The sequence below is a fragment of the Pseudopodoces humilis genome, chromosome 2 (genome assembly GCF_049639895.1).
Source record: "Pseudopodoces humilis isolate 2021_Gansu_Grassland_sample_001 chromosome 2, ASM4963989v1, whole genome shotgun sequence".
Lineage (NCBI taxonomy): Eukaryota > Metazoa > Chordata > Aves > Passeriformes > Paridae > Pseudopodoces > Pseudopodoces humilis.
In genome coordinates, this window is record NC_142201.1 from 32,638,854 (window position 1) to 32,783,032 (window position 144,179).

A 144,179-nucleotide genomic window follows, 5' to 3' on the forward strand; every position below is an offset into this window, starting at 1 on the left:
TGATTCATGGCAGAAATCTCATTATGGACATTCATTATTTTTAAGAACTGTTCAGCAGTGGATAACAACATATCTTCAAATTAAATCCAGTTCAATAAATAGCACCAAATTAAATCACTCAAGGTCTGGTCTGCCTTGAGCTATACTTAAGCCCTGTGCATGATTAACAGATTAGAATGTGAAAAAAAAGCAGCTTAATATATCCACTGCAGAGATACTTTTATTCCCCTGTGCTACAAATTGTTTTATCTCTAGATACTACACCAGTCTCCTCTGCCTGTAGGCCTGAGCAGATGGTGTGGCTAGAGGAGCAGTGAATTTCCAATTTACCCTGAAACCTGGATATTTGTGTTGTGTCCTTTTAATGATAATAGTATTTTCAATTCTTGCAAAGAGCTATGTATTTGTCTGTATTTCACTCATTACAGTATTATTCCCAGTCAAGATCAACACAAACAAATGCTGAGAGGCTCAAATTGGTCCCAAGCCATGCAGTTATTCAGTATAAAAGAAAAGGCAACAGCATCCAGATAGCCCAAATCCTACCTTCATGCCTTATCTGTAACAACACACTATCTGCTATGTGGCTGTCACTTACCATCCTTTAAATTAGCACTTTATATTAGGACATTTAAATCCTAAGTATTCCTCACAATGAGCTTCAATTAATTAACAAAGCCAGAATTCCAAGCTTTAATTCTCTTAAATGGAGCCTACTTTAATTTTTTTATAAGGCTGCATATCTGTATGACTACGCCACTGCATTTAAAATAAAAGTAAAAGTAGATTAATATAAGGCTTAATACAACAGATTATAATTTAAATTCTGGCATGGCAGGACCACATTTCACTTTCAGCAGAAATGGAGAGGTGAGAGGGCTCAGCCTCGTGCAGGAAGAAACCATTTGCAATATTATATATGCTGTGCATAGCACTGAGGACAAAGAGAATTAGGCACACATTGAGACCACGCTCAGGTCTCAATTAGAAACATCACTGATATTCCAGGCTCAGGTGCCTGGAATATCACTGCAAAGCCTTTGGCACTTAAATAACCATAAAATTGTTGTCATCATTTGCATTTCATAGCTGAAACTCACTTAAATATAGGGACATGGGACATATCAGAATAGCAATGAGAGGCACTGGCATATTCATGTATTTTTAAATATGAAAAAGACCACCCTGCTGTAGCAGGTGACATTTTGCAGTCTGCTCTGATACCCTCCTTCAATCATGCCAGCTACTTCCAGCAGATGTTTTCTGCCAAAGTGCCTGAACAAATTAGAAACCTGCTGGCACAGGGGATTTTTCAAATTGAGCAGTGGGATTTTAATTTAGTGATTCTCTTAAACATAACACCCTTAAACCCCTATGTGGACTTAGAAGCTACATGGCCAAGTCAGACTTGCCTCAGGTACAAAATCCCAATGACAATCAGCCTGCACCAGCTGTAAAAGCAGTGGACTAGTGAGTACCACCTGCAGCTGCTGAGGCACAGGCTCATGTCAGAAGAGAAAAGCTGTCCTAGGAATAGGTTTACCTGTGATATTGTTTCCTTTTGGTAAGGTTTCGTGTAGTTTTCCTCTATCTAGATTTCAGAAATGAGTCAGGTGATAAATGACCCAGTTTTGAACCGGAAGGTTATTCCAACTTGCTATGCTACTGTGAGCATGTCTTCTGATTTTAAGTACATCTAAAGAAAGAAGAGTTGATTAAATAAATCATTAGTTCTTTGTTGTAAGTTTTCAATGAAATGATGTTTGAGCAGCAAGCTTTGTTGTGTTAGAGGTTTTTTCCTGACAGTAATTTCTGTAGTGACTTCTACTAAAACAAAGGCCATGTGGTTTTAAGACCATTCAGTCTGATAAGGCTGTGCTGAGAAATTAAGAACCTGTTTATATGTGTCATACTACTTTTCTAAAGAAACAAATCAGAACAGCAGTCTATAACATTGCAAATTGTGAGTGCTTTTTCAGTTGCTTGCATAAAAATGATTGCATTTTTAGTGGTCTGCTTCAAACTCAAGTGGTCATGATTCTGTTACCTGATTGATCTATAAATCTTGGAGTTTGGATTGTGCAAAACCCCTAAAAAATAATCAAGTCAGTCTGAGACATCTGATACTTGAGGAGAGACTGACTTTCCAGACTCCTCAAAACAGAAAATCATGGAAAACATCCCAATGTCAACAGCTAAGCCTCCCAGATGCTCTCCAGTTCACCTTGAAGCAGTGAGAAAACATTATTTTATGTGATGAGCTCATTGCCTGCAGTGCCAGACTCTGCCCTTCCAGAATCCTATGCGCTGGAGAAAGAGTCAGTGAGCCCAGCTTTTCCCACCTTTTATTTTCAGTTATTTATTATCATTGCCAAGGGGACATCCATAGCCATGTTCTTACCTGTTTTTTGTTGCAACAAGGATACTGACAGCTTTGCACATGACAGGTATAAGAGGCCCATGTCTATACACAGCCCAGCCAACACCAGCAGCCAAAAAGACACAGCCAAAAATATTAGTCCCAAAATCTCAGCACCTTTCAAACATGTCAAATTTGCTGTGAATATGCTGATCAGCTGGGCTCCTGCAAGTGGTTTGAGTATGTCCAACTAACCATGTTAAGTTTGTCCAGGATGGCTGGAAAAGCAACAGTGTTGGCCACCAGAAGTTCAAAGACTGCAGAAGCTAAGAATACATCAGCAGCACTCCAGCCAGAGCTGCAGGGAGGTCCCCAGCTGCATAGAGTGATTTTTAGAGTTGAATACTATATGACTGGGGGAGAAAAAAAAAACACAACACCTGTCAGTAAGGCAGGAGAATATAGGTGAGAAAATTTTCCCCAGTTTTAACAAGATCTTAAATATTTTCATCAAGAAAGTGAACAATTCTTTGCATCTAAAATATCCTAGAGATTTGAGACTGTTGTGTGCTCTTGTTTAATTAATGTTTGTTACAAGGCCTACTGAAACTATTTTTCTCATATTCATATTAAAAAGGTTCTGTGAAAGTAATGTGAGATCAACAGGAATAATCCCACCTGCATAATAAGAATTAAAGAGAGATTTGTAACTCACTTAATTTTGTTCTGTTTCAACCACGAAATACATCCTTTTACATCAGAAATACATAATAAATTGCATTTCTGTCAACAGGTAACAAAGATGAATATACCACTCTATCAAAATAAAACTTCATCCATTTCCTGTTATTAAGCTTGTGATTCTAGCAGCCACATCCAGACCTTGGGTCCAGAAGCACATGCTTCCAAAGATGTTCCTTCTGGACTGATGCAGGCTGACACAGAAAGGGAAAAGAGCAGACAGAGTTAATACAAGCAGGAGAAATGTAAGGTGCAGACAGGAAATACCTATTCTGGTTTTAAGTAATTTGTTTTAGTTTGTTATAAAACTTATGTTGTTCAAAGAGACATGGAAAAAATGAGTCCTTTCTGATTCCTGAACTTCAAAATTATGCATTTTAAAATGGTAATAGAAAGACAGCAGTTCAATTTGTTTGGAAATTAATTGGGATTGAAATATTAGCCATGTGCACTTTCATTTGGACTGTTTTTTTTCTTTTCCAAACTGAAATAGATGAACACATTTTTAAATTTACAATCCTTTTCTGCTTTTCCTTTCCTATAGATACTGTTCAAGTGTTTTGGATTACAGTGAAAACCTGTGCATTTTTGCAGCTGTGAAGATACTTACCTACTGACTGCTGAGAGTACCAATGGCTGACAAATATCCATCATTTGAAAATTTGAGATTTGTCACTATAATTACTAAGCACATCAAGTTATTTTAAATTTCTTGACAGTCTTCTGATTCAATGGCAGCAGAAATTGAGACAGCATTCAGCAAAGCCACAGCTTTGGTGTTGACATCAGTTATAATTTCATCAGGAGACATTTGGAGGCATCACTAATTAAATCAGAAAAGACATCAACTACTTTTTACTAGAGCATGTTGTTGGACAGAAGGAATTGTGGTTGAGGCAGTAAAACTCCATCCTACAACATGCCTGGCTGGAAATCAGATCACAGGAAGCTCTTATTTGGGCCATGTAGGGAAGGAAAACATGTCTCTTAACACAAACAGAGATAATTTTAATTACTTTAATTGTTTTTGCAGGAGCCCTTTAAAGAGAAACTAAATTTTTAGGACTTCCACAGGATAAAGGTAAGTTAACAAAGTAAATAGACACAGAGCATCTTAGATCCCAGACAAAACATTTAAGCAAAGTGATTTATTTGACTTCCTTGCAGAATAGCTGTCAGTATTCCCCAGAGGAAGAGGGATGGCACTGAGAAATCCCTGGGCTTCATCTGAACCCTTCTAGTCAATAAAGTCAAACTACTGTGAAAAGCAGTTATTTAGATTTCCATACAAAACCCTTTTGATGATGCTGTAAGGTGCAGCACATCAAAGCCCAAGACACTATTGAATAAAGGCAGTTCATACTGAAAAGAGAAAAACAACCCAGGTTTATAAGAGCAAGAAACAAAATGGGTTAAGAATGAAGGAACTGACTTTAATTAGAGCTTTTCAAAGCACCAGGCATGGCTAAATTGACTGATATCCTTGATAACTGACTATCAGTAAGTCACAATGCCAGGAGAACTGGATGAGGACTATGTACTCCTGACCAAGTCTGTGTTTTTAGGAGGTATCTCTCAGGAGGTCACTTAAACCAGAGCCTCAAGGAAGGTCCTCAGTGTTCCGCAGATGAGTCTGCTGTAGCTGAGTTACTCAAGAGACAAGGTCATATCACTGCTAAGAAATGCCTCTCTTTCAAGTCATTCTATAGACCGTGAACTGGGGTGAAACCTCTTTGGAAGCTTAGCACCAAGACCAAGTAGACAAACCCCCAAATAACTAAAATGTAAAGCAACTGTTTAGCTCCCTACTTTGGCTAAGTTTGGGAGCAGTCACGACTCTTCATGGTGAAGTTATTGGACTCAGTCCCCATACTCAAGAGGACATCCCAGTTCCTTTGCAAAACAGTTGTGTGTGCATCAAGGAGGCTCAGAGAAGACAGACCCTTGCCATGTTTGTGTTATGTTTTCAAGAAGATACACGGACAATAACCCACTAGTATGTTTTTTAGCAACTCTGAGTGAGTGCAAGTGGGAAAGCCTGGTCCCTTTCAGCAGCAGCTCAGCTCAGATGTAGGTGGGTGTCAGCAAAATGGCTCCCAGAAGAAAAGAAAGCGAAAGGTGTGGAAAATTGTCAGTTTCAAAATGCTGAGCCCCTCAGGGCACCCACTGTCCCTGCTCAAATCCCATGGGGCTCCCCCACCCTCCCCCCATGGTCACGGATCTCAATTCAGCCTAGCCTGGACCTATCAGTCAGGTAAGGTCCCCATTAGAGTTACCTTCCTTGAGGTAACTTACCTTCATCAGATCTCAGATGGAAGCAGCTGTGACAAGAATTTCAAATACTTAAAATATTAGAAAATTTAGTAAAACTTTCTTCTTGCTTTGCCAGTAGTCTTGCAGTGTTTTCAGGGGGTATTTCCCAATGGCAGGTTGGAGAAGAAATCACAAATAAAAATCTCCACCCAGTAAAACCACAAAGTGTGACTATTTCTCAAAACAAGATGTAAAGCAGGGGCATTTCTCCGCAGTACCAAAAAAAACAAACCGTGAAAAGTCCTCTGTAGTCCTCTGTAGCTCCTGCCTGGGCAGCTGCTTCAGCTTCAAATGGATCAATACTTTTTCTTGGAGGCTGAGTGATAGGACCATCCAGCAAAAGGATAAGCATAAAGAAAACCCCATAGGTAAGAGGATAGAAGACAGTGAAGGAAGGACAAAGGAAAAATCAACCACCACCACCAAGGAATACAGCAAAAGAAACTAGAATAATTTTTCCTGTAGGTAGAGCAGAGGTATAGGAAGTTCAAATATGTGTTCCAGCTTTGGCCATTCCTCATGGCCAGCAAGCTGGAGCAGTCTGATTTGACAACCAGCAATGCCTACCTGCTCTTCTGCCTACAGAAAAGTTCAGCAGCTAATAAATAATGTGTGAAATCTGCCTGGGAAGAGGATCAGGTTTTCCCAGAACATTTCCATAGTCAGCCCAATTCTTCTGAGAGAACCTGAGGAGTATTGCAGAAACTGTGCTGAAATCAGCTTGAAGTTTTTAGGATGTATTTGAATATTTTTTCTTTGAGCTGCATGGTTGAAATAAATTTTTGCAGCAGCTAAGCAATTGCATGTAACTTTTTTTATTGTTATTCAGCTAGAACAACAGTTCTCTCTCCTTAGAAAATCAGCCCCTATATCCTGTAATGACCTTTTACTCTGTGTTGTTTTCCTGTTCACCCACTTGTTTCATGAGCTAGGCTTGTGTATTTTCTCTTCATTTTTCTAATAGGTATAATAAGAGTGAAGCTACTGAAGAGCAGATGATTTCTGTGCTAAAGCTTTAGTAAATTTTGTGAGGCAATTTTCAGTCATATAAAACCTGAAAGTGCATTAAATTTTCTATGTAGCTAAAGTAACAAAGCCTGACAATTAACATTTGCATGCCAAAAAATGCCCAGAGAATAATTAAGCAGTCTCTCTTTACAGAAAGCAGTGTACAAGTTCTTTGTTTACAGAAGTTTACAGTAAAACCAAAATGGTTTTCATCCAGTGTTTAAAGCATACAGGCACAGGGATGCCCCACTAAATAAATGGTGTGCTGCAGGTGCCTAGTTGTGCTAAGATTGTTTTGGACAGATTTTGTAAAACTTGTAGTGAAGGCCCAAAGCAAGAGACTAACACCAATTTTCAAATCTGCTGCACTCATTAGACAGCTGAAAAAAGAAATTGTGGTCTGCTGACTACCATTCCAGTTGGAAACCCCCAATTAACAGCATAACAAGCCCAGAGAAGACTTCCTCATTAATAACCAGTAATGACAGGCAGGGAGTTCACCCAGAAGTTCCGGAAACCCAGGAATCTCCCAGAATCAATATATTTTTCCCTATGCTAACATTTTCCTCATGAAAGTTAAATAATCTGGCACAAGCATATACAAGATTAATTTTCAAGTGAATTATACATTCTGGCATTTGTCTTTCTTCCATACAGGCACAGTAATGTCTCCTGGGAATAATTTGCAGAAATTATTCAGAAATTTTGAATTTACAAAATTATCTTTAGAAAACTTGATGGGACATATTTATAAAGTAGGTGCAGTGATTAAGCACTCAGCATTTTCATTTGCATATGCCAGTACAGATTTGCACATATGACTGAAGTGAATAAAAAGGCAGATAGATACTCAGTCCAAAAAAATATATTCTGTGCATGAAAGTGTTGCCTTAAGAAAGTGCAGGAGAATTGCAAGTATTTTGTTACAATAGCTGTCAGAGGGGTTGCTTTGGGGGACAAAAAAATCCCCCGTTAAAAATAGGTCTTAAATTTTCTAGTTCATTTCTTTGCTTGAGTGACCTGTGAAAGAATTAGTTCCCTAATTATGCCAACACAATGGCTTAACTTGTCAAGTTGCGAAAGCTTGCTGTTAATCAGCATCTCTAATTCAGTAATAGTAAGCCTGTGACAATGAGAGAAAGCAGAAAAAGATTCACAGTTTGTGCCATTAAAAACTATTATTTCCCACACATTTTATGAGTTAGAGGCAGTTCTTGTACTCAAAGCTGTGAGACCCCAAACACATTACCATAGGAATAACTTTACTGTGGCAGCTACTGTTAATTGCCAGGCGGTGTGATGGAGGTGCTGGCTATTGGTCTAGTGTGTTTCTGGGCTGTGAGAGAACTGCCTTTCTGATAATGGGACAACAGAACCCACTCGACAGGGAAGAGATTTAAAGTCTTCAGATTAGAGTCATCCTTGGCAGAATTTAGGAAAACTCAAGTTACATTAGCATTGAGTTAGATTACGGAATAGGTGCTTTTTTCTTTCATTGTTGCTGATTTATCTGAATTTACACTGTTATAAATGCTAACAGAATTCCTTCTGAGCTTCCTCTGGAACCTTAACAAATACATAAACTTACTTTGCTCTGCCTTCCACCTCCTGCATTTTCTTATTACATTTCCTAGTAGCATTTTCTATCATCTTCAATGATGGCATTAGCTTCCTTTCTTAGAGGAAGTTGGAGAAGCTCACAAGATCACTGATGGCATAACCATGTTTTAAATTTAAAACCCCCAAACCTTCCTGTTTCCTTTTTTTTTTGTTTTTTGCCATTTTAATACTCAGATCTCATGTTCTTGGAAAGCCACAGACAACCTCTACTCTGACAATTACAGTGTAGTATATTAACTATATCTCAATTTTTAAATAAATCAAAAGCAGAAAAAAAAGGTCTTTGCTTCTCTTGGGCACAGAAGAGTTCCCATAGCTATGTACCCATCAGGCTGCTGATTCAACAATGCTGCACTGGGCTATCAAGCAACCCTGAGCCCAAGCACAGGCTACAGTGCTGAATTTGGCTTAACCTGAACACCTTCTCAGCTCACTCTCTGTACCCAGCCCGTATGTCAAGAAGCAGAGAGCAGTAGCAGGCCTAACTTTAAAACTTTACCAGTTCTTAGGAATAACTGGAGGAATTTGTGAGAGAAGGGAGCAATGCATCTGCTCCCTTCCAACTCCACACACGCTGTTGGTCCCCAGACTCAGCTGCCAGCTTCCCTCAGTCTGAGGGGTACAGAGGAGTCTCATGCCTTTCTGCTACCCTTGCTCTTTTGCAGAGCCATTGGTTGGTATGAGTTGCATGGTGGCTGTGTGATTGTATTAGCCAAAACCTGAAGCTGTACAGGATCGCAGAATATGCTGAGCTGGAGGGGACCTTCAAGGATCATCAAAGTCCAGCTCCTGGCCCTGCACAGGATCATCCCCAAGAGTCACACCTAGTGCCTGAGTGTTGCCCAAATGCTTCTCAAATTCTGTCAGGTTTGGTGCCGTGACCACTTCCCTGGGGAGCCTATTCCAGTGCCCAGCCACCCTCTGGGTGAAGAACTTTTTCTAATATCTAAACTAAACCTCCCGTGGCACAGCTTCAGGCCATTCCCTCGGGTCCTGTCACTGCTCACCAGAGAGAACAGTTCCTGCCCCTCCCCTTCCCCTCATGCGGAAGTTGTAGACTGCTATGAGGTATCTCCTCAGTCTCCTCCAGGCTGAACAGACTAAATGCCCTCAGCCACTCCTCAGACAGCATCCCCTCAATGCCCTTCACCATCTTCGTTGCCCTCCTTTGGACACTCTCTAATAGTTTTATATTTTCCTTATATTGCAGCGCCCAAAACTGCACACACAATATTCCAGGTGAGGCTGCCCCAGAGCAGAGCAGAGCAGGACAATCCCCTCCCTTGCCCGGCTGGTGATGCTGTGCCTGATGCACCCCAGGGCACAGTTGGCCCTCCTGGCTGCCAGAACACACTGATGATTCATGTTCAACTTGATCAGGACCCCCATGTCCCTTTCCATGGTGCTGCTTTCCAGCATCTCATTCCCCGGTCTGTCCATACATTCTGCCCCATCCCAGGTGCAGATTCTGGCACTTTGCCTTGCTGAACTTCATACTGTTGGTGATTGCCCAGCCTCTGATTTGTTCAAGTCTCTCTGCAGGGCCTCCCAGCCTTTGAGGGAGGCAGCAGCTCCTTCCAGCTTCGTATTGTCTGCAAACCTGCTTAGTATCCCTTCCAGTCCTACATCCAAACCTTTATGAAGATGTCTAAGAGCACAAGACCTATGATAGAGCCCTGTGGTGCCCCACTAGTGGCATGTCACCAGCCTGATGTCTGTATTCACTGTAATCCTTTATGCCTGACCTGTCGTGAGCCAGTTGCTCACCATGTGTTTATCCAGCTGTGTGCTGGACATTTTGTCCAGGAGGATCCTGTGAGAAACAGTATTGAAAGCTTTACTGAAATCCAAGCCCTTGATCACCTGAGTGGGTTATCTTGTCATAACAGGAAATCAGGTTTGATAAGCAGGACTTTCCTCTCATGAAGCCGTGCTGGCTGTGACCAGTAACTGTACACCTGGCTTCTCTCAAATCAGCCCACAGAGAAACTCAGAGGTCTGGATTTCTGCCAGTGTAATGATCAAGAGTAGACAAGACTGAGGTAGTTAAGAATGCTACCATTTCCCTGCATCATTTCCTTGTCTTCCTTGCAGATGCTCAAGAGTGACATCAGGTGTACGTGCAGAAAGCTGAATTGCTACCTTCTGAATGTGGTTTTGCATCTGAAGCTGCTTCCACCCAACTGCTTACCAACACTGGATTAGAAGTCTACTCTGCTTTTCTCTTACTTCCGACCTCCCTCAGATCCTCTAAATTTCCGCTGAGTCTCTCAGAATTTCTGTGACATTTTTGACCTTTTGCAGGTCCTCAATCTCTGTTCCACTTTTGGGGAAAACTACACTACAAAAAGTCCCTTCGCAACCAGCCATCTTGCCTAGACCAGCTTGTCCTTCCCACTATTCTCAACATGTCATTTCTAAAATGTGAGTTACTAAGTCTGGTCCCATATGCAAAACATGCGGTATTGCACATGTTGGAACATCTGATGACAAAGTAACTTCAAAAATAAGGACATTTGTCCTAGCTTGTTGGCTTCTGGAAGGTTTTTAAGCTGCTACTAACCACGGACTTCCTCTTGGCTGAAGCCTGTGAGTGACAACATGTGCAAGCAGAGAGCTCATTAACAGTCAGGATGTTTGAGGGCGGTGCTCTGTGTGCAAAGCATGTTTAATTTTATCAGCAAATCAAGCTATTTTTACTCACAAAGTACTCTGTGAAAATGACAAGAGCATGGGAGAGCTGAAAGATTGCAAGATATAGAGGCAACTATTTCTATTTTGAAGCCTCTGCTGAGAAGATAAAAATTATTGAGGCTGAAATGCTGCATTCCAGCATTTACTGTCTCTCTTGACAGTAGAAGCACCGTGGGAGACAGAAGAGCAAAAATTAAGTTAGAGAGATAATACACAGGAAGCCAATGTTATGTTATATTAAAAACAGCCAGTACTTACAGTGACAAGCCTGGAAACTAGAAAGGAAATACTGCAATACTAAAGTATGCAGAACATGTTATGCCCATATTATTTTCCCCCTCTTTAAAAAATAATATTAAGCACAGAATTATCACCAAAAAAATGGCAGGAACTGGATGCCAAATGGGAAGACTACTTCACAGATCAGTGAATAACTTGGCTATCTCCCTTGGTTACAGAACTGTCCTGATCTTAGGAGATGCAGATAATTTGTATATGTAAATGGTGTCTTTATGGTTTATAGAAAAAGCCTAAATAGGAAAATCACCCCTCTTATCTGTGCTGAAGTGAGAACACAGTACGGAACTGAAAATCAACAAAAGATAAAGCTGATCTCTTCCCACTCCATTCAGACCAGCAGTCCGCTCCCTAATGCTCAGGTTAGGTACTTTTTGTGAAGTACACACTTGCTTCAAGAAGGCTGGAACTCAACGATTACTAGTGCCTAGTTCAGGCACCTGCTGGGTGGCAAAATAAATACTGGCTTTGCTGGAATCCCTCTGTGCCAAAAAAGCTCTAACCCAGAACAACTGAAGTAAACACTTACAGTCTAATCCTCTTGCAGGAGAGGAACTGTTATGAAGGTGCAGAACAAAACATTTACTGTCATTCTTTTTTTGATCTGCTAATCTTTTAACAACTATGGTTTTATTTTTACTAAATTATGTAACTTGTGGTAAAATTATTTTATTTAATTATTCTAGAACAGTTGCCACAGAAGTTTGTAGCTCCACTGTCTGCAAAAAAAATCAGCTTAAGACATGTAGTTTTATTTCTATGGTTTCACATTTTTCTGACAGGTTGTCTTACTCTGTGAGATGTTTGATTCTTTGAAAGACAGCTTTACTTCAGTTAGGCAGGTTTAAGACCTTGATTTTAGTTCTTAGGCCTAAGGATGTGTCATAGAAACCCATACAGAATTAGTTTAAAGTAACATGTCTTGCGTTAGGGCTTGTTGGCCACCAGTGGTGCTGATGCTACTGCCAACCCAGTATTTTATCTTAAAAAGGGGAAATCCTGGCATCTCAGAGTTACCCATTCTCACTGGCACTTCTCAGGATCCCATCTTGGTAAATCTATCCAAATTACTCTTTTACATGAAGCCACACAAATCAGCTACAAGTCGGACTCAAAATACTTAGTATGCATGGTTTTTGGATGAGGAAGGGTTCTTTTTTGCAAGACTGTAACCTGATTTTGGCAAGTGTGTTTTTATTCTGTTGTTCTCCTTTAGTTGCTTGAGAGTCTGGATGAAATCCTGATATTACTGAGTCAGAGGTGAAACATTGCTAAGTGTGAGATACTGGTGTATCTTGGTGTTTAAAGATATAAACAGTAAAATGTATGTTGAGGCAGAATTTCCTTTCCAATGCTATAATTTCAACATTCTTCTGCTAATGAGCTCACAAATCTTGTTTGGCACCATGTACTCACTCAGCATGCTTATAAAGGGAAGGAAGCCCAGCCTTTAACACTTATTAACATGGGGCAAGTAAAGCATTAGCAGGCAGACTACTGGCTCCCCACCTGGACAGAAGAGAGGTATGCTTTTTCTCTCTCACATTGATTTCTGGTCCTTGGGCTTTGCCTGACAAATTCATAATTAGATTATTATTTAATAACTAGACATTCACACTATGTCCAGAATCTTCAGGCTGTGTATCTATATATCTGTACTACAGATGGAGAATTTTTAGAACCCATGAAACTAATGGGTTGCTTCTGCTCTCTGTTGTGCATTGACAAAGGCTGTGTCATGTATCTAACCACAGGTGCTTATATACCACAAAGGCTCTTCTGGGAATCAAAACATCGTACACCGAGGGCAAGAACTGGGTTATCCTCTCTGAATTTCTCCCTGCACACCATACCTAAATATTAGTAGTGTTTTACAGAGGATACCACCTCTGGAGGCAGAGGTCAGGACTGTCAGCAGCTCCCACTACACTATCAGCAGGAAAGGGACCTCACTTTCCTGACATCTGGATGCCTTAACCAGGATCATGGGATCATGGTCCATCTCCTTATGTGAGCATCTTCCAAGGTGAGGCAGGGGCTGGGCTGGAGACTCTGAGACTATACATTTTAATTTAAACACCTGAAGTCAACATCTTGTTGACTTTCCATTTCCAGGGAGATTTCAATTAATCTTAGATGTCAAAAAAACTAGATGTCCACTTCTGAACTGGTAACTTTATGCTCCTACTGTTACTACTCCTAACTCTCCTCTCCTGCTGGCGAGGACCATCAGGAAGACATCCACAATAGGCTGAACGTCCCTCTGTGGGTGGCCATTTTTTCCTTCCAGCTGCAAAGGGTGACCCGCTCAGACAGCTTTGGAACTTACAGGTGTGAGAACTGGAGCAATGAGTCATGATGGAGATGTCCGCATCCCATCAGCACACACACGTAGACAAAAGTGCGGCTGAGAAACCCCGCAGCTCTCTACAGCGACGAACTGCAGCATTTCTGAAACTCACTGCAGATTTTAATATCTGTCGTCTACCCTAAAAATACATTTGCACCTCTTGTCCTTACTGTAGTGTCTTACGTGTTCTTTTTCCGGAGCGCTGGTGAATAGCAGGACCAACCAGTCCTCCTCGGGACCCCCTCGGCTGCTCGGTACCTGTCCTGGCTAACACACCTCCTTTTCGGTGCGTCCCTTCCCGGGTGGGGGTGAGTCCCGCCGTGCCGAGCCCGCCCTCCGGCCCTGCCCGGGGGGAGGGAGGGAGGCCGGGCGAGGGGCGGCCCGGAGCCCGGAGCAGCGGCACCGGGAGCAGCAGCAGCCCGCGCCCCGCCGCCGGCGGCTTCTCAGGCGGCAGCGGGGGCAGGTGCGGGCGCTTCCGCGTCGCGCTGCGAGGAGGAGCAGGACGAGAAGGAGGAGACGGCTGCGAGAGCGGCGGGCGGTGCGGCCAGCGGCCCGGAGCCGGGCCGGCGTGCCCGTGGGCGTGCTCCCCGGCGGGGGGGACCGCCCGCCGCCCACATCCCCGCCCCCGCCGCCCACTTTGCTTCTCTGTAAAGAGCCGCCCGCCGGCAGACAGAGGGTCGGCGGAGCCGGGGTCCGAGCTGGCCCCAGCGATGAAGGGCCGGCGACGGTGGCGAGGCGAACATCGCCGCTTCGCCGCGGTGCTGGTGCTGTACACGCTGCTGCTGCTGCTGCTGGTGCCCTACGCGCTGGACTACGGGGCTAGGCGCGGGCGAGCGGACGAGGAGCCACTGCTGCGGCGCTGCCCAAGCCTGGAGGAGGCGCTGAGTGAGTGGGGCTGGGAGCAGCGGCCGCCGCTGGACGAGGAAGAGGAGGAGGATGAGGCGGGCACGGCCGGGGCGGCGGGTAACGGCAGCGCGGGGACGGCGGGGAAGCGGCACATCTACCTGCACGCTACCTGGCGAACGGGCTCCTCTTTCCTCGGGGAGCTCTTCAACCAGCACCCCGACGTCTTCTACCTGTACGAGCCCATGTGGCACCTTTGGCAGGCGCTCTACCCGGGGGACGCGTTGAGCTTGCAGGGAGCCCTCCGCGACATGCTGCGCGCCCTCTTCCGATGCGACTTCTCCGTCCTGCGCCTCTACACCTCCCCGTCCGGCCCCCGCGACCCGCTGGCCCCCGCCCCGCCCGCCGCCGACAACCTCACCACGACCAGCATCTTCGGCTGGCGGACCAACAAGGTGATCTGCTCGTCGCCGCTCTGCCCCGCCGCCCCGCGGCCCCGCGGGGAGATCGGCCTCGTCGACGGCGCCACCTGCGAGGAGACGTGTCCGCCGCGGGCGCTGCGGGAGCTGGAGGCCGAGTGCCGCAAGTACCCGGTGGTGGTCATCAAGGACGTGCGGCTGCTGGAGCTGGGCGCGCTGCTGCCGCTGCTGCGGGAGCCCGGCCTCAACCTGCGGGTGGTGCAGCTCTTCCGCGACCCCCGCGCCGTCCACAACTCCCGCCTGAAGGCGCGGCAGGCGCTGCTGCGGGAGAGCGTCCAGGTGCTGCGCAGCCGCCACCGCGCCGAGCCGCGGGGCCCGGCCCGCCACCAGCAACAGCATCTCCTGCTGCCGGCCGGGCTGCTGGGCGGCGGGCGCCCGCCGCAGCCGCAGCACCGCGCCGAGTTCTTCCTCGGCGGCGCGCTGGAGGTGATCTGCCAGTCTTGGCTCCGCGATCTCCTCCTGGCCCGGCGCGCCCCGGACTGGCTCCGCCGCCGCTACACGCAGCTCCGCTACGAGGACCTGGTGCGGGAGCCCCGCGCCGAGCTGCGCCGCCTGCTGCGCTTCGCCGGGCTGACGGTGCCGCCAGCCCTGGAGGACTTCGTGCTCAACATGACCCGCGGAGCCGCCTACTCCTCCGACCGGCCCTTCCTCATCTCCGCCCGGGACGCGCGGGAGGCCGTGCACGCCTGGCGGGAGCGCCTCAGCCGCCAGCAGGTGCGGCAGGTGGAGGCGGCGTGCGGAGAGGCCATGAGCATCCTCGCCTACCCCCTCAGCGCCGGCGACACCCGGTAGCGCCCGAGCCCCACGTCCCGGACGGGCGCCGTCGGGCAGAGCTGAGCGCGGGGGTCACCGCTGCCATGGTAGGCGCCCACTTGGTGGGCCGGGCGCTCCCTCGGGGGCAGCCCCGGCTGAGGGACACTCGCCTCGCCTCGGGTACAGGCAGAGCTGCAGAGCCCAGGCACCCTCTGCCGCTGTGGCTTCATTGTGGTTTGTGTGTGTTCCTTCTGGGCTGCGTGGAGAGGGCAGGGGGATGTTTTATTTACGAGAAGGGTTTGGTGAGAGGCGTCCTCCGAGTACGGCATCGCTCTTGGAGCCTTTTAGCATGAAACCGTGACCCTGTATAAAGCACGGGTATGCTACAAACAAACTGCATGAAAATTTAAAAATCCCCCAGGTGAAGACTCTCAGCAAGGAACTAGAGGGCCTGGAAGGTGCTTCTGTGAGAGCATTGCCCTTCTGGAGCTCTGAATCACACTGACCTCTGTCCTACTGCTACTGAAACACAAAAGGCTTCTGTGAAGTCTGCGAGGTCAGCAAGGCCCTGGATAGCCAGGAGGGTGCCTGCTGCAGGGTAGGACTCAGCTCTCCTGCTCCAAGCCTGCTCTGCAGGGATGGTCTCTGCCCCTGTTCATTGCTGGTGCTGTAGGGAGGGGGCTGAGGGAAGGGGAACTGTGTCCAACTCTGTCCATCCTTCTGAGCAGCAGGGTATGTGGTCATGCAGAGAGGGAAAGCATTCGCCTGCTTATGTGTTTCAAAAATATTTGTGGCAGAAATCTTTGCTTTTCGTAAGAAATCTGTAATTGTTTTGAAAATAGGATTTTTTTTTTTATATACATATATTGATATAGTTTGGTGATACTCATGTGAGATGCTGGTGACTAACGTGTTTCTTTGGAACACTTGTAGGGGTGAATGAAACTGGAAGGCAAATGCTCGACATTTCCGTTTTGTTTTCTCCGTCAAATGAGAGAATCACTTTTCTTCTCTCTCTTCCGGGCTGACACATTGTGCCGTGCTCAGGGTCCTCCTGATCACATCCCTGCCAAACAATAACATCCTCTCAGCTGGCAACTCCTGGACAAAAACAAATGTTTCCTAAGAAGCTAAGACAAATTAATCATGAAGTTCACAAATAAAATCTTACATAGAAAAAACAAACAATTGAAACAAACAAACAAAAAAAAAACCCTGGAGTTTTATTTTGGATTTTAAAATTATGTGTTCCTGCAGATATCCTGCAACTTGTGCCAGAAGGTGTGTGTGTATCTGCAAGTATCTTTGTTTCTTAATTTCATGAAGTGGGAATAGAAGGTTCAGTTGTAGTTTAAGGCTGCAGTTTCCTCATTTCATAGAGACTGCTTTTGAATCTATTACAGTCTGGTAGTCTTTAAATGGCCCCACAAGAATGTACAGGATTTTAGGGATGCTTATATGTGGTCCTCATACAAACCCAGAATATGGGTTTCAAATTGAGAATAATCCAGGATCAGAAAGAAAGCGGTATTTATATAAAATGCTGAAAATAAAGGCAGTTCAAAGATGGTTTGTTATCATGGAGGAGGTGTTTGAATTACACTGTACATTTTTGTGCTCTTGAGTGTTATGCTGTACAGCATGTCAGTAAGTTAGGATGAACCTTCATTTATTTTAGCTCTTTTTCCCTTGATCTTCCCATCTGAGAGTATGTTGGCACAAGAGGCAGGTTTCTTTTATTATCTGACAGGAAAATGTAGCCATAAAAATGTTTTTAAACAAATTTATCCATTTTCCTGTAGCGTACTTCCTTCAGTTTTGCAACCTTGGGCTTCTGCTTGAAGTAAGAATTAAAGGGTTTCATTTTGTGCTGGGAAACCTTGTGTATTATCTAAGGGATGTTTCTGCATTCTCTCACAGTGCCTGTGACACCAAAATTTGTCTCTGGGTGTTTCAGTGGCATTTAATAATGGTATTTGTATAGATAGACAATACCTGTACAATGCCTTGATAACCTGTGTCAGGTAACCTATTTTGGAAGGCTTTTCTGGGACTACACCCAGCCTGGCTTGCACTGACAGGTTTGGAAAGAAATTAAGATTTTTGTGCATGCCAAAAGATTATACGGTACTTATTTTCTTAAATTGAATGTGAGATTAAAATCCAGTATATCCTGTTGATTTTTTCTTAGCAAGTTGCAGTCACAGAATTGTGTGATGCAACAGTTAAGCACTCTCCTCATCCTGACAGGGAATTTCATCATGCCATTTCAGGTGGTAAATATCTTTCATAAGTCTTTCAAAATTCACACTTAATTTCACTTAAAATGGTTCATCATGATGACCAAAGAAGTGCTAACATCTAGCTTTACTAGATTCTTATAGCTGTGAGGAAATCCTCTTATTGGAAATTATATGGTATTTTCTGAAACTGTTTCCATGTTTGAGCTGCAGAGGTGGTGAAGGGTGAGAAGCATCTGAGGTCACTTGGTGTGTTCAGCCTGGAGGAGACTGAGAGGAGAGCTCATTGCAGTCCACAGCTTCCTCATGAGGGGGAGTGGAAGGGCAGGCACTGATCTCTTCTCTCTGGTGACCAGTGACAGGACCCAGGGAATGGCCTGAAGCTGTGTCAGGGGAGGTTTAGGTTGGATATCAGGAGAATGTTCTTCACCCAGAGTGTGGCTGGGCACTGGAACAGCTCCCCAGGGAAGTGGTCACAGAACCAGCCTGACAGAGCTCAAGAAGTTTTTGGACAATGCTCCAGGCACGTGATGTGACTGTTGGGGCTGTGCAGGGCCTGGAGTTGGACTTTGCTGATCCTTGTGTTTGTCTTCCAACTCAGGATATTCTATGATAGGTGCATTTTCTGTGTCAGGAATTATTTCTGTCAGCAAAAGTTTTTCATTAGCCTGGTTGCTCTCCATGAGTGATTGTTTTTTATTTTAATTTTAGTATAATGTGAAAAGGGCTCCATTGGGCAAAGTGTACAAAATATAGCAAGTGCAATTTTTGGTTTGTATTCAGTGCACCTGAATTCATTAGAAAATTCATCTAAAAAATCCATAGGGAATATCCAAAGCTGAGAAAGGAGCAAGTAGGCCAGAGTGACATCTTAGAACAGTAATGTGGATGACAATTGCTTAATGACTGGTGGTGTGACATGTGAGCTTCAGTTACATGTTTGAAGGTTTTTCTGAAATTCTCCTGCCCAAGGAGGACAACTAAGGCTCACCAACAAATGCATCCCATTTTTCTCTTCAGGGTGCTTTGATGGCATTGGACAGCATCATTCAGCATTACAACATCTACTTGGTCTTGAAACTCAGGTCGTGAAGAAAAAGCAAATGTCAGTGTTGGTATTTACCTGAAAAGACAGAAACAGGACTGATTATGACATCCAGCATGGAGTTTTAGTGGCAGAGATCTTTGGTACCAACCAGAACTTGCTGAAAGCAGGACATCCATAGTTAGACTGCATTTTGAGAGCAGCTGGACATTTATGGCTTGGGCAGTTTGAGGTGAAGTCACAGTTCTACTGGATGATGTAGAAAATTGAGCCGTAACTTCTCATTTAGAGCAGAGCATAGCATGATAAGCAAGAGAACAGTAAACACATTTTTACAGCCAACTTGAACTTGGAAAGCTTAGAATTGGAGTGCAGGACTCAGCCATAAAGTTTTAGTATTTCAGACTGAGATTGATGAAAATTACCTACTTGTGCTACATTGTGCTAGAATGAATTAAGAACTTTTATTTATTTAAAAATCATAGTGGGGAATGGGTACAAAACTGACAAATGCTCACAAGACATTTCTGTCATCTGTGTTTACTTAACTTCTGGTTGTCACTGCATTAAGGGAGTTAGAAACTTCAGTACTGTAATTATTCATAAAAGGCTGGGATATTTCCATGTTAACTGCTCTTTTACAACATCATACCTGTATTTAAATTGTTTCTTTTGGGGAGGCAAACTAATGACATTCTTGTGGGAAATGATGGGAGTCCAGGGCCAAGAAATACTTGGGCCCTGCCTTATTTCTACCCCTCAGGATATTACTGAGGGAGTCCTTGTAGATATCCACAGTATGTACTTACATACTGCAGGTACAATAGAAATAGTTTGGCATCAGTTACAGTACCTAATAGAAGTGTTAGAATGGTTCTGAAGTTACTTACTTAACAACTTCAGTATTGCATGAGTCATATTATCCCCCTCCTCCCCCATCAGTCTGGGCATCAAGAAAAGTCCTGAGTTTCTACATTAAGTTCTCAGTATCACCACTTTCAGTGAAGCTCAATGATAAAAATACTGCAGAGTTTCTGGGTTTGTTATGGTAACACAATTAAACAACTGAAACCCTGAGAGCCAACAAGCCTGACAGCATGTTCTGTTCCTTTCTTGGACACAGAGAGCTGTCACTGAGACTCTCTGATGGTGCATATCTTTTCTCAGTCACCATGCAATCCGTGCAGCACTGGGATTACCTGAGATGTTGTTTTGTCTTTCCCATTTAACTTGACGTGACACCTACCACCATGGAGAATGACAGGGGAGAAATATGATTTGTCAAACCTTGCACTAGCAGTTTTCAACACCCTGCTGGCTCTGTGTGTGTGTGTGTATGAGGGGCCAGGTCCAAACTGTCCTCTTGGCTGTGTTTGAAAGACATGAATGCTGGATGCAAACACATTGAGGTGGTGCGTTTCAGTGATTAAGGGACCTGTAGTTTGTTGCTGAGATGTATATCTGGCAGTCTCAGCTCTGAGCAACAGGCTGGAAGCTGATTAATGTTTTAGGATCTGCAGTCTGGATATTGAATACTGTGAAATTTTTGCTTCCATCACTGAGATGTTAAGCTCTGCTGTTGACCAGGGGCACCTGCAGTGCCATTTCTTGTTGTTGTTAAGTGGGAATCCAGTCCTTCCCTGGAGCTTCCAAATTTGTTGCCCTGTTTCTAAAGGTCCAACTTTCCCAAACTTCAACTGTATATAGACTGAACTGTGATGGGCATAAGGTTTAAGTCTCTTGGAATTTCAGTCAAAACAGTTGTATATTCTTTTTAACTTAGGATGTGGTTGTCTTTAGCCTGTGTTCAAATATTCTCAAAGATTTTTGCTTGGAAATCATTTGCCAGTTCAGTGTTTCGGGACAGGAACTCCAGTTTGGGTAGGGGGAAATTACCTCTTTGTAGAGGATGTCCCCTATGTTTTTATTTTTACCTCTGCTTTCTATTCTGATTTGGCCAAATATCTTGATGTTTGTATAAAATGGATAGCACGTGCTCAGTAAAAGTGGTTTTGGTATGTGTGTGTATCTTTATTTTATACCAAATAAAAACTGCATTGGTCTTATTATCTCCAGTGAGCATGTGCAAACCTCTTTCTTTCCCAAAGAAAACTCAATGTGGAACAGCGGGAATCAAAACCATGTAACTATGGCAGGGGCTTCATCACTGGGCTCAGCAGGGAGGAGGCTGCCATTCCTGGTTCCCACTGATGCCTTCTTCCCTATCCCCTCTTTCCCTGTTGTAGTTCTTCCTAAGGAAGACCCCCAAATCCAGTGTTCAGCTTTCCAGTGCCTAATAATGGAAAATGCTATAGGTGAGAGGGGAAAGACATTGATGATAAATGGGGTAAACACGAGGGAATGGGGAAAGTAATTCACTTTTAGTTGAGGGTAGTGGGATTTGTTGGGCAAATGACTTGGGTGTGGGATGAATTAGGGACTGGGATTTGATGAGGAGAGACAGGAAGTTGTGACTGCTTTAGTTGGAAAAGTTGGCTAGGAGTACGTGAGGGAAGGAAGGAACATGGACATAACAAGCTAGAAGTAGGGACCAAGAACTGGGAATTGCCCTGAGTGTATTGTTTGGAGGAGATAGAGGAGGAAAGCTCAGGGAAAGAAGGGGGAGAAGATGGAGAGCAGGGTGAGTCTGAGTCCAAATTGCAGGGGGAAACTGGTAACTCTTCAACAGCAGCTTTTGCCATGTCTCAGTTCAAATGGCTGTGTAGACAACTGGCAGTGGACCAGCCCCTGGGTGTCGAGCTGGTCCACAAGGCAATGGTGACTTGCTTTCCCCTATACCTTTCCCAGCCCACATAAACACGTCTCCTGCAAAACAGACTCCCCTCCTTCCCTCCGTATAAGGAATTTATTAACTGCCCACCTGCTCTCCTAGCAGCATTAGGGTGGGATACACAGGAAGAAGTGCTCTCCTGAAAAACATTTTTTTAAGGTTTTAAAGCTCAAATTTCTAAAAATAAAGTTTTTGCCCACCTTCTGCTACTGTTGGGCTCGGTCTGTGAGTACAAGGGATGATGTGAGAGCTGTCTCACCCAGCTGCTTTTGTCTGAGCTCCATTTGGAAGTGCCTTTGCAGTCACTTCTGCAGTGGGCATTACCACCAGCCACCAGAACAGAGGAGTCTGGGGGAGGTCCTTGTCTGTGTCCTTGGTTCAAGTGACAGGTATCTGTGCACTGGATTTAAAAGTCTCAGTTCTAGCAGTGACTCACGTGTATATCACTGACATCTATTGTTTTCAGTATAAGCTTTTTAAAAAATGCCAGGAAAACTCTTGTCTATGCACGCTTACAGAGGCGTTCAATGTCTGTGCTGCAAAGTCAAGCGCTGAAAGAGTCAGACTCAGTGTCTGCTGCCTCTCCTTTCATGCTCCTCATCAGTCATGTATCACAAGTGGCTGTTTTTTCTCCAGTGCAGCACTTGATCAACACTCAGGGTTGGACACACCTGGGGCAGGAATGGATTGTGCAGCACGTCTGGCACCACGAGCACTGCCTGGTCCATGCCAGAGGTTAGCGGGCAGCAATCTGTTAGGAGACTGAAGGAGGTAAAAAGGATGGAGGCAGTATCTCATGGCTGAGGTATTTAAAAGCTCTCAGAGGAGCTGGACTTAGTCCCTGGTGCCACAGTGTCTGTGAGATGTTAGACAAGTAAGTTAGATTTTCTGAAGAGGCCAAGTCCAAATCAAGCAGAAGCTGAGTGACAGTTTTGGTATGCTGGAGCTGGCTTTGCAGAACTGCTGCAGCAGTCAGTGTTCAGGCATGCCTGGTCAGGGAGCACTGGTGGCTCAAGGGGTGACTCTGAAGCCCTGAGTGAGCTAGTCATGAAAAGGGCAAATGTATGGTGGTATTAACTTGTTCTTTGTCATAGGCACCTGAGCCCCAGGGGGGTGAAGTAATATTTTTAATATATACAGAGAAATGTCAGGTGGAATAACTTGGAGAGGACCAAGCTGTGTGGTTTATTTAGTCTCAAAGTCAAGGTTGAAAGAGGACAGCAGCGCACAGCAGCGTGAGCAGCAGTGTGGAAGAGAGGTAATGAAGCTATGAACAATACTGGCATAAGAATAGATTTTTACACATCAGCAATGAATCATTTCAGCCTGGAAGTTGGAAGAAGGCAGGGTTTTTTTAACCATGAGAACAGCATGGCAGGAAGGGATGGAAGAAACAACTAATTTTAAAAGACAACTCCTATAATTCAGGAACTGATATGGTAGACTACCATGTTATGACTAGATATGAAGCTGGTGGTCCAGAAGCCCCATGATCCACAGGAAGATCTGTACAGAGTGCTGACTTCTTCTGAAAAATCAGCTTTAATGTACACAAAGACCACAGCCCTAGTTTAAAGATGCTTCATTTGTGCTCTGTGAAAAAGGAGTGCTGACTTTCATGGAAATGTTCTTAACTCCAGACTCCAGTTTGTTCTGGAGTACTCTGCAATAGGTTCGTGTCTCATAACATTTCCTATGAGGAAATCTGGTAATTGTGCCTCTGCCAGTATTTGAATAAAATATATTGGAGCTGTACAATAAATCAAGAGGAGCACAAAGCCCGCACCATTAACACAGCAGTTGTTGCCCCTTTTTTTCTCGAGATGAGAAGAGCTGAAGGGAAAGGAAAGGTGGGGTGTGTTTGCGTAAGCAAAGGCTGTGTGCTTGTTCACTTGCCATGGGTAGAAATCCCAGCTGTGCCAGCAAGTGCAGGATGTGGGACCACCCAGCCCTAGCACAGCCCTTGCTGTGGCTGAGCTGCCTTTAATGCTTTGCCATACAGCTGTGAAATGATTAGTCCCTTGTTTATTTATGCACAGGCATGAAACTAGTTTCAGGTGGGCTCTGGATAGGATCTGAAGTGCAGCACTTGTTAAAGTAATGGGAAAGGACTGTGGGAGATCAATCCAAGTGCAGCAGAGGCCTCTCTGATGGAAGATTTAAAAAACTTTCAGTGGCTTTTCATAATCACTTCAACTGCTGCTTGAGCAGGGATGACTTGACTGAATTGTTGTGAGTATTCACCCTTCCCCCCCCTCCCCGGTCCTTATTTTTTTCCCTTTTTTAATAAAACCAGTTTGAGAACGTTTAGTGATACTTAACTTTCTCCAGTGGGTTTAGGGATGAGTCACTTGTTCCAAGATGGTTTTAAAATCATTAAGGACAAAGACTTAATTTAGCAGTCATTTACTCTATTATGTCTGCATGCCTACTGTTAAAAAACTGCTGTCAATCATCTGTTTGAATCTGTCTTGATTTAGTTTAAGGCTGTTACTTCTCTTACTGGATGCAGAAAACAGCCTGCTACCATTGCTCTGTGCTTACTTGTTCTTGTCACAAGCATATAACTATAGAACTGTATTTGTAAACAACAATAACAACTCTCCCCCAAACACTCAGCTTTCAAAGTTGTTCATTTCCAACTGAGGTCTCTATTTTACAGTTTTTGTTTCAATAGAGCACTTTGGTTTGTTCATCCTTGTTTATTGATCCACTTCCATACTTAAGTCCCAGTTCTGCCTTCGTGCCCTCAAATCAGATAACCAGATAAATATTTCAGTCATTTATATAACACCAATTTCTTGCGTGAAAAGAGGTGCTTTTGCTTACCGGAAAATTGGTTTTGTCTGTTTACAAGGTTTTTAATGTCTAAAGTGTGGAAACTGCTAGAAAGCAGGACCCAGCCTCAAGCTGCTGCAGTAAATGCAGAGCTGCTTTAGCATGAATTTCATTGTGCATCCTTAAATTTTAAATTGGAAACCATATCTTCCTATTGACTCTGTAAATTCTTATTAAAATATTTGATAGTTGACTCTTCTAAGGACTTACAGTCAAAGCAGTTGTATTCAGATTGGGTGATAATAATAATAGCTAGCCAATATTTTTAGAACTTTGTTCCTTAATAGGAAAGGAGTTAAAATCTTGACAAGCTGTGTATATTATGTGTAGCTGCCTTGATAGTTCTGTCCTGGAAAGTGGCCCTCCTGCTGCTTTTAGCTCTCTACCATGGTTTAACATGTTGCTTGTAAATTGGTAATGCTACCCCTGAAGGAAGCAGCTAGTCAGCAATTTTAAGACTGCATAAACTTGGCTTATTTCTAAACTGAGTTTCAGGTTGCTTGGAGCTGTCAAAGTGTGTCTGGTCATGCCTGTACTTACAGCTTCACAGATTCCTGCCAGGAGGGATTCCAGTTCTGAGACACTGAGCTCCTGAGGGCTGACCTTGGAGCACTCCTCAGTATGCAGAGTGTAAAACTCCTTTACTTGCTGCTGAGCAGGTGAGTGATGCCCCAGCCCTCACAGCAAAAATCCTGTTCTTCAGAAGTTAGGCTGTGCCTTTAATAAACATTATTTTAAAAATCTGTACTATTGCATGAAAGAAACGGTCCAGGTATAAGTGGAAGACAAGTCTCTTGTGATCTCTTACAGAATAGCTAGAATAATTTTGAGCTAGACATTTAATTAATGAAACTTTTTCATCTTCTAACTCTGCTTTGATCTGGGGAATGCACAAGTAGTCTAGGGCCCTACAGAATTATTCCTGGGACTTATTTCTGAGTGCCTGCAGGGCTCCATCACTGCTCTACCCATGAGAAGCGAATTCCGATATTGAGAGGTTTTAAACTAGTGAAGATAAAAAGCATCCAGGGAGGATGATAGTTACTCCTTAATCTAAGCCAGCTGTAGTATTAGACATATGTAACTGTAAACAGTAATTTGAATACCTGTAATATCATAAGTACAATTAATACCGAGTGAAGTTTGCATCCTTTGAAATCCTTCACATCCTGACTTGACAGTCAAGCTTTGGAATAACTGCTAAAAGGTAAAATCAGGTTGATTTTTATAACAAAGTGCTTTCATACAAGCATAGTATTATTCTCCAAATAAAGTGTGTAATTCTACAAGAAAAATTGCACATCCGTCTTTGTAGATTTTATTGGCTAAAGGCCCAGTATGGACCACCTTCCTTTTTAGAAGCTTTTTGGATTTTTTTTTTTTTTTCTTACTTGCTGTTGTCCTGCCCCACACAGACAGGGCATCTGTACTGAAGCATGCACCTATGGATAGCTTATAGTAACCTGAGGGAAGTTCTGTTTACATTTGACCATAGTGTTGTAGCAATTAATTTCTTCCTAGTGAAGGGAAATCTGGGAATTTGCTGGCACTCCCTTCTCCTCCCTTTTTAAATACCAGTGCCCAGAGTAAATCACATCTTGCCCTGTTTATTCTTCCAGTAGGGTTTTACCAACATGGGTGTTTCTTGTGCTTGAAGAGACTTTCTCCCATGATCTATTAGATGAAGATGCACTATGCACTTTGGGGGCCCTCTCTTTCACTGAAGCTGCTCAACACCACTGCCTATCTGGGGTCTAACCCCAAATTCCTGCTGTTGGCTGAAAAGCCCAACCGAGCTGTTTTTGGCTGGGGACGTTAAGATATTTTCAGAGCAGCTTTGTATTTTGGATTTGTGCTACAGACAGGGCTGATAACACAGGCATACTTTCCTTATTGCTCAGCAGTGTTTGCACAGAATCAAGGCCTTTTCTGCTCCTCACCCACCAGTGAGGAGACTGGGGGTGCACAAGGAGCTGGGAGGTGACACAGCCAGGAGAGCTGACCCCAGCTGGCCACAGAGGTACCCCAGAGGACATGGCCTCATGCTTGGCATGTAAAGCTGGGGGCAGAAGAAGGAAGCAGGAGACGTTTGGAGTGATGGTGTTTGTCTTCCCAAGTCACTGTTGTGTGAGATGAAGCCCTGCTTTCCTGGAGATGTCTGAACACCTGCCTGCCTGTGGGAAATAGTGAATGAATTCCTTGTTCTGCTTTTCTTGTGTGCACAGCTTTTGCTTTCCCTATTAAACTGTCTTTATCTCAACCCACAAGTTTTCTCCCTTCTGTCCCTCTGATTCCCTCCCCCATCCCACTGGTGGCAAGTGAGGAGGTTGCCTTAGTTGCTGGCTGGCATGAAACCACATCACTGACCGTGGATACACACAGTTCAAATCCCACTCTTCAGTTAGCCCAGCTGGCTCTTTTGGGCTATGGAGGTCTGAGTACCAAGGGACTGGGTGGGAGCAGGTGGCTCCACAGCCACATCCAACCCCACGGTGTCTGGTCCAGGGGCTGGGAGGTGGCTGCCTCCCGCACAGCGGAGGCTACCAGGAGAGCTCTGCTTCCTACTGAGTGCAACTTCTGTTTGCTGTTTTAAAACCTACCACATGAGACAAACTCACTGCTGTAATAGCACAGAAACAATTTTCTGCACAGGATGACCAGTGTACAGAGAGAAGTGGGGCATAGCAAACCGTGGAGAAGCACTTTCTCCACATTGCAGTGTAAAAACTAAAAGCAGTGCTGAGCAGACGAGGCTGGCAGTTCTAGCAAAAGACAGGTGCATTTCAGTACTGCAATTGTTATAGAAAATTTCATGCCATAAACCAAGTTTCTCTCTATAGCTGTGACATGTGCTTAATTACTCATCCTTTCTCGAACAAAAGGTGCTTTCAGGATAGCTGTACATTTGCCTCAGGTTATAATTCCCTTTTTCAGACTGTATGTAATCATTTAGTATTTAAATTTGATTTCTTGTCCCATAATAAGAGAGCAGACATGGTTTTGTTTAAGATTTTTAATATGGATGGATTTGATAATTTTATTTTATTGATGAAATGTCTCAGGACACATAGTGTATATAGAAATAATCACATTTTCAAGTGTTACCCTAAACAAAAACTGAATGTAAGCTGTCACTTTTTATTCTTCTTAAAATTCTTCTTAAAAGAAAAATAAAACCGCTCCTAACTTCAAAACACACATGGCTTATTTTACTTTTAGTACTTCTCAGAAATCACTTTGCCTTCGACTGTGGATTACTTTAGCAGGAATAGTTTTTACTTTGTAAACTCACTCTTGGTTAGGAAAACTAGTAGATAACTGGATTAACAAACTTCAGTTGCTTTGAGAATGTTGAACTTAGTCATGGCAAAGGTGCCCTAGTCTTGGAACAGAAGCAATGTTAGATTGACAAATATCCTTTATTAAGTAGGTTCAAGAAAATACAGAACGGCTGGGGAAAGGAAGTCAGTGTGCAGAACTTCTGTAGCTCTTCAAGCAGAGTTAAATTCTGATCACCATCTCTTTTCATTATTTCTACTCCTCCTTTGTTTGATCTGGTTCAAATATTCAGCTGATGTTAGCATACTGAAAAATTACCAACTATATATGATAGGATAATGCAAGATAAAGCAGACTCTCCTCTGGTATTTCTGCCAGGGCTCCACCTCACGTCCTCCCAGAGGACTGGCAAAGCCACCCACACATCGCTGCTCTGGACAGCACCGGCGAGCAGCTCCGGCACTGGATTTATAGTGCAACAGATGGCTTGTGAGTTTGGCTTCATCTCTCAGCATTGTCTTTTTAATCACTCCTGCTGTCTTCTGAGCACTAACCAGGATGATTCCAAGCTCTTTCTGACAGACAAGCAGCTATTTTATAGGCCATTGCACTTGTAGGCACACACACACTGGAGATGCTTTTCACTAAGTGCAACATCCCATTTTACAATCAACCTTGGGTTCCAAAGTTACCTGAATATTCCCCACATTTCACTTTCCTATGGTCCCCTTCTCCAGATCCAGCCCTGCAAATCTCTAGACGACAGTGCTAGTAAATTCTTTCCACTGTGAAAACTGGTGAAAAGATAAGAAACAGAACAGAGAATAAATACTCAGTTATTAATCCTCATAGATTGATCTTCCTACAGTGACTAAGACAGCATGGGCCAAGGCTTCTTGAGAAGGGACTTTCCAAATATCTTACAAAATGAAGTATATCATCCAGACCTTCGTTGTCTGCATGATCATTCACTCTTTCTAACGACAGATTTAGAAGTTAAAACACCTCTCTATCCCAGCCATGTTGATGTAAATCTGTATTTTATTTCTCTACATAATAATGTTTACTTTTTGCTGTGCCTTGCAACACTTCCTAAAAGGGTATCAAAGCAACTGGTGGGCTCCACGGTGGAAACCATTAATTAGATTTTAAGGAAGGAAATTCCAAATCAGTTCTGTACTGTGAGAAGAGAGCTGAGTTGCTGGCTTTGCCTTGAGGAAAGACCTGACAGTATCATCCTTTTTCATTTCTGAAATAAAATACAAAGTTCATGTGTATCACAAATGTGTCAAGCCACAGTAAGTTTTGCATTACTATCAGCCAAATAAGAAGAGAAGACCTATTTCTGACTTGACTACAAATGACAACTATGATTATTTGTTCTAGTGCAGCCAGTGGTGTAACTCAGCGTGAAACAATGAACTCCAGAAAAGCCAACACCAGCTTGTACCTGCTATTTCCCAGAGACTCCAAGGTCTATTTGAAGTAAGGAAGTAATAAGAAATGGAAAGATGATGCTGACCTAGAACAGTTACTGTTGGAGGTTTTTCACAAATGGGATGGGACTGCTGGGTGACACATCACCAGCTTTTATTTTGGGCACCAGTCTCAGCTACAGACTCGGGAGATGGAACAAGCTCATGTCTGCCACGAGCAGCCGGAGATCTCTTTGTTACAGAACATTTTATAGGTTTTTCAGTCAATAGCATACTGCTAAAGCTTACAGACAATTGTTCTATCCAATCACTAAAAGCACACGTACACCTTCTTCAAACAATGCTTGCTTGTTTTTTTCTATTAACAATACATAATACTCTATTTTTAAGCTTAAAACTTTCTATTATCTTGGTAAGCATATTTTTCTGCAGTCTTAAGGTCTATCTTGGCCAAGCCTAAAATCTCAACTATTGTTTCACGTCCTTGCATATTGTATTATTGTATCTTTGTTACTTTCAGGCCTTGCAGCTGCAGCTAGCTCTAAGTTCTCTGCTTTTTCTTTCCTGAGGCTTATTTTCACAGCTTCTGAGAACCTCTACTGTTTGCCCACAAGTTACACCATCTTCATAACTAACCTGAAATTTGTTGATAGAACAGGAGTTCCAAGCAGCACTAACATTTCTTTCCTTGGATGAAGCCTCAATCAAGAGACCCAAAGCTGAAGTTACTGCAGCATTTTGTCCACACGAATGAAAGTTTAGCCAAGCTTGTACACAAGCCAGCCAGTGGCAGAAAGCCCAGCAGGTGTTTATTCCCCCATCCTCTACTGCTACTATCCCCACAACATGGAGAGCTTTCACAATATTTTGCTTTCTCTCTCCTCCCCACCCACTGTTGTATTTAAATGATAATTCCTTGCCGTTTAACCTCTTTAGGATACTGAGCTCCCAAACTGGGACTTGGAGACCTGCACACCATTGGTGTGCTGAAGGCCAAGAAACTAAGCCCTGGTACTGCAGGGAGTTGCTGTTCTCCTTACATCCTCACTGCTTCAAGTGCAAATATTGAAAGGACAGATGTGTAGCTGCCAACACAATGAAGATGTCTCAGGGGATACAGTACTATATTCCAGTTCTACTAATCTCTTCTTGCAGCAATTACTTCAGCATCATTAAAGACATTTGGCGCAGTAACACCCAGTTTCTTGCACACAAAAAGCTGTATTTATTTGGGAGGATAGGATTTAAGATGTATTACAGCCCTCCCTGACAGCGGTTGGACTGCTCCCAGCTTGAACCTATCACACCATGCAGGCTTTAGGTGCCTCAGAGGAACTGAAGCACCAAAAGTTTTGGACAGACTATCTACCACAGCAGTCTTAGTCAGGACAGCATGATATGCTTTGGATACCTAGTGCACTTTTATGTTTGAGATAACCCTAAGACACCGCCTGAAACCTTTCTGATATATTTATATTTTAAGTGACAAGAGGGTAAGAGCTACAAGAACCTGAAAATTCAGGTTAAGTGCTGCTTCTGATGTTGAGTATTACGAACCGACCAAAACTAATTAACTGGAAACCTGTAGCAGTCAGCCTCTAACTGCAAAGGCAAGGCATAGCAGCCTGTCTCCCTTGAAGGAAGGAAGCAAATTAGGAATATCCTTAGATGGCTTACATTCTCCTTCTCCACCAGAACCAGCTATGGGTTATGTGATTTTACCTCTCTTTCTTTACTTCTGATATCCCAAACTCAAATCAGACAAACTTACCTCAAACGACCCCGTGTGCTGGGAGTTGTTATTTCACAACAGCTATTACTAATCGGCTGATACGATCCAGAGAATGCCTTCTGGTGTTCTGCTTTCTGGTATTAATCTGTGTCAACATCAAGACATTCAAGCCAAGCAATTTAGGACTGAAATTCAAAATCAGGCAGTGGAGGATAACCTCCCTGATTAAACTAAAGTCTGGAAACAAAAGTCATAAATATATTACAACATGGAACTGCATGACCTACTTCTCTTTGCCTCAATAATAACAACTTCAGAGATTTTACTAGTTAAAAAATAAATCCAATTCATTTCTCATAGCATAAAGTTAAGTATTTTAACATTACAGCAAAAACCTTTTAAGTTGGGCATTCACTTTCTCTGAGGGAATGCAAATCTGGAGGTTTTTTTTTCAATTAGAAGCAGAAAAGCGACCTTTAATTGCAGCATTTCAAATTATTGCCATTTAATTAATAAAATTTGCATAAGTTAGCAGAGTAGCATAGCTTTGAAATTGTACTCGGGCACCAAAGTGAAGTTTGACTGTTCTGCCTCCCTCTCTCCTTTTTTAAAATCTGTATCTAATGTATTTCTATGTGACATTTTCAAGCTCCAAAAGGTTAAAAAAATGCAGGAAATGTGGCTTCAGAAAATTAAATTTAAAATTATTATGTTAATAAAAGCTAGAACTAACCCAAATATTTTTAATTTTCCTAGGACAAAGATTGCTGCTCCCTTGCAAGTACCAATAGAAATCCTTTCTGGCTCTGTACTACTGCACAAGAATCTCAGGGAAGCACTGGCTTTTCCCATGGCATCTTAGCAGGTGCCCAATAAGCCAGGGTTTCTCTCCCTCCCTGCAGATATCTTTCTCCACCAGCAAGTTCCCTGACAGAGACAGTGCAGGCAACTAATAAAGTCTTTTATTCTAGTATAAATTATAATGAGCTGTCTCACCCAGTTAACATTCAGTCCCTAGATAAATCTTCAAACCCACTGGCATTTTGGATGTCAGCAAGTCCATGTGGGGCAGTGCAAAATAGATTATTATCAAGAAATACCAGAGGAAGAGTGAATAAAGCAGCCAAACCAGATAAGTAATTTTATTACCTGAAAACCTGAACTGATTCTAATATTCAATTGCTCTGTTGCAAGTGTTTGATTTCCATAACAAAAACCTTATATAAATTGCAAGTATCAAATGAAGATATGGAATGTTATCTGAATCTGCAACACAGATTCAAATATTAGATAAGCATTCGCATCCTGTTTGTATGTGTGCATGTTTCATAAGGCACCTCCATATTTATCACACTAATGTTACCATAGAACTGGTCTCAACATTACTATAGGCATTTTAGAATCAAGAAAACATAAGAAATGATGTGAGGTTACTTTAAAAAAATTGTTCAAAGTTATTTTCCTTGCTCTGGAGTAGAAGCAAGTCAGCTCTGCCCTGTAAAAGCCTTTGATTTTATGATCAGTTAGGATGGGGTGGTTTTATTACTTTTGCATTATCCCAGTGCCCTTGTTTTAGATAAGGTATGCAGAAGCCAACATAACTTCTCAGCATTTAGGACTGCAAGATTAAGAATAGTAATTGTTTGCAGTGCTGTTCCCACAGTAGAGCTGCCTGTTTAAACCATTTCCTGGCTTTGTAATTCACTGTTTCCTCCACACTTTCCTCCTCTTTCACTTTGCAGGCTTATTTCTACTGGAAGTTATTTTTCAGAATGGCACTCCCAAAAATTCCAGACCAAGAAGAATATGTGGTTTTTCACTGCACCATATTAATCTCTCCCCTAAACCTTGGGAAGCAAGACCCTGCTTCTGCATTAAGAATAAAGTTTGCATGGGCTACTTTTTAGAGTATTTTTCAATACAGGGATATTTGAATTTGTTAATCTACATGGTTTCAACTGATTCACGTGTTCAACTTATTCAGCAGCTTTGTCCTACTTTCTGCAAGTCTGATTATGACCAAGATTGTTCATAGCCAGTCCAAGGTATTTACTGGCTGCTTTTCTCCTGGATGGTCTGTGTCTCCTAGTCAGGGATTGTCTTCCCTTTCTTCTAAGGTTTCAGTGGGTCATGAGTTCAGTAATTTTCAGCTCCCTGCTGATGCATCTGTAACGCCTCTGGTTTCTCCCCCAAAGAGGTCCTCCCCTAAATGTTAAAGAAAAGCATATGAAGTTTAGGCTTGAGAGTATCCAAATTCCATTCCCACACTTGTGCAGAAGCAGACACCATGTCTGCCAAGGCTGAGGTCAAGCATGTTATTCCAGGGAGCTGCTTCAGAGTTAAAAGAAACACTGAACCTCTCTTTGAAAGGCATGTGAAGCATATTAGTTCTTAGGGTTTTACTGTCCAGAATAAGACTAAAAAACATTCTTCTGACCGATACTGAAGTCTAAAAAGAGACTGTAATTGGAGTTAAATTAATATTATACATGAAGGACCATGCCAATCTTATTATAAAGACAAAAAAATCACAGAATTTGGTCTCCTAAGTAGCATGAACAGCTCACACTATCTGTTAAAGTTGCTAGAATTCCTGCTGTGAGAGCTTTCCCTCCCCCCCAGGAGTAAAACATAGTAGCCATGATTTCATTAATAATAGACGTCATTTTAACCTTTGCTATTTACTTGCTTCAGATCAGCTCTTTGGAAGTTCAGCCAAAAAATAATTTTTTTTCACTCCTCCAGTTGAAATTCCTGTAGTCCTTTCCCCAAAGGCAATTTCTTCATTGTAAAAGTAAATAATTTTTTTTTTGTCTTTTCATAGGCCAGAAAACATGCATCCTTGGAATAGGGCTAGACTTGGTCAAGTACCAAGTATGTGAAACTTCACCCTTCACAGCCTTGTTCAGGCTTATCAGAAAAGCCAGTTTACATTGCATAGTAGACATGTACCACAGAGTGTAAACACACTTGTCATAGTGTTCCTCCTTTCTGATAACTGGAGGTAGAGGATCAGACCTGCTCCTGGAGCCAGCAGCAGCAATGCTTGGAACACCTCTCACGGAAAGCACCCTGAAAATTCCAGTGTTGGGCGCCTGCTTGTAGCAGTGCTCTTGGCAGTCACAGGATCTGCTCACGGCTCCTCAGCTTTAACTGATGAACTGCCTGTGCTCCCAGGGAGGTGAAGGGAATTGACTTTTTATTCCAAAACACATGCAGGCCTGAAAAGGAGTTGTTCTGCTCAGCGATCTTCACCAGGGTTTGTTACTCTGCACCATTTAAGGGCAAAGCCATTTAAGAATCAAACTTCCTCATCAGAGGAACAGGAGGGGCGCTGATCTCTTCTCTGTGGTGACCGGTGACAGGACCCAGGGAATGGCCTGAAGCTGTGTCAGGGGAGGTTTAGGCTAGGTATCAGGAAAAGGTTCTTCTCCCAGAGGGTGTTTGGGCGCTGGAACAGCTCCCCAGGGAAGTGGTCACAGAACCAGCCTGACAGAGTTCAAGAAGCATTTGGACAACGCTCTCAGGCACACGGTGTGACCCTTGAGGATGGTGCTATGCAAGGCCAGGAGCTGGACTTTGATGATCCTTGTGTGTCCCTTCCAAGTGGGAGCATTCTGTGATTTTGTATTGTTTTTAAAATTTTTCTACAAAAAGACTCTTGGTTGCCTCGTCTCTTTTCTTAATAATGTGAGACAGTTATTACAAATCAATACCCTTTATAAATTTACCTTGGAGGGACAGACAGGGAGGTAGATCACTCATTAGAGAACACATTTGAAAGAAAGCAGACTAGACAACACAACTGCAAAGTTTATCTGCAGCAGGAAGTTCACGTACTGAGGTTAGCCCAATAAGTTTAATAGTTAAGGAAAAACAGTGGGTATTTACTCACACACAATTTTATGAGAGGAACAACTGAAATGGCAGCAAGAAAAACACACTTTTTGGACAAACTGATATTACATCACGTTAGTGGCCCACAAACTCTTTAAAAAAATAAATCTTTTGAGACATGAGAATGAAATCACATTTTAGCATGCTTCAAATAGCTGAAAGGCTCTTCAAAGCATACATTTTCAGCTATTGGCAAAGACAATGATTATCTCCTCATCTGGAAATTAAAAAGCATTTAGCAATAAGTTAAAGCTAGCCTACATGTAAATGGGCTAAATACTAGTCAGAGAGTTTTCCCTTTTCACATTTAAGATGATACTACAGTTCATCACTTCTGTAGCTTATATGCTGTTGTGCAATGCCCCACTGAAGTTTCACATCTACTCTGAGAAAGAGAACAAGGGTAAACAGCTTTCTTTTAGGATAGTCACAAATGGTAAAAACAGTAGTATTTGTTCATCTGTTTAATTAGATGTTTGCTGTTTATCACACACAAGAACTGTAAGCAGAGTCCATGGATTCTTCTGAGCAATATGAAACCTTCTGGTTCCATGCAAGTTCAACACTGCCCCTCTCTCTTTTTTTCTCTCCTCCTCACTCATGTTGGCTTCAGGTACGTCTTACACCACAGGAAGCTGGATGTTTTTCTTTTGAGGCACTAGAAGTTAGGCTAAGAGTAATAGTCAAGTTGCCCAAAGCTAAAGGGACAAGTAGCTCTCATTGCCTTCCTACTTAGACAGATAGCCAGCAAAGAAATTTTATTTTCCCTTTTTTTCCCTGAAATAGATTAAGTACATTTTGCAGTAACAGATTCCCCAGTCTTTCATTCACACACCTGTAACCCTGAAGTTTACTGTCCCATTTCACTTGAGTTTCCTCAGCCTCACGAGAGAAGTTAACAAGGGATCTCTCCACATTCAGATACGTACACAATCTTTTTTGTCTCTTAATAATTATCAAGTTTATAGTTGTCCTTTCACATTCTCAAGCTAAGCCAAGACAAGCTCAGTTCTATGACAACATTTTCATGTACCTCTCTTCAGAGAGAGCTGCTGCAGCTGAACAAGACAATTGCAGCATGCTAGTTATACTTGGATTTGATAAGCAGCTGGAAAGAGGAGAATAACCAGTTTTCTCATTTGTCTGTTTTCAGACATATAGAAAACCCCACTGTCAGCATCTTGAGTAAAAAATAGGTGACATCTTCAGACCCTAGTAAAACCACTTAATTTGTTAATTTGTTTAAATGAACACCCCCACCTCAAGTGACACAGTGGCCTGCAGTCTTCCTTGATCCATTCACAAAGCAAGAGTTATTTTTACTGAGTCAGTAATCATGCATTGTATTCCAGAGGAAATACTAGCCGGGTACCCCTGCTTGTAACTTCATGATCTGCTGCTCCCAAATCACGTTCCAGTGCTTCCTCCGAACTACTTTTTGTTCTCCTGCTGTCAAGGTTAGTGGTAGCTGTATGGGGGCCAGAAGAACCATTTGCAGTTATTGTTGTATCACCATATGTCACGGTAAGGTCACCATCATTCAGAATAAAATCAGAATCCTCTTCTCGGAGCTGCTCCTGATTCTGAAAAAAAGAAAAATCTTTATACAATGCACAGCACCTTTCTTTGCCCAGAACATTACTGAAGAATTTACCTTCATGTCAATGCAGGAGAGATAAGGTTCCACCTTAAGAAATGTTAAAAATAACCTTGAACCCAGTGTTTGCAAATCAGCTTACTGTTCCCTGTATAACTACAGCTACTGGGGAGAGATGAGAGGGAGCTGAAGCCAAGAACTAGGTTATGGAACGGGTGACCCGGGATTCAGTAACACTGGAAGTACACCAGAAGTACAAGAGATGAGTGGTACATATTGGGTTTTGCATGACAATTTAAAAGGCAGTACAGAAGATCAAGCACAGTTGAGCCACTCCAGATACAGAGTTGCTTCTGTTGCTAATTAGTCAAATTCATTAGTAAACTTTTCATGCAAGTTGATAAGAACGCAGAAAGCCCAAAATCTCTATATTCAAGGATTCCTCTCCACTTTTTTTTATACATCAAGAACTAACAATATTCATTCAAACTATGTCCTTACTTTTACCTGTTACTAAATAAAGAATTACTTGACCTAGTTCTTTGGAATGCTCCTGAGCCATAAAGGATAGATACAACAAAGTGCTTGCTTCATAGTTTTGTAACTAGTTTTGATGTGTTTTCTTCTCAAAAATAATTTTAGAAAGTCACTCACAAAACCCTGTGAATTTGTTTTGGCAGAGATGGAATGAAATATATAGTCAGAGAATAGAAACCGCTGAATTGTAATAAAGCACTTAATTTCTCTATCATAGCATAATACAGCAAAAGGCATTTGTACTGTGTTTCACTCCCATTTAACATGGTAGAAGGCAAAATAGCCTGAAAAATTGGTCAGAAAATGGGCTTCCTTCAAATTTGGGGAAAATTCTAATCAGTACTATAAGCTTGCTTTCTTGCAACTGAAAGCAATTATTTCCCCACATGAATGGTTCCGTACTGCTTAGCAGGAGCTGAAATGCGTATTGCTGTTCCCTCGGTAGGCTGGACACGGATCAGGCTACATTCTCAAAATGCATTATTTTCTTCCACTGCGGCAAAGGAAGGGGGGCACAGGCCATGTGAGATGGGATGTCTGTGATCAACGTGAACAGAAAGTGCTGCCTCTACTGCAGAACAGGAGTTCAGGGCACTGGAGATTGAAAATGCTGATTAACCTGTCCATGATGAAAAATGCAGCTCCTGGCTAAATAAAACTTCCTGGGAAAGCTTCCTGTCATTATGTCAGAAAGATAATCAGACAAAATAAAGCAGCAGAAGCCTCTAGATGATACAGAATATATAACTAATGAGGACTAGAAGAGGTGTCAGGAGTTTCCCAAAATCAGCGAAAGAAATGGTGCAGTTCAGCTTTGGGTGCAAGACAAGCCCTACTTTCCAAGGAATGCTAATTTCTTAGAACCCTAATGGCACTCAAATTTATCATTGCTTTTTTGAGACAGGGTTAGTCTGATAGAGAGCACTGTTCTCAAAGAGCAAACACGGGTTAGGACACTTGCCTTTTTGATCACAAAGAAAACGCTGACCTACTGGCAACATCTTAAATAGAAAAAAAAAAAAATTAAAGAAATTAAAAAAAAATTAAAGAAAATTTAAAAAAATTAAAGAAAAAAAAAGAAATTAAAGGGTTCAGCTATAATCGGCAGAAACAGCCTTTGCAATCTTTTAGTTGCAAAAAAGTTAAAAGTCTGAGGTGCAAGACCAGAATGATTAAAAGGGTCACAGAATAATCAGTTTAAGAAAAACTGCTATCTGGATATATATTGTTTTGAAGAAGGGCATTAAAATAAGGATGAAAATCAGAAGAATGAACAAGAAACAGGCAGTTTGTGACTGTTGACTGACTATGTTTTAAAAAGCCAAAGAAGCTGCAAAGGTGTAATCACACGTTCCCCTTCACTGTGTTTGCCCTTGGACAAGCACCAAGGAGGGGAAGGCAGAGCTAGCAGAGCACCAGAAGGTATTGCTCTACCAGGGCCACGTGTGAAGTGGCTGCAGCAAGCTCCCAAAGCACCTCCTGTCTCCACAATGCTATTGAACAGCAAACCCTTGAAGCCACCTATCGGGTTAGAAACTGGTAAGAGCGCTTGAGCTTCCCCAAAAGGCTGAGGAGTTCTTGGAAGCATGATACTGAAAGAGGGTCACACACTTTATACTATATGGCAAGTCCTGACTGTCTTTCTTAGTTTGTCCGAGGCTACACTTACATGTACCTAAACATGATCAGGTCCAGAGAAAACACTGAGCTTTCTCTCAAGGTAGTGAACAAACATTGCCTCGTACAAGCCAAGATCCTCTTATTTGTTTCCACTCTAAGTAAGTAGTACTGCAAGCAGCATGGATTTTATTTCATGTATTTCCCCAGAGAACACCCACGAAAAATCTCATGTATTATACAGATTTACTATGTTTGCAAACAAAGAGGATGGGTGAATAAACCTATCGTGCTTCACGCAGCATGAACAATTCTTTCACGAAAGACAGGAAATGTATCCAAATAGATCCACAGAGACTTGAAATACTCCCAAGAATAACCCTAAACAGGCCTCTGCAATCCCCTACGGTTCTGTAGGAAAAGCTTCAATTCACCCAGAAAACACAGGTCTGAATGACACTGCTTAAACTGACACACTAGAATGGCTAAAGACTCCAAAACTCTGCAAAAGCCTGAACTCTGCTTTGATGTGCTGACTATAACCTTGAGGGACCTCCCTGCAGACTCTTCGTGGTAAAAGCTGTTCATGCTCCTAAGAATGCATGCTGGTGATGTTTTTTGTTACAAAAGCTTATTTAAAACGAGTTGCTGCTTGCAAAGCCAGTCTTTATTGCCTCCTGAGATAATGTCAAAAAAAGAGCACAGGCAAAGTGTGATGCATGTGCAAAGTGCTGGCAGCCATCATAAATGCTGGTGCTGAACACAACACAGGCCTCACTGATAACAAAACTTGCATCAGAAGTTACTTATCTTGTGGCTCCAAAATGAAAGCATCAAGTACCATGCATGCAAAATATATCCCAACTTAAACCTAATGCTCCATTTAGTTTCTTGCTCAGCTGAATTTAAAATCTCCAAGGAAACTAAGTCATTTTTGCTATGGAGCTAGAAGCACTAAGGAGGGGGAAGGGGGCAGCCTGGCTGAACAGTTTTCTTATACATTTTGAGAGTTATCTCCTCCAAAGATTGCAAATCAAGTTTCTTCACTGGGCTTGCATATTTATAAATTACTTCAATTACTTCTAGTTCCATACCAAGTTGTCACTGTGTATGCACAAGAAATACACTTTTTTTAAAGTGTGGAAGAGCCCCGAAACAAACAAACAAAAAAAAGTATCCTCAGGAATACTTCTTTCAGTTGGAATAAATGACTGATAGAACAGAAAATTACAAGAAGTTTCAAACTACGTTTCAAAAGGAAAAGCAAAATAACTGACCTACATCAGTTTAGGATAAGCTGGAAAGCCCTGCCAACTGGTCATGCACCGAAGACAACACCAGAAAGACAAAAATAGTGATTAAAATTATAATTTTCAAAATTTAACGGCTAACTGCAGCAACTTTCCGTGCTTTAAATTCTGACTTGTCTGTCTGGGTTGGAAACAGCCTAGTGGCACAGCCTTAAAGCAGTGGGAGAATGTCAGCAAGGAACACTAACATCATCTCTGGAAAAAATCCACTGTACCTCACCCCTGTGGGCTGACTCAGAGCCCTACACATACTCCATGCAAAATGAGGCTTAGAGGACACAATCTCATGCTGAGGAATAAGTAGTGGGTGGCCTGCATTGCAGGATTATTTGACTTTCAGACTTTCGAACTCCCCTGTGGCATTTAATTAAAAAGACCAACTCCCACTTGTGGAAGTGAGAGTGAATTCAAACTGTTTCTGAAGTTTCTGAAGTTTGAAGTTCTGAAGGAAGTGAAGTAAGGTTGTGATAAAATCAGAGAAGAAAAAAAAACAAAAAACCAAAACAACAAAAGCTAAAAGCAATCTACAAATATACATTCAGCATAGCCACATATTTATTGCTTTCTGCTCTATATAGATGTCATAAACACATATTGTGATATTTGCTTTTTGCAAGTGTTAAGATGAATATTTGTTAGAATAGTTTTTACTGTCTTTTTCTTTTTTCTCCTGCTGGTAGCTAAAAAGTTTTTAGGTGTAGGTCAAGAAGAAGTTTGGACGTTAGGGTTAGGACCTGTCTGTACAAAGCAAGATAACCTCCAGTGAACAGATGGTGGGGCCCAGGCTGCTGATTCCCTGCAGAAGAAAGAACCCCAGCCCAAATAAAAATATGATAAAAGAGACATTAAAACCTAAAAAGGCAGACCCAAGGAGTGACCATGAAGAACAGTACCTGGAAAAGATTGAACATGCATAAATCCATGTAGCAGGGGATGGTATATAAAGGGCATTTCCACAACACCAGGTGTGCCCTTGGCAGAGAGACAAGCACCCGGCCGTTTTAACCCTTTGTTTTATTATCTTTGTCTCCTAATTGTCTTTTTGTTTATATTAAACCTTTTAAAATTTATTAGGCGAGTGAACCTCATTTTTCACATAGCTGTCATAGCTCAGATATGCACCTGGAATGAGATCCAGGATTTAACACTTGTTTGGGAAACATATTTTACAGTTATGTTATACTTTATTAAGTATTTACAGATTTTTTTTTCTTCTTGTTTAACTGAAAATATTCAGTCTTTAATTCTCACAGGGGTACCATTTAATTTTCCTGGAAATACCTCCCAAAAGCACTATTCCAAAGCCATTTCTGTCCCCACTAAAACGTGGCTGTCTCTGTTGCTTCACCTGCATATAACAGAAAGGCAGAAAAATTTCACAGCTTATTAACCAGTAATGTAATGTCATAGCCAAGTGCTGTAGCAAAGTCAGCCATGTAAAGAAGCAAATAGACCCAAAGCAACTGCAGGGTTCAGAAATCTTGAAAAAAAGCTGGAAATAAAACATCAAAATTATATTCTTTCCTAAGACAAATGCAGCACTGCACTGAAATAGGAACAGGAAAGAGAATACAATAGGAAAGTTCTACATTATACACTTTAACAAAGTATGCAACCTTACAAGCATTTTTAATTAAGTTAATGTCCTGTATGTATCACTGAACCAATCCATTAAATAGTAAGTTTCCACATCTGGTAGTAGCCAACAATGAAGAGTAATGAGGTGGAGGGGGGAAGAGGGAAGAAAAAGAGCCAGCTATAAGAGAAAATGAGAGTTAAAGCTTGCATGTTCATTCTGATTAGATCCTCAGTTACTGGACAATTTCTCTCTTGGATCATACATAGACACGTGGGTAATGCACAAATGGGTTAATTGGTCTGATGCATGCCTTCCAATCTAGACATGTTTTAAGACCTCCAGTCCATTGCAAAGATGGGAACTAGACCAATTTCTTGCATTACTACAGTTCCAAGTGGGCAACAGGTAGCTCTAAGTTCTTTGAAATTTTTCTATCAGGTACAAGTAAGATGCTAATGATACCCAGAAAGAAATGTAGGGAAAGATTTCAAAGCTGCAATTAGAATTCATAACTTTCTCAGAAAAGATTAATAAACAATTGGTCCAAGACTACTTAAGCATAGAGATATTAATATTCCAGAGAACCTGCAGATTTGAGATGTCCCACATAGTACTATGGTTTTATTTACAAGCAGCTCATGAAAAGTTGTAGATTTCAGAAACACTGTACAGATAAGAATGACAAGGATCAGGATGCTGCAAGAATAATAAAATACAGCATTAATTATTGCAAGACACTGCTGTAAAGGCAGTGTAGCAACCTGCTAGACTGAGATAAGTAACTGATTAACAGTTTCTGAAATCTGATCTCAAATTTCGCAGTGGAAACAATGAAGGGAAACTCCACCAGGTTTTTTTCCAGCTGGGTAAGTGTGTCAATGACATCTCTAAGGAGACCTCGAAGTTTAGCAGTAACAGGCAAAGAATCTTGCCCAAAAGTCTTGAGAAGGGATGGAATATTATGAAGTGATTCACTGAACTGGGTTGTTGACTAGGCATGTAATTTCCCCATATCCTTAAATGTTATTTTTCTAATGTAGTATTTGAACAATGAGATAATTCCTGATCTTGAACAACAGAAGCTTTTGCCTCAGGGGAGAGTATCTTAAATTTTTCTGCCCAGGAAAATGAGCACTTTCTTGCAGTATGTCTATAAGACCAGCTGAAACCAGGACATTACCTAAAAAGAAAAAACACCAATTTGCTGAAGTTGAATAAATAAAAAACAAAACCAAGAGGTACTGAATTGTTCTGTACTTACATCATAAACCTGGGGACTTGTCAGACAGCGGGCTATCAGGCCACACCAGCTGGGCAGTGTTGTGGTCAATGGAGGGCCACTGTGAGTGAGAATTGGCTTTAAATAACTTAAGTAGTTAAGGAAAACACACCAGTCCTCAAAAACCACTTTTGAAAATAAAGAGACAATTGTACATAAATGTGGTTCTGCCTTTAAACTGTGATATGCAATAATTGTACACCCTCCCAACATTTTCCCCTTGATTGTTTCAAGGGCAGTTTCTTTACTCACTAAACTTCTGCAAGGACCACTAGCTAACTTTCTTCTTACATGTTTCAAACAGCTGCAATGTTTCCAGCTTCTGTGCTCTCAAGTAAAAAGGAGAAAGCAAAGGTGCTTCAGTGTTGAAAGGTCCGAGGGTATTTCTGCTCAGAAGATGGGAGCATGGTGTCAAGGTTGCAAGCTATAGGTAGCAAGGTGACATTCCTGTGTGGCTCAGTATAGGGAAATACAGAAATTCTGTCCATTCAACATCCTCAAAGCAGTAAAGCCACTTGATCTGCTGGTTACTGAGCCACAGAGGTGCAACCAGAGATATTACCCCGGTAATACCCACAGACATTTCTGCAGTGCGCATACATTTACCACATGGAGCCTCAGAAAGGCAAAGGGAAAACTGTATGCAAGAACAATGCAGTGTTGAAGGAAAGCAGTGCTACCAAGATGACACCGAGGGGACGTGGCCACGGGAAAGGAAAGTGTCTTTACTCCTATTTTACAGGCCTGTGCCCAGGTAAATCCACACTTTTCACATGAGTACTCCACACTGATGATATGCCTGAAAAAAATACCCAAGAGTCAAAATACGTGTCTGTGTTAAAGAGCAGCATGTTGATCTTGACTAGCACATGAATCAGTCAATTTTATTTTAAATACAAATATATAAGTTGCAGGGTTTCTAGTTACTTTCTTAGGCCTCTAAGCACAGAGAGAATCAAGTCCATTTGTAAATATAACAGCTTCCCTCCTAACCCATTAAGATGCTTAAGCAAAGAGGGGGTTAAAAGGGGACTGTTTTAGCAGTGCCTGGCATAGCTGTTTATTCCAGCAGAGTTACATTTCCTCCTTTCCTCCTTCACTAAAAGTGCGGTTACACCCATTCCTGGAAAGAAACAAGCTCTTCACCCTTGCACTAACCCAGGCTCCATGTGACCCAGGCCAGACAGGCAGCAACTCAGCCATGAAAAAACAAGCCCAGTTAAAGACATCTGCTACTTCATCAAAGCTGAAGTTTTCTCCATATTTAACAGTTATGGGTGAACCCAAGGAACAGCCCACAACATTAAGTGAACTCTGCATTCTACAGGAATGAAGTTCCCACTTATCCATGCGTAGAGCTCTGCAGGCAATAGTGAGCTGTGGAGCTTTTCCATCACTTACTCACATCTTTTTCAAGTTAAGCCCTCTTGCAAAGAGTGAATTTTGAGACTATCTGCCTTTCTACCCAGAAACCAAGTGAATGCACCAGCAAAAAAAACCATGTAGCCATGGATATAGAGGCGGCAATTCTAAAGGTCTTCCCATCTGTACAATTTAAGCCCACCCAGCCAATGCTTATTTGAATGCCTTCTTCCAACAGAAGGAGCAAATGTTATCTCTGCCTACAGTAAGACAGTTCTGCCTCTCAATGTCAGATTCCTTGGCACAAACTTCACAGAAACTTTTCCTAAATATTGCTAGTCACCACTGGGAAAAAAAAAAGGGAATGTACTGTCAGGACCCTTTAAGTTTCTGTGAAACAGGTAGTTAGGGTGTAATTTTCTCCGGGCACTCCCCCCGCCTTTGCTGCAGCTGCTAGGGAGGGACTGCTCTCTGAAGCATCAGCTGAGGGAAGTCAGCATTGCCAACTACTCCTTTCATCGGGCACATCCCTTCTGTAAAGGCAGGGGAAGAGGACAGCTCTGCTTCCTTCTTAAAAAGACAAAAAAGAAGCAGTCAGCCACAGCCAGATCCTTTCATGCTTTTAACACCAAAGTCTCTCTCTCTTTTTTTAAATAATAAAAATTGATCTTGAGGCGCTTCGAGACCAGTCACTAGAATTTGAAGAGTTAATGTGGAATTATGAACATTTATGAATATTTAAAATAGCAAGTACACTCCCTTCTGTGCTTTGGGTCAGTACTACTGCATCTGAAAGCATTGGTCACAAACAGAATTTATCCTAAAGATGGAAGTGCTATTAGGATCCAAACATTTTCAACATGCTAGCTGGGTTAGCCTGGGTGTGAAAGCCTCATGCACAAGGTGTGGAAGGAAACTACTGTGCTTCAACCAGCCCAGAAATCTTTCATCATTCAAAGGCCAAGACCCCAGTGAAAAGACTCACATGCCAGCTGCAAGAACATTAGGGCCCTATCACTGGTCATTGTGTATAGTTAGCTGCCCCCGAAATTACTAGGAATTCAGCATTGAAACTTTTTTGGGTTTCTAGGTGTAAGTGATTTGCCATGGCCACAGGATTATCTTTGCCATTTTCCGCTAAGTGACTGTGTAAGCTGTTGAGGAGGAGCAGCTGTGACATACTTAATGTGTCATAATTGATGACATACTGATTAAGTTATTAATCAGTATTAAGTTATTAAGTAGATTTTTTTTAAAAAAACCCAAACCCACAAGCATGAAATACAGGACAGCTACACAAAAGTTGCTCAGAATCTTAAACAAGGTTATCTAAATAGTATAATAATAGCTTCAGAAAGGTTGTACAGTACTATATACACTCAGAGACTCTGCTTTAACACCCATAGTACCTTCTGGATATATTTAAGGAGGTAAGCTGGATCTCATGTAGATTTTTAGTTCCAGAACTTTCCCTTTAGAAATCAACCACAGATTTTGGGACTTCATCACAAAAGCAGATGGCTCTGCAGAGCAATGAGTCGAGGCTTAGACATGTACAATGAACTGGAAACTTAATTTCTGCTATGAGCATCATTGAAAATAAGAACAGATTAACAGAACAAACCAGAGGACCTAAAATAGTTAATTGTCTGCCTTGTTGTTTAGGAAGGTACTTGATCTCTGAGTGGTTTCTGTTCTCCAGCAAGTGTCACACGCCCTGTGCTAGGGAAAGGAAAGGTCTGACTGCTGAGCCAGTGAGTTCCAGCTTCAGTTCTGTGCCTTGAGCCCGTCAAATACTTGAGAGTCAAACAGGAGGAAGATCAAGTGCTTAAGGCTACATATGGGTACATGGAAAGGGAAAAAGTGAACATTTCATGCCTTAAAACTAAGCTGTGTTCAAAAGGATACTTATGATCAAAGCTATACCACAGCCTGAAGAGCCAGGCACTTTCCTGCTTTGTCCTGTTCCTTCGCGCAGAATCTTGGCCATCCTAAAAATAAGATAGAAACATATTCAATTACTTCAGGCAGAAAAACACAGAACTATACCCTCTGATAATTCATAATATAATGTCCTGTCCAAAAAAACCCACCAAATTACATCAATACTGTGCTCGAAATGCAGAAGAAAGCCGTTTAGAGACTTGCTTATACTGAGTTTACTTTCCCTAGAAAGACCAGAAATGACTACAGAGAACTACATTGTCTTCATTGCATCCAATTTACTTTAACAACTCCTCTACCAGCAAGTTCCCTGGAGCTTAAAATTTTATGTCACTCTTAGAATAGTAACAGATAGAAAAATAACTTCCAAACTGATAAACAAGCCTCACTGATATTCCAAGACTGATTCCTATTTATTTCTTGGTTGGCTTCCTTAACTCTAGGTCTAGGTCTAACTCTAGGTTTGATGGTTTTTTCTTAAGCGTGGAAATTACCATATCTGATAAATTCTCAGAAATCTGATAAAATATATCACATTTAAAAGAAACATGCTCAGCAGAGAATCCATATAAAGATGACAATTGAGGGAGGTCATGCAAATCTCAGAAATGCTGAATCAACCTTGAAAGGGCTAATAGTGTTAAATATAATCTCTTATCTAGCTGTGCTGCAAATCATCACACCAGCTGGTCTGCAGCTGCATTTGTTTTTACTTTTGTTAGTTTAGGGTTTGAGTGTTTTGCTTTGTGTTTTTGTTTTGTTGTTTGTTGTTTGGATGGGGGGGGGGGTTGTTTGTGGCCAGAGGCCAGAGTTAAACACAGGAAAACAAATGAATGCCTTGTATGAATCATCTTCCAAACTACTGGAAAAGAACAAGACAGGATTATGCTGTGTACTTCTGACCTGCAAAAAATCCATGATCCACCAAGAGTAAAACCTAATACATTTTCTCTCCCTCCCCCTCCCAAATGATATATTTTCTTTAACTGTGACATACTGCTAATCTTGGCTTGGTGAAAGAAAGATGAATCCAAAGGGAACTGACTAATGGACTACATTAGCAATGCAATGCACAGCTAAAGAGGGAAACAAATGGGTAAGTTCTTTATGTTTACATGGGAAAAAACAAACATGATATTTCCACAGCAGACACTGACTGAGAACAGAATACCCATGCCCTGTTTCCTGTTAAAGCAATTCCTCAGTTACTGACAAGCTCAGTCTGAACTGGCCAAAGCCGTCTTTCCACGATACCACTTCCTAACCTCGGTTATATGCAATAATTGTGGCCTTCTCTGTAAAAGGTTTGGATTTTTGATTGCTTCCAGATAGTTACAAAACAAAGTTCACCCTCACTGGTAGCCAGCTCCACCATTTCAGCATCTATTTTGTGTACTGGACACAGGCTTTTGCAAAGAACACAGAGATGCCAAGTGCAGTTTCTGAAATGAAAGAGATGCTTCCTGGGCAAGTATCTCTTACCTGTACAACATGTAACAAGAAAAGAAAAGAAAGGATTGGAAAAACAAAAACAAAAAAAAAAAAAAACCAAAAAAGACCCAAAACCCTACAAAAAAGACCCAAAAACAAAAACCCACAACCAAACAAAAAAAAACCCAAAAACAAAACCCAAACCAAAATGAAATAAAAAAACAAGGCAGGAAAAAACACTATGAGAAAAAGTAATCCCAAATACATTCATCTATCTCTGACCAGCCTGAACACCAGCATCATCATACAACACTTGTTCCCTAAGCATCCTCTAGATCCAAAGTTACCTGCCATTCAACTTCCTCAAGTAGGTGCCTACCTAAGAACCCCAGCTGTGCTGCTGAACAATCAGCATCAAGCAGAACTCTGCAAGAGTGCAAACCAAGGTCTGGACAGAGGAAGCTGCCAATTAAACCTGAGGAATTTTTGAGTTGTTTTGGTTTTTTTTCCAGATCTTTCCCTCCTCCTGTGAATCAACTCAAGTTTACAGATGAGCAAAACTGAAAATTCTGCTATGAACAGCATTCTTCTAACAATCTTGTTTGCCAATAGCACATTTCAGGGAAGAAAAGTCAACTCTTGGGCTGTTACTGATGCATGGAAAGCTTCACTAAAGATTCACAGCAATAGTTTGCTGAATACAAATGACAATTTGCCCATGCTCCTTCTGCTTCACCCAGGTGATAGGTAGTCCAGGCAGGATCCTGCTGGCATGTGGTTTGGTATACAAGAGTCAAGATCAGATTAGCAAATTTAATCTTGGATTCTAAGTAAGTCCAAGGATCAAAATTTGGTATCAGTTAAGGAAGAGGTGCAAAGAGTATTACCTCTTAACTGAGAAGAACTATTTATGCAGTAGCATGCTAAGAGCAAGCATGTTGGGTAGGTGGGGAAAGAGGAAAATGCATTGTTATATAGACCATATTAGTAGATTTGGGAAGGTTTTTGATGCCCTATCTGTACACGGAAACATGACCACAACAGTGTTACACCCAAAAGCACTGAATGTTTTTCAGTGGGCATTACTTGAATATTGCAAAGCAAAATCCCCTACTGACTTGCCAGCTAGGAGAGAAAGGTTTTATCCATGCATACAACTTCTGCAGTTTTCTATTTTCTTAGTTATAAAATAAGATTAGCCTAATAGCAAAGTTATGTAATTACTTACTCCTTGTAAGACTTGAAAGCTGTCATTAGTAGGTGGAGGATCCTGATCTGGGTCAACCCCAACCCTACAGGAACATTAGGAAAACAAAGCAAGAGGTGTTACTGAGGGTTGCAAATGCTATAAGTCTGGCAGAATGCATTTTAAAAGCACTTTAAGCACCCAGCAAAGCTGCAAGAGAGGTTATAAGAATAGATTGAGGAAGAGCTGTCCATTACTAACCTGCAGTTACATAGCTATAAATAAGATACTTTTTCACTCAAGAAACTGCTTTAACTCTGTGTTGGCATCAACTTTAACTGCTTACCTTTGCTGCCAATTTTTTTAGAACAATGGTAAATACTATTTCTGCCTTAAAAACTAGATGGCATCCTCTTCAGTGGAGAGCATCCCTCATGTCCAGCAGGAAGGAAACATAAACTAAAGATAAGGCCCAGCCTAAATATTTGCCACAGCAAATAACTGCCAGATAAACCCAAGAATGGCTGAAATACATTATTTTAAAATGACACACACACACTATGTTTTAATGCACTATGGGACACGCAAAAAATATTTTATAAAGGGTCACAACATTAATTTGCTTCAAGTTTCATTCACCAAGCATAACACAGCCACAGTGGGCTAACAAGTGGCCTGTAGTCCAGCCTTCCATCTGAGTGAGGCAGGGTTTGTGTACCAAGATGGTGGGTGTTGACAGGATAATATGTTAAGAAGAAACTGTCTGCTCACTTTTGCATAGTTAGAAAGCATCTTATTACTGAACCATCCTTGCACACAGGGCTCCTAGCCAAGACTGGCATTTAATCCTTGTAATTATGTTCAGGTTTTTCTCATCTGGTTTAGGGGTAGACTGGACTTGTCTATTTTATATCCTATTCATGTCCTGATGTCTGTCATCTCTCATAGAACCTAAACCTCCAACCTCAAAATTTAGATAAGATTCTCAGTCTCAAATGGGTTGTATTTCAGTTCCACCACGTTGCAAAACAAGTGTGGGAAAACACATGCAACAGCCTTTTCAGACAATAAGATTTTGTTAATGTCATCACTTCTCTCTTAGAAGGGACTGGTTTGCTGCAATTTCCTTGTTACTTGGACTTCTTGTCAGCTATTTATAGCCATGGTGTTTATGCAACAGTATGAATCACCAGAAACCAAGAGAACCTTGCTGGTCAGACCATATCATTGATTTGTCCCAGGGATACCATGCTTGGATCAAAATAAAAAATAAATTAAAAAAAAAAAAAAAAAAGAGAACACTTTTATACAGCTTCCAGGGCAGCATTTTTTGAGGGAACAATAGAAGAAGAAAAGTTTTAAGTCATCCTTGTGGACTCACATGAGTTAATGTAGTTCAGGGAAAACCCAGAAAGCTGCTCTGCAGCAGCCTCCTATAAAACTAGTGCTGACCCAGTCCTTTGCTTGGATTTTTTTTCTTTTCTTCTGTGCCTCTTGTTCTTTCCTCATCACTTCTTTTTCCACATATAGAGTCATCTCAAACTTTAGGCACATTTAGACTGGAAATTCCTTGGCACTGACCAGCCTCAGAACTGAAAAGCTTTACCAGTTTAAAGGAACACACGATAGACTGATTGGGTACTGGATTTGTAACACATGCTAAAATAAAACAGCACACACAAGAGCTCTGGGAGCTTACAAGGGCTGAGATGTAACTGCTTTGGCTATCACTACATAAGAACAGGTTTTGGCAGGGAAACTGGTTATCTAATCCAGAAAGCCGACAAACAACATCAGGAAACTGACTCAGTACAGTAATATATGTATATACATGCATTCCTTTATAGGTACACATGAAAATAAAAGAAAAATATTTATGGCTTTCAAAACTGCACCTGGGGGAAGGTCCAGCTCATGTTGGCTGTGTGAATGGGGAGTTCAAGAAGCTTGTTCCAAAAGATGAGCATAGCTTGCATTCTCCAAATAGTTTTTATTCCCTGGGCTACCTAATCACTTCACAGTACATAAGAAAACCAAACAATTCAGTGTCTCATCTTTTACTTGACTTACAAGGTTTGCATTTGTTTTGTGGATTTTAGCTGCCCTTAGGCAGGGGAATGGGACTTAATTGAAGTCCAAAGGCATGAAAACCACACTGTTCAGTGAAAAGTCCTAGTACATCACAGACCAGGAATTTGGGTTCACTGTTGTGCTGAAGAGACAAAGAAAACTTTTCTATATTAAAATGGTTCCAATTTTAGGAAAAAAAATCATACTACAGATGTTCCTTTCAATATTGAAATAGTATATCCACACAGACTTGTCCATTCAATTTATTTCCAAAGTTATTCTTCAAATTAATTTCTATTTTGAATACTGATAATTCATGCTTTTCCATAAATCACATTTTTTTTAAAAATTCACTCTCAAAGTCTGTTCCTCAGTTCAGAGATTAACACCAAATACATTTCCATTTTGAATTCCCACAACTAATTTTTATATCTTTCAAACAATGTGCTCTTATCCACTACCCTAGCATCAATTGTACAGGAAGCCTTACTTTTTGGTAGCAAGCCTGCCTGCTTAAGTTTCAAGGTTAAATACACTGATCTCATGACAAGCATCACTTTTTTTTTTTTGTAGGCCCAGCCCCTAGAATTCTAAGAAAGTGTCACCTTTATGACTTGAAATAAAACAATACCAAAAACCAATCAAGTCTGTCCCTACCTCCTTTACAGTGAAAAGCACAAAAAACATTTAGTTACTTCACCCTTGCTTAACTACTTCAATAATTAAAAATATGAGTAAAGCTAATGCATGTATGTCTTCAACACTGATTTTCTTCTTATGCTGAAGAGAAAAAAAAAAATCAATTTCATGTGCTTAATATGTGCTTATTTTAAAAGCTTCCTGCAATTTAAACGTGCTGCAAAGGTCAATAACAGCTCTCATTTACTTAGCCTGTTTTATAAATTAAACTGTTACTGGATGGATTTACACAGATCCCCTCCCAGAGGTCAGTGGCACAGAGAGGGCAGCCTGGCTAAAGGCTGGGCTGTTTTGCTCAAGCCCCATAGCAGAAAGGCAGGGTGAAAAAAGCGCTTTATTCAAGAGGCACCTCTGTGATGGGGACTGAATGGCACAGCAGATGTGGCACAGCCAAGGCCAAGGTTGTGCAGATGCCAGCAAGCATCTTTGTTTTCCCCTCCACTCTTTCTGAGAGCCCTTTGCAGCAGTTGTGTGGGGATTCCCCAAGGCTGTAAAAATAAGTAACTCTTTAAAAGAAGATCTCAGATGAAGAATATGAGCAGTTTTTCAGCTGTGACAATGCATGTGTTTCAAAATTGGTGAAAAATACATTTATTTCCCCCATTGGAATCACTTTGGTATATGATAGACACCTTATTCCTTCAGTACAGACAGTTACTAGTACATAAAATTCAGACGTCTTTATTTCAGCTTTGGAAAGTCATTGGAATCTGTAGACAAGAGTACGCTATAGTAAAAATCCAACTTAAGTGTATTTCTTCACTCCCCCCTAATGAAAACTTTTCTTTTAAGGCAAAAAAGGATTTAAGATCTCTGTAATAGCAAAGGGACTGGTCTGGAGCTCCTAATGCCCACTGCCAACACACAGCATTTCTGCCCTTAACTGAGTCCTGGACTTCTTGGTCTTTACCCTACAGCTACAACTCCAGCATCACAAGTAGGAGAGAAGCTACTCAGATTTGATCTCTCAAAACATTAAGCTTATGTATAATTCAGTAATTTAAACAGTGTGGGAGAAAGTGGTTCACACACAAAACTGAACTAAGTGGATGGAAATGAACAGTAAAAAGGCATACAGAACTACATCAAGTTCTCTATTACATCATTGTAAAATGGGTGGAATCATTTCTTCTGATACTTCAGAAACTTTTCCAGGGCCCTACAACACATAGATGACAAGTTACCAAAATACCAGGCATTATTAGATTTAGCATGTGTAATTACTATGGTAACAGCCAAGAACGACTGTAATAGTTAATAGTTCTCAGATTGTCTGTACAAACTAACACATTGCATCTCTGGCAAATCCAGTAGTTTGCTGAAAACCCTTGAGTGTGACAAGGTAATGAAAACTTTCCATTGCCTCATCCCAAAGAGCTTTCTTTACATAAATATTCTGTTTGTTTTTATATACACACACACACATAAATACACATCCCCTATAGATGATATAGTTAGAGATTTATCTTATTTTCAATTCTCTCTCTAACCATTTATCTGTTCTAAAAACACCAAACCAGAATCCTACTCTTCTCTGTTTGATATCTCTGTTTTTAAAAATATATCCCCAAAGAAGCTGGGCTAAATCATCTAGGAAGCTCCTTCCAACCTGAAAAGTTGTTTCCTCAATCTCAAGCAATGCTGAAGAATACCTTTGTGATTAAAGATCAGAAGATCAAGTCCATAGTTTTCAGCTCTCAAGTCTTCCAAGGCCAGAGATTCAAGTTTTGCTTTATTAAATATTTATACACAGAGTGAAAGAATATGTTTTATAGTTTCATTTTTTTAGATATGATGTGTGATCCACATTCCCACAGCTCAGGATAAGTGAATAGACTCAGAGTGAGGAACACCTGCAGCACTCTCAGAAAAGAAGCAGCAGCAGCATGCCACAGTATAGAAAAAGAGCACACACTCAGTGTTACAAAGATGAAAAAAGCCAAGCACCAGGTTAATGTGGTATCAAGGAAAGCACAGTGTCACCTGAAATACAGCCAGTGGCTTTCACTCATCTCTTCCACCGATGGAACATGGTCACCAACTCTGGTATAGCACAAGAATGCAATGTGAGTAACAAAATGCTCATAAGATGGGAGCTCTACAGAGTTCTTCAGCAAAACAAAGCAAACCAACAAAAAAAAAAAAAAACATACCAAATCAAAAAAGACAAAACATATATGAACAGCAGTGGCAGAGCAACGACAAAGTGACCAAAAAACCAAAATTAGCAAGAGCAGCAATGTATGATTGACATATCCAGTAACATTCTTCATTTGTTCAGATCCCAACTGGCAACATATCTGTATTAATGACAGACTACATCCCCCAGAAAACCAGGTTCAGTAGCTCTCTTTGGTGCTGCACACAGACAGAGCCAATCTAAGACAACTCCTACCACTTCAGACCTGCACATGGTCTGAAAGAGAAAGAGACATCACAGGAAGTAGTCATGAGAAGCTACACATGTATGAGAGGGGTCATCCAATACTGCCTGCTTTCAGAGCACTCCAAACCAACTGGTAACAAGCACTAAATTGCTCCATTGCTTTAACTAAAAATTGACTCTCCATTTTTGATTTAATCTCCAGTCATAACAGAGTCTGTTTTTCAGTTGTGTTTGTGGGGTTTTCTTTTTAGGTGCAAATGAAAGCATTTTTGACTTCCAGTATTTTTCACATATATTTCTTAACAGTCTGTGGGGTTTTTTTCCCCTATATTTTTCCACAGGCAAGGTCAAGAACTATATATTGCTTATGTGAAATAAAAGCCCAGATGATCAGAAATACACAGAGGCCTCACTTTAGAAAAAGCAGGCGCACACACCCTGGTTGCATGCTGACATCTTGACTAACCAAATATTTAAGGCTATAGCTTGTGATACGAGGAGCATGTACCCATCTAATCCTTGAATATTGAGGCAAATACCAGACTTCAGATAGCTTTGTTTTGGACTCCATGTTCAATAGCTCTTTTCCCATGCCAACATATACTCCAGGTCAGAGTACTCTGCTCCCCAAGGCCATCACTGAGATGGTTCTGCATGCACAGCAAAAACTAAAATTAAAAACTGCCCAATAACTTCCCTTCTATGACTTCTTCCTCTTTCCTGTATCTTTGCCAAGTTAGTATACTAAAGTTTTCCCAGATGTCTGTAATGAGTGCAGCATTTTTGGAAAATTTTAGTTATTTTGGAAGAGTTCAGTAGTTTCTCAGAAGATGTCTGAGAAAGAGGAGAACTCCCATCACCACCATGTTTTTAAAAAATTAAAACCCAATCCCTAAAAACCTATGGAATTAGAAGAAGTTGTCTCAGGTTGTTTTTAGGATGCTTTTGGATCTTTTCTGACTTCACTTAACTAAGACAATGACTCCTGAAACTGCTGGCTAAGAATTGCCAGTTCAACTCATATCATCTGTGTGCTGCAGATGTGTGTCAACCCAACTGCTACAGTGCCTTCCCCACACTTTTTCTCTGTGGTGTGAATTGCTGTGTTTCAGAGAACAAGAAGAGAGAAAATGAAGCATCTTCCATACTGACTTCCAGAGGAAGAGGCAATCTCTTTCCTACCAAGGGTAAGCCCCAGAGGGGAGAGGCCAGAGGCCTGGAGGCAGCACTGCCACTCCACTACTAAGGGAAATTCAAGACCAATGATGAATAACTAGAGACTGGGAAAGAAGGAGGAAGAACAGAAAAACTAGGGAAAGACAACTAGACAGAAAGAGATGGGCAAGGAAAAAGCCCACGGCGAGGGCAAGGGACAGCCCCTGTGTCTGTGCATGTGCCTTCGAGGGCAGTAGAGGGTGGCTGAAGGCCACAGTGAAGGATCTAAGTAATACAATAACGGAAACAGGCTGCAAAGCAGGAGGATGCAACCTCCTATCAGACATCCCCCACCTCATGGAACATAGCATGAGGCTGGATCCCAGCATCAGCACTCGCCTCCTGCCATCCCAGCACTCTCAGGTATGAAACGCACATTTTATCATCGCACCACCATGGGTAAGGGAATGGAGTATGTGTTGGAGCAAGCCAACACTTTCACCACCATCACAGATAGTTAGGTAGCCCACAAAGCAGCTGGATGAGTTAATATTTCCACATTTCTTTTTCAGTTTACTCTTTTACAGAAAAATAGAAATTGTTAAATAGTAAGCTCTTTAAAGATTTTACATGCAAAGTCAGACATAAGGCACTAAATGTCTAAGTTGACATTGTCTGTGCAACCTTTAGCTTTTATGGTAGAAAGAAACCTAAATAATTTTAAAGTGTAAGGTATAATGCTTTTGGATTAATAAAAATGTTTCTAAGTATAACTGAAATGACTTCATTAAAATAAGCAATAACTTCTGCATTTGCAGCAGGTTATGGAGAGGAAGGCACTAATCCATGTGCTGCTTCATTCAACATGAAAAGAACCAGGTCACTAACCTCTAATCAAAAGTGGAAAACACATTGTTTTGCAATACAAATGCTAGGAGTTCCCTCTTTTTTCCTGGGACAGATAAATGAAACAAGAAGTCAGCTGTTTGGCTTTTTTTTTTGAAAAGAGGAATTTTGCCAGTAGTTTTGTTTACATAGCTCTCAAGTTTGCTGAAACTGTTAAAGCTTCAGCCAGGAAATTGTTTCTTTGTTTAGGTCTTAAAGGATGAGATTATACTTTTAATATTCAGGTCATGCTTTAGTTTCTAAGAAAAAAATCTACTACTAGAAAATATAACTGTTTACCACTCATATGCTTGGATGTGTTTCACTGACAGTCAGCCAAGGAACTCTGACACATGATATCATGGCTTTAACTCCAGTTTCTGGTGTTAATTTCCTTGGCGTCAAGTGGCAGAAATCAAAAGTATCTAAAGAGTATCTAAAGATCCTGTTATTTTTTTACTCAGATTTTGAAGTTGTGACCTCACTTTTCCAACCAGTTAAGCAGTAAACTGAAGTTAAGCCTTTGTTACAAACCTCAGGTTCTTCACATAGCTGTATATGAAAGCCTTGTCAGTGTCCCTGGTAACCTACCCTATCTGAAAAGATGCCTGCTCATCCCGATATCTGAAACTTAGCAAGAGGAGACAGAGACTTTTTTTGCCTATTTTCCTCCTTATACTGCTTTTTATGTTACCAAAACTTAATTTTCATGCTAGCCTCTCTACCCTACTTCTAATATTTCATATCATGGGAAGGCACCAACAGTAAGTAAAGAACCAAGCATGCATCCCAAACGCTGCACAGCTAACGGTGTGGCCAGAAGGCATGTGCCTCTTCCTCTTGGCCTCAGCAAAGCAATTCTGGATCCTGTGTGGGCGCTGCCCCTTGCATGCACACAGCTGCTTCCCCTGAACTCAGTGGTAACAGGCCAGGCTGACACTCCTGGCTGGAGCCAGCTCCCCAGTACAGCCCTACTTAAATCATGCAGGCACCACCTTAAATAAGCCCTTTTGGTTTTGGTGTCTGGTTTGGCTCCTCTGACTCGCCCAGACATGGGCCTTCTATTCACATTCACACTGAAGAAAGGCCAGCTGCTTCATGAGGACTTGGTAATGGCTGACTAGCCTGCCTTTCTTCCTGTTACACCTGGCATGACCTTCACATCAGAACTGGACTCTTAGGAGTCCCCACAAATCCTGACATTTAAGTCCAACATACACATGGCATTAATTTTCTACATCACTTCATCTGGGAAGCAAACAACCTTTTATCTTATAACCTCTCTTCTGCTAAATAATCCTGTATGTGATGACCACTAATTTCCAGCCTCTGACAATCGAATTTAATGGGCAACTACCAAGGCTCAGAAAGCATCCTAGGGACAAGTTATCTACTGCACAGGCTCAGGATACATCAGCACTATACACTCTGCTGCTGAGCGAGGCGTTGGGACAGCATCTCATCTTCATCGCCTCCTGTTTACCTCTTCCACTCAGTAGAAGGGGATGGAAAAAAGATAACTGGCATAATTTTAAAATTCAGCTGGAAAATAATTTGTTTTGTTTTTAATCTGTAAAATCAGGACCCCTTTTTTTTTTTTTTTTTTTCCCCAGCAGAAAGTGCTCTAGCCACTGAAGGTATCTCACCGGCACCGTTTCTAATTCTCGCTCAGCGGCACACGGCCGCCACCTCCTGGCACAAATCTGATTTCATGGGGTCCCAGAAAGTACAGACTCCATCTCTGGCAGGTCAGTGCCTACCGAGCCAGCTGTAGGCAGACCCGTGGGGCTCTCTAAAATGCTTTTTATGGAGAGTTCCCTTGTTACATGTATTACCCTTCCTTGGACAGGAAAGTTCACCCTTTGTTTCCTGTCAGCCACGCCAAAAAAGTGACTGTTAAAATTACTGCTTACTTGCAAGGTTGGGTAAATCTCCCCCTAAAACTACAGCTAAACACTCGAAACTATGCTTCAGTCAGCTATCTTTTGGTAGTTACTTCTCTAGGAATGGTACCACAGCCTTTACAGCTCTTCTGTCTGGTTGGTCACACTAATGGCTTCTGCAAGTCTAGCCTCCTTGAGGGGTAAGCCTGGAATGGAGATGGGGTTAGTCCTCTCTGCCTGCAGGACCAGCTCATCAGCCAGGCTTATGGAGCCTCACTGCTGAACTAGATTAGCTAAAGGAGGAAGTACATAACCTTGGATGCTTCCTGGTTTCGATGGAAGAGGATGGGAGGAAAAAATGCTGCTACCTCAGAAGGATTTTGCAGTTGGCCGAGGGCTGGGCCACATGCAAGAATTCAGTCCTGTCCTACTGCTTATGACAGAAGAAGCCCTGGGGTAATGGTTGATTGCACCCAGGGCTTGTAGAGCTCGTATTGTTTTAATTCCCCTCTATTTATCTTTGCCTCCCAAACTTCCAAAACTTCCTAAATTATAATATATATGTCTTTATCAATGATTGATATGTGATTCTCTAGCACATCTCTTGATAAATATTCTCAAATATGAAAGTACATGCAGTCAAAAGTAGTAACTATTAACCAGCATTTGAACTTACCATTTTCACAGATCTCCTCAAAACAGGAGGAAACACACCCTGAAGACCAGCAGGATCCCATTTATCCCAGTTGCTTAAGATAACATCAGGTTTTGTTTAAAGTACATTCAGCTTAGCACCACCCAGTTAGGAATCCACTGAACTTAAAAACCATAACAGGCCCATTATGAAGAGCCAAAAGAAAGGGAACAGTCTTAGTATAATATGAAGTTTATATGGGACTAGATTAATTCTTTCAATATAGAGCTGCTTTATCAGGCAACACTATTCCATATCCTGCTGGGCTGCAAAGACCTAGATACCTACTTGCAGGACACCAGAGCACCTTTAGGCTGAATCCCAGCAGCATCAGTTCATTTTCTTCACCAGACTGCACTAGAACCTTCCTCTTTAAAATATCATGCCCTAAATACCTACATATATATATATATATAAAATACCATGTTCTAAATGCTTCTAGCCAGCATCAAGCAAGTCCTGTAGAGCTATGCCAAATGGGCACAGCTGCCTGTTGAAAAGTGAAGTTTCCCCAGCACACAGCTGCATACTGACCTGATGTTCAGCCATGAGAGCATGGGGGTTGTACCTCCACCCACAATCCACACAGTGAAAAACACGATGAGCAGAGTTGTTGAGAACATCATTTGGTGGGAGTAGGTAGCAGTATCTCGTATAGCCAGAGCAAATGCCATGGCTCCCCTGAGACCTATCAGAAAGAATGAAATAACACAGCTTCAGAAGTGCAGCCGTGACTGTGGATAGCACAGCACCTTTCCTTGATCCCTCCTGCAAAATGTCAGGCAGAAAGCACTGAGCTCCAGCAGGTTTTAATTTCCTCAGATTCCCTGATAAATTATGCTCTGAGATAATTTACAACCAAATGTTGTAACTGTCCTGGTTTCTTATAGAATCCACAAGTGCTGTGAAAAGGTGTAAATACTTCCAGAAATTAACAGGAAAGGAAGACAGAAACAAGTTGTGGACAACAGCAAGACATCATGTGAGTCAAGCAGCTCCCTGAATCCAGATGAAAATTCAGACTTTTCTAGTTGAATCCATAATTGAAATGTGAGTTCTTGACATGACGTTTTTATCAGCTAGAAAAATACTCTAGTTAATTACATGGTTACAGGCAGACTGTATCTCTCCTCCTCTCCTCTGCTCCCAGTTATGAAACTTCACTAGCAAGAACAAGCCATGGCATCAGGCCATCTGCAGACTTCTTATGTAAAGGAATCACAGGATGGTTAAGGTTTTAATGAATCCCTGGAGTTCATCTGGTCCAATTCCCCTGTTTTAACAACCCTGCAGTAGGTTGCACAGGACCACATCCAGATGACTTTTGAATATCTCCACGGATACAGATGCCACAACCTCTCTGGGCAATTGTACAATGCTTGGACATAGTAAAAAAGGTTTCCTGATGTTCAAACAGAAAACCTCATGTGTTCCAGTTTGTGCCCATTACCTCTGGGCCTGGCACAGGGCACCACTGAAAACAGCCTGGCTCTATCCTCTTTATACCTTCTTGTGTACAGAGGATTCCCTGCAATTTCTGGAGGATGCACATGTTTGGACACACAATACATAATTTGCCTTACAAACTTAAACAGTCATCTGTGTGACAGAAATTACAAGGCAATTTAAGTCAAATACCTTTGTCCAACTAAGTGGGAAAGGGCACCGGTAAATACATCTCGATTTTCTCAGCAGGAATCTGTTTCTGCACAACGTGAACATCATCTCAGCTAGAAACAGCCTTCTGGAAGGGGTACATCCCAACTCTCCCAAGTTCTTCACAAGCACTTCAAGTGAAAATGCTCTATTCCCAACATGAGGTGCTGCCTGCTGTGAGCATTTCAAGGTGTCACCCACCCCAGACATGGCACACTTTCTGTAAAGGCTGAAGGGTACATGATGGCATGCTGCAACAATCAGTAAACCTTCCCTTTAGGATGCATGAACGTGGATCATAAAAACAGAAGGTAACACAGTCGATTGCTTACGAGTTAAAATTAAGACTTTTTGCATTGCCCAGAATTTTTGCTCTTACCTGAAAACATCATCATGTGCTGAAAGCTCCAACTGATCTTATGCCTCCTGCCCAAATTCAACAAGAAGGAGAGGGGGTAAATATGTGCAGCTCTGCCCAAAAAGATTGCAACCTGTTTGCAGCTGAGGGTTAAGGATTTATTTTTGTTGAGGTATACAGTTTTTAGTATCTGGCTTTAATATGAAGCTTCTGTTTTAGTGGGAGATTTACATCATGATATCAAGCGTTCTTCCTGTAGGTGTGCATCTAAAGCAGACTTTCCCCAATTTTATGCAACTTGTGCATTTAAAAGTGATTGCACAAAATGCAAATTTTTACTAATATAACTAAGTTTTTAGATGCACAATGAAATTATATCTAGTATTAAAATGACCAGTTGTACAAATGAAGACTTTGTGCTGAAAATTCGCACTTTAAATAATTATCACCACCACCACTCAGTTTTGAGTTTTGGAACAACAGAAATGCAGTCCTGTGTACAGAGGGGAAAACCAACTTAAGACCAGCAAGTGGCCACCCCATTATGACTCCTGCAGAGGCAAAATCTCCTATTGGCTAGCAAACACCTACCAGTAAAGAGTTACTAAGAATATAAATCCAAAAGCCATTTGTCAGCATTAGAATGAAGTTGAAAAGAATAGTGAAAGAGTATTGCAGAAATATATGACAGTAGGTGGTAAGCACCCCCAGTGTGGTGCAAAACATCCAGTGGTTCCAGTGAAGAAGCAGAAAGCTGAAAACAGTCTCCATGGTATAAGGAGCACTTTGGGAAAAAATAGAGTGGTGGGCTGAAATCCTGTAAAATGCCAGCACGGTCAGAAGCCAAACAAACACTGATCATTTGCTGCTGGGATGGGAACATTAGAAGAATAATAAATCTCCCATGGAAAAGAAATAAAGAGAGTATAAGAGCTCTAGACACCACTGCGTTATTGCCATAGCTAAAGCAATGCAATACTGTCAGCAGGGAATATCTCTAGGAAAATCAGATTTTGATTATTACTTTGTACAATAACCCTCATGCAACTATTCCAAACAACTGCTATACAAGTCCTTTTGAGGACTGCAGAAATCAGACATCAGAAGCCATCAAGAGTAATGTATGTAGACATAATAGCTAAGATTTTGCCAAGGATGCTGAGGCTCTAGCTCTGCCTTTACAGTCCAGCCTTTCAACAACTGGTGATGTCTCTACATTTCACCCCTGCAAGCTGTTAATTCAATGGGGACCACAGGTGTTGAGTAAAACATGGGTGCTAGTACTAGATGCCCTCCTCACAAAGGTAGAAAAGCACTCAACAGGCAACAGAGGCTAAGTGTAGTGGTAGAAAAATACGTGGAGAGTGTATTAAAAGGCGAGTAGGTAGAACAACAAGTACTAAAAACAAACCCAGGGCTGACAGCACAACTTGAGAGAAGATGGAAGGCCACACTAAGCATGAAAAATTACATTGCTTGGTATACCAGATGCATCTATTCTATTCATATCTTTATCCAATGTCTGCAGGGCTCTGGAGCATTTCTAAGGTCAGAAAAGTGGATGGGAGGAAACACAGGAGAAAATTTATTACTATTCCAGAAAATGTAAATGGCCAAAGGAAAATAAAGACAGTGTGATAAATCCTGAGAAGTAGTAGAGGAAACAGTAGAGAGAAGAGGAAAGAAGTACATCTCATACATGGCCATCTTTATATGACCTTTTACAGTGTTTTGCCTCCATTGCCATTAGCCCTACTCCTACGACAGGCAGAGGGAAATGAAGACTGGAAAATTAGTTCCCATTTCTTCATGCATACTTATAATTCTGCTGAATTTTCAAGCAGCCAGGTATATAGTGAGGTGAGAGTTACACAGTCCATTTCAACGGGGGCAGGATGCAGAGCTTACATGAGTATGACTACTACAAAGTGTTCCGTTCTGCGGAATTTGAGAGTCAGATACCAAGTCAACCAGAGAAAATGGCAGAACCTTTAAATGTGTACCCTTCATGTCATGGTCTGCACCCCAGCTCAGTTCCTTTCTCCTCGCATCACCAGAGACGCCAGCCTTGGGGACATTGCTCATTAAAGATGATCTATTCACCCACATTCCTTTTTATGTATTTGAAGTTTGCCCCTTACTTTCTCAAGGGGCCATTGGAAGCAGAGAGAAAAATGAATCCTTTTCCAGGTCTCCAAAGTTCAAATACAAGAACACAAACAGTGTTGGCTGTCAATGGCCAAAGCATGCACTAAAGCATACTCATTTATTTATCTACTGAAACAATATGGCTTCTAACATTTAGGTACAGAGCCAACAACTGTGTGGCACAGAGGCCTGAGGGCTTTGATGTAAGGTATAACCAAAGATTTTTCTCAAAATTATTGTGCCTGTGAGACATTAGGGAAACTTAGGCCAGCCACCATTCTCTGTTTGGTAAAGCCAACAGACATCACAAGTTTTTGGGCCCATAAGACAATAGAGAAACCTCACACAATGTGAAAAAGGATACAAAAGCTCCAATAATGAAAACTGGACTGAATATGTGCTTCTGGAAAGTAAACAGTGCCAAGCCCATATAAGAGAATATGAAGTTCTCAGCCAGGAAGTGCAACACCTCAAAGAGCTAGAGAGAAAACCATCACATGTTAAAGGCCAAGTAAAAAAGATGCTGTAAAAATAAAAGTACATGGACTACTACAGCAATGCACTGTAAAAAAGGTAAAAGACATCCTTGCCTGCTTTGTGCGACTTCTTGATTCGACTGACAGGTTATTGTATGTATAATGTGCCTGGGTAATTCCACAGAAGAGGACAGCCACCACACCTGTGAACAGAACCACATGTAAAAATCAGCCTATTTACTGTCAGCTCACCACACTTGCCCTTCACAAGCTCCATTTAATTAATACACAATTCCTAACCTTGAGATTCTATAATTCTTCCATTCAAGTGAGTGAGATACCAGGAGATGGTGTCTGAACCAAACCATGGCCTTTGTTATACAGTGAGCTGCAGCTTCAACACTGAACAGAATGCAAAAACACCCAACAACCCAACTTTAACCACAAACATATTCCTCGTTGAAAAGCTTCAATGAAAAAGTGGAAAAATGGCTGCTGAGATGGACTTCTGTCTCCACATACTTGAATCCAAGCAACTCACCAGTAAATCCACAAGCTTCTGCAAGCAAGAAAGTGCTCCAGGACATCAGGAAGAAGAGAGCCGTTTCCAGCAGGGGGAAGCAGTGCAACTTGGTAAACTTTGTCACGTTAAGTCACTTGTTAAGGGATCAAAAAGAAATAATTTGGCTTCTCTGTTCCCAGAGGATTTGTGAAAAACACTTTTATGAACTAACAGCCCATGCTTGTTAGAAAACAAAGCACTTTTGATGCTGAAAAATGCAAATTCCAACACATCAAGGCAAACTTCAGACTCAACTTGCAGCAATCAGTTTTGGATATTTTTGTTGTTTATCCATGACACAATGGATATATGTCCTTTATGTACATGTGTGGCTCCACCTCTTAGTGGTAATATTATCTTATTCTATGGTTCCCTTTGAAGTACTGGCAAGGAAGGGATATACACCTGCTGTTCCTTTTAGACTGTGTGGGCCTTGGCTTTTCAGGGAATTGGTGGGGGAATGATGTTTTGTTCCCCCTGCCAACCTCAATTATGAGTCCCACTCCCACCTCCAAATAAAGCATAAAATGCATTCAAAAGCATTTAATTTACAGAGCTTTTCTTGACTACAGCAACCCTAACACCAGTGAGATTCACAAGAATTTTTCTTCTCAGATTTGTTACTAAGTCTTTTCCAGCAAACATGGCTACTTCAGTACTTTTAAGGCAAAACAATTTCTGCCTACAAAATGTATTACCTCTCCTTGTGCTGATGTGTTTTAGAGAAAAAGCCAACTCAGACCAGCTCAGTGTTTCAAAGCAAAGAAAAACCAAGTTCATCTTGCAGAGGAGAGTAAAACCTGAGGAACATCAAAGCACACACTGAATTAACAATTCATACAGCTACTGAAGAAGTGGAACAGATTTCAGTAGTGTTAAATTTAGCCCTTCAGACACTACAAAAAAAAAAAGTTGTTCACCTATTTACAGAATCCTTTTGGTGTTTTTTTTTCCTAAGTGCTGCTCTGGAGCAGGTAAACACTGAACAGCACACTGTATCTGAGGTGCAAACAGCTATGCACAGTTCATATGAAGGCAATCAGTACCAACTCTCCAGTCACACCTACTTCTTGCTGACATCCCCTGCTGACTTGGACTAGGGCAAACATATATTCCAGACACACAGCTATGACCTTTGTCAGAAGGTTGCCCTCAAAACAAAGCCCAGAGCATCATAAAAAAAAAAAAAATTAAATTCTGTGTTGGCATTACACCAAATATAAAATGCAGCATACTTTTTAAGCAGCTATTAATTCTGCACAGAAACCATTTCTAAAACTTTTGAGCTCAGCTGATTTCCTCCCCACCACTTCCCCTAAACAGATGTAAGATCATGCTTCTGAGACAGCAACACCCAACATAAAAAAACCTGGAACCCATTTCCCCACAGAGTTCTCAGATATTCCCAGTGCCTGGCTCAAGGGAAATTCATGGATGCCTAAGGAAACTGGATAGCTACAGTCACTCCAAGGGAGAGGAGGAGGAGGTTCAAACCTGTTCCCCTGAAATTAGGCAAGGGTCCCTGTCAGAATTGGTTCCTTATTTCCAGTCTTTTCTGGCAGTTTTGTGAATCAAACGGTTTATTCCCCTTGCTGTAATTGTAAGTAACCATACCAAAATATTTCATTAAATCTGAAATTAAAACCTGTGCTCATCCTTTTGGAGGAAGATCAAGGTGAGAGAAAGGCAATAAAAGAAAAACATTTCATTATTTCTTATAATTGGTCAAATTGAAACATTAACTGAAATGAAATTATTATTTATTTTTATTTTATTTTTTCTTAACCCTTTTCTTTATTTGTTAGACATGGCCATGTATTTCACATCTTTTCAACCAGTCAGATGCTGCAATTTAGTAAAAATATACCATGTGGTACTACAACTTAACTATTTAAAAAAAAAAAACACAGGCAGCTTGAAAGCTGAAAGCCAGAATAAGTCCTTGCATATTATATACATCATTTGGAAACCATGTATTCCATTTATTCTCAAAGGACAGTGCATGACTGCATGAAACCCCTTACTCAGAGAGGTACAGATATAGGTACTTCAGGCTAAAGGAATATTAATCCATAATTTATGGGTTCTAATCAGCTATGAATAGTAAAATGCAAATTTTGTTTGCTTCTACAGCATTGCGTGACATTAAGGATGTTTCCAAAAGAAAACAGTCATATAATTAAACAATCAAAGAAAAAAAACAAAACCAAAACAGAACAAAAAGGAAAATATCCCCACCACACACACAACATGCCACCACAGAGGCTTTATTCTGAACAGCCTCACATCATCTTCCTGAGCACAACCATTAGAAAAAGCAAGGATTAGTTGCTGCTTCAGAAGCATAAATTTACAAAACGGATCTGAATGCATTTCAGCCTTAACTAGTAGCCAGCCAGCAAGGCAAAACCCACAACAACTGCATTTGAGCAGTGAGAGCTATGGATGAATGAAAGCCTAAAAGCCAAAGGAAGAATCGTGGTTCTGGGTCCCCTTGATTGCAGATCAGTGGAATTGAGACTGAACATTAAAGCATCAACAGCACATCTTCCCTGATATCCTTAAAGGGTTTCCATTATGTAGACATGCCAGGAAAATCTGGACAGTGCGTATATAAGACACAGTCCAGACATTACTGCTTCAGAGTCACAGGTTCATGATCATTGTACAAAACATCACATTTTACCCCTTCCAGAAATAACAGATTTTGCTGAAGACAAATCAAATACCATTTATCATAGGAGATGTCTTTCAAGACTAATAATAAGAACTAGGTTTTCTAACTCCATAAAAAACTAAACATTATTAGGATTTGCCTGTTAATGGCCCTCCCTTGGTTTGTTGCAGCAACATCACTAAGATTTCTACTATGGTCTCAGTTTTATTGGAAAGGGTTGATTTCTGTGGGTACCTATAATGTCTTTCTATAGAAAAGAAGTGACATGAATACTGGCCACATCTTAATACTGAGAATTAAACAAGCTAGAGTTAGTTTTGCTATAATGGGAAACAGAAAAGCCCTGATAATATCCGTATGTGCCACCTCAGCTGGAATAACCAAACATGAAAAAGGATATCAGAGCTGTCACAACCCCTGTCACTGCTCCCATCATGAAAGAACCACTGAATATTCCCAGAAAAACACCAACAGACTTGAAAAATGCTGCAGCATCAAAAGCATGGGTATTTTCACCTGTTGGCTGGTAGGCAACTATAGATCTAGAAAGAGAGAACACAATGACAAGTTAGAAGTGGCATCAGAAAAAAAAAATTCTGTAACAACACTACCTGAGCCACAGAGAGGCAATCCCATTCTGAAGGCATCTGTGTCATTCTGGCTTATGCATGCATTAGGGGCCTTGGGAAATGTTTGCAGTGGTTACCAATCCAGTTAAAGGCAATCCATTTAAATTTAAAATAATGTTTCTCAGAAAAAGCATTTATTTCAGACAAATGCCAAAAGCCATTTAGTAATTTCACAGTAGAAATTCACATAGTTACTTACGAGGATAATACAATGGCAACAGCATCATTCAACACACTCTCTCCAAACAGAAGGGCATAGAGATCGACATCAGCATGCAGCTCATTAAATATTGCTAGCACGGTAACTACAGAAAGAAAAGAAGAAAACAACACTGGAATGACTGTATGTGCTGTGGAGCAGACTTTACAGTTTGGGTAAAGCAACACAACCCAGGAATTGAAGTATGGGATCAAAACTAAAATGGGAAGCCATAGCCATGTTTACCCACAAGTAAGCAATTCCTCCATCAGTTTTAGGGCAGCTCCACTAGGAGGTGGCTCTTTTGTCTTCCCATCTGCAGTGTTCATAGCAACACCCCCATGATCAAGGGGCATGGGGCAGACAAAGCCCTTCTACCAAAGCCCTGGTATTATTTTAAAACATGTTCCATATAAGACAGCAAGCAAAATGTTGTGCAGCTCTTCCTGCTTTTAAAAGCTGTTTGGATTGTTGACACAGGTTTATTATTTCAACCATTGTAAAACAGTACAAATAATCCTAAGTGTTCCCTTAAGTATACACTATGCCACAGGTGTGAATTTCCACATAATTTAAAAAGGACAAGAGTGCTAAATATTTATAATCATTCTTTCAAGAAAATTCTGAGATGAAAGACCATGATCTTGAAAATGTTCCCATATACACACTTCAGAAATCACATGGTGATTTTTTGCATAAATTGCATGCAACCACCAGCTGTTCAGAGCTCAGCTCAATCACAGGAGCTACTTCCCTTTTTCACACTAATCATCACAAAGCACCTCAAATAAACTGCTTTAAATATCAAGCTTCATAACTTCAGCACTCCCCACCCTGGCCCCTGACCTACAAACTGATCTGTCAAGCAGAGACTTCAATGTGAGCCTGCTTGACTGAAGGATGTCTACATTATTTGGCCAAAAGCTGAAATTACTTGGCCAGAAAAACGTTCTTCTGCCTTAACTTGTGAAACATGAAGTTGATCTGAAAGAGGAAAAAATCCCCCACCTAAAGAACCTAAAAGCTTCAAATATTGCTCCTAAATTACCCATCTCCAAAAAATGTAGCTGAAGAAGGAAGTCCTGCTACCCAGAAAAAGCAATAATTCCATCTATTTGCAGTCTTAAACTTGATGCATACTTAACAAGAAACCACCTAAAAAATATATTTAAGTATTTGAACAGGAGAGTTAGACTTTTCTCCAAATATACCATGATGTCATACCAGTTCAGTCACAAATCAGCAGAGAATAGCTTTCAAAATGCTCAGAATTTGCATGCATTTCAGAGAAGAGGTTCAGAGATAGTAATCTGACATAACAGAAATAGAATCCTGTTAATATACAGCTGAAAATCCTAACAATATGGTTATTTTGGAAGGTTATTAAAAAAGTGTTTATCAAGCTACCTGGATCAGTGGCAGATATTATTGCTCCAAAGAGGAGGCAGTCTGTATAATAGAATTTATCAGACAGCTGACCCACCAACTTCATTAGTTTCACAACCCCATACATGAGATTCCTGAAGAGAAAGAAGATAAAACATTCCAAATTAAATAAGCTGGTTCACTTCAGGCAGGCCAAGGAAAAGCACAAGCGACAGCATTTCAGATAGGTTTCTTTTTGCTCCAGCTCAATGGGACACTGCCACAGTGTAGCACAAAGCACTCAAAGTGAACTTTCCCCTTTTCCCTATGAAGCAAATCAAGTAATAAATGATCCAGAAGACATCATATAAAACCAGTAAGCAAAGTCTGAAATCTTCACACAATTAGCTCAGAATCTATGTGTGTCATCCGTTTTCCACCAAACTTTCCCTGCTCAAAATTCCCCTTGGTATTATTTCTCCCAACACAATACACAGGTCAAAAGCTCTGAGGTAAGATTAGTCTATAATAATAGATTATTTCTCTAATGAAATTCTTTGAGAGACAAGCCAAGGTCACCAATACAATTCAGGATTTCTGTTTTTCAGAATATCTGTATACAAGGCACAGTAATATGAGCAGCTTAAGAGATTGTAGGCAAGCAAACCAACATGACCAGCTATCTTGAACTAAATGTGTGTGTATATGCATACATAAAATATACATATGTAGGCAAAGAGAGAGAGAGTGTTTTCTCAGCTTAAACTTTAGTGTAGAGAGGAGCAGATATCAGAGTTCACTTACCCAATAATAAAACAAGACACTGCTGTTCCTAAAAAAGCGTAAGCCAAAATGGACCCCAGATTCCTGAAAAAGTGTCTCTGCATAGGAAAAAGAGGTTTATATACTTTAGAAAAGTTATATTGCCCATTCAGAACCATGTAGCACAATATTTCACTTGCATCAACACACAGAAACACACCTCTACTTCAGAGAAACATTTCAATTACTGCTACGTGAATTCAATCCAACTTCAATAAATTGAATAAGCCAGATCTGTGCCATGCATTAGATCCTACAAGACAGATCCTATTGACAGAAACCAGCACCAATTCATGATGCCCTCAAGCAAGACTAGAATCTAGGCCCTTCTGCCATTAAGGGTCTGGCACATCTCCACTGGGACTCAGGATTAGGTCTGCTTCTCAGCGTAATTTACTGCATTTTCAACATTTAAGAAGGACCAAAACAATTCATAATAGAACATATTTTACTTTAAATGAAACTGACATTAATGTCTGGCTAAGTCCAAAGAAAAACAAATCAGAAAAATTAAGTGGAGTTTAATACATTTGTACTCCAAAATATATGTATTTTCTCTTAAACCAATATGACCTAACCACTTCTGGAGGAAATGAGATTTTTCTTACTGTAAATAAATGCCTGAAAGGAGACTACAATCCTGAAAAAATCAGCAATCTCACATTAAAAAAAAAAAAAAAGGATCTATTCTCCTCAGAAGTTATTGCACTTACTTTCTTCAGGCTATAACCAGCATGGAAAATAATAGGAGGCAATAGAATGTTGAAAAAAACTTCTGGGTCAAATGTTACCTAAAAAAAATAAAATATGAAATTTCAATTAGAAGCAGACATATACAAATTGTTAGGACTTTTTCCTCATTCATTTTCTGACAACCACTATTTTTGGTTGTTGAAATAGGTAAGTTTAGCCTCTAAAACATTGGCCAGCTCTGTTTGTATGTAGCAGCAAAAAGCTGCAGCTCTTGTTGGTAAATAGCATCTAGAGAGAACAGGCATCACATCAGCTACTCAAGATCTGGCGGCAGTCCCAAACACAGTCCCCTATTTTAAATTGAAAATTTCTAGAAGAAATGATGCTGAAGGAGACCTCTCCTATTGTGATACCTGATATTAGTATAGCTGCAGATGAAATGCTATTTTAGCTTACTTTTTGTGCAAGTTTAACCACTGAATAGTTATTGTAAGCCAATCAAGTCAGATACAAGACTGGTTTTCAGAAATTTGGATAATACACCACTTCCATGTATTTCAGTAGGGGTTCCAGATATCCATGAAGGACTACACTACACTAAAGAACAAAACACAGCAGTTAAAATGCAAACAGAAGACCTTCACACATATGAGACTATCTATGCTCTTTTCACCCACTGCCTAAGTACAAGTTAGAAGACAAACACTACAAATGTGCCCTCCCACAGTAGGACTCGTTTCAGCTAACTTGAGACACCTAAAGCAGAGAGATACACACAGACAGCTCAGCTCTCTTCGTAATCTGCAGAAAGAAATACTTGCAGATCACAATCCTATGCTTCAAAGTCTAGCTTTGATACATACAAAAGTGATTAATTCCTGACACTGAATCAAAAGGCAAATAACACATCTGAACAACTTCTGATAGGTGATTTTCACTTCCAACACCAGACTGTCTTATTTGGTGGTTTATAGGGTGGAAGCAGTAACTATTTCCCAACAATAAACAGATTTTAAGACCCTAGAGGAAAAAAACCCAAAAAGCAAACCAACAAGGAACAATCATTTTTCACTAAGAAATTATAATTTTCCTTATATTGCATTTACACAAGGCAGCAAAATCTTTTGGTTCAGCTGGTCTCAGTGAATTCTACAGGTGTTAGAAACATACATTAAGTCTTCAAACAGAGGCCTTTAGGAAAACACCACATACATGTAACAGAGCAGAGTTTCTCCAGCAGTGATATAATACAGAAGGTGCTTTTGAAGTAAGCACTGAAGTGCTGTTACTATCAGGAACACTGACACTTGACACTACCTAAGGCTCAAATGGGATGGAGGCGGGAGGAGGGAGGGAAGCACAGATGAAGAAGAAATGCTAGGCCAAGCATGTGAAATGGTGTAGCCTCACCTTTCTCAACATGTCATTTTGCTCCACATTGTGGATCTTCCCAGGGCTTATTTCCCCTTTGAGCGTATACTCGAAGAACTTGCCGCTGACATTGACCAGCAGGGTGGTGAAGGGCCTGTTCTCCTGCGAGCAGCTGAATGGTTTGTCGTGGCCACTCGTGGAGGGAGTCCCGTACCTCAGGATCACCCCAACTATGAGTCCTGGAAGAGAGGTAAAAACCCGTGAGGCTGATTTGCTACTCCTGCACTTTTACGAGTTTCAAACGTCATCCAAGGGATTGTGCATGAACTTTACAAGCATATGGGCATCATAAACACGTTGAAGTGAATTGTTACCGTCAGTTTTCTGCAGGGGAAGGGTGGCCTGAGCACATCAAAACCACCAATGAATCTGAAGGATCCAGCATTTGACTGAAGTGACAAACAAAAGGTTCCGGTTCAGTTTTTGTCTTCCTCACCCTCATTCACACCTCGGAAGTGAAAGCCCCCAGTCACATGAGAGGCCAAACATTAGGACACTTCAAATACATTTCACCTGCCCTTAGGACAGAACCAGGCAATTGCCAGAAAACAAGGACTGCTGGAAACACATGACCACACCTGATCTAGAATGGTGATGTTTGCTGTATTATTTTATGGCTGCAGCAAGGATGCCATTTTTAGTCTTAAAATTTTAGACAAGCAAACAATGCCTGTTGCATAATCTTCTGTGTGCTCCACAAACTTTAAAACTAAAAGACAGGTGATGTGCATGAGGAAGCCGCTACATGTTGTTCGCAAGCATTTTCCACATTTCATATAAACAAAAATAAAATGCGGTGTAAATGAGCAATCATAAGAGATCCAGGGTTCAGGAATATAGGACAAATTGCTTAGGCAGCAGAGAAAATCCAACCAGAAAACACTATCAGTAACAAATGCATCAGACACAGTGACAAAAATAATTCATAACTTAGTGCCAGGGGGCTGGAGAAGCACAAAGTTCTAGTTGAACACCATTCCTGTTACAATGTACTAAGAAAAAACATCTGCAGAGAGAACACATAAGAACAGTCAAAGTGGTTTTGGTCTGCTAAGTAAACAAATTGATACCCACTTACTAAAGGCTCCCCTGTTGCCTCAGGGTGATCTGCAATTTAATCTGTGTTCCAGACAAGTGCAAGATGAAGATGGATGTTTGATGCTTTTGTTGACAAGTCAGTAGTCAATGTTGGGTTTGCTCCCTGTGACCCTCCCTCTGCATCCATAGCTTCCCCAGATAGTAAATGAAGCTGACAGGTAATAAACAAAAAATAAATGAGGCAAAACAAACAAAAAAAACCTACCACACACAACAAAAACCCAAATAGACTTATTGTTATGGCACAGTGCAAAGAGTAACCCAACTGCACCCCCAAAAAGCCAACCAAAGGAACACACCTCATTCTCCTAAAGCCCACAGTGATAAACTGTTTTAATGAAAGAAGATACAGCAGGTAGCAGCTGTGACATTAGTGGGAGGCTCCTCTCCAGCCTTCCTTCTCTAAGAACAGAGCAGCAACGTGATAAATCCTGGATAAACTGGAATATTAAGATACATTTTATTTAGAAAAGGGAACTACATACTCTGAGAGAACACAGAGATCCCCTAAGCAAGATAAATCTACTTACTGGAGTTTCAAATGCTAACAATTTAAATACATAGATTTATAGAAGCATCTCCTACCACCACCAGAGCATTTTACAGCTACAGATGATGGATGAGGCAGAAACACAAAGTGACACAAAGTGACAGCTTACAGCCAGTCACCTCCAAACCACTTGCACTACCTGTTATGGCTACAGACACCTTCACCTTGCTGCTTAGGCAAGCAGCCTAAGCTTTCTGCTGCTCTCACCCTCCTCACAGCTAGGAAGAGCTACGCTCACAGAATACATCAGGAAGACTGACTGGCAAAAACTGATCTAACCAGCATCAGCCAGAAGTCCTGTAGTAAATCAGAATGCAAAAAGAAAACTGTACAGATGAGCTTACACATAGCTGTGGCACAAAGCCAATTCTATATTGCTGCTCAGCTGATAATAGAGAGGGGGACACTGGTAGCTTCTTAGGGTCAGAGACTGTCCTTACTGAATGCATTGTAAAAGCAGATGGGAAACTCCATTACTACTGCATTAGGAAGAGAAACCTGAGAGCAGGAGGTGATTGCACTATATAACTGGATATAATCCACTTGTACTTTTTCCTCCATAATAAAACATACCAGTTATATGACTATTATATTCATAACTAGTACTTAGCATTTGAAGTTAAACATTCTATCCCATATCCTCACTCTCCCTTGGCCCAGTAGCACAGCTACAGGGAATTTTCATATACCTCCTATTGGTAAAACAGCAAAAAGGATGAGTTTTTTGCACTGAGCACCATGCAGTTTAGGAACATGTGGTCTCTGCTGTCAGGGTGCTGTCTTGCAGCAGGATGCATCTGGACCAGGTGCCTTTGTTGAGGCAAAAGGCTGTCAGAAGCATTGGGTGAAGCTACCCACAGCTCAGTCACTAAAGGAAATATGTATGAAAACAAAAGGGGAAGACACACAAATTCCACAGCCAGTTTAATCAGCAAAATACTAGACATCTGTTAGTTCAAAAGATTAATTAGAAGAATGGAAAGCTCCCTGACTGTACAAAGGTACAGGCATACTCCTATATATATCATATAGGCCCAAACCAACAAATTTGGAACATTAAAGTGAAACATTTAAGCACACATTTGACAGAAGTAATTAGTGCCTTTCCTAAAAACATTTGAAGCCTTCACAACAATCTATATGGAAGAATTCTCAATTTTCCAACGAACATCATGTCTTTAACACACTAAAAAATTACTGGACTTGTTATGTGATTTCTACATCCCATCTCACTTGATAAAACAACATTAACAAAGCTCAGACAGCTCAGTCAGCCCCCCAAGATCACAAAAAACTAAAACCCCAAATGCTTTTCAGGCAGAAGAAACTGCCTGGTTTATAGCCTCAGGAAGGATGCCCTTCTAAGCTGTCTGCCACTAGGTGTTTATACAGAGGACCAGGGCATCCTTAGTAATTCTCTCTATGGATTTCCACCATTTCTGAAACATCAGAGTTGCAGCTGGAGAGGAAAGTGGAATAGAAAGAGAGATACCTGGAATTGTTCAATGGACAAGCCTAGACTAAGACTTACTTATAGGCTGTTAACATAAGCATAGATTCAGTATAGCTCTGTTGTTTATTTGGAATGGTTGCTGGAATCTAGGAAGAGATACAGAAGAATCAGTGCATAAACTCTGTATTACTCCTACCCAAGGTGTTCCTGCTGAAGAGTATATGGAGAACCTGGAACAAAAGCAAATATTTTTCTGACTGCTTAAGAACATTCTACCTCTTCAAAAAGAGAACCTCGAGGCCAAACAAATCCAGCACTGCCTTTTATTGCAAGACTGCCACAAGAGAGAAAAAGCTATAAATGAGTACAAATACTTCAAAATTTTAGAAGAGCATTACTTTCAAAGTTTTGGATTGTGGTAGCTATTGCAAGGGCAAGTTTACATCATTGATCAAAGGATTATCTCAGAAACTAATAGTTAATAACCTTTATGCATGACTTGCATTTAGCAGAGAGAGCATTTATGCCAGCAGCTTGCCCATACAATGCTGATTACAGATTGTGTACTTCTTACTAGAAATGAAGGGTTTAAATCTGCGAATATTTTGTCTCTTCTGAAACAAATCACTACTGATAATTAAAAGTATTTGATTTCAGACAGTCATCAAATCATTTAGGTTGGAAAATACCTAAGTTCACTGAATCCAACTGTTACCCTGGCACTGCCAAGTCCACCACTAAACCATGCTCCTAAAGTGCCACACCCACACATCTTTTAAACACCTCCAGGGATGGAGGTTCATCCAACCTTCCTGGGCAATTCCAATCCTCGACCACCCTTTCAGCAAAAAAAGTTATTCTAATATCCAATCTAAACCTCCTTTAGTGGGTGGGTCAACACCAATCTAACAATACACCATTTAAAATGTCACCTTTACTTTTGGTTTTGTTTGAGTACAGAAGCCACTGAAGCGAGAACATGAATTCAGAAAGACACACATAGCCACAAGTACCTTTATCTGGTAAGAGCCGTGGTCTGTGTGATTTCCAGTCCAGTTCTCTGCTGAAGCAGCCCTGAGGTTTCAGGGAGCGCCAGCTGGCAGCTGACTGCAGGAACCAGAGGCATTCACACTTCACATCACACAGTTTGATCAGTGAATCCAACTTGATCTGTGAATCAGTGGAGTGGATCAATCTGTGAGCTCAAACCTGTTCAGAAACAGTTTCTTTCATACACTTCTGGTAAAGAGCCAGGTGCTGAAAACAGAGGGTCCCTCCCTTCCAACCTTCAAACTGAGGGAGACTTGGTAGAGATTTTACTGCTGTTTGCAGCTACTCTTTGGAGAGACAGAGAAGAGGGGGACAGAATCTTCTGGAAAGCTCACAGTGATTAAAACTAGAGACAACAAACTTGTTGCAATGCAGGCGAAAAATATCAGATAAGGTTTGTTTTTCAAAACAATGAAACGGCTAAGCACCAGAACAGGCTGTCACAAAGGCTGCATAATCTCCTTCCTTGCACATAGCCAAAACTCAGTTGAGTATGGCCATGAGCAACCCAAGCTGTGGGGTCCTGCTGTGAGCAAAGGGCTGGACAAGATTACCTCCCAAGGTCTTTCCCATGAACATTTGGACCCCTCAGGTATTTCATACTTCAAAAATTCCTTTAAAATCACGTTAATTGCTTTCTGGATCAGGTCTTGGGGCTTTCTTGTTGCTTTGGAGCTGGGTTTTTATTTTGTCTAAGTGACAGACTGCACTCCTAACTCAGAGCAAAATAAATACCAATGAGTCTCATCATAAAACCCCAAAAGATCCAGCAGACTAGGAAGGGGCTGCTTTTACTGCCTCAGTTCACCCTGACTTGCCACTTGCCTTGGGCCTCAACTGACCCCATCAAAAGCAGGCAAAAGGGGTGACCAAGAGATACTCAGCTAATTCCACATAAGTACAGGAAAGCAGGTACTGTGATACATCACATAAAGCACTTGTTACTAGTACTTCTTTTTCTTTCTTTCTCTTTTTTTTTTTTATTGCAGCAGTGTATTTTGGAAGTCACACTACAGCAAACCACTGAGAGGTCTGTGAAGCTGGGCAACACTGTCAGTGGTGAGAGCCAGTTTTGGCTTGGCAGACTTTGTCATCCCTTAGTGCAGCCCACACAGAGGCAGAACAGCACATTTTATGTACCTGGACACCAGCTTCTTTGGTGATAGTGTAAAATACTGCTTGCTTTTGAAAATACACACAAAGAATAAGGGGGGGGGGAGGGGAATAAAGGATTTCTTATGTTTAAAAGTCTATATTTTTCTTCCCTACTTCCAAACTGAACTTTCTACCAGCTCAAGGGCAAAGAAACAAAGCTGAAAAAAATTGGCAAGAAGGATGAAATCAAGCCCTGTATGTAATTTCAAGGTGAGATAATACACGGTGTTTATCACATAGATAATTTTTCTCCTCGATGTTTGCGCACATCAAGATACCACACTTGGAAAGTTTTACTTTAAATAGCCTAAAAAACAACAGATAAAGTATCTTCCCTATTACAGTGCCAGCCTTTGAACCATTCCACACCTTCAAATTTCACAGCAAGTTCTGAGGAAGTTTCAACACTTACACAAAATAATTCAAGATTTTTTTCTGATCCGGAACTGAGACAATAACACTGAATATTAAATTTTTTTAAAAGTCAGATTATGTGTTACATACGATCTCCAGAAGCACTAGCAACTCACTCTCTAAACCATTTGCTTGTCCTTCACTGTACTACCTTGTACAGGAGGCCAGAGGAACTCCACTACAGAACCCCTTGAAAAAGAGTTAAGCAGGTGTCTGCAGAGCCCCAGACCTCTGGTAGCATCTGTATTTCCAGTGAGGCCACACTTGGCGTGCTGTGCCCAGTTCTGGGCACCTCACTTCAAGGACATTGAGGTACTGGAGCAAGTCCAGATAAGGGCAGTGGAGCTGGTGAAGGGTCTGAAACACAGATCCTGTGAGGTGCAGCTGAGGGAGCTGGGATTGTTAAGCTAGAGGAAAAGGGGACTCAGGGGTGACCTTATCACTCTCTGGAACCACCTGAAAGGTGGCTGTAGCAAGGCGGGGGTTGGCCTCTTCTCTCAGGGAACCAGCGACAGGACAACAGGAAATGGCCTCAAGCTGTGCCAGGGAAGGCTGAAGAGGGACATTAGGAGGAACTGCTTCACAGAAAGGCTGATTAGAGACTGGAACATGTCTGCCCAGGGAGGTGCTGGAGTCACCGTCCCTGGAGCCATTTAAGAGCTGCATGTGCCACCCAGTGCCATGGTCTAGTGACATGGCAGCATGCGGTCCCAAATTGGACTTGATCTCAGAGGTCTTTTCCAGCCTAATTGTGATTGTGTGATTCTCTCTTGCACTCAGCAGGGCCAATCTATTAACTGTTTTCTCAACGGTGCAATGTTGCCTGTGTGGCATTCACCAGCTTGTCACAGCACTGCAGAAGATGAAAACTTTGAAAAATGGGAAACAGTTTATGTTCAGCAGTGTAAGCACATGATCCTCACTACATTTTAATAAAAATAATAAATAAATAAAACCAGCCTTTTACAATGGGAAAGGAAAGCAAAGGATGCCAGTTCTTGAAGCCTGGAAAAAATTTTGAGGATATCCAAACCTTAAAATTCTGAATACGAGGTTCTAGGTCATGCTTTGTCATTGCCTTAGGGCTATTTTAGATAAGGAAGTTAAAGACAGTAAACAAGTGGGTAGTTCCTCCTCCTTGTAGGCAGACATAGCAGTATGCTATCAAGGACATCTTTGTAATAAGCATTTTATCCACTTTTAAAATAAGCCAAACTCAGCATAGTTTTGAATTTAAATAAACAGATTACACAAAAAAGTTATTGCCACACTGTGCAGATCCAAATGTCAAATTAACCTGCTGGCTTTGTGCTGCCAGATATGTGTGCATTCCACACTCGTGCCTTCTAGCAAGCCTTTGGATCCAAAAAACTCACAGGAGAGTAGGGATCTAGTTCTTCTACATGTTGTGCCATGTGGTGTGATTCATATACTTAACATGTATAGCAAAATGGTAAAAAAAATATTATGAACTACAGGGACAGGCAGGTATGCTTTATTCTGTAATGCATATTCTTACTGATGGTAGGGTTAAAGAATAGGTTCAAGGTAGAAGAAGAATGTTTTAAAAATTCAACTATCAAGAGATTTAAGCAGAAGATTGCTTTGGAATTTCAAATGTTAGTTTCAGAAGAACTATTTTGTTTTACATACAGCTTCACATTTGCATAGAAGAGCAGTAACCCCAAATAAATTAGTTTGCTCCATATAATTTGGAGGGATGAGTAGACCCTAGTAGCAAGAGGGCAACCACAGAAAGATGACAATAAATATGTGGCAAAATGATAGCCAGTAAGAAAAAATTAGTCTTTTTATTCTCTCCCAGAATCTAAAATCCAGAAAAAAAAATAAAAATAAAAGTTTAGAAGCATTAAAATAAACCCCTAAACCCACAACACACACCCAACCTGACAGCATCTGTCAAACAGCCTGAAGTGACAGGCAGCCCTGGAAGAAGCTGCTGTCCTGTGGTAATCACATGCAGCCTCTGGTCAAGCATAGGACTATGAGTCAAGGCTCCTGAGCCAACCCTGGCCTTGGTAATGACCCAGTGAAAGACCTTGGACAAGCCACAGAACACAATTTAAAGAGACAATCTCAACTCAGAAGTAAAATAACACAGTTATAAAAGGCACGAGTATTTGCCAGAAACTACAGAGTCTGCAACTAATCTCAAGTGTTTTCAAGTTTAGCTACTGCATAATCATTGTTTCATGCAACACAGATTTAACAAAGCATTTGCTGTTAAATGCTTTATAAATAATATTTTAAAAGCTCCTTTATACTTCTCAAAATACAAGTTGCCCTCCTTATAAAACCCAAGTAGTGGAAGCCATACATGTACTAGTACCACACTTGTTCCTAGAGGTGTGAGCAGCAATGGGCCATCACAAAGACACCATCCTCTGCCCCACTGTGGCTCCCTTTCCTTCCCTCACACCTAAGAGAGTGCCAACTGCAACTGCTCCCAGTCCCCTGCAGCAGCAGACCTGAAGCATTTCTTTCAGCACACACTTGTAAGCCAGGAGAGTAAAACCCCAAATGCTGAGGTTCTTTCCCCCAGGCACATCAGTGACTATGCTGGCAGGCACCAAGAAGAGCAGCAGGACCAGTACCTGTTTTTGTGGTGTATAACAAAAAGCTTTCTATTTAATCCTTGTGTTCTATTACTGCTTTTTCTTCCATTTGAAAGTTAGAACACTCAGCATATCTCAAACAGGAGGCCACAAGTTCCTCAGAGTCTGAAAAATAATAATGTCAAGTCTTTTGTTACAAAAAGATTTACAGTAATAACACCTGGCTCAGGCACTAGCAAGAAATGAGCTTTCCAGTTAAAAAAAAAAAAACAAAAAAAAAACAACCACAGAAAATAATTATTCCCCCCTCCCCAAAACTTCAGCAGAAGGAGTTATTAATCTGTCATTGCAAGGAGTCAGGCTTCAATCTGTAACCCAGTTGAAACTCATTAAGCATCATTTTCTCTTTGCTGACACTGTCATTTAATTTTGACTTAAGGAGAGGAGGAAGGGGGAAGGGGCAGGCAGGAAATACATAATACATCCATCTTGGTAGAGTTTTGGGTTCAGAGGTCCCACAATACCTATAAGGAGTGTAGCTAGATCTGTTTTCTTACTAGGAACATTTTGACATCCCAGCCTCTGGCCTTAGCTAATTTGTAGAAAGTAATGTCTGTGGAGGCCTTCATCTTAAAAGCCATTTCTGGGAACTTCTGACTAAGATAGGAGCCAAAACAAAGTCTTAGGAGGAAAAGGACAAGAAGAAATTTGACCAAGGTGAATGAAATAGAACCTGTACCAGAAAAGTTTTCATTGAGACAACTGAAAACATTCCAGTATCTCTCTCTTCCCAAAGATCTTTTTGCACCAAGCCCTTTCCAGTTACTAACAACATAACTTTCTACAGGTAGAGTAGACAAAGGTTTCAGGTTGACTGAATTTTCAAGAAAATAATTTTTTCCTGAGGCAAGCCCCATGTTCTGTAGCTGTGGGCAGAAGACCAACAAGCACTTGTAGATAAAATGTTTTGTGACTTACAGAGAAGTGCACTGACCCAAAAGACAGAAATAGAAGCAAGATGACAACTCTGGCTTTTCTTGGTCATTATGTCTGACCATAGAAGCCTTGTTATTACAGCATCCAAACACACACAGTCCAACAGAAGATCTATCCCATCTGAGAGAAGCCATCTGCCCCTTACAGATATCCCAAAGCAGAGCCAAGAAGCCACATGTTTCCCATTTCTCCTTTCTGACTGCTCTGAGCACAGGCACTTCATCGACCATGGCCTTCTCACAACCACACCACAACTGTCATTCCCACTGTACAGCTGTTCTAACATCCATCCCACTATATGTGCTTTGAACCAAAAAAAAAAAAAAAAAAAGCTGGCAAATGCTCTTCTAAGACGTTATGGACAGCAGGAGCAAAGGAATCTATTACTTGTTTCCATATGTAGCTCAAAATTTAAGCAGTTGTTTTAGCACTATCTGCAGAAGCCAGCAAATGACTTCTGCCACAGCCTGCAGTTCATGAGCAGTTTCATGACACTTCTGTCTTCCTGACTGATTCCCATGAGCTGGAGAAGAAGCACTTTGAACTGTAACAAAAAAAGCCATCCAAAAGCTCAGCCTGCTTACAAGCAGCACATTGTTCAGAGGTCCCACAGCTGCAGTTCCCAACCTCCTACACAGCCTGTTACCATCCTCCTTCTTTCCTCCTAAACTGGCACAAGCTTTACCTGTTTCCAGCCAAGCTCAGCCTACAGTTCCTGGCCACTGACTTCTTGCTCTGCTCCTGCTACACACTGATGCTTCCTTGCCTGCTCCCAGCAGACGTCAGGTACTGCTGCAGCCTGTGCTTCTGCCATCCCTTACACCTTTTTTAGCAGCAGTGGTGCCAATAAGGTGCCTGAGCAATCACATTTCATCTCTTCTCTGCACACCACCTCAACTCTAACCCCAGAGTGTCTCATTAGTGGCACAGAAGTGGATGGGAACCCATGATTTCAATGTTTCCTCTTAGGTAAAAGGTGTCAGATGAGGGCTAATAAAATCAGATTTACTAGAGATGAAGAGCAGCCATGTGCTGCTACATGGAATAATCTGACCAGCTGGCATCCAGGGCAGCTAGTGACACCACAGGGGTTTGGTGTAAGACCCCTCAGGAGGACTGAAAAAGGTAAGGAGTAAAAGGAGTAAAACCCCCCTCCAAAGGCTGATCCCACCTACATGAACAGAAATATTGGGCACCCCACGAAGTTCCTCTTAAACAACCCATTTTGAGTGTGCAAACCATATTTTTTATTTATGCTGTCTTTTGTCCATTCATTCTTCTCTCCTGCATGTTCTCTTGAACAAATACGACCTCAAGAACAATCATAAGAAATTCTTAGGTTAAGACAGCAGGTTTTCACACACAGTTTCAACACAACAGCTCTTAGACCTACACTAAAATTTTGGGTTTGGACATGTGCAAAACAATCACTATAAAGCAATTCTTGCATCCCAAGGTAGATGAGTACCCTGTCAGGAAGACACCAAGCCAGAAGAAGGATCTTCATTTCACTTTTTTCATACCACGCCACTTTCAGGCCTGTTTCAGATAAGCATCACCAGAATACCCTCCAAAATTCCTTAATTTTTTGTCTCAAGACATGATTTATATGAATTCAAAAATAACCATTTTCATCAATAAAACTATGTCTAACCATCCCACTTGAAAAACTGCTTAAGTCAACTTGCTTTTTAGATAATTAATCACACATGATACTTATAAAAACCCATGAATTTATACATTTGTCAGAGAGCTACCTCAGAAAGCATGCAACTGAATTTTTGTTTTTAAAAATTACATGCTAGTACTGCTGCTTTTGGACAACATGCTTAAGAGATAAATGACTAATTAGACACTTGAAGAAACTTCTGTTGAAACTTTAAAAAGTTCTTACTCCAAGATTTTCTACCATGTGAATTTGCAGGTTACATGGCAGTGTATGTGCACTTTATTAATATCCTCACAACACAAAAGCTTGACCAGCTAATACATAAAGACCTCAGATTTACTTCAGTGGAGGTAAAGTATCTAGGGCAACTCATTTCAACTCCTGTTTTGCCTCCATCAAGCTTCGGTTTGGTACCAGCACCCTTGACATTTAGGGAAGCCACTAGAAGTGGTGAATGGCACTTGCCCAGAGCCAGCAGGAAACACAGCTGTCATCTCTTCCTCTCCCAAGCAGCCAAGCATTAAAATAAAAAGAAACCAGCCTAGGATTTCCCATTTCTCCCATTGTTGCTCAAAGCACCAAGTCAGAAGATAAATAACTTTTCCTTTCAGCCCACTGCTTGAGGCTTCCAGTTCAACAGAGCATTTTCAGCACAACATGATACTTTTTACACCTCAGAAGACACATTTTAATATGTCACAGAGTATTAGAGTTGAGTTCATATACACCTCATAGGCAGACATTGAATGTCTTTTGTGCAATTCACGTTAAAAAAGCCAGAGGTGTGCTTTAAATGAAGTTCATTTTTTTCAGACTCAAAGTCCCCGGTGCACTTGAAGAGAGTTCTGATTTAACGATTTGCCTTTTAAAAGACATTAGCAGTTTGCAGTAGCTCCCACACATTAATCTTTCAGGCTGTTCATCGCCATGGGTGGGGAAAAAGAAGAAGTACGCAGCTGCAAACAAAACAAACTAAAGCGTTGAAGAGTTAAAACTGACTTAAGTCTGGCAAACAAATCTTAAAGTTCAAGCTCAGATTCAAAACTTAAAGACCTATTAGGACAAAGCATTTGCAACTTGCAACTGTCATAACTACAGAGAAAAAGAAATATTAAATATATAACAATTTACTCAAGCCTCCAGGGGAAAAAAAGAAAGAGAAAATTTACTTTTTTTTTTACTTTAGATGTCAGTTGAATGTTACTTGCTAAAACCACTTTTGAGACCTAAAAAAAGCCACTTCAGTGGGTTTAAAGACTGAAATGTTTTGGAAGAGTTTTAGAAAACTCCCAAACCACATAATAGAGCTTTTCAATTTCAGCTACGCGGCTTCTTACACAAAAGTAATTCAAAATTTTATCACCTACAGCATGGATTGCCTTGGTGAAATACACCAATGTAATGACAAATACTTTTAATTTGTGCATTACTTTCTACTGACTAAGGGTTTGCAAAACGAAGGAAGTCAGATTCTTCACTTAGACTGTCCAAAAACTGGGAGAGGCACTAGTTTCAAAAACAGCCTCCAGCTTGAGCTAGCAAATTTGGAGTACACAATGCAAAGGATGAACAGTTTCCACTCTAACAAGTAAGTCCAACTGGTGGGAACCTGCAGATGATTAACAATGCTAAAAATTGACTCCTGTGTATACAAAGACAAAAACAGAGTTTAAATCAGAAGTTTGGAATGAAAGAGTCCATATGTTCATAGATGCTGCTGAAACAATTTTTTTCAGACTGTATTTCTCTAAGATTCTATATGGCTTTTTAGTGGAGACAAACACAAAAAATTGTCTTTATGGAGCAGGCTCAGCTGCTTTTTCCTAGCACATCAGCAGACCTTTATCTGCTGCTTTCACTGTTGCTATTTCACTGACAGCTATGGGTTGCCCCTCTCATTCATCTCCTCTGTGCCCCGAGGAACATTTAGGTCCCAATGAACCATTCAGCAGCAAGTGGGCAATCAGAACACGCAGACTGCAGCACTGCCTGGACACTCCTAATACTCATCCTCCTAAAAAGGCAACTTGAGTCTTGCCACAGTCCCCACAGATCAGGAGCAATGTCCTGAAATGCTGTACAAAGTATTCATTCTGCAAACTCCTTAAAAGTTTAATACAACAGGAGCATGGAGCCATAAAATTGATGACTGCTCTACCCATCACACATGGTGTTCCAAGCACACCTCTAGTTTTAAAGAGTCAGGTAAGGACTCTGACAAAAGTAAAAGGTGGTTTTTAAAAGAACTGCTCTCACTCTGAGGTTGCAGAGTATGAGGCTTATTAAATATTAAGGCCAGACAAATTGCACAGATGTCAACAAGACTCAAGACTTTGCAATCCAATACTGGCAGGTTGAGCAGTCACTGTGGTATCCTCATCTAATATTGCTGTAGATTTTGCAAAAGGCATGATTTCATAAAAAGCAATTTGATTTTTTTTTCAGACAAGTAATAGAAAATATTTCTGCCAGAACAGTATTTCACAGTTCTAGTTTCTGAGGAAATGTCTCATAAAAACAAGGCAAGTTCTATTGAATAAAATTTGTATAATTCTATCTTGCTAGACTAAGCCCTATCCTCATCGATGCCTGTGCTTTAAAATAAATTTACTGTAAAAGATTAACTAGAGACCTCCATAAAAGATTTTTAAAGGGGATTTTAAAAAATAAAAAAGAAGTCAAGACTTCTTAAATAATAAAAAAGACACAATAATAAGAGCAGCTATTTTAGCTGTTAAAAGAATCATTTGCTACACAAGGAAGAAAAAAATCCAAATAAAATTATAAATATTTCCAAAGAGGCTTCCATCACAATTATGGCATTAGTTATGAAAGATTAGAAACAGTTCTGTATACTTAGCTAGACTTCCACATTTACCTTGATCAGAACTGCAGCACTGACTCACAGGACACCAGAAAAACCCATGAATGCTGGGGCAGGGAAGGGCACTGTGACATAGCTCAGAGAGTGAGGAAAAGGGCTGGGTGATGGCAAACTGACTGACAACAAAGCAAAGACAAAAATACTCCCCAAGAAGCAAAGTGCAAAGAAGCTGTAACCAAAACTGCACGGAGCTGCATCCCCTGGCTTTTCCCTCCATCACTGCTATCATTGCTTCATCTTAACTCAAATAGCATGTTTCTGTGCAGAACACAATTTTCTAAAGCAAACTGAAGTGTTCCACTCTGCACAAGCAGCACAATAAACTTAATTTCAGTTTGCTTTAGAAAATTGCTCTCCACTCCCAGAAATCAGCAGGCAGAACATGAGAACACTGAGCTGGGTTAGACAGCTCGAACATAAAATCCAGCCTCATTCCAATACATGCCTTGGATTTACTCTAAGATTAGCCTTGCTACTCCTCACAGAAGGTTGCTGGCCACTAGGATCATGTCCAGTTTGTTGAAATTTGTTAAGGATATCAGCAAGATGGGTCTCTTCCAAGAGTGACAAAGTCTTAAATGCTGTCTGCAGTTAGATTCCAGTCTTGAGCCTATAAGAACTACCAGGTGATGCCAACAACCACAAGTCCCTTTTCACCAGGAGGCATGACTTGACATTCTTGAACAAATAAGTATTTAGGGGTTCAGCTGAGAGGAGTCATGGGCTTTCTAACTTTCACTGATACATGAGAGTATATGTGGGAGCATAAGAAAAGAAAACCCCAATTGCAGGCCTCAGAAAGGAGCAGCTGAAACTGCAGAAATGCTTTAGATCTTGTTCCTGCAAATGATCGTGTGAACCTTGGGAGCAGCCATCACATTCCCAAAGAACAGAAGGAAGAAAACTTTACATAAACATGTTACGTGATGACACCATGATATACCACACTGAACCTCTCTGCAAGAAGCTAACAGACACCACCATGAGGACAGTAGGCCTCTGAAGTAAACTGTTCCAGGTGAATTGCTCTTTTGGATACACTATCTCCAACAGTATCTAGGAGCTGTTCCTCACTGCTGCTGGAAACACGATATCCTTGAGTCTAAGATAAAGGACAAGCTGGACTAGTGCAGTCGAAGCACAGGTGAGGCACAGTGGCACAAACACAATGATGCATTTTCTTAGAACGGGCAGAAGCAGCACACAGGTTGATCTGGTACACTTTCAGAGTGTGAGTACAACAGTCATTATTTCTGCAGTATCCAGAGGCCTGTGAAATATGCTAGGAGTCTACTTGAACATGGGGTATAGTAATATTGGACACTGTTATTAAATTTTCTGTGTCAGAAGAACAATGGAAGCTGGTTCATACAAACATACTATGCAGTCCAGTTCCTTCAGTGTGACCTGTCAAAATCATCAAGTAGGAACATGTAAAAAATTTTATCTGTGACATGGCTATAGAAATACAAATCCATCCTGACAGATAACAGCTGGGCAATTGATGTCTACAGAAGTGCAAATATTAAATTAACAACATATTTGAGCAATAATCACAGATGTCCTGATGTCAGGAAACGCAGTCACACCAGTTCCTGTCAAACAAGGGAACACAGGTACATTAGCAGAGAAATGCAAAAGGGCACAACTCTGTGTGCTCGAGTCTAGCACTAGCAAAGATCCTAAAGATGGCAAGTACATACAAAATAATTTCATAGAAAAGCTGAAGAAACCAGTGTTCAAAATACGCACCTAGGTGGCTTACATAGTACTGTGTCTTCATCAAGGGAAAATCTTTTCCGTATTGCTTGCTTCCTGCTCTCTCTCTCCGAAACAGCTGCTATTTTTCAAGCTCTTAGTTTTCTATTCAAAGGCCTTCATGCAAGAGTTGTCAATAGCAAACTACCAGTAGCAAAGTACTGTTCAGAGAAGATTGTCTTTGAAAAGCACCACTAACACTCACCACTTCAGTAGCTGCATCGAAGTCTGGCTATAATTGCTTGACTCAACCAGAAGAGATTTCATAGTGAAATCTCAAAGGCAAGAAAACCTTCTTCAGACCAGAATATTAATACTGTGTGCAATAAATGACACCCACTGAAATGCTGTATTTTTACTACATGTATTTGATTTGTGCAGTTGCTAAACCAGCTACTGCCAATGGAATCAGAAGCCCCAGGCATGTCTGTACCAGACACGCTACTCACACATACCCTCTAAAACACCAAACAATCTCACTGTAATTCGCTATTTTAAATTACATTGTACTAGCTTCCTATGTTTTATCTGTTTGAAGTGTTGGTTGTAGCTGAACCAGATGTTAACATGAGATATTCCTAAATTGCCCTGGTAATGGAGCACTGGGAAGTACTGTACTGAAAGTACAGCAACTGCTCAGTTAACATCTTATTCAGAAGAGACTGTTATCACCGAGGACAGAACTGCTGAAGTGCTTTATCCAAACACCATGGAAAAAAAAAATCTGCATTTACCAACACCTGCCCCATCAAGGGTAAATTGGAATCTGAAGGCACTCTTGGTCACAGTACTATTTTTATTTGAGAAGCACAGGGAACATTTCAGACTCCAGAATCAACTCTGATATTCCACCAGCACAGCCGAGTATTCCTTGTTCAGTGCTCCTGGCATAACACAGTGCAGCATCCCACTCAGAATTGCAAGCACCTTTTGATAAGACTTGTCTGATAAGATAAGCAGAGCTAGCAATGGAAAGAAGAATTAAAATCTAAAATTACAAGCTTTCAGTGAGAAATAAACAAATCAATCACACTTAGGAAGAGAGACAGTGTGTGCTGTGCTAGTGTGTCTTGGACTATACACCCTCTCTGAGTACTCTACTGTGCTTTTAATAAAAAGAGTATGTTACCCAATGCTAACATTTTTTTCAGCCCAAATACTCCACAATATACTGACAACTGAATAAATGTCTGGGACAATCTGCCCATTCATGACCGCTGGAGTTCATCATTCCTACTTATTCTTCATCCATTGCAGATGCAGTAATCCTTATGAATGCAGGCTTTCTTCAGATTGCAAAGAACGGCAATAGGGCTGTAATGAAAATCAAGCCAAAGAAAATCCAAGCCTTCAGAGGATGCACTGAAGATTTGCTGATCTGTACAATGGTCAGCTAGAAAACATATACATTACAAACAAAACAGGAAAATGGTAGAAATTGAGTAAGAATTATTTGTGAAGCACTGTATCATTTAAAAGTTGTATTTCAAAAATCACGTGTTTCTGTATGAATAAAGTTTTTTCACAGTACCTTCCCTCCCAAATACACAGAAGGGCTACCTTTCCCCATTCCTTTTTATTTAGGGATCAGTAAGTCGAAGAAAGAAGGAATGACAGAAATAAAGAGAGGTTACAGATAGGCTGAAACATTGCTGCAGGTATTGTGGAGCTTTCTGCTGCTTCTGTACAAAAGTATGTTCACGTCAGGTCCTGACAATGATGTGTTCTGAAGCTGCAGCAATTAAAATAGATCTTGAGAAAAGAGAAATTATTGCTGCAATGTCTATTCATGCCAAGGACCTCAAGAGAATTCCTGCTTCAGTGAGCCTTTCCTCAGTAGCAGGCAAACCAGCTTCACAGTGCTTTTGCTAAAGCTGAACACAAATAAAAAAAAAATTCTCCCAAATTCTAAAAATAAATTATACAATTGCAAATGACACCCAGTAAAAAGATTTTTTTTTTTTTTTTGCTTTTACGTTAAACAACCTGTATCAATTTAAGCAAGAGAAATTGTTATGAAATATGAGCAGGTTAAGCAACAATAAATGGGAGATCAAATTGGATAACTAGGCCTTACAGTGAAGTGTTACCTAGCTGTTAGGTATTGAGAACCAGTTTTGGGATTGGAGCTAATTATCCTGAGAAATCAGATAGACTCTCCAGCCTACCGTATTCTTCTGGAATAAATAGCTGGAACAGGACTTCAGGGATGAGCACAGCATTATCATTGTTATCAACATGTTTCAGGCTATGAGATCCAGATGGGTGCAGGAGAAAGTGTCATATTTGTTACAATAGCAATGCTCTGACAAAAGGTGTGCCCAATTGCTCATGCTAAATGCTGACAGACTGAGCTGCCAGATCACTGGGAAAACACCCAGAGTGCCAGGCTGCCAAGTTGCAGGCCACAAACACAACAATTTTTTTAAAAGATTGGCAGATAATATCACTACATAGATAAAATTCACATATTCATTATCCTGTATACTGACTGGTCTCTACAGAAGTATTTGCTTTGAGGACTGGATTTAGTTTTGATTATTCTCTGAGTAAAAGATCATATTATCCAGCAGTCCAAGTGGAAAACTTACCATTAAATTCAACTGAAAGTTAACAAGGTGTGAAACAATCCTTCTGCCATAACAGTAATTAAAAATTTGCACCAAACCAAATGAAAATAAAGGACTGAGAGGATCTTGTAACATGAGTAATGCACACAAAGCCCAATATTAAGACACTTGTGGCAAACACCAAAACACCACAAGGCAGGAAACTCCAGGAAACCCCCCACTAATTGCTTTACCAATACTCAGACACCCTTAAAAAAAAAATTAGCCACCTCTTTCCATAATAGTTGACCAGAAAAAAAGGGCCACAAGAAGTCACTCCACTCCTCTGTGCTAGGTTGAGATTCAGCCATGGGGAAGGGCACTTCATCACCCTGACACTCTCTGACTCACACCACTTCTCCCATAAGAGACGTGGCAGCCTGCCTGCTTTGCATGGCTATTATAAAGAAAAAAGGCACAGGTGGATATGCAAAGTCAGATCGCGTTTAGCTGGGGTCCTGTGTGATCATTACAAGAGCAGAGAGCATGCACAGCATCAACTGCTTCAGAGTAGGGGTTCCGCTTTTCCTGGAACTGTAAAGACAACGCTGATGGAAATCACCGAGTAAGGACAGAATCACAGCTCATGATCTGATTCAGCACTGAGTTTCCCAAGCAACCTTGAGCAAACCTTTCCTGTTGCACTTGAGACCTAGCATTATTTTCCATCTTTAAGAGGCAAAAATTAAAATCAAAAGATTTTATATTGTTTGGATATTTGGTATTTCATGGAGCTGTAAATACGCACACTTTTTTTTTCCCCATCCCATATAAACAAGCAGTGATAAAAACTGGATTCTAGCTTCAAGCTGATGAGCAGCATTAGTCCAACTATTCCCTTGGTCCCTGCTATCATACTGTTCCTGTAGTTGTATCAAGCAATGAGGAATAAAAAGAAAAAACGCAGCAGCATGAACAGGTGACTGAAAACATTTTTAAGGTCTGAGCAATTTACTTGTGGTGGTTCAGAGATGATGTAACTGGCACTGACTTCCAAAAACCTTTGTCACTGTACACCTCAACAGCCTAACCCCAGTCACAGCCAGGACTCCCCTCCTTAGTAAAGCTGTTAAGAGAAAGTGTTCTTTTTCAGGATATCCTATTTATTATCTCAAAGTTTTGAGGTTACTGGACTGCGACCCACAGACTAAATAGAAAGGTCAAATAAATAGCACAGGATTAGGTGACTTTTTCAGTACTGGCTGACCTCTTGCTCACTGAAGCTTACAACAAGACTGCTTGATTCTCAAGACCATGAAATCCTAAGTCATAGATAAATTTTCCTGGCCAATACAACCACTTGTCTAACAGAACATTTCCTGTGATTGTGACATCCCAGTAGTAACTTCTAGTCCGAGGAACTTGGTCAGTTTGAGTTACAGGATGAAAATGAGCTTTGCTCCAGACATTACAGACATTTTAAAAATATGATACTGTTTTCAAATTAATTTTCCTTATCTTTGAAGCTCAGCATTATGGAATGGATCTCTGGCAAACTGCTGCTAACAGAAATAAGTAATGTCTTCCCAAACCTTTTTAACAGCTCTACAACACCTTCCTGGTTGCACCAGTCCACTGCCTCCAAACCTCAGAAAGCCCCTGTTTGAGCAGGAACTTCCCATAAATCTGCATTTGTCAACAAGCTGCTGTTTCAAGCCTCTCAACCAGTAAGGCAAATACAATGTAACAGGAAAACCACCTACAGTAAGAGCAGTTAAATTTAGGAGTATACCTAACTATTAACTTGAGGTGTATCAGCTTTCCACCAGTCATATATTTATCTCAGTATATGATTCACAGACCTTTTTATATTCTCCAAACAACATACACTCAGTTCATGCATCAGGACAATAGAAAGAAGAACCTAAGTTTTAGCTGACAATTTTTTCTGGTATCATTAAAGAAATACCATATCCACACGTAAAATGGTATATTTTCTACACTAAATCAAATGCAAAGAAATACTGTTTGCAATCAAGTGAAGCATCAGAAATCTGTCTCTGTGCTCAGACAGACTATTACACAAGAACAGGCTATTCTGGAAAGTAATTCAGCTCTGAGGTGTGCATGTGGTGTGTGGGTGAACACACACAGGTCAAATGTGATCTGTTCAAGGATCAAAAATGCCATGCACATGTTGTATCATTTGGATTCTGGCAGTTTGACATAATTACAAAAGCTCCAGTTATTGCTCTTATGCATTGCCCTTTTCTGCATTTAAGTGTTCTGAAGATCTTGGAAACCTTAACTTACTGAAAGAATGATTTTCTTATAAACTTGTTATAAATTTGTTGCTTGCTATAAATGTTGCAAATAAACTCAATTTTCCTTGCTGACTGCTCAAGGAAAATTCTGTAACATAATCCTGGGGGTAAATAGTCACAATGGTCCAAGTTCTCTTCTCAGAGCTGTGAAATCCATACATTGCTCACGAGTCAAACTTTAAGCCTTTTTTTAAAGTATAAGGGCTAAAAATCAGGTTTTGGTCTTGACACAGTCTATTAGCAAGTTAAAAATGTTAGTTTGATTCTTGCTACAATTAAATGGTCCTAGAGACAGTGGCATCTTTATCTTTCACTTTACTGAGGACAGCTGAGAATGCTGAAACAAAGCAAGAGAGGGCCCAGGAAGTTTCTTACAACACAAACAGCAAAGGTTTAATCTGAACAAAATTCTCCCGTACAGAGAACAGAACATCAAAGGAGCCAATGTTGAAATGAAAGCCTGGATTGTAGATATGTAGATAGACGTACGAATTCATGCCTTACTCACATGTTACCTAGAAATAACTTCCACAGCTTAAACAGGTTACAGGTGAAGACAAGGCACAGATAGTTTCATTAGCGGTCAGGAGAACCAGTCTCAGTGATGAAGACCATGGTAGCAGGAGGAAGATAAAAATGACAAGCTATTTCAGCCATTCTGATATTGAGCCAATCCTCACATTCCCATGAGGTAGGGAAGTGAGCAAAGGTTTTTAGTTTAGACTGGAAAAAAAAGTATGTCTGATGTATGGAGAGGAATCTAGGCTGTCAGCTTTAAAATGAGTTATTGGATGCACCATGGAGAGAAATGAAGTAACAAGGAAAGTGTGTTAGGAGATTCCTACAAAAGAAATGGACAGTCAGCATAATACAATTTCTAGGAGAGCTAAAATACATGACAATAGTAATACCCACAGGAACCATTGGAGAGCTGGGCTTATGTGTCATCATCATGAAAATGAAGAAATAAGAGCAAAAGGAGGCTAAAAAATTTTTGTAGACATCATGCTCCAAAAATTGTGAGTCTCAGCTTTCTCTTAGAGCTGTGGTAGAGATGCAGAAAAACAACTTGTGGCCTGGTAACAGAGAAGTAAAGACAACCTCTGACTTTGGCTAGTGAGCATAGCAAACCCAGTGCTTCAGAGGCAGATTTTAGGGTTTGTTTTTGTTTTAAGAACATAACTATAAGTTCAAGCAGTACCTAGAAGATTGAGACCCTGATGGGGGGCCTTAGCTTTCACAGGTTAAGTGATCATAAATGCAGATTAGGTCATATTTACGCCTCCTGCCCCAAACTCTCAGTCTTCAGAAGAGGGGCTATATCATATGTATGAACAAAGAATAATGCAATTATTGCATTATTATTATTATGCAACCCCTATCTATAATTAGGGTTTACAAAACACTATCTAACATCATAAGCACCTGATGTAATGAGATTAGATATTTTTGTTTGAAGTACAGAGAACAAAAATAATGTAACTACCCCATCTTTTATACTTTGGAAGAGATCCCAAAACCATTAGGATCAAAAAATGAAAATGTTGAAATAAGTAGACTCAAGCATTTGCCAGCAATAGCAATAAACCCTTTTTATGGCTCCCTGAGGAAATGGGGGACATAATCAAGTACTAAGTATCACCAAGATATCTATGTTGACATTTCTCTGTTTCATGCAGGCACATGTATAATCAGAGTATGCTGCAATTATATTTTGTTACTGCAGCTTAACAAGCAGATCATCATTAGGAAATCACTCACTAACTCTTCAGTCATGTAGCACTGAGGAAAAGATTAATTTTATAATCTATGTATCGCTGCAAAAGATAATCAGAAAGATTGTGTGTGCATACATTGTTTTAACGCAAGTGAACACAGTTGAAAGAAGGTTAAAAGTCTCTAGATATAAAAATCAACTTCATAAACAAATTTTTGCCAAGTCAGACATACTGCTGTGCAGAGATCAAAAGCAATAAAGGTTAGCCTGAAACAATGTCCTGACACTCAGCTGCCTACATAAAAATCAATTCTAGCATAAAGGTTATTTCTCACCAACATATCTTCAAAATACTTTTCTTCTTCCAAGAATGATTCACTGTAACTTGTGTCTGGTGGGAATATGTTCCCTGTAAGACACTAGTATTCCAGATAAGTATGACAATGCCACACCCTTTATGCTGTGCAGAGTATGAAGATGACTCTCAAAGTATAAATCTTCAAGACAAACCAAACAAGAAGTGTCCACTTGAATTTCATGAGCCAGGAGAGGATGCTACAGCCAACCCTGCCAGGCATGTCTGTGAAAGGTCACTTACAGTCAGCCTCCTCATCTCTTAATATATAATATTACATAATAATCATCTAAAATATCAAATATAACCCAGGAGAAACAATTGGGTGGCACTTCCCCAACAGAAATAAGCCTTTACACCAGTTTTCTTCTTCCATATTATTCCTGTATTTTCCAGGCAGTGCAAAACTGCAGCATAACCAGTGATGTCAACTCCACTCACTCTTCAATTTTCCTGTGAATACCCTTTCCTCCCAGCTAGCCAGGGAGCCCTCTGTGTTTGCCACTTTGATGCTTCAGAGGGAGCCTTTAGAAGTTAGGCTCCCAAGAAGAGTTCAATTACACAGCAAGGCTAAAAGCCAATTAAAATAAGTTGGTATTCTCTCACTAAGAAGGCATTTTAAGAAGAACAGTCAAGTTTTCTCATGGATAAGGAAAACCTTTTCAGGAGAAAGGCCATTATACAATCAGTAAGTACAATGAAGACTGTTACAAAGGAGTGAGAAATAGGAAGGATTGTGCAGCGGTAAAACAACGGCAGAGAGGCATAAGGCACTTAAAATGCAGGTCCCCTTTCACTACTGGAGGACTTGATATCAAGTGCTAAGAAGTGTATGTGGGGGAAGTAATTTCTTAGAATTAGTGTGGAAGAAAATAGCACTAATTCTAACAGATTCCTAGTAAAAACCAAAAGCTAGTCATACCCATGTGGGACCCTTGCTATTTTTAAACTATCATCAGTTACAACATCTTTCTGTTAGCATCTCATATTCAAAGCAATGGCAAAGGTTAACAGCACTTTTCACATTTAATGTGGTTCTTGAATTAATGGAGCAGCCTCTGAGCCTCAGAAGCAGAAACCACGTTCCCAGTGTGTTGGCACGGCTCGTGGACGAGGCGTGCCCTGCTGCAGAGCTGACACAGGGAAGACTCTCACACGTAGGTGACACCAAACAGCTTTCTCTTCACCGAGCTACTGATGGCAAGAGATGCAGGTGCACACACCACACTCCCATAAACAGCCAGCACATTAAAGACTGTCATCTTCTGCACAGACAAGTTAATTGCATTTTAGAATACATTTGTAGCATGTTCCTTTGTTTCCATCCCTTTTTTTTTTGTTAAAAACAGTCCCCCAGTTTCACAATAAAGGAGCAGGTGCACGTGTCAAACTTACTTAAAATCTCCTCAATCCTAACTTATTTTTTTAAGTCTAAGTGAGAAATAAAGACAGCTATGGAAAGGCATGACATTCTGAATAAGCAGTCAATTTTATTTAAACACTTCCAGAAATCCAGCACACCAAGACCCACAGCTTTGCTGTTCAAACTTCCCTTTCCAAGGAGTTTACAAGGTAACAGAGGAGGAACCAGTAATATATTCAAATACACTTAAAACATTCAACAGGTATTCTGGTGGCTTCAGGTGCCTTTAAAACCATATCCTACAGACCTATTTCAACAAGGAAGAGACATTTTGAAAAAGCTACAAACAGAGAAAGTGACAGGTGTGGAGAAGTAGCCCAGGCTACAGCAAACCTGCACGTCCCACCAGTGTAGCATTAGGACCAGGACCCTCCCCTGGCAGCAGATCTGCCCCATTGCTGAGCCAGCAGTGTAGCCAAGCCCACGGACACCCCTGGCAGCAGTGCTGCAGCCACAAGAGCTCTGCCAGGACAGGGTGTGATCTTTCTCCATGGATCACTCACACACATATCTGCATCAAGCGGAATGGAGAGCTTCCACACAGCCTTTGGAAAGCAACATGGAATAACAAATCCCATGAGGAAAGCACAAGATCTCCTCTGGCTAAGAGCAAAGTTCATCTCCTCAATTTTAATTTAGAGGGAGTCTTCAACTCTTTCGCCCCAGTGAAAGAAAAAAAGCAAAACCCAACAGTTTCTTCCACCATAGCTCTCAAGGCCCTTTAGGTCCTCCTAAAGTAAAGTGATTTGTCTGATTTCAGTGCATGGAAAAAAACCCAAACCAGCAGTTTCCCACAATTTTGCTTTTCTCCCTTCACACTCGGCTAATTGCAGGCTGAAGTGCTTTTTAATAGGGGAGAAAAAAGCAGTGCACTTTAGTTAAATTACCTATCTCTGGTAGACAGAAAAGATCTGAACTGCTGAGAATGACTGTGTACTCTTTACAACACTAGTAAAAATCCCTTCAACATAAATACTCTTCTAAAAGAATTGCTTATATCACATTGTTTCAATGTAGACACCACTTAGTCTAAAGCAGGGCGAGAAAGGCTATATTCAGTATTTAATGGGGATAAAGCTTTAATCCTGAGTCACAAATAAGTACTCTGTGTTGGGGGAAAAAATTAAGTCTACAAGCTGGTATTTCTGGCTGTCAGCATGGAAACAACAGATTTGAGTTAAATACTGAGGCTGTCTCTTGAACACACAGGGACAGTTCAGCATTCAGCACATAAGCAAGGAGAGAGCATCCATGGTACACAACACCTGTTAAAGCCCTAGATAAGAACTGCAAAATATTTTTATTTCTGGCCCCTAACAGGCCATACATAGTTCTGCACTGCAAACTGTGTCCTCTAACTTTTTTTTATACTTTAATAATGGCAGAGCTGAGGTTCCTGCTTCAGGTACCTGGTTTCTAAATCAGTTGAAGGTGAAGCTGTCATTTCTACCTAATGGAGATAATGGTTGTTCAGATAGCAGCAGATGGGGGTGGAAATAGCTCCCTACCAGAAGTGAGAAAAAGGTTTCACCCAACTCTCTTAAGATGTTTTGAACTACTCTGCAGAGCTGATTGGTAAAGGGAGCTCAACTTTGAGAAGGAAGGAGCGGGGTTAAGGGCTGCTATGCACCTACAAAGTGAGGTTTGGGGGACTGAGGATATAAAAGGATCATAGCTAGCTGAACCGTGACAATTTTCTGTCACAGGGAATCAATTCCCATCATTGTTTCCAGAGCTATCTATGCGGGCTGCAGGAACACATCCTGGCTTGGTGTCAAGGCCAATCCCTTGAGAAGGGAGAGTTTGGATAAGTCAGAGGCAAGGACTACATCTGCTTCCAGTTGTGCTGGGAGGGCACAGAGCAGAGGTCTAGAGCTCTCTCTAGTAACTCTCTTAGTGAGCCCAGGACACTCAGCTTCTGGTGTTTCACAAGTTCAGTTAAAGGTGTTTCACAGGCTGCACAGATATTCCTAGATGGTGCCCAGGACTGCCTGTACAGGTGACCCAGAAGCATTCCCTGCTGTGTTGATAATTGCTTTGTGTGAAGGCAATTTCAGTGTTCAGGTGTTCTAATCTTTCCATAGCACAGGAATTAAGAAAGTTTTATTAAAGGTACACTGCAAAGGAATACACAGCTATAAATACTTCTGTTCAGCACAATATTTTTAAATTACATTTCTAAAAAAAAAGTATCTGAATTGTTCATTCTGTTTGAATGACCAATTACAGTTCATTACAGAAAATTTACAATGCAGTATTGTGAAATCCAGAGATAAGATTACACACTAGTTGTCACACAGATTTTTGTTAACACAGCCAAGGAAACTTTCCCTATCACCTTTCTATGACCATCTTTAAAACAAAGGCCTACTTTACCAAACAAAAAGGAGACAAGTGAGAACCTGGACCTCTCTCACAACAATTTCTTGCCAGAAATACAGATCCCAAAAGACTAAGTAAAGAAGCACTGAGATGGGGAAAAGACAAGAAGAAATTCTGGGCATGCTGTTGGACTTGATAGCTTTTATATACCCCCTCACCATCTCCTTTTCTGTTTCCTCATCTTCACCAAGAGCAGAAGTTACTAGAGTTGCTGCAGATGTTCTCCATCTACAGAGCAGTTCAGTCCTTGTGTTCTTTCAGGGGGAATCATTGGCAGACCTGTATAGAGACCTATTTCTATTGCAAAGTAGCAATGAAAAATCAGAAGTGTGTCCACTTCAGAAAATTTATTTTGGAACAAGGAAAACCTCAAGCTCCTACAGGGCCCAGAGGTGTGCAACATTAACCTATCATGGAACCATCTCACTCTGACAAAGCAGCTTGTGCACCAGACATCAGGTTACCTCCCCTCAGCTCAGCACACTCCAGCCAACACAACCTGAGCACTCACACAGGAGCAGAAGGCAGGCAGGCGTGTGAGCTCTGCAGTATTACAGATCTGGCATCTGTTTGTGATAACTTTCTAATTCAGATGAGAATTACAGTACATGCAGAGGAACACCTTCCCCCTCCAGCCTCTGCGTGGTTCCTGCAATTACACGGTGCTGCAGAGCAGTACCAGCTTTAGCAGCCAGGTGTGGCACCAAAGGCTTCCTCGTGCAAAAGAAATCCATGTTGCCATTTCTCTCTTCTTTGGCTTATGCCATGATCAGAGGGTTTTCTGGTGCTGATTTGACAGAACTTCCGGTGAAGATTAAGTTAACAAACATAAAAATGAACTAATTTATCTTAATTAAAGATTACCTATAGAAACCTATAACTACCCTTATAGAAACAAATGAACAAAACCCTCAGACCCACAGAAACAACAACAAAACCCTAACCCACAGAAACAAAGAAAGAAACCCAAAATCACTGTCCTGAGGACTAGAGATGAATTGTACTCCAAAGGTATTTCAGAAGCAGTAGCAATAAGCTATCCAACTACCACTGCCTGAGGAGCAGATCTGAAATACATGCAGATTAATAAAAGCTACATAGCATTTCTTCTAAATTTCCCTCACAAGATGAATTTATAATTTTTCCACCCAGCCACAGGCCATAAAGCAAGCTTACAGAAAAAAAATTGCATTATAATTAAAACATATTGAGCAGCCGAAAAATTGAGCAAGACTAATTTTTAAAGCCTTTAGTGAGGTGATTTAAAATAATATTCAGGAAGAACAAGCTGGTTGACAGAGAAAGGATAATGGTCTCAAAACTGGGTGCTCAGTTATGATCCTAAATCTAGTATTAGGAGGCTTATGTCAAAGTGGCTTATTAAAAACCAAAACTGACATTATTTTGCTGGCAGTGGAGATGAGTCAGGTCATCTCTAGCAAGTGTAGATACTAGAATTCTAACAGAGAGCACTGCAGCCAGATGAGCTAAAAATAGACCTTTTCTGTATCTACTCGGTGGACACAGAAACTTAGTCTGATACATAGTATTCCAGAACAGATATAATATTTTTATCCTGAAGACATACGGCTTCTCTCTCATTTGTGTTCCACAAAAGGCAATAGAAGTATTATATTCCCCTTCATATACTGTTTTTCTTTCACTGTACCCAAGTCCAGTTTGCTTTTACTTTTATCTACATCACTAGCACATGTGGCCCCAGACATTCTAGAACAGCCCCACAGACAAGAAGGTACCTGGCAGGGCTGACACCTGTGCTGATTCGTGGGTGGCCGGTTACCTGAATTACCACTTATCAAAAGGGACAAATTGCCTACTGGCAGTGCTGCCACTGGATCTGCTAGGAAACACCTGCTTATCCAGGTGGCTGCCTCCTAAGGGCCCACCATCACTTCTCACCCTTAAGTCCACCCTGAGCTGTCCAGGGGCATGGTCCATGTCCTGCTGCTCCTACCACATGGTGATGCGTCTCAGCAGAGCACATAAGTCCGTAAAACAAAGTCACCACCGAACATCTCCAGGAAAAACATGTCTTGGAACGCTTTATCCTCCAACTCTGACCAACACTAAGAACAGCAAGCATCATGATCATTATCACAAGCTGAAATACATGTGTCAGCAAAGTTTCAATTTCCTTATTTCTCTGTTGCGGCAGTGTGGTGTTTGCTTGGGTTCTGTTGGATTATTTTTTAATCGCTCCACAATAACTTGCATCAGCAATGCTAGCAATACTGTTGCTGGAGCAGCTGACATTTGCTAGTATTTAACTTCCACAGAGCAGCACCCTTGATACGGTTTCAACATTCAATTTTTAGCACTAAATTCAATTTTATTTAGCACTAATAGATACTTGCGCTTTTACAACTCAAACAACAAACTCTTGACATATTGCCTTATGATTTTGTGTTTAAGACAGAGTGATCAAACATTTGTACTGTAAATACATATATAGCCTTTTTTAAAGTGCATTTCTCAGACAGCAAGTTATCAGCAAAATAGAAACCCATCTATCAGTTTAACCGCTGTCTTTTAAGCGGCAAGGCAGGAAAGGAGACTCAAGCCCAGTTATCAGAAGTATAACAGAAAGTTACTATGGCACTTGCTGTGTTGTTCTTTTTGCTCTATAGAAAGTCTGTGAAATGTTAAAGTGAAGCCAGGTCTCAGCAGAGCTTTATCAGCATGGAGGTTAACCATGCTAGGTAGGAACTGAACTCACTGAACAAGTCTCCTAGGATGTTTGCCATGAAAAGGCAAGAGTCAGTTTGTTTGGGAGGGAGAACAGCACGTATTTTGATATAATAAGGGGAATCATTTAGAAGGCAAGTATATTGAGGAACAATCTGTGAAAGCAAAATTATTTAAGTGAGGGCACGCTTAGAAAATGTAATAGTTTGAGCCAATTGTTCTTTTTTTGGATGCTGCCAGTGGGGCTGAAAGAGATATAGCACAGTGCCTTTCCTAAAACAAAATTTCAGCATTTGCACATCAAATTGGGAACCTAACACCCCTTTCACAGATCAAGGACTATGTGTTAGAGCAAACTAATTTGAGTTTAATGAGAGGCAGGATCTCTCCAGCTGAACAATTTCTCATTTCCCACGCAGCTCATCAAAACACATACCCAAATGCCCTTGATGCCCTGACACTTGTACTGCATGCATTAGCACACCCACATACACAAGATTTTTCAGCATAAACTAAGCCACTAAAATCATCATAAAACATCATAAATGAACTTTCCAATGGTGACAACACTAGGGAAATATCTAGACATCTTCAATACCACCTTACCCTGTCTCTTTTCCAATCAATGCAGATAGTTAATCTACTGTCTCCTGGGCACTCTTCAGCTGCTAAGCATTATCATGCCAGTGCATAACTTACTTATATGCCCAGCTGTTAATTTCTTGGTTTTCAGCAATGAGCATATGTGAAGTACACAGCAATGCAGCAAAGAGATCAGTGACTAAGAGCAAATTGGGATGGTTTAAGAGAAGCATCAGCAGAGGAAAATTCCACTGCTTTGCAAGCAATCACATAGCCCTCAAGAGCAGTAGTACTCATCGGGGAGGAAAAGCTTCATTTTCCCCCCTCCCCTCGAGTGCTGAATTTCTCATGTGTGGTTACCCTCAATACGCTTATCCCGACCAACATCGGGCAGGTATTTCGCACGGTTCAGCAGGAACAGATACCGCTGGCGAAGGAGAAGAAGTGCCCCCGGCGCTTATGGCAGTAGCCAATCACCAGCAGACAATTTTTCAAATGGATGGCTGCTCTTCACCGCAACCCATTATGCTCTGCGTGGCAAGCTGAACACCGAACACAGCTCTGGAGTTCCCCGCGGAGCGAGGGCTCTGCGTCCGCCGTTCAGGCTCACCCGCCGCCCTCTGCGCCAGGCATTGCCAGCACCAGGGAGAGCGGGCCCACACCACTAACGTTATCCAGCTGCTCTGGACCATCAGCCCCATAAACGCAGGGGAGACATAGCTTACCCTGAGGGATTTACTGTCGCCTTTACTCACATCCACCGAGCAGAGGGGCCTGCAGTGGGCGAACTCAACTCAGTAGAGCCCTCGTTCCACCAGGAAGGCTCGGGATGAGCCACGGACAGTGTCAGGGTGTCTGGTCAGTGTCACTGCGGTCAGTCAGGATCCGCAAACGCGGGCCGCGGGTGACAGCAGCGCTCTGATAGCCAGGGAGCAAACCCGGAGGCTAAACACGCTCCTTTCCGCGTGGTGCGGCCACAGCACGGCGAGGGCAGCGCCATGGCGCTTTCCAAAGCCATGACCTGCACGGCTCGGCACTCCACGCTGCTGAAGTACGGCCGGCGAGCTGCCTTTCCGCGGCGGGGAGGTTCAATGCTGTCCCCGGCAGCACGGCCACGGCGCTGGGGAGCACCTTCCCGCAGGACACCGCTCTGCTGCCGCACGGCAGGCTGCGGACCGCGTGTCCCTCTCAGTGTCCTTCTGTCCCCAACCCCAGTAAAGGCACCGGCGAGGGGATCCAGGAGCACCGGCGGAGACGGCCGGGCTCTGCGGCGGGGGGCTCCCCCTGCCCGGGGCTTGGCCTACCCGGGCGCTGCCGCCCGCCAGCCTTAGCGGCTCGGTGCTCCTCCGGCAGCACGGAGGGGCGCGCCCGGTACCGGGCCCGCCGCCGCCCCCCGCCCCCGCCGGCCCCTGCCGGGGCTGACACGGGGGGCTGAGGCGCGGGCGGAGCCGCGGCCGCGGCGGGACTCACCGTAAATCATGGCCAGGCCGGTCTCGTGGAGGAAGCGAACGCGCCGGTGCTTGAATAGCCAGATGGTGAGGATGGTGAGGGTGAGGAGCAGGATGAAGGTGAGCAGGCTCACGCTGTCCTGCCGGTGGCTCTCCTCCGCCTCCTTCTCGGTGGCGAGCTCCTCCATGGCGCTGCTGCTGCCACCGCTCCGCTCCGCCGCTCGCAGCCCCCCGGCTGCCAGGAGCAGCGGGAGCAGCGGGAGCCGGCGGCACAGGGGCCCGGCCATGGCTGCGGGAGCCGGGATGCCGCGCTGCCCCGTCCTACTCCCGCGGTGGCGGCGGCCCACGGGCACTGCCCACCGCCCGGCGGGCCGGCGGAGGAGGGAAAGAAGGACGGCGGGAGGGAGCGGCCCCGGCGCGCAGGAGCCCGCCCGCCACCGCCTCCCCCGGCCCCTTAAAGGCGCAGCCCCGCCGGCGCTCGCCTCGGCCGGGCAGAGAGTGCTCCGCCGTAAGGACGCGGTGTCCCTACTTCCCCCGTGCCCAGCCCCTCCCGGAGGAGGTGGAAGTGTAGGTGTAGGGGTGGGTGAGATTTCCCCCGGCCCCGCCAGGGGCTGGTGCTGCTCCGGGAGCTGCAGGTGCCGCCTCGGTGGCGCGGGCGGAGCTGAGGTGCCGGTGCCGCTCTCCCTCCCCGCCGAGCAGAGCGAACCTGCGAGCGGCTCTTTACACCGGGGCGGTGCTGGAAATCATCGCCACAGAGCCCGCCCTGGCCATGGCCGGGCTCGAGAACTGGCAGGGAATAAGCGCTGTCGGTTTGGAGGTTTTTTGTGGTTTTTGTTTTGTGGGTTTTTTTGTTTTGTTTTTTTTTTTTTAATAAGACATAGGAAAGCTTACTAAACGCAAATTGCTAACTTGGAGGTTTTCGTCCAGGTACGTCCTACTGGACATTTGCTTCTAGGAAGCAAGACAATTGTAGGAAATGAATAGAGAGCTAGTCAGCAATTTTAATTTGAAATTTGGTTTTTTTCCGAACAAAACCAAAAGCGCATGTGTTTACTGTTTGAAAATCATCTCGAGTTAGGGGAAGGACAGAAAAGTCACTTTTTGCAAGCAACCCAAAATCAGCACTTTCTCCTTTAGATTTTATTTTTTCTTTTTATTAAATGAATCACAGTGGCTTAAAAGACAAAACATTGAGCAGTGAAATTGTTTGGGTTTAAAGAAATACAAACAGCTGTAAAATTAGGGTTGTGGGTTTTTTTGAGTTTTGTTGGTTGGTTGGTTTTGGGTTTTTGGTTTATCAGCTTTGGCAGGAGAGTGCTTTGCCTTTGGCTACCAGAGGAATACCTGCCAGCTTCCAGTGGTGATGTAAGCCGCTCCTGGGGCCTTCTCCCAGCATTATTTTCAATCACAACGCCTAATGTGTATTTTTAGCCCTTATTTTGCATAAAATGAAAGCACAATAACTTTGACCACATCTTAAACTAGTTACACGCCAGGTCATCTCTCCTTGAGTGTTGTGCTCTTTCTTAACATTGTTGTTGTGTTTCTGAGGGTATTTATTGGGATGGTCTAGTTACAAGAAACATTTTACTCCTGCTAATGCATCTGGAATTATCTTTGTGCCATATGCTATTTTTTAGAAATTCCCTTTTATAAATATTTCAAGATGACTGCTATGTAAATCTACACTTCTATTTATATGTAGTCCTTTTAAAGACAGTATTTATGCAAACTCTCCTTAACAACCTTAAAAATCCAGAGTAATTAGGTACAATTATATTTAAATATTTGATTGTACAGGGCTGAAAGCTTACTTTGAAAGTGCCATCATTTGTAAACCTCTTAGAGATGAAAAGAAGTAATTTGCCTTGAAGACCTAGCTTGTAAACCAATGTGAACCATTAAAAACTACTGCCTCAAGACTGACTTATTTTAAATCTCACATTCAAAATTAATATTTCTGGTATAATGAGAGCATTATACCACTAAATCTTTACTGTGTATTTTCAGGATATACAATCTACATACAATGTAACATATATCTTTAGGCTATAACCTACAGGCTTCATAGCAGACTAGAGTTATGCACTATAGTGCTAAGTATGTATAATGCTAATAAAGTAGTAAAATAAGAAACTCCAATGCAGTAACAGGCTCTCCTCTGTGGGTTTGGTTTTTATGTGCTGCATAGTGCTGGACAAAGTCTGTCACTATGTGATGGGTCTTTTTAAGGAGATAATTTCCATGTATATTGTAATTTTATCCACCTCTCAGCTGAGCTGCAGTCTTAAGTTACTTCCTGCCAAGTCTTCCAGCAGTAACCCGTGTTTTATTCTTCCACAGTTCACTACATACTATACCTCTTGATCTCCATGCAACAATGAGAAACATCCAGGCAAATTCTTCTAATACTTAAAGATAATAGACAAATTTTCCTTCTTTTTTCCTTTTTTTTTTTTTTTCCTCAGCTGAACTCTGTTGTTTAAGGAGGAAAGCATTCATCCATGGTTTGACGTGTTAGTGCTACCATCAGCTCAAGCCTTGGACTCCTACATTCACATTTACCAAGCTTTATCCACTGCTTTCCTGCCCTGTAGCCTTGTACAGGTATCACCTTGTCCTAGGAATCTTTCCCCAAGTATTTTTATCAAATTAAAAATAAAATGTTCACTCTTGTTGCATGCAAAAGTGAGTACAGCTTATTCTTTCTCTGGATTGTGTGGGTGTAACAAAATCCAGTATGTAAAATGGTGATGGGAGCATGATTGTTTCTGTCTGTGTACAACATCAAAATTTAATAGTGATGTAATTGACTTCAATTCAGTGTTCCATCTAATAAGTTTTTGCCAGGAAACTTATTAGTTATACGGAGCGTATTTGGTTTGTACAGGCCAAAACTTGCTATCTCTTTACACCCATAGATTGGTATCATGATGCATAAATACTTAAACTGATTCAAACAGCATCATCCAGAGTGTATGCTATCAACTAAGGAAAAAAAGTATCAAGTTAAACTTCTTTATACATCTCTGCAAACCAGGCTGCATCCTCGTAAGAGATCCATGTTGACACAGCTCAGTTCCTCGCAGTGCTGTAACTTCCAGGTCTCCATGCTGTTTTCAGTCCATTAGGAACATCAGTAACCTCACCTCAAGGGGTAGTTCCACCACTGTAATAGCCCTGCAGTTACTGTTTTCGTTCCAGATTTTTTTTTTGGCAGGCCTCACCTCCCTTCCCAAGCTGTTCTGCACTAAAACTTCATGTACTCTACAGGTGGGACCTCTGCCCAAGAGCCACCACATACGTTGCAGAAGTCAGCCTGCCTGCTTAGAAAAACTGTGTTTTGATTCTATTCCTGCTTTCTTTCCCTTTGCTAATTTTGATCTGGACCCAGGCAGAGGTCATTGATCTGCTTGCTGTTTGAGAGGCCCTTCTTGAGACAGAAACAATGAGGTATGATTTGGGAGATGGAAGGCCAAGTGGCTAACTAAACTACAGGATGGCAGTAAAATATGTCAGATGACAAAATATAGCCATTCAACAGAGTTCAGCCATACTTGGAAGGATGCAGGAGGATTTTTGTATTAAATGCTAATAAATATTTACATTTGCACATAGTTGGAAATTGACTCACAGGATTGAGTCACGTGAGTCTGGCCAAAACACCACAGAGACTGATCTGGTTCAGTCTACGCTTTTTCTACCAGTCTTGTCTAGTTAAAATGTTCATTCTGCCAGAAGCACCACCAAAGAGTCCATTCAGCACTTTTATAGCTTTGTTTGTCAAGAAAGTCATTGTTATCACATGAACTGATACACACTTTGGGTTTATTCTCATTCCCAGAGTTGAATAATGTCATGTAAGGGAAATGCAAGGTCCTATTTTCAATCTCTCTCTCTTGAACTGTTGGTGGTAACATCATCCATGCCTTGTCAATCACACTGGAAAACTGGTGCTCTATTGAGACATTTTCTGTGTTATGCAAGTCTGTTGAGACTGGCCCTTTGTGCTGTTGAAAGCAGCAGTTTTGAGACTTTCACTGATCTAACATGCTGTTGTAGGACCGATTCTGGTAGAGAAAGGTCTCACTGTTGTTTGGGCTTATAAAAAATGGAAAATCGAATAAGTCCTTATCTTAATACATGGCATGTTTATGCAACTGCCTTTGCTCTCTCACATTTTCTAGCACATTAATCGGGAATGCAGTAGCAAGTTGATTAGCTGTCAAGTCAACCTTGTAGAGCAGCTTCCATGTCAGCCACACTCCCTTCTCCCCCTTTTTTATTCTTTCTCCCCTTTTAAGCCAAACCCTTCCATCACTGTGCTTTAAAATGGCAATCTCTTTTGAACCCATAGCTAACTTCTGGTACCAGTGGCATCATTGTGTGGGCAACTCTCTTGTGTCTGTGTAACCACATACCCCAGGATCCCATAAAATATGCCCTATTGAGATGTAAGCTTAAAGACAGCTAAGTGTTCTGCAATTGAATTCTGAAGATCATGTCATGTTTTTACTGAAAACCATTTCTTTTCAAATCTCCAGCTTGTTGGAAGTGCTAACAATTGTGACACATTTCCCTGCTTGTACCAGTTCTGCAGAGGTGTCATATAGCTGAGAAAATGTCAGAACTGCCATTTTCCATCAATGCAAGTGCAGAAATCATAATTAGCCTTTCCAGTAGACAAAAGTCTAGCCAGAGTAAAAGCTTTTTTGTGCTATTTGCAAGGTGCAATAGTCACTCATTGTGCAGCCACATCTCACAGCTTTTGACTCATGGCAAACTTTCAAAGTGCCTGAGAGGGATATGACTAGAAATTTTGTCTGAGAGTGCTCTGTAATTTCCATTGTACCCAGATTTATTTCCCCTTCTAGCTGTTTGTGATATCAGCAAGTGTCATCCTACTAGGGGCAAAGCAGGTTGTCTCTCATTCCTCAGAAGAAGGCAGTTCATTACCCTTTGCAGGTGTATATCATGATTATGACTTTCAAAGTTGTAATCACTCAAAGAAGCTAAGCAGTCATTCTCATCACTCATTGCTTCCCTCCCTGTTGTCACAGCTCAACAAATGCCACAACTCCACCTGTGCCAGAAGAGCCTGAAAAAACTTTCTGGAAAAGAGTAAGTGAGACTCAGTTGAGGCTTGTGAACCTTGTGCACAAAAACAGGGGCTATGTGAACATCATTTGAAACTGCAATCATGCACATAGATGCTTCATTAGTGGCAGCTGTCAGGTCACCACTACCAGAAACAGTGTCTGCGAAAGTTTTCCCTGAGTGCAGTTCTGAAGCACAAAGGAGGAAAAATTGGGAAAAATGTGGGTACAGTGTTGTGGCATTCGAATTTGTTGTAAAGTATTTCTATTCCATATTTACACAACTATACCAAACTTTATGACAAAAAAAAAAAAATCCTCTGTTCTCTTCTTGAAAGAGAAACAGAAAGTTGTGAGAAATGAACTTGTAAAAATTCGTAGAAATCTAAATAAATGTATATAACAATAATGATATAAAATATAAAGTACAGTATGACACACAAGCCCTTCCCAGATCTAGCCACGAATTCCCACTCAAAGGATAACGATCCTAGCCGGCGCCCATCAACAAAAAGAATAGACAGGACACGGCCCATCAAGCTGACAGGACAAAAACTCCTCAAACTGACAAGGACAGGCTCGGTGACCATCAACGGGGAAGAATAGACAGGACACGAAACATCAAGCCAAAACGGAGAGGCTCTGACGAGATATTCATCACCGGACCTGAACACCCCGCCTTGCAGGCTACCGTTGGGGGAAGCCATCAGGTAAACAAAAAGAAAAATCCAGCCGAAATATCCATCGGCTCCAACCCGGATCCAGCCATCCCATCCGGATGGCCTGAACCACAATGAAATCAAGAGCCACTCAGAACTTCTTTACATATGAGGAGACTCGGTCCGGACGTCCATTCGACTCTATTCTCCAACGCCAGGAAATCAATTCATCCAACAATCAAGGACTGTTGATGAATGGTGCCTGCCTGGAATTTGGCCTCAAGGCTAAAAATCCCTATAAAAACCCCGGACAGTTTACCCTCCTTCGTGGATTTGGGAACACCTATACCTTTGGGTATAGACCCCTGTCCACCCAGCGCTGCGTTGTTTGTTTTATTGTGGTTTTCCCTCATTGTTTATTTTTTTTATAAAAATTGTTTTATAATAAATTGTTTTTATTTAACCCAAATCTGCCTTTGCATTTATAACAGATTGGTGCCGTGACTCGGATCGGAGAAACTGCGGGGAATCTCGCTGCCCAGGACGGGTACCCCCGCTGATTTTGGCGGCCTGGTGAGTTGAGAACCCCCGTAGTTCATTCCGATATCCGAACCAAATTTAGGCGGAGGTAAAAACCACAATAAAAAGGATAAATCCGGATCGGAGAGCTCGGAAGGCACGGAGCCTTCGGGAAGCCGCGGCTTACTTTGCTCGTAAAACGTCTAGTGCGCACAAGGACACCCACGCAGGAAAATAGCTGTAAGTACTGCTGGTTGAGCGGAGCGATCGGGCGAGTGTGTGAGACGTGATCTGATCACGAAGCGAGTGTGGACTTCAAGGTCGCGTTTCCATCCTCCCGCGAGGGAATTGGCCGGCCGCGAAGGAAGCGATACAGAGTGAAAGTTTTTTTTTTCCCTCGACACACACTCGTAAAACCTGAGACCAAAGGGTGTCTCGGGAACTGATCGCAAGGTACTTAGAGGGGAAGGGACGTCTTGTCGAGCTCGAGGCTGGTAAACCCTCTTAGTAACGGACCCAGGGAGAGGTCCAGGGAAGAATCAAAAGTACCGATTACAAGAGACCTCAGCTCAGCTCGCTGAAAGGTGAGTATCGGCAAATTTTGATTCCTAAGTACACAACGCAGAAACTGATATCGACTCCCGGAGAAGTCGAAGAAAGGTAAGAATATATTTGCGAAGTATGGGGCAGAAAAAGAGTAAGCTTCAAGGAAGAAGCACAGGAAAAGATTCCTCCGATCAGGGGGAAGAATCACCAGACATCCCACTGGAAAGTCCCTTGGGGTGGATGCTAAAACACTGGGAAGATTGTCCCCAGAGGAAGGGGAAATCAAAGGAGAAATTAATACATTATTGTATGGAGGTTTGGGGAGGACAGGAGTTGAGAAGTCACCTCAATTGGCCAGTGTTAGGCACATTTGAAAAATAGACGTGTAACAAGTTGTTCTCCTATGTGGAGAACAAAGTCCCCTCAGATCCTGAGGAGAGGGAATACGCTAAGCTCTGGGTAAATGTCAGAGTAGGGCTATTTCCAATAAAGCAAAAAGAAAAACGTGAGTCGAAAACTGAGTCCTGGGAACCCCTCGATCACTTACCACCCCCGTATCGAGGACCAGCGGGACCTTCCTCTGCAGATCAAGTAATGCCCACAGCACCCTTGGGCCCCCGAGACCAACCCACTGAGATACGTGTGGCTCAAGCGGGAGAGTCGGGGCCAGCAGCGATGCCGGCAGCCCTTCCCCTTTCCCCGCCTGTAAACACCGTAACCACAGCAACCTCCTCGGAGGTTTTTTCTGCGCAAGGCTGGGGAACACCCTATCCGTCCCTGCCGGTCCAGCCGCCACTACCGGGACCCTCCCATACAACGGAGGGGACTCCTCCCTTCAACCGGGTGGCGGCAGAATTCCCACAATTAATAACAGGGAGGCAACACACAATCACCAATTCCCCTCCCGCAAGTAGAACCCGTTTAAAAGCAAGAATGATAGATAATGAATGGGGAGAGAGTGAAGAGGGGCACCGGTTGTTCCCTCTTAGGGAAGTACCGACGGCCCCGGGAGTGATCGGTTTTGTGAATGTCCCCCTTAACTCTGGAGATGTAAGAGCATTTAAAAAAAGAGATGGGGCGGTTGTTAGATGACCCTCTCGGAGTGGCTGAGAGGTTAGATGAATTTTTAGGGAGTAGCATTTATACCTTTGACGATCTTATGGCAATCCTGAGATCACTGTTTAATCCGGAAGAAAGGGAAATGATTAAACAAGCCGGGATCAGAGACTGGGACAGACGCAATCCACAGGGGACGCCAGGTAACCAGAAATGGCCTAGCGCAAGCCCGAGCTGGAATGCACAGACGGAGGAAGGCAGACGGAACATGATGGATTTAAGGAGCATGATTGTACAAGGTATAAGAGAAGCGGTCCCTAGGGGCCAGAATATTAGCAAAGTTTTTAGAGAGTGTCAAGGAAAAAAAGAACCACCCACTGAATAGATCGAGAGATTACGGCGAAGTTTACAGATTTACTCTGAGACTGACCCGAACTCTCCTGTGGGGGAGGTTCTGTTAAAAAACACAATTCGTTGCTAAATCTTGGGAGGACATTAGGAGAAAATTAGAAAAGATCGAGGAGTGGCAAGATAAAAGCCTCCAGGAGCTCCTAAGGGAAGCTCAAAAAAGTATACATGAGGAGAGAAGATGAGAAGCAGAAATTGCAGGCTAAGGTTTTAGTAACTGCAGTAAAAGAGATCCAGAAACAAGAACAGATGCAGGGTAAGTTTAAAACACTACCCGGAAAAAGTCGGGGTTCTCACTGGGCAGCCCCGGCCCCACGGAGAGAGCCCCCGGAATGCTACTACTGTAAAAAGGTAGGACACGTTCAGCGGAATTGTAAACAAAGAATAAAAGATGAGAAAATTTTTCAAGAGGATTAAGAGTGTCAGGGGCTCTTTAATTTAGAGACCAGAACATCCAAGAAGCCCTTGATAAAATTAAAAGTGGGCCCCTAACGACAAGAAGTAAGTTTTCTTGTAGATACTGGGGCAGAGAAAAGTACCCTGCAGAAATTGCCATACGGATGTGTGGCTAGCAGAGAAAAAGTTTTTGTAATCGGTGCAAAGGGAGACCCCTTTGAAGTACCTATAATAAAAGATGTGGAAATAGAATCTGAAAATAAAATTTGCTTAGGGAATTTGCTATTAGTAGAAGAAGCAGATTACAATTTACTGGGAAGGGACATGATTGTTGCTTTAAGAATTAATATCTTGATTAAAAATTCTGAATTAGTGGTGAAAATATTTAAGTTGACTCCTAAAAATGAAGAGAAAATAAACCCTGAAGTATAGCATTCAAAGAGAGAAGGGAGTTGAAACAAATAATTGATGACCTCCTAAACGAGGGTACTTTAGAGCCTTGCATGTCTCAACACAACACCCCCATCCTGGCTGTAAAAAAAGACGGATGATAGCGTCCGATTAATCCAGGACCTACGAGCGGTAAACGCTAGGACCCGGACTAGATTCCCGGTGGTGGCCAACCCCTATACTTTACTAAATAGACTCACACCAGAAGATGTGTGGTATAGTGTGATTAATTTGAAAGATGCTTTTTAGACTTGCCCTCTGGATGAAAGGAGTAGAGATTATTTTGCATTTCAGTGGGAGGACCCAGATACAAACCGTAAGCAACAGCTAAGGTGGACGGTCCTCCCCCAGGAGTTTGTAGAGTCTCCGAACCTTTTCGGACAAGCTTTAGAACAAATGTTAACCCAATTTGCTCTTGAGGACAGGACAAAGCTTTCACAGTATGTAGATGACTTGCTAATAGCTGGACCGACTGAAGAGAGTGTGAAGAAAAGCACGATTGCCTTGTTAAACTTTCTAAGAAAGAAAAGTTTGAAAGTATCAAAATCCAAGCTGCAATTCACAGAGCCTGAAATAAAAAATAAAATACCTCAGACATTGGATATCTCAAGGAAAAAATTAGACCCGGAGAGGGTAGCAGACATCCTTGCATTGCCTGCACCAAAAACAAAAAGGCAAATTAGACAAATTCTAGGGCTCTTGGGATATTGCAGGCAGTGGATTGAGGGTTTCAGTGAAAAAGTGAAGTTTTTGTATGAAAGATTAAACACTGACAGGCTGAAGTAGACTGAACAGGATGAGTCTAATTTCCAGAAATTAAAAACTGTTCTTATGACTGCCCCGGTACTAACTCTACCAGATACGAATAAAGAATTCCAGTTGTTTGTGAATGTGAGTAAACAAACAACACAGGGAGTCCTGACTCAGGAATGGGCAGACAAAAGAAAGCCTATAGGCTTCAAAGATCTTAGATCCAGTCAGTCGGGGTTGGCCTACGTGTTTACCAGCAATTGTAACAGTGGCTCTGTTAATAAGAGAAGCAAGGAAAATAACTTTTCCTCCCCTGGTAGTTTACACTCCCCACGATGTGAAAAACATATTGCAGCAAAAAGCAGAGAAGTGGCTGACTGATTCCAGGCTTCTAAAATATGAAGCCATCTTAATCAGCTCACCCAGTTTAGAATTGAAAACCACTGCACAAAAATCCTGCTCAGTTTCTATTCAGAAAAATTAGTACATGATTGTTCTAAAATCGTAGAGCTGCAGACCAGATAAGTTACATCAACGCAAACTGTGATTGTTTTCCATTTATACATTTTAAATGTGCTTGTTGTAAACAAATTTGAGTAACCCACTGTTGGGGAGAGTACAAACCTAAGAGACTGTGTACCAATTGTCTGACTAAAGAACAGGAGCTGACTAGCCGTTTCTTAATACTTGTCACCCGGGCGGGGTTTTTAGAACTTGACTCTCCTGAGTGGTACCTGCTTTTTCAAAAGGGGATTAGAGGTAAACTAGACTCCAAAGCAAAAACTTTAAAAATTGAGTGCCAAAAGACAGTCAAGGTACCGAGCAGGACAGACACAATTAAGTCGTCTCGGTGGGCTGCTTTCAAGAGAAAGTACGCCATTAGGACTACAAGGGCCCCTGAAGAATATCCTTGCTGCCGAGAAGATGGTAATCCCCGCCGTATATTTCTATACGGGCGAAGGGCAAGGCAGAGGGATACACCGGTGGGGAATCCTGACTGTCCTGAGTCTAGCCGTGTGCTTAGCCGAGAGAATGATTCCTGAAGTACCTCCGGGGGAGCGTCTCCTGGGGAAGTGTGAGCAGTGTCAAACTGCCACAGATACCAGACGAATAGTTAACTACTGTCCTCCGGAACGTTGTTTGTCTAACAGCACTCAGTATAATCTTTGTGAATTAAAGGGGAAGGTCTAGTGTTACCACTCAGGGGCAAGGCTTAAGAACGGGCAGTCTAAAACTCCTATGAAAAGAAAGACTGAAACTTCCCATTTCAGGTATAGGAGAGAAGTGGGAATGATTCCCCCAATTCCAATCTGCAGTCAATGTAACAAAACGGTCTAGATAGGGGGGAAAAGACAATCCACCTTTTTGGCATATTATGCGGTTAACCCTTTATGTTACAATAAAGCGAATTTGAAAATGTGTACCATGAGAGGGAAGGTATATTGGGAAGGTAGAAATTTAAAACATGAAGAAAAGGCTTTTTTTTAATAATGAACCGATAATCCTTGATTTGTTAAAAAGTAGTGATGACCGGGTATGTTTGCAATTCAACCAAGTATTCTGCTTCTCCAGGGATGAGGAAGGGGTGGACCCTGAAAACAAAATAAAACAACTAACCCTAGAGTTAAAGAGGCAAGAAGCGGAAGTTCGGAAAAAGAGGCTAGAACAGGAGAGGCTTAACTCTCTTAGTGAACATTATGAGCAATTAGAGAAACAATACAGCAATTGGGGGTTGCCAAACCCCAACCAGAATCTTTTCATAGATCTAATGCAAGAAATAGCCACAGAATTAGGTCTATCTAACTGTTGGATCTGTGGCAGTTTAAAATCAGCTGAAAGATAGCCTTGGAAGGGAGAGGAACTAACCCCAGAGCAACTTCTAAAAATGAGAAGGCTCTAAAATATCAAAAACAAAACAAAGACCAGAGGGAAAAGAATTCACTGATTTAGTAGGCTATACCCCGTGTGTAAGCACACTCACGGTGAATTCGGAAAGCAAAACAAAAACCTGGCAACCTGAACCACCCGCGGGCTATTGGAGTCGCTCCCGGGGGAATAACTGTGAATGGATGGAAATAATTGAACTTTGCTGGTACAAAAACTCTGGGGCCAATCCCTTCCATGAGCTAATAGGATTGAAGGAATATTGGGATGATCCGGCAAAGTTGAACAAGGGTTGGGAAGCTCCTGATAGTATATATTGGATATGTGGAAAAAGGCATACAGCGAGCTACCCAGAAAATGGAAAGGATCCTGCACACTTGGAATAATTCGGCCCTTTTTCTTTACTCTACCTAAAACAGAGAGTAAATCATTGAGCCCCTCTCTTTGAGACATTAAACAGACAAAGGAGGGAATTAAAACGGAAACTACCAATAGCGGGAGGCAACCAGAAGTAGAACGAGGAAGAATGACCTGCCAAAAGGATCATTCAATATTACGGGCCCGCTACTTAGGCAAACGATGGCAGCTGGGGGTACAGAACCCCCATTTATCTCCTCAACAGACTTATCAGATTACAAGCGGTGGTAGAGATAGTTTCTAACCACACTTCAGAAGCCCTAGAACTCCTAGCCAAACAACATTCACAAATGAGAGCTTTTGTGTACCAAAACAGACTAGCTCTCGATTATTTGCTAGCCGAGGAGGGAGGAGTGTGTGGCAGATACAACGAATCCGAGTGTTGTATGGAAATAGACGATTACGGAGAAACAATAAAAGGATTGGCTGCTGAAATTAAAAAAGTAGCTCATGTGCCAGTCCAAAAATGGAATTCAATCCTACAAGCCTCCTGGTGGGACCAGATATTCGGGCAAGGGGCTTGCTGGAAGAAGCTAGTATTTTTCATCACTTGTTCAGTTGCCGGAATCATTTTCCTTCCCTGCTTAATTCCTTGCTTCATCAGACTAATTCACTCTGTTGTGCAAGGAATGCAGATTGCCACACTTCCAATCGATCCTGAGAAAGCACAAGGGAGACCTACTCCTCTCTCTAAACTAATGAAATTAGAGGAGGAAAAAGAAAACGAAAATGTGATTAAAGCCTTAAAGAATTTTGAAAATAAATATAACCTGGCACAAGCATATAGTGAGAATTCGTTAACGGACTGAGAAGAAAATGAATGTGAGTAAAAAAAAAATTATAGTCCTCCCCTGCAGAATTGGATGAAATAACACGAATTTTTAATGTAATGAATTATTAGGCGGGGGACTGTGAGAAATGAACTTGTAAAAATTCGTAGAAATCTAAATAAATGTATATAACAATAATGATATAAAATATAAAGTACAGTATGACACACAAGCCCTTCCCAGATCTAGCCACGAATTCCCACTCAAAGGATAACGATCCTAGCCGGCGCCCATCAACAAAAAGAATAGACAGGACACGGCCCATCAAGCTGACAGGAAAAAAAACTCCTCAAACTGACAAGGACAGGCTCGGTGACCATCAACGGGGAAGAATAGACAGGACACGAAACATCAAGCCAAAACGGAGAGGCTCCGACGAGATATTCATCACCGGACCTGAACACCCCGCCTTGCAGGCTACCGTTGGGGGAAGCCATCAGGTAAACAAAAAGAAAAATCCAGCCGAAATATCCATCGGCTCCAACCCGGATCCAGCCATCCCATCCGGATGGCCTGAACCACAATGAAATCAAGAGCCACTCAGAACTTCTTTACATATGAGGAGACTCGGTCCGGACGTCCATTCGACTCTATTCTCCAACGCCAGGAAATCAATTCATCCAACAATCAAGGACTGTTGATGAATGGTGCCTGCCTGGAATTTGGCCTCAAGGCTAAAAATCCCTATAAAAACCCCGGACAGTTTACCCTCCTTCGTGGATTTGGGAACACCTATACCTTTGGGTATAGACCCCTGTCCACCCAGCGCTGCGTTGTTTGTTTTATTGTGGTTTTCCCTCATTGTTTATTTTTTTTATAAAAATTGTTTTATAATAAATTGTTTTTATTTAACCCAAATCTGCCTTTGCATTTATAACAAAGTCAAAATCATGCTTCATTAAATCTTGACTATGCTCAAAATATATGTCTGTAGGCATTGCACAGGCTAGAAAATGAATCTTAGTCAGTAAAGTTATCTTAAGTGTCTTGGCTTCCTCTGAATTAGGCAGCCCAGAGGCGTGGTGAGACTTTGGACAGAAAAAGGTTAGATCTGTCTTGAGAAGTTATGTCTGAAGGTGCTTATTTTTTGCACTTGTTCTGGAAAGAAGTGATTACACAGAAAACTTCTAGTGTCTCCTACAGCAAAACAAGTTTTCCTAGAAATATGAGATCCTAAAACACTGTTTTAGTTTAGGGCAAATTAGGAAGGAAAACTCCAAATGGGGATTTCCCCAGGGAAATGCCCCTCCCTACTAACTGGTCCGGGAAAAGAAAAAAAATTCCTTAGAGAGAAGTGGAAAAAGCTGTTTATTTAACAGAAATTGAGTAATATTAAATAATAAAACCTCTTGCTGTTCGATGGGATGGCAAGTCTAGGAAGAAAAGTCCTTTTCATGTGGTGTAGCTCAGCTCGCTCAGGTTCTTATCAGTCCCTCCGGCGCTGGAAAGTGCCGAGGCCCAGGCCCCAGTGGGCCACAGGCGTGAGCTCCCGGGGTTTGGCTGGGTGTTCAGTCCAGAGCAGGCTTGCACAGATCCAAGAAAATTGGGAAAAAAAACCAAACAAAGGTCCAGGGAACTCCTCTGCCTCAGCTAGCTAAAACTAACTAAAAGCCAGAGAGAAGCTCTGTCCCGCTGTCTCTCCGTGCTGCAGACACCACAGTCCAGGAGCGGGATGTGTGGGAGTGATGTTTTTCCTTAACACAAACTGCGCGCTTCTTCTTCCCCCTCTCTTGCTCCCAAAGCCAGTCTTAAAGGTGCAGAACTTAATATATAACATAAACCAGACGATTGGGGATACCAGTATCATAAAGTCACCCCAGGACAAACACCCATGGATAAATTACTCCCACCATGGTGGACAACAACTGCTCTGCAGCTTTGAAAGAAGCCTAAAGGTTTGAGGTATAACTAGAAGTAAGAAGGTATAACTTGGCTGACATAGGTTCTATTTCTGCTGAAAGAGCAGAGTTATTAACAGTATATTAATATATTATATAACTATACCAAGTCATATAATCAAAGCAATTTTCTGCACAAATGAGAAATAACTTACTAAGGGAGAGACAGAACGTCAGCTAACCAGCCAGAAAGTATAGGATGGCTGAGGTTGGAGGGGATACCTGTAGTCCATCTTGCCCAACCCCCTGCTTAAGTAAAGACACTTACAGCTGTTTGGCCAGGATCATGTCCATACAGCCTTTAAACAATTCCAACCTCTCTAGGCAACCTGTACTAGTGCTCAGTCACCTTCAGAGTAGAAACTGTGTTCTGATGGTCAGAGGGAACCTTCTGTCTTTCTGTTAGTATCCATTTCCTCTGGTCCTGTTGCTGCCCACAGCCTGGCTCCGTCTTCTTCACAATTTCCCTTCAGATACTTACAGACTTTGACAAAATTACTGATAGATGGTAAAATGAGATTAGATTAGAGTTTTCCATACTGGAAAAAGTCTGAGAGTGGTGCTTCAAAACAAATTTCATTGTAAATTTTTATTACTGTGGAAACTAAAAAACTGATTGACTAATACTGGCTCATTTTGAGTTCACACACAATTTGGGAGAACCCTGAGTCAGGGAGGCAGAAGTGGCTGCCTAGCAGAAAGATTAGACATAAGTTCAAAACAAGACCAGGCGATGCCAGTACTGGGATCTGGTTGCTCTTTTCCAAGAATGTTTGGGCTGATGCAGCCAGCGCTGTTAGGCAAATTGTAACTTCTGGCGGACCCTGGCTAATACCAACAGAAAGCTCTAAAGGGAAACATGCTGGCTCCAACAGTTGAACCCTCTCACCACAGTTCTGCATCTATTGGAAAATTTTGGTAAAGGATCTGGGCCACGTTGTGACAGAATGAGAAGTCTGGCAACTCCCCTAAAACGTGCTTATTGGACATGGAGCTTTCATGTGGATGATGCAGATAGGGGTGTTTTTTATTTGGTTGATTGCTAGGCTGCTGGCCAAATGCAAAGAGGAGAAAGATACAAAGGGCTGAAATCAAAAGACAGAGAGTAGTTGTCAGCTGCCTTGAGGTGCAATCAATATAATTGCAGGCTGTAACCCCAAGATAGGAAACATCCAAGACAGATTGTTAATGGACTCTGCATCACAACAGTCAGGTCAGCCATAATTGGTATTGTAGGAACAGACACCACCTACAGTACTTTAAGGAAGGATTCAATGTTATACCTCACTGTCCTTACCTGTTTATTCCTTATTTTAGTAAATAGGATACTTCATTCTATAAAGAAGGTTTTTCATGTTAAAATTATTTGCATATTCCCAGTTCCTCATGCTTTCCCTGTTGTGTGCCAGTTGAGATAAATTCCAGGTGTGGGCAGTAGAATAGATGGGGTGAACTGTTGTGGTGTAGTTACCACCTGCATACAAAGCTGGGACATCTAGAGGCCAGAGCAGTGTCTGCAGATAATGTCAGTACAAATACATCTACTAGATGTGGGTATTACAGCATTTTCCAAAAGCGGCTTAGATGCTAAGTACATCGCATGACCTCTAGTGGTATTAAGCCCAAGGCAGTGGCAAAGTCACTCATAGCAGTTTCGTGCTGCTGGGGAAAAGCCAAGGTCACAGAGGAACTGTCACATATTATGTGATTATTCTGTGCTGCTGTACCTCACCTTACTGCCAGATTAATGCCAGCCCCAGATTTCTCCCATTGCCAGGGTAAGACTGAGAAAAGTTCTTAATCCATCAAAAATTCCAAACACTCAGCAGAATGAATGTTTTCCAGCAATGTTTTCATTGTCAATAAATAACATATTGTCATTTATCTTTTCCAGTGTCATGGTTTAACCCTAGCCAGCAGCTCAGCCTGACCCTGCCACTTGTCCCTTCCACAGTGGGATGGAGAAGAGAATCAGAAGGGTACAAGTGAAAAAACTCTTGGGTTGAGACAAAGACAGTTTAATAAGGAAAGCAAAGGCCATGCAAAACAAAACAAGGAGTTAATTCACTGCTTCGCATGGAGAGACAGGTGTTCAGTCATCTCCAGGGAAGGTGGGCTCCATCACACATAACAGTGACTTGGGAGGACAAATGCCACCACTCTGAGTGTCCCCCCCTTTGTTTTTTAGTTCCACCCATCTATACATCCCGAAGCATGAAACCGTATGGTGTGGGATGTCCCTGTGGCCAGCTGGGGTCAGCTGTCCCAGCTGTGACCCATCTCAAGTCCTTGCGCACCCCCAGCCTCCTCCCTGCCAGGGTGAGGAGAAGAAAAAGCCTTGACTCTGTTCAAGCACTGCCGAGCAGGAAAAATATCCCTGTGCTATCAACACTGTTTGCAGCACAAATGCAAAACACAGCCCCACAGGAGCTACTATTAAGAAAATTACCTCCATCCTGGCCAAAACCAGCCCACCTGCTATTATTTTCATGTAAAGAAATAAAGAACCAGTGCAAGAAGAGAACCAGGAGGTAAAATTGGCAGTGCTCTCTCTGCAGTGACTCAGAAAGTCAAAGAGGGGTAAGGATTTCTGTTAACATCAGCAGAAGAATAATGTTCTGGTTCCCTGTTTTTGTGGGTTCTGTTTCATTGAAGAGGTGCAACTGTCATTGCTGACATCATCTCAGAGGGTCTAGAATCCTCACAGCTTGAAAAAGAAGCTAGAAATTATCTTCCCCCTGGGATATCAGCTTTGCCAGCAGGAAAAGGCAGGACCAGGTCTGCCAGAAAGAAACTACTGACATGAAAATGAGGTGGAACTAGCAACAAGTGTGGCAACAAAAGACTGAACACCTACCTAATCAACTGTGTGATTAGGAAGGTAGGCTTTCCCACAGGACTGGTTGGAGAAGCCTTCTCTTGTGAGCTGCTGATGCAGCCTCTGCAGGCTATTTTGATTTTTTCCAACTATATTCCTTTTGCTTTCTGTTATTTACTCTTTAGTCCTTTAGTAAATAGAGAGATGGACTTCAAAGCAAAGCATTTTAAAAATAAATAATTTTAAATAGGCAATGGAAAAAATAATTACATCAAGCCAGTTTAATCCAGAAAATTAATATTGTGTTTACCATAACTCATTTAAATTCTAAGGTATTTTTATATACCTGAATAAGATCTTAAATGGATTTGTTTCATTATATGATCCATGGTTATTTATGCACTATATTTATCTCAATAGGTATGTCATCTTCATAAATAACAAGTGAGTATAATTTAACCAGTTGTTTGAAGCTCAGTTGTTACAGCTTTAATGTGTATGTGAATTGATTTGACCTTTTATTGTGTGTGTGAGCTGATTTGACTTAGCTGCTTTCCAGATGTAAGCTGTTTCTGGCACAGGCTGTGGTTTTCATTTATGTATAGCACCTATAACTTGGAGAGAACCCCTGGAAATAACCAATGGCAAACAATTGAACATAAGCATGATTAACGCAAAGAAGCCTTGCCTAAAGTTTTGGTGTCTATGTCTGCGTTCATCACTCTTTGTTTGCTTTACTAAGAAAGAAAAATTGGAAGTTGAAATAGATCTGGTTAGCTACCACTCAAAAGTGCTTATCTGAGATGAACTGCCACCCCCAGAGTTTTTCCATGGTCTAAAAAAAGATTGTAAACTCAGAGCCCCATATCTAACTAGTAGACATCCTGTACCATGGCTGAAGAAGTCTACCCAGGACTTTAGTTTGGCAACAACTGATTCCACTGAGTACTGTGAACAGAAAAAGAAAAAAAAAGGCACTCTCTGATCACTTGCCTGAAGATGTTCAGCCACTAACAGATATACAGGAGAGAAAGGTTTTTCCTTATATGATTAAAACCAGAGACGACAATTAGATTGTTTTTCTGAGTATACAGGTCCTGCTCAATAAGTCTGAAACAGAGTAAAGTGTGAGTCTCAAACTCAGCTATCATTACTGGATTTTGATTCTTCTTTTTTATTTGGCCTTGTCCTGATGCCTCTTTGAATGAAAATTTTTTGGAGAGGTTACTGCGGTTTGAATAACCCCTGAGCTCCTAAAAAGAGAAGGATTGAAAATCATCAAAACAGCAGAAGGTTGAATGAGAAAATACTTAATTTGCCTTAAATCAAAGATATTCCCGTTTTCACATTACTCAGTGGCCAGCTCTGCATCAGTTTCTCGTGACTTAACTGTGCTTCCCCTCTTCTGACTTAATTCCAGACCAATTTGCCTAAGTACATGCAGGTCATATGTAGTGTACTTAACCCTGTTTATGATCACAGGATTCCTTTGGGATTTCACCTTACAGTATTAGAATTCATACTTTTCTCTAGTGAATGAATCTATTTTGCAAGAGAACATATCTTTCATCCCACTCCAGTTCCTCTGTGTTTGAGAATTTTATTTACTGATTTCTATGCTGAACATTTTTGCTCCTGCAGTGCAAAATACATTATTTGAAAACCACTCTTAGTTTGTCTTCCCTATAGCCAAACAGGTTCTAGAGTTTAATCTCTTCCCAACAATAATTACTTCAGTATTTTCTTTCCATCTGCTGTCTCTGCAGTATCCCTTGCTATTTAGTATTATCAATGGTTTAACTAATTTATTCCTCAGAGTCTTAGAGTGACACAGCACTATTTCCAAAAACAGTGTCTAGAATGTTTATTGCACATTCTGCTGAAAGACAGAAAGGGAAGAAAAAGCAAAACAAATAGAATCCTGTGTTTGTTTACTTTAACAGCAGAATTTTTTCACAGTTAACACTGAATATTTGAATGTGCAGTTTAAATCTGATTCACTGGCTCATTACTATGCTGATGAAATTTTATAAAGTCTTGACCTGTGTGAGAGTTGCTCAGCCTTATAGATTCCCTGTGTAATTCTCTAAAGTTAATGTAGGTAGAGTACTGCCTTACTGCAGTCCTTCAGTAGATTTTGGCAGGATTATAAGTGATTAGTGATATCTTCTACATTTTTGTTGAGGATCCCACTTTTCTCACTTTGTTGCCAATCTCACTGAGAGCATCAGGCAGCCACTCTTCACACCCACAAGAACAATAAGCATCTCAGGTTGGCACCGTAGATAAAGACAACCCACAAAACTAATGTTGAGAGCTTCAGATTGGAAGAACATCAATAAACTGCACAACAATGTAAAATTAAACTTGAGATAGACAAATTATGATGAATTGTGCAATAGCAAATTAACACATTTCCACTTCCAATTACCCATTTGTCATGGTCTGCTGCACCAGAATTAGGAGGACAGTCTCTACCCCAGGTCTCAGCAATTCTTTTTCTGTGCCACAGAAGCAGCTGAAAGCAGCAGTGAAAGAGGACTGGTGTTATGTCAGACACTAAGCAAGAAAAAAAACCCCAAAGAAATAGAACCTACAGTCTAAGACTCTAAAATATCAAGTGATAGGAGCAAGCCACCTTTACCAAGTGTTTTCTTGACTTTTCTGCATTAAGACTGTGAAAGAGGGGAACTTTCTATGACCCTACCTTTGCAACAATGCTCCACTGAGCACCCCAATATCAGATTCTAGAGACCTGCATAAAGGATAAAGAGACATAACTGGAGACAGAGCACCTCTCACTTTTGGCACAAAAAAAAAAAAAAGAACTCTAAGCTTGGGGAAAATGGAAGGGCTGCTGGGCTATGATGCAGCAAGCTGTTAAAACACAATTTTAACTACATGCCTACCTCTTTTCTCTCCCTCAAAGCCGACAGAAATCTGTAAGTTTTAGCATGTGCATACATGCCTTGCTGAAACAGCACTGTAGCTTGTTATCTGAATTGTTGCCCTATTAAACTTGAACTTAAGAGATACACTTCATAAACTTTAATGTAACTACATTGCATTTTCATTTAACATTAAACTGAGGTGTCACTGTTGGGCATGAAACAAAGATGCTTGACTCCAGTTCAAAGGCAGAAGAAGATCAGAAGGCTTTATTGTCTACTTTTTAGTACCTTTTATAAGGTGTTCCAATACAGACTTAACATGATTAGTAAAAGGGAACAACACCTCTCTGGTCCCACTGGAACAAGAGAAACACAATCAGCACAGCTGTACAGATTTTTTTTGAGAAACATAAGTTATTTACAGAAATTGTTCTTGAAAGAAAGACTCTCCTGACAAATCTTCCCTTGGGAAGAAATCAGCCACTGGCAGGCTGAAAACCTTTTCAAACTCAGAAATATCAGGCTCATATCTCACCCTTTTTTCTGGGAAAAAAAAAAAAGAAAAAAAAAGAAAAAAGGAGCAGGATATTCAATGTCTGATTGTAGAGGGACCATCCGAGTGATCACTCGCATCTTCTGCATCTGTGTCATCACTCAAAGGTTCCTCTACTTGATGACCTTCATTCTGGTCACAGCCTGTGGTTTTCCTGTTGGCTTGGTTCTGCCTTTGTGATTGCAGGTCAGGTTGTAGGTATCCATTGCACCCCAGTATCTGTGGATACACATGCATACCCACGACCCAAAGCAAGAAGTTCAAATGGGCCTTCCCACTGCTTGGTGGTTAAATTTTGCACCCAAACCTTCACTTGGGGCTGTTGTGTCTCTCCTGAAGCCTATAAAGGAAGGTGATGGTTCAAGATGACTGGGTTATTTGAATTCTGCAACACCATAAGGTGATTGACCGTATACAAAGCCTTTGCCAATCGACTTTGCGGGGTTTCACACTGCATTCCCCGTTTTTGTTTTTCAAGAACCCACTTCAAAGTACCATGAGCGAGTTCAACAATGGCTTGGCCAGCTGGAGAATGCAGAATGCCAAATTTGTGTGAGACACCCCACAACTGCATGAACTGCCGCACTTTCTGTGAGGCGTAAGAAGGGACATTATTGGTTTTCACAGTAGAGGGTACCCCTAGCACGACAAAGACCTTCCTCCAATGGGCAATGACATTGTGAGTTTTTTCTCCAGTGTGAGCAGAAGCCCACATTGCAGAGGAGAAAGTGTCAATAGACACAAGCACATACTTGACCCTGCCAAGTTCAGCGATTTGGGTGATATCCGTTTGCCAAATCTCCAAGGCCTTGAGACCTCTAGCGTTTATGCCTGCCAGTAAAGGTGGAGCAAGCACGTGACAGTCATCACAGGAATTGACAATGTCACTAGCCTCAGTTGGGGTCAACTGAAACAACTTTTGCAATGTATGTGCATTTTGATGAAAAAATTAATGCGATGCCTCAGCTTGCATGAGTACATCAGGCTGAGGTGCTGCCCATGCAGAGTTAGCCAACTTGTCAGCCCTGGCATTACCTTCTGCCATGGAACCTGGCAGATTGGCATAGCTTGTACCTTGCTCTTGAACAAAATCTCAAAGGGCGACTACTTTTTCTTCCTGGAGGGGCCACTGATTTTTCCCAGATGGGTTTGTCCATGAACCCCCATAAAGGAGGCATAGGACGTGGTGCACCCTTCGTCACAGTGGCCCCCATCAAAAATCTGTCCGGATCCGTACCCACAAGCTGCCTGTACATCCTGCCCCTAGAGGTTAGCCATAGCTGTGGTAACATAAACCCGAATCATAGCCGATTGTCCCTCCGAGTTTATGATCAGCACGGGCTGCTGGCTGATGAAGCATTGTGCTGTTCCACCCAACCCTGTGACAGGCGACTCCACGGGATCCAGAGGCCACTGAGGAGGCCACGCAGAGGAGGACAGGATGGTTGCATCAGTGCCCGTGTCAATCGGACCTTGCAGATGGATCTCCAGTGGGGTGGCCCCAGGGAGGCACAGGGTACATCACATCTCAGGCCTTTTGTCAGTCAGGGTTGCAGTCCAGTGCACCTGAGGTGCTCCGGTTGACCCAAAGCAGCCATCCCCTTGACACCGATCCGCAGCCCTGGAAACGGAAGACTTAAAAGGCACAAGTTGAGCAATGTGCGTTTTCTCAGGGATAGTGACGGGGGGGTGAGGGTGGAAACCATAGCATAAAGCTGTCCCATATAGTCAGCATCGATAAGTCCCACATGCACAATGATACCCTGAAGGGTGGCACTAGACCTCCCTATGAGGAGGGCACTTTTCCCCTCCCCCAAGGGTCCAAAGGCATCCAGGGGAACTTTGTGCACTTTGCAAGAGTCTAAGACTACTGTTGCTGCCGTGCAGACATCAAGTCCGGCTGAGCCACGGGTGCTGGCCATAAGCCAGCTGAGCAGACCTGCATCGGCAGCGGGACCCTGGGGAAGTGCTTGTGTCTGCGTGTGTTTCCCCAAAGCACTCAGCTTCGTGTTTCCCAAAAGTGGCAAAGGCTGGCCCTTAGCATCTAGCTTTGCTGTGCAAGCTTCTGCATAGTGGCTTGGCTTTCCACACCAAGTGCACAGAAACGAGGGAGTTTTCCCTTTCTGTTTCTGTTTTCCCTGCTTTTTGGTGGCTTGTGCATTCACCTGTTTCTGCTGCTTGCCCTTTGGCCCTTTCGAGGATGATGGTAGAGCAGTAGCCAAGGCAGACGTCTTACAATCTGTGGTGCCTATATTAGCACAAGCCTGGACCATGTCTGGTAAGGAAGGATCCCCGGGGAGGGCCTCAATCAACCTCCTGCACTCATCATTGGCATTGCTTATTGCAAGCTCTTTGAGCAGTAGTTCTCTCAACTCGACATTTTCAACCTGCTTCTCCAAGGATGCAGAGAGTTTCTCAAAAAAGTGCAAATAAGGTTCTTCAGTGCCTTGCACTATAGCAACAAACCTCTGTCTTAGAGCAGCTACCCCTATGATTTCCACCAGTGCCGCCATGCCTGTTTTCTGGCACTGGTCCAGCACATGAGGGTCAAAGGTAGCCTGAAAATCGGGGCTGGCAAAATTGCCTACACCTGTCAATAGATCACATCCAACCCCATACCTGGGGTCTTGATGAGACAATTGACTATTGTGTGCAGCTACTTTCACAGCTAGCTTCCTCCAAATGGCTTCAAAGACTTCAAGCTGGACAGGCTGAAACAACACCTGAGCCAGGTACCTAATGTCATGTGGTAGCAGTGGCTCAGAGTTGATGTCTCCAACCATCTGCATCACCTCTGGAGAACCTAGACCATGTCTAGCCACCTTGTCTGTAACGTCCAACACAGCTTTGAAGGATATAATCTGATGCGTGTTAGGCTGTACCAATTGAGGATACGCCTTAAGCACAGGGAAAGCCCGGAGACCTCCTTGCAAGGTGACAATATCCCTTTGATCCAGCCCCATAGACGTCACAGGAGCAGGGACAGACAAGTGGTCGGGGCTCACATCCACTGTACCAGGTACCATATCCCCTCCAGCATCTGCAGAGCTAGGGAGACCACCTCCAGACCCCATGAAATGGTCCAGCAGGTCACATTCCCCCATCTGCAAAGGCTTGGTTTGGACTTAGTCCCAAAAGCTCCTGGGGTCCCTGGGAAAAACCGTGACCTGGCACGGTGGGAGTGTCCAATGGCCACTTGAATAAGGACCAGCTCGATGTCCCTTGCTCCGAGTAGACACTTCCCCCAGGATGGCTGTGTCACCGCGAGACCCAAAGGTGAATACAGGAGGGACAGCGGACGTAGCTGCCCCGGGACCAGCGTGGGGTGGGGAGTTGGGCGCCTCGGCCACAGCAGCAGGAGCCGGGCCATCCATGGCAGGGTCTGCAGACGCCTGCAGTACAGAGCCCACAGCAGACTCGGACCCAAGCAGCGCATCCAAATCCGGCTCTCGGGAGGGCTGGGGCGGCAGAGGATCGCCGTCACCCACGCCCGGTGCTGCAGGGAGAGAAGGTGTGGCCAGGAGGGCCCCGGCACCTGCCGTGTCGCCCGTGCCCGCCGCCGCGATGGAGGAGGGAGCCTCGGGGAGAAGCGGTCCCGGCAAAGGACCGGCCCCGCCCGCGGGATGTGAGGGCGCAGGGCAGGGTGGGGAGCTGGGGCGCACTGGGGGCCCGGCCCGCACAGGAGCGGCGCAGCCCCCCGAGGGGACTGGGTCCGGCCGCAGGTCGACAGAGCCTCCGGCTGCCGGCTCGCCTGCCGGCTGCACAGCCGAATTTGCGGAATTCTCCGCATAGCGGGGTGCGGGGCTGGCGGGGACTCCAGCAGCCCCCCCGCCGGCGGTGATCGGCTGCGCAACAGGCGCGGAGCACCCCGCCGCTCGGACAGCGGCCGCCGCCGGACCAAGGGTCGGCCTGGGAACAGGGGCCGATCTCCTCCCTTTGCGGGGCACTGGAGATGGGTCCGCGGCACTAACAGGGACCATCGCAGGAACCGCACAGTTCGCAAAGACCACAGAGACCGACCCCTGAGGTCCGTCTGCCGCCGGCGGCGGAGATCCAGCCGCCGGCTTTCCATTCCCCTTCACCGCGGGAAATGCACAGAGAATGGATCGTTCCCCTCCAACCCGCAGTTCCCCGAGAGCAGAGCAGAGCGGCCCCGGCTGAGAGGGGAGGAGAGGGCTTCCGAGAGTCTCAACCCCACCGCCTTGCTCCCGGCCGTCTGCTACCTGCTGCACGGGAGGCGAATTCCCCATCCGTGGGTTAGATTCCCAAAGGGACAGGCCAGCCGAGTACATAGCATTGGGCCGGGCGGGAGAGAGAACCCCAAAAGCGCAGCCCTGTCCAAAGACCGCCCCAGTCTCTGGCGACTCAAAATCCATCAGAGGACCGTCTGGATCAGACTCCACCCTTCCTTCTGAGGCGCGCTCCGAGACCTCTTCCTCTGTCGAGATGTCGGAGTTAGAGTTCTCTCCATAGCTCTGAAGCATCGTAATAATTTTTTTCCAAGGCAGAAACAGTCTGGCCACCTCCGCGTCTCCAGAAAACACCAAATGGAAGAACAAGGCATCGCCCAGGGACTGCCAATAGTCTTTCGACATCGATTTTTCAGCGGTAGGAAAAAAACCATGCCTTTTCCCCCAGAGATAGAGAGCCTCAAAATCGGCTCTAGGAATGTCCACTCCGCGGCGCTGGCAAACGTCCGCCCATAAATCCAGGACTAGGGAATCCTCTGGAGCTAGCATAGCTGTTATCGTGCCTGCAGCTCCCTGGGAAAGGTGTTCCGGCGATCAGAATTCGCCTCCTCAGCAAAGGAGAGCGGGCAGGCAGAAGTCCGCGCGCCGGACAGAAAAATCCCCTTCGCTAAATCGAGGTGGGGGAAGCACGGTACCTCGTTACGCTGTTGTGTTATCAGATCGGGGCACCAGATGCCGCTGTTGGAGACGAAATAAAGATGCTTGATTCCAAAGGCAGAAAATCAGGCTTTATTGTCTACTTTTTAGTACCTTTTATAAGGTGTTCCGATACAGACTAAACATGATTGGTAAAAGGAACAACACCTCTCTGGTCCCATTGGTGCAACAAGAGAAACACAATCAGCACAGCTGTACAGATTTATTTTGAGAAACATAAGTTATTTACAGAAACTGTCCTTGAAAGAAAGATTCTCCCGAGAAATCTTCCCTTGGGAAGAAATCAGCCACTGGCAGGCTGAAAATCTTTTCAGACTCAGAAATATCAGGCTCACATTGAGGGGTCTATCTGCTTCAGCTAGAGGCTCAGATGGAACACAAGGCTTTCTGGCAACCTAAATGTTGGCAATACCCTCATTATGACAGCTCTCTTCATACCACAAAACTGGATCTTTGATATACACTCCTGTGTGAGATCCATCAACCTGTAAGAATATGCTTTATAGCTGAAAACTTAATTATGTTCTGTTTGAGTAACTGCACCCACTACATTAGCAGTCCTTACGCCAATTGTGACTTTCCCAGCTGCAGAATATCTGTCTCAGAGATGGCTTGAGGCAAAGTTCAGAATTAGTGTGGGGTTTCTATTTTGCATTATGCTGTCCTTTATGCTATTAGGATATAGTCTTGAATTCCTTCAGACAATAATTTTTAGTTTATGCCTTTTTTAAATTATTGACTATTTGGATCTTCAGTAAAAAATACTTCTAAAATAACTTGTTCTATATGGTGCCTTTTAAGAATGATTTTAAATACTGTGCTGTCTGTCTGCATCTCATGTACTGCAGAAAACACTGCTCACTTTGGTTCTGTACACCAATGACAGGAAAAGATCTGTAGGCAAGGTGTAACTTCTTACAGGGAAGGTAATTTTTTTGGAAGTATGTGGAAGATAATTTTTGAACAAACAACTTAGCAAACATTAAGTATTCATTTCAGCTGTTTGTGCTTTTCCTTGTCCTATCAGCTAAGTCCACAGTAATCTGGGATACAGGCACACCTATCCATTGTTCCCACTTAAAGAACCACAGAATTAAAGCTGCATATCACAGATTCTATGCTAGGGACAGCTACCCAAAAAACTACAAAGGAAGAGTGCATTTCTTTGTTGACCAGCAATAATATGATTCAGCAAAGTTACTGGTGACCAGGCCTAATTTCTGTATGCAAGGAGATGCTGAAAAGCCATGTATTGCTTGAAAATGGGAAGGACATTAGTCCAAAATCACAATTAGCAATGCAAAACAGATTTTAGTACATCTCATCACAAAATTAGCCATATTGTTTGTTCTACTCTGTCTTAAGTTGCAGAGTAGCTTCTCTTGGTATTCAGACTGGCAAGAATCTCCAGCAGTAGAGAATCTGCTAAAGAGACAAAAAAAAGGCCAATATGATCTCATAGTATGTGATGACTCTGTGTGAAAATCCTAGTCTGTACACTCTTCATCTGCTCCTGAAAAAAAAAAAAAAAAAAAAAAAAGGAAGAAAAAAATGAAAGAAAGGAAAAAAGTACGTGAGACTAAAATACGCAGATGTCTGATTGAAATGATTGTTTTACACATTCATCTGTTTCCCAATGCAGTTTACCAAGTCTGTGCAAACATTTGTGCTGTCCCACTGCATAGGTGGTTGGGGATTTAAATAAGATGCTGGAGGCAAGGAATACTTTCTGTGACAGTTCTTTCTTAAATGTGTGTGAAAACAGCCTCAGAGAGTGATCCCAGCAATAAAGCAACCTTCCTTTCTGTTGAACACTATGTAAGGAATTGAATACTGTGGAAGAATTGATCTGTAATTCACAATTTTGTATGAGTATAGGTTAATCTAATCTTAACTAGGAATTATTTTCAAAGCTTTATACAAATTTTAGATAAGTTGGTAGGATCCCAAACATAGGATTTATAATATTTCCTGATAGAAAACATGAAAGGAGCTTTCAGAAAATAATAGTATTTAAGTTCTTTTGTCTTCTTTATTTTCATGTCTTAGAAATTATATTTTCAAGGTCTTCTCTATAACCAGCAGGATTAAAAGCCTGCTTTAAACAAGACACACTTCATGTTTGTCACAAAGGTATGATTACAAGAGCTTTAAGAGACACACAGAGAATACAATGAATCTCATTAAGATGTAGGCTGTGAGAGTTTGGCTTTGTGTGTTTTATCAAGCTCCCAACACCACCAAGACAAACAGGTCCTAACCCATGATAGAAGAAATGCAGATATGCACACACTGAACTCTTGCTTCCTTAAGATGCCTTCTCAAGACTTGGGCAGGTTTCCAGGTCCTGATGTTTATTGAGAACTCCCTCTCTGTGCTTTTGGGGTAATGCAGAAGAGTATCAAACAAAAGGAGGAAAAGGAGTTAGAATCTTATCTGTGAGCATGCAAGCATTACCAAGCAATGTGGGGATAAGAGCCAGCCCACACAGGGACACAGCCCATGCATGTGCTTTGCCCATCTGCTTGAGGATGGCATCACTGCCCCCCTGGGAAGGACAGCAGAGAGCTGAAAGGCTCCTTGCGAGCTGCGTGGGCCAGAAGTTATCGATACAGCAAGTCTCTTTCACCAAATACCTTGAAATATATCCTTTACAAAGAAAATATTTCACTTTTCAGTTACCTAGATACCACTTCTGGAGATCACAAACTTTTGTGTTAGACGATAATTATATATATTTCACAACATCCCCATGAGGGAAATCACTAATTACAGCAGTTTGTTGAAATTAAGGTGAGTGTAGTCATGGCTGGTAGTGTCTATGATACTATTGCAATCTTCTATTACTACACTTCAGGCTATGATTGTATCAAATCTCAGAAACCTAGAGGGTTGGGTCTGTCTGGCAGATGAATAGAGAATGAAGAACTGATCTACATATTTGCAATTTCTTAAGAAGTTATGTGCTCATAAGTCACAAGTCATATTAATTTGCTCAGGAGTAAGTACTCTGGGCTTTGGTGTCAGGAAACACCCTAGAGCTTGAGAGCCTGTGTTGTGCCAGAAAAATAAAACCTACAACCTTTCCTGATCAGCTGCAGCCATACAAAAATCCTGTATTTTTATGGGACTGATAATTTTGCAGGACAAGTATATTGGTCATGGCAACATGGGAAAATCCCAACTTGGAAATGTGCATTTGCCTTGCATCCTCTCATTAGTAATATAAAAGTAACTTTACTTCTCTTGCATTTGAATACTTTTCTGAAGCATTACTACAGCAGTGGTGAGATAGTTCCATTACAGAGCTGCATGTAAGCAGGGAAAGAAGTCTCTTTACACACACAGACTATGAAGTTTTCTGTTACAACAGGAAACCCAACAACTAATGTTGGATAATGATGTTCTGGTAACATAGTTTTAGATTTTGTTCGTTTTAGATTAATTAAATGGTATTTTAGTTTTTAACAAAAATGTATCAAATGTTGCTTTTTATTCCTTCTATTTTTTTTTTTTTAATTATTATTAATGGATGCACAGAAAGAGGATTTCTTAAAGGCTGCAGATCTGCTAATCTGTATGAGATTACCACGGGGGTCTGGGAGGAGTGCTAGATTTCCAGAGTGAGATAGAAGAGGTGAGGATATATGAGACTCCTGCATTTTCAAACAGTCTCAAACTGTCCTAGCTGGACACACTGTGTGTCCTGGTTTGAAACAAAATTTAGGAGGAAAGAGCTGGTGCACAGAAGATTTAGATGAAGATCAGCAAACCAGTGCACAAGAAACGCAGGAAAATGGCTCATAGAGCAAATCCACTTTTCAACTAAGATGTAAAGCTGTTCTTGGTGGTGTTGAGGGTAGCTATTGACTCGAACTGTAGCTTCTAAAGCTCAGAGTAGGCTTCACTACTGCCCAGGCATAGGGTTTACAGTACAGATGACGCCAAAAAGGGTGTCAGTCTCCCCTCCTCCTTAGCAGCCATTTATGAACAATTGATTTCACTTCCTCCTTTCTGCTGTTCTCGGGCCCCTGAGCTGGACAAGCCTTTCACCCTGCTCAACTGGCAGAGCACTGCTCTGCCGCATTTCCTGGCTTCTCATCTCTTCTGTTCCTACAGCAGAAATGTCATCCTTTGTTTAATACAAAATGTCTCTGAAGTTTTGTTAGTGGGTATGGACCAGGTGCAGGTGGCCAGGTGCTGGCAGCACAGGTGGTCTCTGTGAGGAAACAGGGCTGTCCCATGCAGGACACAGCCACTTCCAGACAGCTCCAATAGACCCACCATGGGGAATGGCTGAGCCCCACAGCTAACAGCAGTGGCACCTCTGGGAAAACATATTTAAGGAAGGGCAAAACCACTATGTACCAGAGAGAGACAGAGGGGTGAGGAGAAAAAAGTAGGGAATATCGTTGTGAACAGCAAGGTCAAAAAAAAGAGGGGATGGAGGTTCTGGAGCAAGGGTTTCCCTGTAGCCCATGTAAAGAACAACAGTGGTGCAAATATCCGCAGTGAAGCCCATGAGGGGCCCCACAACAGAGCAGGTTCCTTTCTGAAGGAACTGAACAAAGCACCAGAGACAATTTTGAAGTACTTCACCTCAACCACAGAAATCGAATCTGTAAAATCTCGGCAAAAATGTTTTTGACTGGCCAGATACTGATAAAAAAAGTGTAGTTTTTTCCTCTGGGGAAAAAAAAAAAAAAACCAGCCAAAGAAAACCAAGCCAAACAACAAACTCTCAAACCAGAACCGAAGATATGAAGCCCGACTATTTGCAACGGGAGGCACAAAACAGCGGAACGCTGGGGCTTCTCATGCCGCCGCTTGCTACTTCTGCTGCTCTGAAACACTTGCAAGAAGCCGGGTCTTCTGGGGCAGCCCTCTCAGGGAGGCAAGCACGGCGGTGGCACACGTCCCGACGGGACCGCACCGACGCATCCATAAGAAACGGACGCGATTTAGGATTAGTCGCTTTGTATTTACGCGCCGTACCGGGCGTTCTGCTTCCGACTTCCACAGCCGAACGGGCACACGGCTCCGGGCGGGACACAGCTTTCACCTCGGCAGAGCGCTGGGTTCACGAGCAGCCGCCTCCTCCTCCGAGCCGCTCCCTCGGGACGGGCGGGGGGAAACCCTCCCGGGGACGAGGGAGCCATGGCGATCACTGACAAACCGCGCTGTCCCGCTTGCCCCCAGCCCCGCGGGAGCGCTGCCTCCGGAGGCGCCTCGCCCGCTGCCGGACACCGCCCCATCCAGGCGTCTCCGCGGGCCGGAGGCGATGGCTGGAGCGGGACGGGGCGGGGAAGGGGAAGGGGAAGGCGGGGGGAAATGTCGCGGTCGCTACGGGAGACGGGGGAAAACCGGAAGCCGGCGGGGCGGGGCGGTGCGGCGCTGGCGAGCCCTTCCCCGCTCGCAGCCTCTCCCCGCCGGGCGGCGGCGGCAGCAGCGCCATGGGGTGTTTCTTCTCCCGCCGCAGGAAGCCGGGCCAGGGCGGCGAGCAGCAGCAGCAGCAGCAGCAGCAGCAGCAGCAGCAGCAGCAGCAGCAGCAGCAGCAGCAGCAAGCAGGAGCCGGGCAGGACGCGGCGAGCGGTGAGCAGAAGGCGCCGCAGTACAGCTGGGACCTGCGAGCCAAGGTACCGCCCCGGCTGCTGGGGCTGGGGCTGGCGCTGGCGCTGGCTCTCCCTCTCCCTCTCTCAGTGGGCAGCGTCTCGCCCTCTCCTGCCGCCCGGGATTTGCGGTGAGGTGTGTGCTCCGGCAGGGAGCACGCCTTCCCCGGTGCCGCTGATACGGCTCGGTCCGCGTAGTTCAGCGCGTTTATTTAAACAATTAAAAAGTGCTTAGCCTAAGGATTTTACCAGGCGCTATCAAATTGTGCAAGTGGAGAGGGCGGCGCGCTGGATGCCGTGGCTGCCGGCGGTGCGAGCATCGCTCCCCGGTGCGGGGCCGCTCCGGAGGGGGCTGGCGCTGCCTCCCGGTGGGACAGCGTCCTGTGGGCAGGAGCTTGGCTGTGATAGTTCCCATGGGTGTCTGCCTGCCGTCGGGGTTCCTCATACAAAGCGGAGTCCCCTGGGTGAGTGCTTCACTCAAGCAAAGCGGGATTAATGGCTGGGGAGCTGCTTGTGCTCGGGCGAGTCCCTGCGCCTGGCATTGCAGGGCATAAAACTCGTGCCGTGTGTCCTGGCAATCTATATTGGTTTTTCCTGCTTGGGTGTTCGTTTGGGGTTTGTTTTTTTTTGGGGGGGGCGGGGGGGGTTAAGAGGAAGTAGAAGTAGCTTATTAGCCCTTAAAATGGCAGATGAAGAAATCCTTCCCCATGCTATTTCCAGAGCTCCTGGAGGCAGTCGTGACGACTTAAGCGGGAAAGCATTTAAATGCTGGATAAAATGTATTTCTTCCTAGCCTCATTTCAATTTTCACTTCCTGAATATATGATATTGTAGCCCTACTAGGCCTCTCCTCTCCAGCTGCCTTCAGGTGGGGGAAGCAGAAACTGGGGCAGGCGGTGAACTTAATTGACGTGGTTTCAACAAACAAAATCCTCAAACCTTTAGGCCATGTTTTACAACTATGGAAAAGAAAATTTGTGAATTTATTTGAATGTTTAGCTTGCTTGTTTTTCAAACTTGGCCAGGTGCTCTAGGGTGTCCCTTAAGTCTTGCAAGTAGATTAAGACAAGCTTAGATGGAGATGAGCTAGAGAGTGTGCGTGTGGCTTGGAAGAATTGGTTCCTCGAGGATAAAGATGAGCAATCTGTGTTGGGCTTGTTGCTTTGACTGGATAGCAGATATTTAGGGAACAGAGAAGGGGAGGATAACAACTTGTTACTTGTATGGAGACTGTTCTCACAGCGGGAGGGGCTGTAGTGAAGCCGTATTTTAGAGTGGCAGAACAAAACTTTATCTAAAAGTAAATTACTGAATCATCCTTTGGAATAATATTTTTTAATGTTAGAGCAAATTCAGCAGCTTAAGCTCAACAGGTATGAGAATTTTTACCTCATCTACTTATATACAGCTAACTTTGAAAACTAAAAGATGGAAAGTCAGGATATAGAAAGACTTGATTCAGAGAATAGCTGGCCTTGTTGCTATGGAAATGATTGTTGTTAACTTGCTGGAAGTAGGCTCAAGCCAACATATGAAACTGTTAACAGCAGCAACAATCCATCTCTGTGGAGTAAAAAACCTTGGTCATGGATAGCATGTAAAACTTCCTCCTTGTCTATAAAAGACTCTCAGAAACCAGAAGAATCAGTGAGTTTGAGCTGTGCTAGTGAACTGTGTAAACCATCAAATTATCTGCTTAATTTTGTACTGTACACCTAAGAATGGCTATTTAATGTCCGAGTTCATTTCTCTTGCTCTTTGCAGCCTTATTTTTCATTGGGCTTTTTGGGTGTAATATTAATACATTAAACCAGGAAAGCATCTAAGATCACTTTATCTCAGGTGAAGGAGTACTGAGCACTTGGTGCACTAAACTTGTTGATCCCAGTTTGTGTTAAGTGATACTCAGTCAGCATTAACATAGCTTTAAATGGTGTCTGTGATACTTTGTCCTGTTGTCTATTGCATTCTTGTTTCTGATGCTTCACATAGATTTATTTATTTCACAAGTCTGTATTTGTACACAAAGTTAAATTGAAGCCAGTTGGAAAGCTTGTGGCATCAAGACTCCTTTTTGTTCATCAAGTGCACTGAATTGTATTCTAAACCCCAAGAACCTCAGCTCTGTCAACAGTTGTGCTAAGTTGTCTTTTGATGTTTATTTCCACCAATTAAGTTTGGGATGTATTTCTAATTTTAGGCTCTCCTACTCAGTGATGCAGTTGTGGTTATATAATGCAGTTTTAAAAGCAGGTTTGGCAGTTGTCTGTAGTTTTTGTAAACCATGCTCTGTGTGTTCTTACAGGTGAGTATATCTTGCTACTCAGACATCACAGCTGTCTTTCTCCAAACTAATGCCATGCTGACATGGCAGAAAAATGTAGGTGCACTTGTGTGCGTATTTGTGTGATTAAGGATGTGTTGACGGGTGACTGAACCTGAGGGGTTCCTCCAACAAAATTATTTCTTCTGCTTCTGAAGGACATCACTGCTAGTTGAACCTATTTTAATCATGTTCTGATGGCAAAAGATGATTAGTATTGACACTGTCTGCTAGTGTAGCCCTAGACAAAGAGTAATATGATGATATCCCAATAACCATGTAACTCTTGTGCAATAGTCCCAAAAATGGACCATGTGGTAGAAAATTCTAAATAGAAAATATTATAAAATGCTGATAGCTGAATTGAAACTAAGGAAAGTATATGAATTTGGGGAGCCTTTTCAGATTTCTGTGTGACTTTATTAAGTGAGGACAGCAGTTTTAAGGTATGCAAATTTTAATCAAAATTTAGATAGCATTGTAAATCTGCTGGAGTCTCTGTAATGCTTCCTGAGCCTTTGGTTCAGGGAACTGTGAAGATTACTTATGGTGCACTAAAAGAACCAAAGGATCGGATTATCTTGAAAACAGAAAGGAGAAGGATGAGTTTTCAGTTTCTTGCTTCTCTGGGATTCTAAGTCCATGAATGTAAGTAGAGCACAGTTTATTCTAGTCTGTTATTACTGCATTGCATGCTGAGGATTTATCTCTTGATGTCTTTGGGCTGTCATGAGAGTATCTTTCTGACCAAGTGTAGTGGTGCTCAGCCCTTCTCAGCCTTCTTCAGCTAGCTTTCCACCTGGACTGTTTTCCTTTCTCACTGTATGACTAACAGCACTAACCAAATGTGAGTATGTACAGGAGGGAGCTGGGGCTTGTGTGTCTTGTGATGGCAGATACACTCATGACCTCCACAGGAGAAGAAACACAAATAGCTGCATCATCTTTTTTGCTGTTGTTTCATGTTCAAAGAAGTAGGACTAGATTAATTTTGCTCACAGTGGCATTTAGAGCTTAGAGGAAGTTTCCTTCCCAGATAATATATTTTTTTTTTTTTTTTTTTTACTTTTAGGAGGAACAAGTAAAGTTTTGTTTTATGTCAACTGATTTGCAACTTTACTGCTTTAGTTGATAGGAACAAGCTATCATTGTTATTGTACTGTGTAGCTGTATTTAAACAGTTAAAAACCTCAAGAGGTTTAACTTTCTGCCTAAATCACAGATAGTCTTTTGTTAATTACCTTACATTTGAGGATTTTTCATTAATGATCTGAGCTGATTTGGATATCTTGAATTGTCTAGATCTTGTTTAGGTAGCCATTTTGTTTTTTATTTTGGAAAATTAATAAAATAACTTTTTTTTTCTCTAAACAATTAATTATTTTTGTCCTTAAATCCAATGTATCTCCCTTATGTTTCCTGGTGCACTAGAACTACTGCTGTATTTCTCAAAATGTGGTCAGATCAACTGAGAAAGTCAGAAGGTTCACATCAAGCAGTATTTCCAGTTAGACCAAGCACAGGCCTGTGGTAGCTTCCTTTCTTCTTTCAGTTTTTCTATATGCAGTATTTGGCAGTGGTTTGCTGAATGTGAATGACCATTTTATACTGTTATGGGCATTATGGAAAAGCATGAAGATTCCCAGGAATAGAATGAAATGAGCATTCGGACTGTTGAATTGGCCACTTTTAAGGTCAGGGTGTGCAGGAGATGCTCCAAAATGAAAAGCTGTTTGCTACTCACAGGAACCTTCACTACTCTTTCCACCTTTTCTTGTTGTGCAAGAGTCTTGAAATCTGCTGGTGGGTGAGTAACTTCAACGAGCAATCTTCAGAGGATGTTGCAACTCGTTACTTGAGGGCACCAAACCCATGCAAGTATGAATATGCAGAAGTGTCTAGGCCTGGGAATGCACTTTTCTTTCTTATTTCCCTTATGTTAATTCCCCTGCTGACAAAAATAGTGCTTAAAGCTTCTTAAGTTGGTGTGCCTAGCCTATAGGCACAGCTTTTAATGTCACTAGGTCAGCAGCCAATTGTTCCATGTCATCAGCTGTATATCAGTTCATTTCTGAGCGGCCGACTGTAGTGACGTAGAGAAATAGGGGATGGTTTTTTGAGAGTTATATTTAAAAGAGAATACCTTAGTGTAAGTGGTTTAGAAATACTTTACAGACTGTTTGCTCAGCAGCCTAGACATGGGTAACTAGAGGAGAGCTGTAACCTGTTAAGAACAGCAGTATCTTCTCATATTTGTAGTGGCATATTACTGCTGACTAAAACTCCTTCCCTGTGAAAAAGTCTCACTAAGACATGAACTCATACCAGAAACACTTCAAGATAGTGGGATCCTTTATGATTCTAGGTACAGTTACCACTAACAACTGTGAAGGTCTTTTACTTCCAAGTCTTCTTCCAAATGGGAGCTGCCCAGTTTTGGTGCCAGTAAAGTGGATAATGGTGGCTGAAGAGACGTACATCATGTGCAGATTTCACATAGCCTCTGACCTGCTTGCAAGACAGGGGTTTGCAGGAAGGAAAGCTGCTTAACGCACCTTGCACTTGTAACAGGATGTCCTAGAGCTGTAAGCAGCCATGACAAGCTTGTTTGCCTTCACTTCTCTCCTTTTGTTTGTTCTTTAAAATGCTTGCTCCTTACAATTTGTCCTCTAGTTCTTTGTAACAGGCTTCTTACCACTGTAATTGCTAATAACCAAAGATTAGGCTTCTGTGCTTGTTTTGAGAAAGAAAAATATTAGCCCTTTAAGAAGGGCTTTTTCATCATCACATCTGGTTATTCTAGATCATTCTATGGAGTAAATTCCTGAACCTGTGCATAGCCATTTCAGTTAGAAGGTTTCAGCTCCTGAGCTGTGCCAATATCTGTTAATGTATAACTCTTATCTATTCTAAGAACTCTTCAAATTTAGCTGAAAATATTAAGAGTTACTGCTATGAATATTCTCACCTTTTGAACTTATATCAGCCTGAGGAAAAGAAGACATTTAAAAAACCTGTTAAGGGCTGGAGAGTAAAGGATCTGTCTGGGTGAGATGGGTGGATTTGGACAAAGTATTTTTAAACTTTCTCTAAATACAAAGGACAAGTAGATGAGTTATCAAATAGTTGAGTTTTCCTGACCTGCCACATGCTTAAGATCTAATAGCCAATGGAGCACCAAATGGATGGGCAGAGAAATGTTGTGGTTGCCCTGGTTATGGTTGTACAAGACTGCAGATGTTATTTCCTCTGTTTCTTTTGGCTTTCCCAGCCTGCTTTTTTTGCTATGTTGCCAAGACAGAGCTTAAGAAGCAGTTGGTGTTCACTGTCAGGGGAAGGAAGGTGGTTGCAATGATATTAACCTGTTGATGATACCTGAAGACTTCAGAGAAGGTGAACGTGAACCGAGAAGGCTGATGGCATCCTGGTTTGTATCAAAAGTAGTGTGGCCAGCAGGACTAGGGCCATGACCTATACCTGGCACGGTTGAGGTTGTACCTCAAATCCTGTGTTCAGTTCTGGATTCCTCACTTCAAGAAAGACACACAAGTACTGGAGCATGTCCAGAGAAGGGCAATGGAGTTGGTGAAGGGTCAGGAGCACAAGTTTGATGAGAAGCAGCTGAGAGAGCTGTTTAGTTGGAAGAAAAGGAGGCTCAGGGGAGACCTTATTGCTCCCTACAACCACCTGAAAGGAGGCTGGAGGAGGTCAAGGTTGGTCTCTTCTCCCAAGTACCAAGTGATAGGACAAGATGAAAATGCCTCAAGTTGCTCCAGGGGAGGCTTAGATTGGACATTAAGAAAAATTTCTTCATGGAAAGAGCTGTAACAGGAATCCCATGGAAGTGGAATTCCTGGAGGTATTTAAAAGATGTGTAGATGTGGCAGCTGGGGACATGTTTTAGTGGTGGACTTGGCAGTGTCAGGTTAATGGTTGCACTTGATGGAATTAGAGGTCCTTTCCAATTTAAATTGTTCTGTAATCCTATGAGCATATAAGGAGCTGTTGGATGCATCCTCAAATTCATGGTTCTGCCTTCAGACCTTTTTCTCTGGTATGTTTCTTTTACACAGGAGAAGTGAAATATTTATATCTGCTATAGTCTTTTATCTCCTTCTCTCAGGGGCAATAACCCAGTGGGGGGAGAGAGTATCAAATCTATTTCATGCAGTCCCTCCAGTCTGTACTGCAGTGTTAATCAATAAATTCTCTAAGTCTTTAAAAGGATAACTGCAAAGCAAAGTTAAAGTAAATACACAAGTTCCCTGGCATGGTCAACAAACTGAGAAGTAAAAGCTGGGTCGGGTGGAACTCTTAGTTCTGGAAAATAGGCAAATAAAGAGGAGCTTCTGAATCTGCTAATAAGCTGAACTTTTATCTTTATCTTGACTACTGTTCTTACTCAAAAACTTTCATTTGAAACTGTCTATAAGCTGTGAATTTGCTGACTAACCAGTGTTTTTCACCTAGGCCTAAATAAAACTGCCAAGTTTCACATGTCCTTGCAAAGGCCACAGGGTAGGATGAGCTAGTGCTGTTTCTGAGGCTTTGTGGAGCAGAGCAATTCAGAAAGACGTGCTTAGGTTCCAAGTTTTGAAAAAGCTGTAAGTTCTGGAAACACTGAACTTCTCATTCCTAAGAGAAGTAACTGTTCCTCTGTGCCTCTTCTGAAAGCAGAAAGTCTGTCTCCCATAGTTATTTAAAAAAAAAAAAAAAAAGCCAACACCCAACATACAGATAAACACAAACATACGTAAATGTTCTGGGAGATGCCTGGGAAGAATATGTCCAAAATCAATTTTAATATTCATATTCTCAAGTAAGAGAGAATATGAGGGTACATAACTTGTGTATGGATCAAATGCGTAACATTATTTGAGACTAAAGGCCTTGGAGGGGTTGAATCCAAAGCATGCTGTGTGACTGAGTCTCCATGAGGTGTCCCCTATTTTTTGGGTCTCCCAATTTGATTTGTAACACTTCCAGCTAACTTTCCTGATGTATACTATAGGTATTAAATATGATTAAGGAGAGAATTCTAGGAAGCCATCTTCATTGTCTCAACTTGTGTTTTATTTGGAAGATTGATCAGACTTCCTTTCCTGTCTGAAAGTCATGTATGGTGCATAAAATACATTTTGACAGCTGGTAGAGATTTTTAGCTTCCTTTGGCTGTTACAGTCAAAAGCTGCCTAGGCTGGTTCAATGAATGTCTGGTGCTATCCCATTCTGGTTTATGCCTTTTGCTGGTCTCTAAATATTGAATCAATGTTTGACATGCTAGGAAGAAGTTTTTTTAGAAATTGGACTACACCTAAACTGTGGTTGTACCTGATAACTGATTATGGTACAGCAAATTTTAGTAGCTTCAAGGCTGATAATCAAATAAAAGATTGGTGAAGTGGTCTTGTGTCAGTCATTCACTCATACATTTCACACACTCATACACACTATGTGCTGTTTTAATGAGCTTTCACAAGAGGGCAGAGTAGAATTTGCTCCAGAAATTGTAGTTGGCTTGAGAGTAAATTTATATCTAGAAATAAGCCACCTCAGATTCCTTTGGTTTTAGGACAGCATGGGCTGTATTATTCATACTTTCTACCTGCATTGCATCCATCCTAAGTGCTGTGTGGCTCATGATTTGCTGCTCCCTAAAGGAGAGTCCCAGGGAAAGTCACAGCCTCTCTCAAGTGTTCTGCCCAGCAAGAGGGATGTTGGAGGGGAGGAGATCTGCAAACATGCCCCCTGTACCACCACTATCAGTTTTTTGCTTCTTGGACCAGGCTAAAACAATCTCCTATGTTTTGTTAGCACAAAAATCTTGTCATTGTTAGCACAAGATAATGCTGTGGTGCAGATTAATGAGCTCTCTGTAGTTTGCTAGCATAATAGAGATGATACTGCTTGACAGCAACAACATTTCCTTTCAATGTGCGCAGTAAAATATGACCAATAAAGCTACTCAAAAAGGAAATACTGTGTATCTCCAGATTTGTAAATCTGTAAGTATGTTGGACAATTTATTTATTACAGTTACTACTCAGAACTGTCATCCTTGTTGAAACAGTTTAGAGTCCACAGTCAAAACTAGCTCCCTTTGCCCCTTTCTTTATTAAAGGACAAACTGAGTTGTTTTTCTTTATTCCCATGGAGCATCTCAGAAGTTTAGTTTCACTTCTTAGTTGTGTCTCAATTCAGTGTATTCCAGTATTTTAGCTAAAAGAGTTGCTTCTGATCTTTGATCACTCATTGAAGACTCTTGTGGCAGTTTTTCCTACACAATTTCTTCAGTAAGTGTAAGTCAGTGGACATTTAGCATTATAATATTCTTTGCATTTGAAGACTTTAACCTGTTTTTTTTTATTTTATTCCTCCTTTAGATTGACCCCAAAGATTACACTTTTTCCGGACTTAAAAATGAAACTGTGGGTCGACTGCCTGGAAAAGTAGCAGGACAACAGTTTGTCATACAGGACTGCGAGAACTGTAAAATCTACATATTTGACCATTCTGCTACAATCACGATCGACGACTGTGTAAATTGCCAAATCTTTTTAGGACCAATAAAAGGCAGTGTGTTTTTCCGTGACTGCAAAGATTGTCAATGTGTGGTTGCCTGCCAACAGTTCCGCACACGGGACTGCAGAAAGCTGGAGGTGTTCTTGTGCTGTGCCACCCAGCCCATTATCGAGTCCTCCACAGGTATGAAATTTGGATGTTTCCAGTACTATTATCCCGAGCTTGCTTTACAATTTAAAGATGCTGGTCTGAGTATCTTCAATAACACGTGGAGCAACATCCATGACTTTACCCCTGTGTCTGGAGAAAATAACTGGGACCTTTTGCCTGAAACTGCTGTAGTCCAAGATTTTGTTCCTCTGCCCAGCTCTGAGGAGCTGAAAGCCGTCAGGGTTTCTACTGATGCTACAAAGAGCATAATACCCATAACTCGAGGGCGGAGACAGAAAAACAGTGATGAATCGTGTTTGGCTGTGTTTTTTGCTGGTGACTACACAACTGCAAATGCCAGGAAGTTAATTGATGAGGTAAGCAACCTTTGAGTTCATTCAGGATTTTAAATTCCTAATTAAACTTTCTCCTGCACAGCCTCTGATTCTCCCTGAAGGGGGGCTGTAGAGGCTCTGTTTGTCTACTGACCATACTCATCAATTGAATTGTTTAAAACCTTGAAGCAAGATAAGAAACTGAATCTCATTTGATCAGTCAGTTGCTTTACTGTTGACATCCTGTGAGCAGCACATCTGTCCTCTAACAGTTCTGGTGTACTTTTCCATCATGACGCAGCAAAGTGATGCTCTGAAGAAAATATGTAGTTGATTTGATGAACTTGGTCAAATATAGAGTAAGTGATTGACAATGCTTGTGAAAGGGATGTAACTGATTAACTTGTCACCTTATTGTCCTGAAAGTCTCAGCTAACAAAAGCCTATCCTGAAAGTTTTTCTAGTACCAACAGGCTAAAAAAAAAAAAAAATATATATATATATATCCATCCCCTGTGTCATCCAGTGTTGGCAGTGTTGGAACGTTTTTTCTGAAAGGGGCAGTGAGTGTTTTGTCACAACTGGTCAGCTGTCTTTAATGACTTACATAGCTTTTTTATTTGGTTTGTGGGGTTTTTTTTTTGTTTTCAGGTTTCTTTTTCTTTTTTGTTTTGGTTTGTTTTTTTTTTTTCCTGTACAACAGAAGCTTCCAAGCTTGCCTGAGTTTG

General features: G+C 42.1%; 3 protein-coding genes across 9 annotated transcripts in view; 2 read left to right on the forward strand and 1 right to left on the reverse strand.

The window, feature by feature from the left end:
- The first annotated feature begins 13,950 nt into the window (after nucleotides 1–13,950).
- Nucleotides 13,951–26,638, forward strand: CHST7 (carbohydrate sulfotransferase 7). Of its 7 annotated transcripts, none has more exons than XM_088068076.1 (3): nucleotides 13,951–23,765; nucleotides 24,861–25,030; nucleotides 25,991–26,638. In XM_088068076.1, exon 1 carries the CDS (start codon nucleotides 14,093–14,095, stop codon nucleotides 15,494–15,496), a length of 1,404 nt encoding a protein of 467 aa, XP_087924202.1. In that variant the 5' UTR covers nucleotides 13,951–14,092; the 3' UTR covers nucleotides 15,497–23,765; nucleotides 24,861–25,030; nucleotides 25,991–26,638. The 7 variants fall into 7 exon arrangements, with proteins under 7 accessions (XP_087924202.1, XP_087924193.1, XP_087924206.1 ...); XM_088068067.1 differs by having other exon boundaries at nucleotides 24,867–25,030; XM_088068080.1 differs by having other exon boundaries at nucleotides 24,867–25,030; nucleotides 26,273–26,638.
- An 8,011-nt stretch (nucleotides 26,639–34,649) lies between these two features.
- Nucleotides 34,650–102,849, reverse strand: SLC9A7 (solute carrier family 9 member A7). Its single transcript, XM_005516505.3, has 17 exons — nucleotides 102,457–102,849; nucleotides 71,325–71,524; nucleotides 69,935–70,012; nucleotides 69,204–69,280; nucleotides 68,442–68,554; nucleotides 67,035–67,140; nucleotides 66,607–66,748; nucleotides 63,509–63,614; nucleotides 63,082–63,170; nucleotides 62,856–62,969; nucleotides 60,365–60,476; nucleotides 58,864–59,017; nucleotides 53,310–53,369; nucleotides 48,600–48,663; nucleotides 45,905–45,987; nucleotides 42,617–42,722; nucleotides 34,650–36,298 (listed from the first exon to the last, which is right to left on the reverse strand). Exons 1-17 carry the CDS (start codon nucleotides 102,719–102,721, stop codon nucleotides 36,050–36,052), a joined length of 2,118 nt encoding a protein of 705 aa, XP_005516562.2. The 5' UTR covers nucleotides 102,722–102,849; the 3' UTR covers nucleotides 34,650–36,049.
- A 31,046-nt stretch (nucleotides 102,850–133,895) lies between these two features.
- Nucleotides 133,896–144,179, forward strand: part of RP2 (RP2 activator of ARL3 GTPase) — a 16,635-nt gene continuing 6,351 nt past the window's right edge. The window contains exons 1-2 of the mRNA XM_014252822.2: nucleotides 133,896–134,148; nucleotides 142,828–143,493. Coding sequence (XP_014108297.2) covers nucleotides 133,966–134,148; nucleotides 142,828–143,493 — 849 coding nt within the window. The 5' untranslated portion in view covers nucleotides 133,896–133,965. The remainder of the gene's footprint in view (nucleotides 134,149–142,827; nucleotides 143,494–144,179) is intronic.

Coding starts and splice junctions, on each gene's coding strand:
- CHST7 (XM_088068076.1), top strand. CDS start 14,093: ATGAAGGGCCGGCGACGGTGGCGAGGCGAACATCGCCGCTTCGCCGCG.
- SLC9A7 (XM_005516505.3), bottom strand. CDS start 102,721: ATGGCCGGGCCCCTGTGCCGCCGGCTCCCGCTGCTCCCGCTGCTCCTG. Junction 68,555..69,203: donor GTGTCTTGTTTTATTATTGG/GTAAGTGAACTC, acceptor CTTTCTCTTCAG/GAATCTCATGTATGGGGTTG. Junction 59,018..60,364: donor GCACATGATGATGTTTTCAG/GTAAGAGCAAAA, acceptor TCTTTCTGATAG/GTCTCAGGGGAGCCATGGCA.